We start from the raw sequence: 144179 nt of genomic DNA on the forward strand, positions 1-144179 counted from the left end.
TGGAGGGTAGATGAAGACAGGATTTTGTGTCTAAATGATGCAGCAGGCCATAGTGGGCATGCCACAACCATTGTGCAAGTGAGGGGTCCACAGATGAAAGTGTTTCATATACAGTGGTACCTCGGGTTACATACTCTTCAGGTTACAGACGCTTCAGGTTACAGACTCCGCTAACCCAGAAATATTACCTCGGGTTAAGAACTTTGCTTCAGGATGAGAACAGAAATTGCGCAGCAGCGGTGCAGCGGCAGTGGGAGGTCCCATTAGCTAAAGTGCTTCAGGTTAAGAACAGTTTCAGGTTAAGAACAGACCTCCGGAACAAATTAAGTATGTAACCAGAGGTACCACTGTACTACTGTAGAATTTTGGCTTTAAGTTCTTCAAGGACAGCATTCTACAACCTTGCTAGGCAACTGATGGCATTGTACTACAGATTATTCTACTATTCTTCCTAACGCTGAACTGAAACTTACATCCCTATAATTGAGAACTCGGACCAGCACTTTGGCTGGAACCATTTGAACTATTGTTTTAAGTTGATGTTAGGAAGGTGTGTTTAAGGGGTGTACATCTCAAGAGAGGAAACCCTTTCTTTCTGAAGAGAAAGTGTATATTTCAGAGAGATAGCTAAGTCTGTAGAAGTAAAAACAACAACAGAGACGCTCATGGCACCTTAAAGACTAACAGATTTATTATGGCACAAGGACTTTGTGGGCTAGATTGTACTTTGTTCACTTTTTTTCCCTGCATGCTGTGGGGCAGGAAGTGGTGGCAAGGTGTCAGAAGGCAAAATTATGCATACTACATATCCTGCCCTTTCCCCCTAAGCTAGCCCTCAGATATAGCAGAGGATGTGATCAGGTAAGTTTCAGCTTCCAGCCTCATTAGATTTTGTACATGGAATGGGGAGTACCATCTTGTCCTTTGCCTGAGGCAGCAAAATGTCCTGGACTGGTCCTGATGTGCCCCACTAATGTTCTTTTTTACTAGATTTTATTGCCTCTAGAAGAAGCAGTTACTCACAGTAGGTTTCAGTTAGGGATGTAAAAGGACGTCATTTCCCATTCCACCCTGTGTTCATCAACGGCAGCACTGTTTCCATTCCTCTGCAGTAAGTCTTTCACTTCATCCTGCTGTCTGCTGTGCAAAAATTACGTAACTTAATAATTAACTGTGCAATCAATTAATTAATAGCTTAATTTACATAAATTACACTGTCATTTCCTTATTCCACCCCATTCATTTGAATGCAAAGCAGATACAATGCAAATTGGGGAGGGAAGAAGGGATGTATTCAATTACATATCATTTGCAAATGGAAAGCAACAACAGCAAACACTGATTTTATTGGGTGGATTGAGTTCTGTTCCAGATATGGGACCAATAAGCAAATGCTGCGATTTCCGCTCTTGTTTCTGTTTTCTCTGGAATCCTCCAACTTCACTAGTTTCAGTGGGGGGGGAGGGGGAGCAGCAGGCTACACAATGTAGAGAACTGTGAACATTCAGGACCAAGGGAAAGCAGCAGCCAATTGTGTTTTATCCTTGTGATTCCTTACTTCCAGGAAAGCCTGGGGAAGAACATCTCATTCTCCTTAACATCAGTAGACCCAGAACTGGAACACAAGGCTTAGATATGCACTGAATACCCAATGCATTTGACCGATAAGCCTCAGATCTGCACATTCCTCATAAGCCTCTTTTAAACAAATCCCCTGCACTTCTACATAAGAGGGATTAGACTTTCCTTTTGGCAAATTGCTGGCAGGTGATGTGCCTCCTCTCACAAGGGACTGCAGCATTTTCTTTTCCAGGCTGTCCTTGTCCCATGTTATCCCAATTGGGCCCATTAAATCAGAACTGGCAAACTGGATGCCAGAGAGGGGCTCATCATCATCATGGCATGCCGCCACTAGGTAAAATATCACCTCTCTCAGCCCCGACATCCATCACCTTAATGAGCAGCAAAAATCAATCCATAATTGACAAAAACATTTTTAATCAAAGTATGAGGCATTTAAAGCTCTGATGCAGCCCTTCATTTTCTGCCTATGTGTATGCTACATGAAATCAGGGAGGTGCAGCTGGGCAAAGTTTCAGAATTGTTTCTAAAAACAAAAACAAGGAAGGGAGATTGCTTGGTTACTAGAGCTGTGAGTAGGAGCTAGTATTTGAATCTGGCCTTTTTAGAATCTGTACTTTTTTAAAAAATTGTGCAAACCAATGTTGGAGTGCACTGTGGCTCTGCTGGTTGACTGCTGTAGGGAATATAAACAGCTGCTGCTAGAACAGACAGGATGCCTACAAAAACTGAAACAGGTTAAAGAGAAAATTCAAAAGCACATATCTTGCCTGGATAAGCCTTCAAGAACGCCTTAAGTAACATTTCCGATTGGCATGTTGTGCACATCTTCAGATTCCTGCACTTTTACCATCACATTACAGTGGTACCTTGGGTTACAGATGCTTCAGGTTACAGACTCCGCTAACCCAGAAATAGTACCTCGGGTTAAGAACTTTGCTTCAAGATGAGAACAGAAATCGTGCAGCATCAGCGGGAGACCCCATTAGCTAAAGTGGTACCTCAAGTTAAGAACGGACCTCCAGAACGAATTAAGTTCTTAACCCGAGGTACCACTGCACTGTTTCCCAAATTGCCATTACCTCAACTCAGTAAACATGGGTTTAATTATCCAATAGCATTTTAATAATAATAATAATAATAATAATAATAATAATACTTTACTTAGCTTGCAATCCTGTGCATGCTTACTTAGGAGTAAGCAGCATTGAAATCAGTGGAGTTTATTTCTGAATAAACACAAATTAACTGTTCTGTGAAACACAGTGCTTGCTTCCACATACAGGCCCAACTTCTTGTTGGGAAAGAGTAGAAATTTTTAATTATTTAATATGATATTCCAATAGCTGCTTGGTAATTTTTCCCATGGTCTTGGTTTTATGCTAATATTTTGAGTTGCGATTTGCTTGAGCTGTATATTGTGTTAAACCACAGGTGGATGGGGTCGTGTATCCTTATCTCCTCCATTCTTATGGTGCCAGGATTGACCAGACAGAAGGAATGTATAGGCAAAAGCAATGTTTTACAGGCACTGATGATCTGATGATCCTCAGCACTTGCCAAAGTCATGCAGATGATCAGCAGTGCCCATATGCCCCTTTCCTGCCCAACCACATCTTCACCTGCCACACACCTGACATCATATGTGACATCAGGTATAGGGGAGGTAGGCATGGCTTGGCTGGAATGGCCTCACAGGCCCAAAGGGGAGGTCTAATTAGGTCCTGCAGGCTCAAGGTTCCCAGCACTGTTCTATAACTTATTACCATAAACATAAGAATATGATGCTGGATCAAGTCAGTAGCCCATCTAGTTTATCAACTTGTTCTCACAATGGCCATCCACATGCCTGTAGGAAACCTGGAAGCAGGACCCAAGCAGAAGAACACTCCCCCAGTTTCCAGCAACTGGTATTCAGAAGCATTACCCCTTCTGACCATGGAGGAAGAACTCAACCACTGTGGCTAATAGCAGTTGATTACTTTCCCGCTATCAGTTTGTATAAAACTCTTTTAAAGCCATCCAGATTGGTGGCCATCACTTCCTCCTATGGGAGTGTTTTCTACAGTTTAACTCTGCACTGCATGAATAAATACTTTATTTTATCTGTCCCAAATCTTCCAATATTCAGCTTCATTGGATGTCCATGTTCCGTTGAGCGTCCGTCCAGGCTGCGAACAGCGGCACTGTTGTGGCGTCCAGTCCACTTCCACTGCACCAATCTGCTTCTCCCAGCTACAGCAGAGTGTCTCTGTGGAAGGAATCTCAGCCATGCAGTAAAACTCTCGCACATCAGTTTCTTCTATTCTACGAAGCTTTATTGTACAGCAGCAAAACAACAAATCAGCCAGGAGAGTGAAGACATGATGCTTCTCCTGCCGCAGCTAAAACAGAAAGTAAAAACATTCACATAACAAAGTACAAAACCCATATGCGAACACACACCCAGTGACAGGACCCTTGAGCTGTTAACTCTGTAAGCTCTGGGTGTCCTCACAGTCCAAGGGCTCCCTGTTTTGATAGACACTGTAGGCCTTCGTCACCCATCCAATCCTTTGGGAGAGAGTGGACCATAAGAAGACTCACCTGACAGCTTGAAAAAACTAACAAACATCAGATGTGAGACTTGAATCAGAGTAATGTTGACGTAATATGAAGTGATGCACAACTCTCTTAGTGGCTGGTTGCCTCACAAAAGCAAAGTCTTAATTTCAGTGCCAGTGTGAATTCGAACCCAGACAAGCTCATTCCAAAACTGAATTGAGTTACATCAATACATATTACATATTCTGCAGTTCCTTTGTCTCTTCCCACCAGCTGTAGATTTAGAACTCTGAGCCCATTTGGGGAAAGAGCCAGAATTTGACTTTGATGAGGACTTATTGCTACTTCTGCAGTGGTGAGTGGGATACCAGACAATAACACAAGTTTTTAATGAACTTTACTGTGGGGTTTAAATAGGGGGCAATGTGCAACTGAGTGTATAATGAAGGAAGAAAATAAAGATGCTGCATATCACATATAATACATGAATTGACTTACAGCAGTGGAACTAGCATATTTAATGATGGGATGTAACAAACAATAGAACAATGGTCAAAGGAAATAGGCATGGAATAGCTAGATTGCTGGTTGGTCAACTGAGATTGAAGCCATGGATGTGCACACATTTTTAAGTACCACTGGGAAAACAAAACCTGAATACAACAGATTTCCTAGCAAAATAGACCTCACTGATTTCATGAGATGATTAACCAGCCAAGTATTCTGATTCCCTGCGCTACTTAGGGAATTTCTTCACCGTTTCTAATCCCCCTTCTCGATGACTTTGTGCCATTGATAGCATTTACTAGGGAAAGGGGCAGAGGATGATGATGCTGGAATGCCATCTGGGCACCTTGGCATTTCTGCCATTATTTGTAGGGCATATAATGCAAGGGATTAAAACAACAACAACAATTGCTGGCTTTGATTAGGCTCCTTGGCTTCTCTGCATGTGTTTGCAAGGGAGGAAAGTCTGGGAAATGCATCAATGGCTGGCGTCATCTGCTCTGGGTACCTTTTGCACCTCTGCCAGTACCTGTGAGGGAAGTAATGTGGGAGGTTGCCGTCATAACTTGGATTGCCTGATCCTCCTGGCACTCTTGCTTCCCATTGAAAATGAAGCAATATGGAGATGTAGCAATGTTTGTGCCTCTTGGCACCGTCGCCTGGATTTGCAAGTGAAGCAGGGGAAAAGGGGATGCATCCTTGCCATCCACAATTGCCAGTGTTTGCAAGGGAAACGGTCCAGGGGTTGCAATGATACCCGACTGCCATCTGGGAATCCTGGCATTTTTGCAGGTGTTTGCAAAGTTGGCATTGGAAAATGTCTCCCTCCTCCCTCCCCCCGATCAAAGGCTAGAGTTTTGGATGCAAACTCGTGTGTGTGTGTGTGTGTGTGTGTGTGTGTGTGTGTGTGATATAAATAGCTTGTGTTTGCTTCCAAATGGCTTGAATGCTTCTGGAATTTTAACAGTACCAAAGGAACTTTAAATTGCAGCCTTTTCAGGAGAATTGATGCTTCTACAGTTATAAATTGAAAGATTATTAGGTCATCCTGTCCTCTCCATGCTGCATCTGGCTTGCTCCTGACAGCATATTCTCTTGTGTTTTGTCCAGTCTAATTTTCAATCTGAAGTTACAAAGCCAACTCACTTTCTCTCTCTGATTTTGACATTCAAGGCAGCTGTTCATTGGAGTTTTCGTTTGTGTGTGTTCAGCACAAAAGGAACCCCATTTTGTTGTTTGCTGTCTGATGACAGCTTTTCTGGGAGAGAAGTGATATCTGCGTCCCACGGTTCATTTGGCTCATACCAAAATTCTGTGCGTAGGTCAGCATATTCTGCCTCTCCCTTTCAGAGCTTGGGAATCCTTGATCCTTAAAAGTGTTCTCCAGCCATTTTCAAAGCTGTTGAGCAGACACTTTTGCAACAATGGGAAGAAGAGCTCCACCATACAGGCCAGTTTTGATGGTCCTAAATAATAGGTGGTGTGGACTGACATATGGTTGGGGCTGATTTGACTTCTGATTAAGATATGGGAGGATTATCAACAAGGATAGGCAGATAAATAGGACAATAATAAAGTCTGAGGTTCAAGGAAGTGGTGCAATATTAATTAAAATGAGAACTCCATCTCAATAAGAGAGATGTTAGTGTATAATTCAGTGCGTTCATCCTATATTCAGTAATTTTATTTTAGTTTGGAACAAACAATGATCTAGCCCTCATGCTTACCCAGTGATTATGAGGAGAGACTTTTTCACTCTCTAGGTTTGTTTCGGTTCTTGATAGCTTCAGAAGTCTGTGTGAAATTACTATGGATATACTGTCTATGGAGGCATACCTGTAGCTTTTTGGATCCCGCTGAAACATTGAGCTTCTATCCCTGCAGTCAGCCATTGTGCAACTACACCCAAGAAAAATATAATAGCCTGTTAAGCCAAGTAGGAAGGAGAAAGCAAATCCCTCATGCTGGCATTTGATAAGGAATCAAGCAGTGGAGCTGAAGAAGGGCAAAGTCTGAAGTTGATGGTCAAGGAGAACATCTTCCACCTGCTCCCTGCATGAATCTGGTTGGCTAAGGAGGAACATTTGGGAGGTGGGAGGGAAAGAGGGAATTCAGTGTCCTCCTCTCTAAATTGCATCATGGCCTCAAACCTTCATATGCTCAGAAAGAGCACAGATTTTTTTTTATCCACAGTGTCCTAGAAATATGATGTCCAAATGCCATCCAGGGTCTTGGAGGCCAAAGCCAAGCACCAAATATAAATACTGAAGCAGTAATAAATTTATCATACATCATGGAAGGTTCCAAGTCCAATTCCTGGTATTTCTAGGTAGAGCTGTGTAAAGACTCCTGCTTGAAACTCTGGAGAGCACAATGCCAAGCTCTTCCTCCTCCTCCTCTTATCCCCCGCCATTCACCAACAGGTCCCCAGGCAGGTCACAGCAATTTCCAATTCAGTATTAACAACATTAAAAAAAAATAACAGTCATCGGATTATGAAAAGCTAGATGGACCAATATTATACGGCAGCTTCCTACCTTCCTAACATTGGTGTTGCTTGCTCCAAGTGAGCCCCTTACAAAGAAAATGGCCACTCATAATGCAGTCTTTTATTTTCTCCCAATCCCAGACCATCTGCATAGTGGTGCATTTTTCAAGGATCTTAGTTGTTCAACAGGGGAGGGAGGCAGATCAGGACCATGTGACCATATATCCTTAGGGTTTCATTTTCCCCTCTAGGATGGTAAGAGAGCTAGATTTTCAGACTCTCTTCAGCATGATGACAGGGAACCGGTGCTCCACTATCTAATTTATCTGAAGCATTTTTAAAATACCTTCTATCCACAGAGATACCTGGATAGTGTATAAGAGGCATGAAATAAACATTTATGTTGAAAATGTATAAAGGAAAAAACAAGTGTTAAAAATAACCGAACAAGCAGTTTCGCAAAATGCGGTTGGAGACTTGAAGGGATACATTTCTGTATCAGAACATAATTTTTTGGGAAAGGAAAAGCAAGCTTTATCCACAAGCATATAACTCACCCATTTCACTTGCCAATTTGATGGCAGCCAAACTCGGTATTGATGAAAGCTGTTGCCATTCCACAGCCTTTGGGATGTAAAATAACTCAGTGGCATTTGTCCAGTTTTCAGGGTATAGGTGTCCAGTTTGAGAAACGCACTTTCATTTGTTGTTGGCAGTTGCCCTGAAATGGAAGTTTCCAGCCACAGGGAGGGATTGAGTGACATGTCAGTCTTCAGAAGAAAACCTATTGATATTGTGATTGCCCGACAGATTGGGAAGAACTAGGATGGAACGTCTCCTGGGTGAGATTATCAGTCATCATGTCTGGCAAAGGTTCAGGCCTTTGGCTCCCAGCAGTTTCAGTGAAATGGGCCTTGCGGCTCAAAGTGCTGTTCAGCCAGCTGAAGAGAGCTGGAGTTTCAGGCACTCTGTGCCTAGGAAGCAGGCCTGCCTCTAAGATGTCTGATTTTCTTACCAATATAATATCTGAAACAGATAAGAGTATCAAATCTGCCCTGCTGAATCAGATGAGTGCTCCATCTTTGCCAAATACATTGGCTATAATTGTGCCTCCTTTTGGATATTTTGGAAGCTTTGTACAAAAGCACACTACTGTGGACTGCAGTGCAGTATCCTTTTTGTTATCGCTTCACTTGTAAATGAGTTCAACGCAGAGGCGGAGCTAGCTGCTCCGGCACCTGGAGTGGCACACATGCTGTGCACCCGGGGCAGGGTGAGTGTCCTCGGGGGCGGGGCGAGCCACTCATGGGGGGAAGAGTGAGCCCCGCATGGTGGACTGCTTCCTGGGTGGGAGGGAGGGAGCCATGCTGCTTTCCCAGCAGCCTTCCTCCCTCTCCTCTTCCTTTTGACAGCTCAGGAGGCTTCCCACCCAGGAAGCAGCCCAGGAGTGGGGGGCAATGGCGCACCACCCACCTGTGACTCCCAAGCCTCCCCCGAGCTGTCAAAATGAAGGGGGAAGGGGGAAAGGCCACCAGCAAGGTGGTGCAGCTTCCCCCAATGGCTCGGGATAGGCTTGGGAGTTGCGGGCAGGTGCCACGCCGAATGTCAGCCCCCTCAGTGATGACACCTGGGGCGGTCCACCCCCACTGCCCCTCTTCCTCTGCCCCTGGTTGAATGCCCAAGGAGTTGAGAAGTTTTGAATAAAATGTGTGGAATTCGGCATTCCACTCTTCTGAATGTGCCATCTGTGCATTTCAGCTCACCAGGCAGAAGAATTCTCCTCCCCACGCTTTTCTGTGAGTTCTCCCAGGGCCACCAGATCTATCTTGGGGTGTGTGAGGGAAGGGTGAGGGAAAAGTCCCATTGTAAAAGTGGAAGTCTTTGTGCAGGGTTTCCACTGATAGGGCATTTTAAGTGAATCATGCATGCCCATAGTATATAATGCACAAATGTGTTCTAGGATTAGCAGAATCAAAAGAGGGCAGGATTATGAATTTTCCATTGGTTTCCATTGGTTGTTTTACCTCAACTTTCAGAGTCACAATGCTCTGGGAATCACAAGTGGGAGAACGCTGTTGCACTCATGGGGTGCCCACAAGGAGGACTTAAATATCTGGTTAGCCACTGAGAAAACTGTATGCTAGGCTAGATGGGTCATGCTTCTGTACTTATCACTGCCACCTTTTTACTGATCCCCAGCCTGTCATACAGAAATCAAACCAATAGGGTGGATCCGAGTTTCATGGTATGGAGGCAAAGTAATGAGCAAAATGTTAATTTCTATATATCAGGCTAACGTTAAAGGCACTGGAGAAGGGGCATTAAAGAAATATGACAATCCTACCTGTACCTGCTAAAAAATGTCATTTTTGAAACTACAGGAGCCTTCTATGCATCTGGTCACCCAGCCTAGCCTTATCGTTGAACTAAAGCAGAGCTTTCCAAACTGTGTGTCGCGGCATATTAGCGTGTCAGCTGCGGATATGTCATGCGAACGCTCCCCACGCTCCTCCCAGTTTGGAAAGGGGTTAGTTTAACCTCCAGTTTGCTAGTAAAACTGAATTACTGTGTTGCAAAATGATGCATGTCTAAAATGTGTGACACCGATATGAAAAGTTTGGAAAGCTCTGAACTAAAGAATAAGAGCATCAGAACTCTGGCCATAAGGCATAAAGCCCATTTGCTCATAAGCCATAAAGCCCATTGGCTCAAACTCTCCAATTCTTAAATTTAAGCTGGGAGTCTACAAAAAAATTTCCCACAATCTTCCCCCACTAGGAATCAAGAAGAAATTCAATTCAGTTCACATTTTAAGTTGAAATGACTTAATTTGCACTTTCTGAAGCAATATGCGGACTGACACACTTCCATCCATTGAAGTCTTCATGTCTATGAATTTTGTAATGGAATTCTCCAACCAACCAGTGTTTTAAAAATGCACCTATTAGGCGGAAATGTGCATTAAAAAATGTATTTAATAGTTTTAAAATGCATATAAAATGTATTATGTTGGGGAAAATTACTTGCAAAAAAGTGCACATTCGTCAAAACTGCATGCCAAAAAATGCTGACAAATTTTAATGAGCATTTATTGCAAATTGCTGCTGAAATGCGAAGAGCTAAATTTCAGATTGGAAAAATGAGAAACTGAGAGACTGAAATGGACCTGTCTGTCCATCACTACTCCCCATCATTGCTTTTGGCTGGCCTACAGCAATGTTTACTCAGCTGTGTGTTATGCAGTTCCTTGCCCAATGTAGAATAGCCTGGTTAGGAACTTTGATGAAATTTTCCAACCTTTTCAAAAAGTTTTGCTTCTTTTCCCTAGAGCCTAAGGAGCATGGAAAACACCAGTGAGTTTCTCTTAGCCCTCTTGTCTGCCACAGTGGAATCACTTCTATGATTGTGATTATATAGTCCATAAATGCAATTTCCTGGGGCCCAGTCCTCTGTAGTTTTAAATCTGCCAAGTGATGGAGGCTCATATTCCTTTCACAGGAAAATCATTGCATTTTTGGGTGATATTCAACTGAAACATGCTCCATCCCATCTCATTGTTTATTGTTAGATCCTCTTACGTTATGCCAAATAATTCAGCTTCTTTCTTCATCCTAATATCTGCAGACTCATTCCATATCCCCACCTTCTTCTTTCTTTAGCCTAGTTAGTCATGTTTGACGATGTTGACTATTATTCTCCTAATTCATTTCCTAGCTTTGAGATATAATGCATGCATATATGCATAGAACAGAGTTACTGAGGAATGTTTCACATGCTACAGTTATGAATTTGCTGAAGGTGCTGTCATTTCAAGGCTGAGTCCAGCTATTGGTTCAGCTCAATCATGGGGGCTAAAGGTAGAATGCAGCTGCGTCCACTGAGCATTGACCAAAGGGGATGATGCTTTGTACTTTTTGGTATTCCCTAGTGGCAGCAGCAGAAAAAGGAGATAGGTTGTGGCTAGGACGACACCATGCAGGTCTACTGTTAAATAACCAGCAAGTCCCAGAGCAGGATTGTGCAGCAACTTCAGTCCCATGAGCTGCCACCCCTTATGCTTTGGAAGTGCAAAAGTAGGAAGAGAATCCCAAATGCTTGTTGTTTGTTTTGGAGATTTCTTTAATACCTTGCGGCTGCCTTTATACATCATAAAAAGCAATCAATAGAACAAATACAACTTTGTGGAGTCATTTTTTTCTTTTTTGCTTAGCAGTTCATGTTTAATGAAGTAATTACAATAAAATACTTTCAAAATCCAAGATCTAATTAAACTGAATAATAAAACCTCAATTGATCCATTATTTAGATTGGTGAGATGTGAGCAAAAAATAACACTGATTAAGTTGGTACATTATAGGAGAACCGAAGCTCCCCTTTTTTAAATTCAGGAACTCTTCACTGAAGATTTAAAACTACCCACTCCATTGCTGTTTGTGTGTGAGTGTACACATGCAATAAATGTCTAAATGTTTCCAAAGCAAAAATTTTAATGTAGTAAGTAGTTGCTATGGAAGATCTGGACATTTTTCCTCAATATCTTGCTACTGGGAAAATATGATTGATTTATGTGGCCTGCCAGCCAGCATACCAATCATAACAGTGAGTGCCATAGTTTTAGCTCTGATCTATACGGCATTATTAAATGTTTTTATTCTATATTATTAGTGATGATAGCTTAAAGTAACTAAAGCATGTGTTTTAAAAATGTGGGGAAATAATAATTTTAAAAATGCTTTACCTGGTGGCAAAAAGAGCAGAATATAGCCACCAGGTGAGTCTCTTTGTGGAAAGTGTTTGATGATAAGGACACCACTACCAAAAAGGCTCTGTCTTGTGATTGCCAGGTGAGTCAGGTAAAGGCACCAGGAGAAAGGCATCATAATGATCAAGCAGGTATATATCATGCATGTATACAGAGCACAAAATTCAGTATGGGCCCCTTCAGCTTCCAGTCTACTTCAGAACCCAGGGTCTTTTGCTTTCTAGCTTGTTTTTGTCATGTGACAAAGATACATGAGAGCAGTAGCAGCAAAGCAGGCTGGGAAGTGCTGGGAATGCACAATCATTTGGGCCTACTAAAGTTATTCAGGCCTAACTGCTAACTGTTGAGTCACTCTGATATGTGACTTAGCAGCCAGTTTCACTTTGTGCTCTCTGTAAGATTTCAGTGAGAGTCTGTCTGCTTCAGTTGTGAGCAGTATGTAATCTCAGTCAAACTGTTTGGAACCATGTTGTTTATGAAGAAGTTTATTTTAATTCATTAAAGCTTTTATTTTTTAAAACTCTGCATTATTAATTTAAGCTGCGCGTCAGTTTTCCATCTTGCCTTTTTTGTGGATATCACTGTGGATCAGGAGACCATCACCCTTACCTTTTGGTCAACTTTTCAGAGATTCTACCCCCTCCCTCAGTGTCTGTATTCCACCAAACTTGGGTGATTTGCATACTCCATGGACCAACCCTGTGGCTACAGTTCACAATTACGGCAGAACCTTTGACTTCTGGTGGCTATATTATATCCAACACTCATAGAATTGTGGTCACGGATCTCACATATGAAAACATTAATTTTTAGTTATGAAATTCTTTGCACACACACACACATTTTCTACACTTTGAAGTAAAAAAATAAAAATGCACTCATTTTTGTTGTCATGCAGCAGCTTGCCCCTAAAAGATGAGCATGTTAAGCACACATGAGTAAAACTGTGAGATCACTTCCAGCTGAGGCAGAGTATATTTTGCCAGCTGTGCTGTTACAGTTGGCAGCACTGGTGTAAATCGTGCACACAACAGCAACTTGTGAGAAAACAGTTATTGTATGTAATTGGAAGGTATATCCAGTGCTATTTTTCTAGGAAAAGAGGTGCTGGAACTCACCCTTGTTCTCTTAGAATGGCAATGGTGCCCACCTGAGAGGTGCCAGAACTGAGTTCTGGCTGGGAAAAAACCCTGGCTGTATCACTGCTTCCTTAAAGGGAATAAGGAAACCATTCTCAGGAAGGTTTTGAAAACCAGTATTAGGGGCCTTTAAAGGTAGTCGACAGCGTTCAATCATTAAAAAAAACAATTCTATGAACTAAAATATGGATGACCTTTTAAATTATCCTTTGGTTGTATGATCCTATGTGACCACTCGGTGTAGACTAGATTTTTAAGACGTCTGGGGAGAGCTACTAAGGGATAAATCATACAATACAGTACATTCCATAAGTCCCCCGCCCATTTTATTCCTACTCCATTTTCTATAATAGCTATTAACTGTAAAACAGAAGTTTTCAATACTAATTGTGAAACACAAAATCACATACAACTTAAAATCATGTACATTGTTTCTGAGATTGCCTGATATGGTTATCAGTGCCCTGGTAACTCTTGCTTGCTTGGCTGAGGATTTATTTTGACCATATTCTCAGTGCTGAACCCACAGTAATCCAATCTCCAGGCTCCCCCGTGTGTGTGTTTGTGTGATATGCACATTTTTAAGAGATGCACATAAAACATCTCACGTATATGTCTAACAAAACAAAAACAGCCATACGGACAGAAGACCCATCGAAAGTGATGCACATGCCCAACTTAAGTCTATTAACATCAATGGATCTACTCTGAATAGATGTTAGTTGGCTATCGCCCTATGTGGCAAGCGGTCTAATGAAACGGATGAGTTAAAACATAGTTCACACTTTCTTTGCTGCGCTTTCCCCATGTACCACATTATTTATTTATGAATACTATATTGGGTTTTAATTCTCCTAGCTGATAAAGAAAAAAAATGTGTTCCACTGCCACTTGGTCCCTATGGCTGCACTGTGCAAGAAATATACGTGACAACTGTGATGGTGGTTCCAACTAAATGGTTGAGAGCTGAGTTGAGTAATATTCCATCATCCATAGATTGTGCATATTTGTTCCATTTATTCTAATATGCACAGAGGGCATGTATTTGCAACAGAATTATAATAATCCTCCTTCTGATGAAGATCCGAGGTAAAATGATGTTTTGGTCCTTGGTTTTGTTGGAACCAATTTTGGAGTTTCTTTTTTTTTATGCCATGTTTTTTACTATTGGTACCACCTTGCTATGCTGCCTATAGGCCTCTGTGCTAAACTCCAAATTGGCTTTATCATCTATAAGCTAGACAAGGTCTCAGACACTCCTGGGTGGCCCCATACAGCTGAGTGGGTGGAACAGACTTGAGAGCAGATCCAAGTATAAGACAGTTATCTCCTGCTGTGTTTTAGCCGGCCATGGCATCTTCTTTTGCTGTGATATCCTTGGGCGATAACAGCCAGTTCCCTTTCTTGTCATTGTCAGCCATGAAAAGAGCTGCCATTCCAGAAGACCTCTTAATAGCTCCTACTGATGTTATTAAGATGCCTTTGATGTGCTCCTCTAAACATGAAGTTGCTGAAAATAGCTGCTAAATCTTTAAATCTGGTTTCATGCTTAGTTGTTATTGTAATGCTAAGTTTGTTGTTGACATAACTAGCAGATTTGCTTACAACATGTCTGAGGACTAGGATGCTAATTATAAAATCATTGCTGTTAACCTAAAATGTGTTTTTATCAAGGGTGCTCTCAAATTGTAGCATCCCTCGCTTTGGTATTTTATAAGGGCACAAAATGAGGCAAAGTGACTCCTTTGAAGAAGAAGAAAGTACCCAGGCATGTTTTTCAACCCAAGCTCTTGTAGTACGTATTTCATATTTTGTGCAGGTCTTCCAGTGGTCTCCACTGTGGATGTGAGTGTTAAGAAGGGGATGGAGTCATGTATATGTGTAGAATGCAAGGCATTGAATGGTCAGTAGGATGATCACCCCTCACCACTATAAAATAATCCTGTAGATGCACCTCTGTATCTCCTCTGTGAATTGATAATCCTGCCCTGTAACTCTTGACATTCTCTAAATGTTTGACTTTCCATTTAAATCAATGATGGGAAATTTTTACCCCTGTGGAGAACTGTCAGGGGGCACATTACACCAGTGAGCAGAGTCACATATATACACACACTCACAGAACTCTTTCAACCAAGAAACAGAGGCATGTATTTAATTCTGGTTAGCTCCACTCCAGTTTCCCCAATCATTTTAGCCGTAGCAGCAGTGGCCGGTGTGGAGGGTTAGAACTTTAGCATCACCCTCCTGACACTGGCATTGCTGCAGCTTACCTGGACAGGACTGGGTGGAAACTGTGCAGAAATGAGGTCAAGTCGGCATGGATGCACCAGTGAAGCCAATGCCAGGCACCCATCATTGCATTGTACAGCCTCAACCACAGTTACTGCTACATATACTTTTGTTCTAGAAAGTTTTTATTTTTAAAGAGCTCTATAATACTCTTCATCTGTCCTGACCGTGCATAAGGGGAAAAGAGTAAGTCCAGGAGAAACAAATACAGATAACTGCTGTTCAAAATCTCAGACTCCAAAATGCCATTGCATCCTTTAAATTACTCGCATGCAATTGCAAAATTAATGCATACTTCTTTGCATATTTGCAAGGAATAAAGTATCTCCTTGCTGTGACATTTCTCCCTCTTATTTGATATTCTTGCAGAAGGTGCTAAACTTGCACACTATATACAACTTTTTCCTCCCTCCTAAAAGCTTGAAATCCACATTAAAACAATGACTTTTCTTAAAAGCCTATGAAAGAGACAATGAGCCCGAGTTTCCCTTTCAGTATTATAGTATTTGTATAACATTCTTGGGAAGACAATAATGAAACTCCATTTCCAGAATACATGGCCTGCAACATGGCCTCCCTTCCAGTGCCTCTGAATGCCCATGTATTTGTCTGTATACACTTTCCCTCTCTTCTCTACCACTTCCATGCATCCAGCAGACTCATCACTTTCTCTTTTACTTCATTTCCATCTGTTGCTCCAGGTGGTAGCTCATCTGGATGAGACTAAACTGTCACTAACACTATTCTTGTCATTACCGATATCAACTTATGTCAGATTTGCTACAGATCAATTTTTTGTGGGTTCCAGAAGACATCCAGTAGTGATTATGAGGTATGGGACATCTGGACTCAATAAAAAAATTAGGAAATGTGAAATAGAGTTTTATTTTGTGTAAAGTAATTGTAGTAATTTGCACTGCCAGATAGTATTTAAAGCATGCAAATGTTATCGTTACTTCATATAAGTTTAGGATAAATGGGTAATTGTTTCATTTCCATTGGTTGCAGCTGAAGCTATTTGAAAAAGAAATACATATATTCACAATTTCCCCCCAGGGTGTATGTATAACAAAGTAAAATGCCAACAGGGGAAAATATTTTAGGGGAGAAATATCATTTACCATGTCTGTCTCAATATGAAACAATATGAAGAGAGAAATACCTGGAAGCAAAGGTATAGGGTATGTGTCTCTCTCCCCCCCCCCCCATTAGAGCTGAGTCAAGATCCCTCTGTATTTCCAGAAACATTTTGCCAGAACACTTTTTTTCCTAATGATTTTTCTGAACTGCTTTTGAAACTGTTTGCTTCTTGCACTCTCTCACCCTCACTCTTAACTGACTTCATGGGCCCTCACTGATTTCATGGTCCCTAATTGGCTGAAATCACCCATGTGACTAACCTAGGACTCATTGCTCTTACTCCCAATTGCCTTCGTTTGCAGCTAGTGATGTCATTATTTAGCCAAATCATATTACCTATATAGCATTATCTCATTTTAGTAAGCCTAATTGGATGAAATCACCCATATGACTAGCTAAAGCATAAACATGAAAGGGGGGTGGTGCTGAAACAGTAACATATAAGAGAAAGAAGTCACAGAAGAGAATCGGGAAAAATATAAATATCCAGATTATGTGTTTTCACACACCAACAATTTATATCTAGTCCACCCTGCCCCACTCACAACAATCCTAGCTCAGCGGGCCTTTGAAGAAACTAAGTGGTAACAATCACCCATTCAGTTTTAACTGTTACTATTGTGAATACTCAACAGGAGCTACTGTTAAAACTCCTGTCAAATCCCCCCTTATGGAAAAAATTCAAAGGCACTCAACAGTTCTTACAGCTCAAGTGGTAAAGGAATTGAAATGTTTTGGAAGAGGACAGTATAATGAAGACGAAATTGGGTATATTTACCAGGTTTGCTTATAAAAAAAATAGATTTCCATACCAATCTGTCCTCAGAATTTAGAAATAGATTGCCCTAATTCTGTACAGATGTACACAAAAACATGGAAAAATGCAGGTAATTTTGACTGTGTTCATGCTGAAATTGAAATATATACATATTCAGTATCACTCATTATAGTGGGAAAGAGGAGGGGTGATATTGCAAGCTGGATTCTTGTGACATGCTGAAATGTATACAGATGTCAGGGTCTCAAAAGAGAGAGAGAGAGATGCTTTCTAGGAAATGCATATTTTGACATCTTAAAAAACAACAACCAAGAGTGGATGTAAGTGGGATGGCGAACATGCTGGCTTGCTGCCAAGTTTCTCTAGAACCAGCTTGCTTGTTTTGTTCACTCTCTAATGCAGTATGAGCTATTTTATCTCTTAACAATGCTGAAGTGCAAGTTGAAGGATATAAGCAAAGACACAGGCAACCATAGAATTGAACAAGGGGTGCAAAGATCACATTTAAGCTAGTCTCTCCACCAAAGAATGATAATCTGTATCAACATGCATAGGCACCTTATTAGTCCATGTTTTCCACAGTAGTGCTTCTCATATGCATGGGCAAGGAAAGGTCAAGGTACCCCATGCTGGAGGAGAAGTATAAACTAGCAGCTTTCATGGGCAAAGAAATAAACAATGTTTTGGTTTTGGTAATCCACGTCCTACTTTAAAACTAAAACTAAACTGCAATGGCATAGGTTTTATGTCATGGTGGCATGAAATGCCATCACTCCCCAAAGCTTAGTTCGATTCTTTTGTGGTTGACTTGAAGAAGTCAGTCAGCAGGAGCGATTGCCACTTCCTCCTCTCTGTCTCCACACACACACGGCTTTTGGCACAATACAATACAGTGGTGCCCTGCAAGACGAATGCCTCGCAAGACGAAAAACTCGCTAGACGAAAGGGTTTTGCGTTTTTTGAGTCATTCCGCAAGACGAATTTCCCTATGGGCTTGCTTCGCAAGACGAAACGTCTTGCGAGTTCTTGCGAGTTTGTTTCCTTTTTCTTAAAGCCGCTAAGCCGTTAATAGCCGCTAAGCCGCTAATAGCCGTGCTTCGCAAGACGAAAAAACCGCAAGACGAAGAGACTCGCGGAACGGATTAATTTCGTCTTGCAAGGCACCACTGTACAATAAAGAGCCCAGGATCCTGCACAGTAGGGTGACATTCTAGTTGAATGACCCAACATTGTAATGGAGGCTGTGCGCCCTCCCCCCTCCCCCCATACAGTGAGCACGCGCCACTTACGTTTGTGCCTGTGTTACAGAGGAGAGCACTGCCACACTTTCCTTTTGAGGTCGATCAGGCCATCTGTGTCATTTCCTTGCAGGTATGGCTGCCACCAGTCACATGATGTAGACTCAGGTCATATTCACAACATACAATGAAGCTCTCTTCCCATAGCAGTTTAACAATCAATCCCTCTTCATGGGAAATTCTGAGCATTCAGCTCTGAGGGGGGTGGATGTCTCCTAACAGCTCTCAGCACCGTTAGCAAACCACAGCTCCCAAAATTCTTCAGGGGAAGCACAACATTTGAAAGTGGTATCACTGCGCTTTTAATGTATGGTGTGAATGTGGCCTGTCTGAGCTCGACTCGTGGTATCTTTAAGTGGGGGAGAAACAGACCTGACTCTGCTCTTTCTTGTAATTAAGTGGCATTGTCTAGGAACCAGAGCAGCAGGACCCATCACCAGAACCAGAGGGGCCCCTGTCTCCACAAACATAGCAAGTTCTGAGGAGTAGGGAGCAGCAGGTAGAGCACTCCAGGAGGCTGAAGCAGTCAAAGTCTAGGGCTCACAGGTGGGGCTCGCTAGTTCTGGGATGAGGGGTGTGATTCCTCAGATGAAGAAAGCTTGGAACAGGTGAGGTCCACATGCCTCATCAAGCCCAGATGCTGCAATCAGCATGCAGAGTGTAAAAGGGCAGCAGAACTGAGGAGTTCTGTTTGCTCTACTGCCCACGTAGATGGACCTCAGCATGAATGCTTTGGGATCTCTGTGGGACAGTGCTTCGGTTGGGGCTTTGGACATGTGCATTGATCCTGGACTCACCACCAGGTAGGTCAGGAGTTCAGTGGACACTACCACTGTGTCTTTTCTGCTGTGTTGTGTAGTTGCAGGCAAGGGTGCAGTGGCAGTGGTGCTTTTTGCTTACAGTAGCTAAACATCTTGGGCTTCCCTGGTTCCTAGGACATAGATAGTGAGGGTCTCTTTGAAGAAGAGGTACATAGCTTGGGTGTAGTTCTGGATCCTTTGCTATTGCTTGAGGCTCAGGTGTCCTCAGTAGTGTGGTGTGCCTTCTATCAGCTTTCCAGCTATGTCCCTATCAGGACAGGGATAGTCTGACTACTGTTGTCGGTGCTCTGCTAACCTCTGTTAGATTACTGCAAAACGTTACACTAGGGCTATCTCTGAAGATGGTTCAGAAACTTCTGCTGGTGTAGAATTTGGTGTCCAGGTTGCTCACCAGGGCAATATGGTTTAAGCATATGATACTGGACTCTGCAACCATTCTGTGTGAGACCCTTCTTCATGTGCCTCCTCAAGAGCGGGGGGGGGGGGGGGCAACATGAGAACAAGCCTTTTCTGCAGCGTCTCCCTATTTGTGGCACACTCTCCCCAGAGAGGGTTCATATATTGCTTTCATTATGTAAATGTTTCTCTTCAACCTTTGACTAACATCCTATATCTTTTCATATGTGTTTCATATAAGGAGAGAGGTCAGCATTTGCTTTGCATTTTGCTCTAGTTCTTGGTGCAATCACTATTCAGCTCCTGAATAGCTGCTGGCTGTGAGGTAGGATGAGGTAGGATGAAAGCCAGTGAGGTGGTACTTTGATTCTAGTGCCCCCGTAGGCAACAGGAAAAGTGGCTTGGATTATGAAGCTGGTTGAAATGTATGTGGCAGGAGTGAAAAACTTGTGGTCCTTCAGATGTTTTTGGACTACACTTCCCATCATCCCCAAGCACCATGGCCAATGGCCAAGAATGATAAAGTCCAGTAACATCAGGAAGGTCTCCACCTGTACTGAGTTGAATAGGATCCAAAATGCAGCAGTCTGATTGGTCCTAGAACAATAGGATCCAGAATGCAGCAGTCTGATTGGTCCGCAGGAGCCACCCAATCCAACTCCGGGTGGAAGTGAATCCGCAACATGGTTGGCCTACAGGAGAATCCCAGAATTAGCCAATCATGTGGGGCCCATTGTGTAAATAATGTATATAAGGCAGACATTTTGGATAACTTCCACTCCTCACTACTATGAGCTGAATAAAGAGCATGAAATCCACATTCGACACCGAGTATATTTCACTGCCCCTACTGTATGGTGATCAAAGTGGGTTAATATGGCACTGATGTGGAGGGAGGCTCAGAAAATGGACCTGCCCCCACAAATAAAGAAAATGGTGACCTCAGAACCATATTTGGTACTAGTAGCCAGTTGTTAATGCAAAAGCAAGTATGTTGAGAGGGTGTAGCTGTAGCAATGGGACATATTGGCTGAATCCTTTGCATAACAGGGACTAATTCTACCCACTCTATAAAACTGACCAAAATTGCACATGCAAGGCAATCTCCCATTTCTGGCAGCCTCTCATTGAGTACAATGTCTTAGGCAGTCTGAGGTTTTACATGGTGTCTCTGAGTGCCTCTTCCTCACTTGCCGGTGCACTTTAGCTGCAGAGGCTGTTTTGTGACTGTTAGCTGAAAGTGTGGCAGGGAGCAGGATTAAATTCATTACAGTATTAAATAAATCAGGTGGAATTAGCTCTCAGCAGAAAACAGCAGCTGGCTTTTGCAATGTTGTGACAGGCTCCACCAATTATGCAATGCAAATAGAATCCATCTGACTTCCACAGGCTCCTGGGCCATGACGGGTCTTGAAAGCCTGTTTGGCAACTTCCTTTGATCTTGTCCCACATGTTTTCCCTCCCACCGAGTGGGTGAGAGCTGATCACCTCTGTCAAACCACCACTTTCCTAATACAGCTGTTCCCCTCTGCCAAAGTGGAAGTTATCTTAGGCCTCCCAGAACCTATATGCACATGCATGGCCTAGAGAGGGAAGGCAGGCCTGAACTTTGCTCTCATTAATGGAGCCAGCTGTTGCTTTAACGAATAGCCATCTTGTATATATACATGCTTACAGGAGGAAATGAGGCCATGGTACCAGAACCATGGGCACCCACTCTAATTACCCAGTAAGGTTAATTTGAGTCTGTCTGTATGTGTGTGTGCTTGGAAGATTGATTCTGTTGGATGCTATTAACTAAGGGAGGGAGAGGTGCCTCGTACTGTGTGGGGAGAGGGGAAGAATATTAGGCAGGAGCAGATTTTTGCTATGGTACTGTAGGCAGGGCAAGGTTACTCTGAAATAAAATTCGAGCATGAAGGTTATTGCCTTGTAAACAAAGACAAAAGTAGCTCGGGAAGCATGAACTTCAGAAGGAGATAGGTCTTCCCTGCTCAGATGGTAACAGCAGAATTGTTTGTTGAGCGCTGTACTTCAGAGAGCAGAAGAGCTGTGTGATTAAAGGGGATTTGTTAGAGAAAAGCTCTTGTTTGCAGGTTAGAGAGCTCTTGTTTGCAGGCTAGGACTCTTGTCCAGGACTGTGCATGAGGTGGAGTCTTTGCTACTGACTTTCTGGTATTTCTTGAAGTCTCCTTCCTTAAATCTTGGAGAGCCACTGCCAGTCATTGTGGACAATGTTGTGCTTGATGGTCTGATTTCCTATGTTCCACTTGCCACCCAGTAGAGAAACAGGTAATCTACTTGTGAACAAAATCTACTTGTGCTTCAGACTGTGCTCCATTTCCATTTTGGTCATTGAGAAAAATATGAAGATGTTTTACTTTAGTCCGTATGTAAGGTGAGTTATCAGCAATGTGTGGTTTAGGTCAGGGGTCAGCAACCTTTTTCAGCCGTGGGCCGATCCACCGTTCCTCAGACCATGTGGTGGGCCGGACTATATATATTTTTAGGGGGGGTGAACGAATTCCTATGCCCCACAAATAACCCAGAGATGCATTGTAAATAAAAGCACACATTCAACTCACGTAAAAACACGCTGATTGCCTGACCGTCCGCGGGCCTGATTTAGAAGGCGATTGGGCTGCATCTGGCCCCCGGGCCTTAGGTTGCCTACCCCTGGTTTAGTTTGAAATTGGAGTTCTTCAAACATACCATGAGGACACCATGTCAGTTCAGACCTAGCACATTAATTCTATTCCCAATTCATTTAGACTTGGCTTGCCCAGCCATTCCCCTCCCCTTTGCAAGCTGACATAAACCTTCCTTTTAGAAGAAAAAACTACAGCTTTGAAGCATATTGAAGGTTGTTGGGGGTTTTTTCCAGGTGAGAATGAATTAAATCCATTCCAAGCTTGCTAGGAATCAGTTTTGCTTAGAGCAAAATCCAGATCCAATTTTCTGTTATCTTTATGATAGGAGCTTGGCACAATGTAAAAGGAATAAAAGATAAATGCGGTATCTGAAGCTACACTAGTTTGGCTCATACTCGGAACAGGATGTTCAGTCAAATCTAACCCTAGGAGACCTGAAAATCCTACTTGGAAGTAACAGTAATAACCTGCTCAGCACAATAAAGTCCCATTTACATAACCATTAATCATGAAATAACTACTTGTACATTTACTTCTATATTTACCAGTTTAAGGACTGGAGTAGGGCCACCTTCTCACGTCACTTGAGAAGTGAAGTAATAGGTCGGTACCTAGACATTTTAATAGGTATGTAGTAGATGTAGAGAATCCTACCTCCTTGACATATGAACCATGAGTTACATATAGTTGTGCATACAGTGGTACCTCGGGTTAAGAACTTAATGCGTTCTGGAGGTCCGTTCTTAACCTGAAACTGTTCTTAACCTGAGGTACCACATTAGCTAATGGGGCCTCCCGCTGCCACTGCATGATTTCTGTTCTCATCCTGTAGCAAAGTTCTTAACCTGAGGTACTATTTCTGGGTTAGCAGCGTCTGTAACCTGAAGCGTCTGTAACCCGAGGTACCACTGTATATGAATTGAAATGTTACACATAGAAGTGATCACAATAATTCAGAAGCATTGGACAGATGCATGTTCGCTTGAAATTTATATTTCCAATAGATGATAAATCAAGTCATAGTTCTAAAAACTTATCTAGCTGGTTATTGGTAGCTCCAGTAGTGGTGGGTGAGTTGCCATTGCTCACCAGGAGAGGTTGAGGCATAAATCCAGCTGTCTTGCCACGCACTATATCACCCTCCTCTCCCAGCAACAGCTCACCTGCCGGGAGATCAGGTAACTTGCTCCTCACTACCACCTGCTTGCTACTGGGTAGCTCTTCTATAGTGAGTTAACATATATTGTTACCACATTGCATATCCTATCGTAACATTCTGATTTATTTTTTTAACTATGCAAATTGTCACAGCAATTATCAGATGTCTTACTACTTCCAAATCATCGTTGGGATTTTTGAAGTATCCTGTTAATAATAGTTTTGGTTCTAATGCTAGTAAATGTCCAGTCATTTCCTCTGTTTTATCTCAAATTAATATCCCAAGTGTTTAAATTATTGAACAACTCTTGAATATATATGCATAAATTCTGCACATAAAATTAATATGTGTAATTATTTCAAGATATAGAAATTCATTTGAAGCTCACCAATGTCCAATTTCATACTTCTAAATTAATTCAGATAATTTTGGAGATATAAAACCAACAGCTTTCATCTTTTACTTAATGTTCCTGTTAACAGCTTGGTAATATCTTTATTTTATTTCTTATTTATGTCTTTTTTATATGTCTTTAATATATGTAACTTTTCTAATGTTTATTTGCCAACTATTCAGATGAATTGTTTTGCCTTATGCTCTGTGTCTTGTTTCGTTAAAGAGGAGAGTGATAAAGGTACAGTACGTATTTGGTCTGTGGACATGTTTGATTTTAAAGATGTTATATGTGGACCCGCTTCATCCCTTGTGAGAAATTATAATGACTGGAAGTGTTTCTGAATCCTTAGAAATTTCCCACCCAAGCAGGAAACCTTTTAGTTGTAGGAACTGGTGGGATTCAAACAGTGTTCAGACCTCAATGACTTCAACATGAGACATTTAACGAATTGGAAAGTCTCTGATTAAACTGTGAAATCGGGAAATCATCAATCACTCTCATTATTGCGGTTGTTTCTCTGCCTGTCTTTAACTATTGTAAATTGTAAATTTTGGTTTATGCCAATGTGAGGTGTTCCCTGGTGATTAAAAGTCACCTGAATGGGTGTGCATGAGTGAGATGAAACAAATTAGGTTTCATAGTGTGCCTTGATATATTTTACAACCAAGTGGTATAGAAATTCTTCTTTGAACAAATAAACTATGAAACTTCATCATATAAAGAGTCTGAGATGTTGACTTCCTCTGTTTGGGAATATCTGCAATAGAAGAGCGGGCATTTCAAAAGAGATGTTTTCATTCTATGAAACCAGACAGAGAAATTAAGAGGCAGGAGGGGGGGGGGGAGAGCATAGAGAGCAAAACTAGCATTCCAGGGATGGTAGAAAAGAGGAACCAAAGAATAATTGAAATATACAGGTGAGACCTCCTACAACACAATATATGGTGTGCTCCACTTCATAACTGGTTAGCTGGCATCCTATCTTCTAGGATACGTAATTCCATTCTATATTCCCTAGGTCCCCAACAGTTAATCAACATTCTTTTTCCATGGCCAATCCTCGGTTCACCTTGTGTTGAGTTCTGGGTGGTGGTAGGTGTACTTCTGCAAACCTAGGGGTGCCCCAAGTGTGCTGATACTGTCATATTGTGCCTGAATGATGCTGTTCTAGTGATATAAAGACCAGAATTCAGATACTGGTTTTACTGTATACCGTAGGCTCAGTTGGTTAGAGCATGGTACAAATAAAGCCAAGGTTGTGGGTTCAGTCCTCATACAAGCCAGCTGCATATTCCTGCATTGCTGGGCATTGGACTAGATGATTCTCAGGGTCCCTCCCAACTCTACATTTCTATGGTTCTATATATTAAGTCAGAAAAACAGGGTGGTTTGGGGTGTGTTGTGCCACTGGTGAATCTGTGATGGAGTAGGACCTTAAGCTATGGTTTTATTATTATTATTTCCCATGACCCAGAAGAATGCACAAATAAAATCAATTAATGGGCCTTGAAGAAGAATCGCTTTAAACTGTTCAATTAAACCCTGTAATGCAGAGAAGGAAAAGTGAGGGGGATGAGGATGCGGCAGGGGTGGGGGCGACAATAAATACATCTTAAATAATGGACTTGTCTGAGTTGCCTGGGCCCCGACATGCACCATTACTGACAGATCGAATCACACTTACATTAACACCATAATCTTATAGACTCCACAGGCTGTAAAAAAGGGATTTACTTTAATCAGGTTATGGCTGAATTTGAGCAGTACTACAAGTGAAATAAAACATGACCTCTTCCCTCCTTTTGATTTTCCTTTCCTCAATTTGCCACCTGCTAACAGTTCCTTTTTTAGAAGTGGCAGCGATTCACCAGGGTTATGTCATTGGGTGCTCTTTTTATTGTGTCCAAAAAAATTAGAATGAACATTGGTCCCCAACTCTCGATCTTCCCATCCTTCTTCCATGACAATGTTCCACTGATAAGCAGATATGAAGGGTTCTTTCCTAATGTTCTCTGCCAGCAACAGCTTTACAGCCCCGACTACAGGTTGTCCTTCCTCTCCTTGTTCTTGGCTACCATGCTTGTAGCTTTCACTCAACCACAATGTAAATGGGAAAAGAGAGGAAGGCTACAGGAGCCCAAGCATGATTTATAGCCATTAAGGAAACCAGGAAGTCTATAAATCTACAAGGTGTCAGAATAATCTTTTCTCACTGGGTTCTCCCCCCGCCCCATTCTTCTTCATACTTCGGCTTGTCCAATTTATCACATGGCACCAACTCAATATGGTGTCGTCCCCCCCTCCTTCTGTTCCTTTTCCTGGCTGCTTCAGATGCAGGGAGGGAAGAAAGCCAATGAGTGCTGTTTTGTTCTTCCATTCTTCTTTCTGGCATTCATTGTTGTTCATGTTGGTGCATCGTATACTAGCAATATCTATTCAGGGAAGCCTTTAACTTAAGGGTGCAGACAATAAGAGATCAGCTGACTCTGGTGTGGGGTCTACTGCCCACAAGTGAGTTATAATAATCTATTGTAGCATAGGTTGATTGAAACCAAGAGAATCCCTATGAGCTGAATGTTATTATCAAATGCCTCTTGCCAGTCACATTTGCTGTATCTTCTTAGAGGATATACCAATCAAAAATTGAAACATTTTATCTGTCTTCAACATTAGCAACAGTAGCAGGATTCTCCTAGATTCACTCGGAAACAACTAAGTCCAGTGCCACCTAGTGAATAAACTATAAAACACTATCCACACAACTACCTTGTAGATCTCCGTGTTTGTATGATTCTACATAAGCAACGTTTCTGATTCTCCTTCAGTTGGATTATTCCAACCAGTTATGTGGTAGAATCAGCTGTATTCCAGATCCTTCAGGCGAGTTACTTTGCAGTTTCAGAAGTCTCCACTGCTTTTACAAAATGGGGATTCCATGTGACTACTTTCTAGATATGAAGTCTTGGCAACAGCCAAATGGCCCAGGGACGCTTCTGATGTTCCAATTTTTTTGCCTACCGATTATAAAACCACCATGGAGTTGTTACTGAATTGGAAAGATTGCAATGGGAGTAGGGTCTTGAGGTTCCCTCTGATTCATAGATCTCTCACAACTCTATCTGATACTTCTGACAAAGACCTGGATCATGGGCTGCTCTTCCACTATCACTTTAAGCCAAGAGTCAGAATGTAGTGTCAGAGTTGTCCCAAGATTATGATATTGCAAATTACATTATGCGTGGAAGTGACTGTGGACAAGGACCGAGAAGACAAGTGGAAGAGGGAGCACAGATTGGTAGCGAGGTGTACGTAGAGGCAGCGTTCGAAACTTCAATAGTAATGGGCGCATTCTGCAATAGAGAATTTTATTATTGGGAGCATTTTCCGAACTCTTGTCGCAGCACACTAAGATTTCAATTTAAATTGCCACTGCTTGCGCCGAGGGCGTAGGAGGAGAAATTCCTCCTAGCCAGCCCTTCGTTCAGTAGGTGCTGAAGCCCCCTCTCTGCTGGCGACGCAGATCGGGCTGCTTCCTACCTGCCCAGTCTGTAAGGAGAGGGTGGGGGTGGGGAAGAGGGATCCTGCAGCCACCGCCTGCTCCTCCTCCTCTTCTCCCTCCCTCGGTGAGGCGAAGCTTTCCCCCCTCGCTCGGCAGCGTTGGGTTAGGGAAAGAACGCGAGGCTTCGCCTGACAGAGGGAGGGAGAAGAGGAGGAGGTGGTCGCAGCAGGATCGCTCCTGCTCCTGCTGCTGCCTTGGGAAGCGAGAGGGTCGTGGGGTGTTTTGGCAGCCACGCCGCCGAAGTGCCGAAGCTGCAGGAGCTGTTCAAGAAGTTGGAGCAGCAGAACGAGTGGCGCCAAGCATCCTACTGTCCCCCACAGCCCTAGACGTGCCTCTTTTGCTGCCGGGATCTGCCGGGCACGGCGGCACAGACGCGACTAGACATTGCGCTTCAGCGCCCCACAAGCCCGATGTTGCGCCTTGCTTTTCTTTCCCGGATTCAAACGCTGAGTAGAGGCCTGGAAGCCAGAGAGGGCTCCATCCCAGGTACTCTTGTGCCCACAGCAAACCCTGACAGATGCAGATGTCCCTGATGAACACTGAACTGGAGCCAGAGTAGTCTGCAACGTGCGTACATTTCGCTTTCTGTTGCAACTTAAGCATCTCAAAGGGTGGGCTGGACTACAGATGGAGGAGGAGTGATGAAGCTGAGGAGGTGGAGAATAGTGGAGAGAGAGAAAACAGAGGAAGAAGAAGAAAAATGTTGAACGGAATAGGAATTGAACAGTTAGATGTATATGCTCATAGCAAAGAAAGATGGACAGAAGAGATGCAGCTAGATGCCTGTGCTAGAACAGACAATAGTGGAAAGCACAGCACAGTATTGTGTTTGCACGCACACACAGCCCTTGGCCATACAATTTACTTTAAAAACTTTCCAAGTTTTACAGCTCTCTAGGGATAGTGTAATAGAAAAGGGCTTTTAACTGCTATTTCTGACTCCCCCGCCCCCATTTTTCCTTTGGGGATGTCTCAGAGGGATGATTTATTGTCTAATGTATTTAAAGTGACATGGGCAATTTTGAAAAGCTTGCCGCAGTGATGGCAGCAGCCGGTTCCAAGTACCCTGTGTCAGTGACACACAGCACTCCAATTTATATGCAGTCATAGAATCATAGAATTGTAGAGCTGAAAGGGACTCTGGAAGTTGTCTAGTCCAACCCCTGCAAAGCAGGACTCCCAACTAAAGCAGCCATGACAGATGGCCACCCAGCCTCCAATGAAGGAGACTCCATCAGCTTCCAAGGGAGTCCATTCCACTGTCAAACAACCCTGAATACAAAGAACACAAACCTATCAGTTTGCACTACATCATGGAAATTTTGGTATTAATGACACAGAACCACTTTATTGTGCTGCATATGACTACATTTGTGAGAATTTGCAAATAAGGTCCAAGTATTGTAAAAAGAGGTAAAATGAACACAACTGCAGAAATATAAATGGCAATTGTGATAGTAAGCTAACTATGGGTGAACACATAGTGAATTTGCTCAAAACACTGAGGTTAGCTGCAGTTCAGTCCAAATCCCCTTTCTTATTAATTTTCCATGTAGCATATCTCACTCTTCTTTTGGCAATATTATCCTAAGGGATGCCAGATCTCAGTACCGGGAAATATTTCTTGGTCCTGAATCTGCATTTTTCCTCCATTTTCCAGTTATGCCCCATCGTCATCACACAGCTCATTTGGCTTCCATAAAAGCCACACACATGCAGATGGGGAATCTCGACCCTTTTCATTGCCGTTCCGCCAAGCCACATACATTTAATTATTTTAATCTCCCTCATATGTCAACCCTTTGAAACCCTTAATCATTTTTGCTGCTCTCCACTGAATTCCCTCTGCTCTTCAACATCTTGTTGCATATGCACATTGCCCAGAAGGCAGTGTTCCAGTTGCCATCTTGCCAGATCTGCAGAGGGGGACATCACCTTTTCACTTCATAAATTTGCAATTGAATGATTCTGTCCACGAAGCCCCAGATTGCCTATCAGTCTTTCATGTCTTACACTGAAAAGGTTCCAGTGCTTGAACCTATCTATGGTTGGTGTGGGCTTGATTATTGGAATAAGAGGATTGCGGCAAAGGGGATAGTCAAAGCTATGACAAAATACAGGGGAGAATATAACACACACCCCTTAAGTATTTTTCACTATTAATTCAATATTCTAAGCTTGCTATGAATGTGCTGTTTTAGAACTCCCACTAGCTTTATTCTTCCCCATCCCCCCAAAAAACCCTATAACACTTTCCGGTTATTTAATTTTTCTCCCCCAGATTTACATTACTTACATTATTTACAATAACTTACTAGATTTACAATAATTTACATTATTTTAAGGTGGATCTCTTTTTCTTGCCAGCTCCTATATATAAACCTTCTACTGGCATTCATACCAGACACTATATAATGGAAGGATTGTTTCAAATTACTTTTACGGTGGAACCTTGGTTTTTGAACGTAATCTGTTCTGGAAGTCCGAAACATTTGAAAACCAAGGATCAAAGGGCTGTCGGCAAAGTGAGTGGAGAAAATTGAGAAACACACCTTGGAAACCGTTTGACTTCCAAGGCGCGTTCAAAAACTGAAACATTTACTTCTGGTTTTTCGGCGTTCAGCTTCTAAAATGTTTGGCAGCCTAGACGTTCAAAAAACGAGGTTGCACTGTATTATTATTATTGGTAGTGGTAGTGGTGGCAGTAGCAGCAGTAGTCAGAGATCATCTGTCCCTTCTTAGCCATGCGTGCTGCTCTCATGAAGCCAACAGACGGCTGGATGCATCTAGTCTCTCCAGAAGTGGCAAGGGGAGGTCTCCTCTGACCTGCCCAGCAGCAGCAGCAGCCACTACAGGAATGCTCTGCTAAGCCAAGTGTTAATGCTAAGCACGCTTGGCTGTTTTGCATGTTCTGAGCACTGCCGGATGCTTCCTCCCATAATCAGTCTGAGCATTGCTGCTTCCCCTAATCACCCCCTGCACTTAATTGACCAATAGAGCTAGACATATGGAGGATTGAATCACAAACCCAAATCAGCAGTTGTCAGAAGAAATTAACTCAAACAGGAAGCAGCAAAACACTTGGTTTCTCTCCTCCTCACTCACTGATGAAAGCAATGATTATTAATATCCCCAGCTGTGCAGGAAGGCAGATGCCAAGAGTACTGGGGGGTGAGGTCTTTTCCCATCTCCCTTTTTGCCTGATGTCTCGAAATCCAGCTATAGCTTTTGGCTGACCAAACCGGTGGGTGGGAGTGTCTTCAGGGTGGGCTCTGAAAATAGATTTTGTGGTGAAAGTAGGGTTTTTGCAATCTGGACAGTGGACACTGTAAATTGCTGGTTGAATGGGAGAAAAGGTGGGCCTCCTCTCTAGCCTTTCACTTCTGTTCCCAATATGATTGTTGTCTCTGGCCCCTTCCCTAACCTGCTGTGTGGTGCACCAGAATACTTGCTTGCATGGTAGTTAAGAGATGGGTGGTAGATCATCAACAGGACTACAGAGACAATGGTGACAAGAAGCTCTAGCTGAGCCATGGATGTCTTTTCTTGAGAAAGTTGAGAAAAAATCAAACACATGAGAGAGAGAATTCCTGTCTTCCCCAGCTGGAAAGGGCTTGGAAGTGTCATTTTCATTAAGCAGAGTTTGCACAGTCCTTATCTAGCAAGCTCCCCCTGTAGGCATGAGTGGGTTCCCCACCTTCCTCAGGTAGGCTTTCCTTTTCTTCACAATCATGCTCCCCAAGGACTCCCCAAGGACACAGTGCTCTGGAGTGAATCTGCACAGGTGTCAGCAGTGGGTCTTCCTGGACTACTGGGGCCCCAGCAGCTTCTCAAGGATGCTGGGCTCTGACAACAGCCCTGGAGTGAGGTTTTCTGAACTGCAGCATTTCCTCCCATCACTAGTTACAAAACTTGGTCTGTTTTCCCGTGTTAATGTATCTCAAGTTTGGTCATAAGATAGCGGCTCTTTGCTAATGTGCCATGAAATATGAACATTTTATCAGAAAATAAGCAAATGCTTAACATTAAAAAATACAGCCCCAGGGAACTTACATATGCATATGATTGGCTTCAGTCTTAAGGCTCATTTTCTTCCCCTGAAAATAGGTGTTTTCTTCTTCTTAGCTCGGCTTAAAATGGCTATTTTAAAGGAATCGGTGTTTGAGCCTCGTAGATAGGCAATGCATATATGAAAATGAAAATTTCGAGATTTCAGTGGAACTTGAACCCAGGTGGCATGTGGAAACTCATCCAGTTTAAACTGCCCAGTTAATTTTAGCCAGCAACAAAAAAAAACAGCCAAAAGAAGAGTCAAAAATCAAAAATCCATGTCAAGTAAAGTTGAATTGTGCAACTTGTATAAATTATGCAAATTAAGCAGTTTCCCATTCTCTCATTCCCTCCTGCTTCTGCAAAGAGAGAAGAAAAAATACTATGAAGACCAATGTTATCCCTGTTCTTGGATATCATGTGCAATCACCAACAAATTTTTTACCACGGATGACACTAGACAATATGGTACCTCAGATGGAGAGTATCTCTGAATCTCCAGTCCATTTTGAATGTGTTTATTTTATTGTTTTTGTAGTCCATTTCATGACATTGATGCATGATTTGCATGCATAATTTACTTTACCATGTAAGACAATGCCTTTGCATGCATTGCTCTCATCAGAACCTTTCACAATTGCTTGCATGCTCACCCTTTGCTGAATGTGCACTGATCCTGTAAATATTCTCATGAATTAAAATATGATAATGAACAGTTGTGCAACAATGGCCATGCAGCTTGAGGTAGCCAGCTTTATTTGTTTTAGCTCCTGAGTGGACATTTGAGTAGATAGCATGTGACAGGCAGCCCCAAGTCACCCGTTCCTAGCATTTGTTCAGGTCACATGTTCCTTCATCAGGTTCCAAATATTACTATGCCTGACCTGTACACTTTGCAGTACATGCTACAAATCTGTGGTGCTTACATGAAAGAGAGAAGAGGTTCTTAGCCTGTTGGATTCTGATCCCCGCACCAGGTTTTGCATTTCCACAAAGTGACAGGATCATGCAGTCCTTACTACCAGCTGGCCATATTACGAAACACAAGACTGTGCCAGGGATCCATCATTTAGCTAAGAATTGTCTGCAGCAGGGGAGGGCATAAACTGAGGCTGAGGTATGCTTTTATTTTTGTGCAAGAACTGAGGTCCACTAACTGGAGCCAGAAACAAAGTAGAGGTTCAGCATGATGAACATATGCTAGGAAGAATTAAGTTAACAGGGTGCCTCTGAGCCCATGCTCATCCCAGGAATCTGTGCTCAGTAGCAGTACCAGACTCAATGGGTCATTTCACACAAAAGTCCACTCCTGAATTCTCCCCAAGTATTATTTTTCAGTAACATTTTTTGAGGGGTGGTGGTTGTTGTTGTTAGGCAATTGGGAGTCAGAAGTCTCTGCTGATGTACTTCAAATCCCCCAGAGATCTCTCCATAGACCCCAGCCTACTTTCTGCCCACCCTTGGGCAGTGGCTGTGCAGACTTTGAGGTGGAAACATTTCCCAGATCTATGTGGAGATGCCAGGAATTGAACCTGAGACCTCTTGCATATAAACAAATGTGCTCTGCTACTTGAGTGACAGACCTTCTGCATGAGTTACATCTAAGAGCAACTCTGCCAAACTCTGTCAGCTTTGTGATGATCCCCACCCTTGACTTTACAGGATCATCATTCACAGGTTTGCCGGATGAAGATGGAGCAGTGCCTGCTGTCTTAGATAGGACAGCCATAGGCTCAAATCTTGTACCTAGTCTATCAGACCCAAACTAACAATCTGGCCCAATGACTTTACTCTCCATCTATCTGGGAGCAGAGACTAGAACACACGCATAATAGCCTACAATTACACTGGAGCAACAATGTCATGTTAAGCAATTATATAGAGTAATATCTGGCTTAGTTGTTATACAGTGTATTATCTGGCTCAATTGATTGGGTCTTTCAGTGGGTCTTCTGTGAATATGAGGTAGCCAGTTGCATCCGTAGTAGTACAATTGCTTTTTCTATCAATAAGGGGCCAGTGTTTCAGGGGAAAGTTTGGTACTTGGGTCACAGGTCTTGAAACACAGTGCTGGAAACCTTCTCCTTTAGGAAAGGACTGGGAAGCAAAGGTTCCCATGTTCAGTTCCTGGAATCTTGAGGAAGGGCTGGGGGTGACTTTTGTCTGAATACCTGAGGAGCCACCACCAGACAGCATAGACTGAGCTAGATAGTGTGACTCAGTATAAAGCATATTCTTCTGTTTCTAGCATCTGACTATTGTGATAAGAGTGGAGTGATTGTGACTTTGTTCTTCCCATAAAAGCTGCCACAACAAAAACTGGATAAAAGTGGCAAAATCCAGCCAATTTGCAATTCTAATCCCGGATTCTCAAGCTGGAAAAGGAGTCTTAAAAGACTCCCTTTTTTGTCAAACTATGCATGGAACAGGCTAGTAATAGAGTTAGAAAAATTGGTGCCTCCTGTTTACTTTGTTTCTAGTGAGAGGAGCAGGGACACATTAAACAAAAGTGAGAGAGTCCATTTAGAACTGATAAATATGATCAGTGGGAGGGAAAGTACTTAACCAATGGAATTCACTGTAACAAGCAAGGACTGACACTATGAATTTACCAGAATTACATGCATGATTTTTAAATTCCAGGAGCATCATCCGAAGGTATGTCAAATGAGATTCAAGTTCAAATAAATGTAATTTTGTATTCGGAGAATAAACAATGGAAGCAGCAGGAAATACATTTGTGGGCCAGTTATATTTCCATTTTCCAGACTTGGGTTGCTTGCCCTTTCTTGTGGTTTATCTGGCTCTGGCAGTAGAGAGAACTGTATTTCATCTAGCATTGTAACTCTTGCAGGGCTTCTTCCTGTATACAGAGCTCTCTCCAAACAAGCTTCTGTGAGCTTCTGCTAAAAGCTAGATTTAAAAGGGGATCTTTTTTAAAAAATTGCTGTTTGCAGATACTGGGCAATAATACTCTGAAGCTATTCTATATATAAGCTCATATGACAATCAGAGTTGTGAAAGGGAGGGCCAAACTACTCATTACACACAAATGCATGTAATTGTAGCCAGTGACACTTCTTGTACAGGAAGAAGCTAGTTGCGGAGATGGTTTAGAGAGCAGGGAAGCAGCAGGAAGGGACAGGTCTAAGCACTCTCTCCCCACTACATCTCTGCTGTAGCTCATACACACCAGAACTGGATTTTTCCACAAACAAAAAATATTGCTGGACTGGACTAGCTGAGTTTAGTGTTAGACCATTTGTTTGAAATGCAGAAGGAGAGAGGTCTCAGATTCAATCCCCAGCATCTTCAGATAGGACTGGGGAAGATTTCCTTCCTCGAAGCCTGGAGAGGTGCTGGTAGTCAGTGTGGGCAATACTGAGCTCGATGGATCAATGGGCTAGCTCAGTGTAAGGCAGCTTCCTTAAGTTCCTGTGCGCATGTTTTTCCCATAATGTGCATTCTACCTAAGAGAGGAGTTCTCTTTTCATTTTGTGCTGAGAATTAGCACACATGAAGACCTGAGAGCAGGAAAGCAACATGGCAACTGCCTTCTTGAGCTGTACAAGCAGGCTCATTACGTTTCACAGGCTGCCACAAACACAGCGGCAAATGTTGGCACATGTGACTAGGGTAGCCACAGGGGATGCAATAAACCAAGATTAATTGTCACAACAGCATTTCTCCATCCAGTGACAGGGTTTCTGAGTTAGGCTTTCTGAGCATAACTGCCTGCAGATGGATTTGCTAGGGTCTGTTCAAGGGACTCTCGGCAAAGATAATTTTCAGAGGCAAACCTCCATGCAATTACATACAACAAAACTCAGAAATGTTGCATTATACAAGGAGATTTCGTTTTTTAAAAAATACCCAAAGCAAAGAAGAAGAAATCACAAAACTGTCACAGATCAAATGTAACCCATCAAAATGAGCTGAACTTTCCAGCACTTACTGGGCTTTGATTAAGTTTCTATTCTTATAGTTTAAGCTGTTCTATAGGTCTGCTGTTAATAGCCTTCCTTTGTTGGAAGGAATGTCCAAGCCTCCAGTCCCTTAAAAAAACTTATGCCAATAGTTTTTGCGACTTCAAATAGTTTAGGACCTGGCAGAATGCATACAGCAACACTGTGACTGTCTCCCACCCTTTTCACACGTGCATCTTTTATATTGGGAGGCTAAAATGCACACATCTTTTCAACATACAGTGGTACCTGGGGTTACAGACGCTTCAGGTTACAGACTCTGCTAACCAAGAAATAGTTTGCCCTCCCAGACCTTAAATTATATTATGAAGCTGCTTGTCTGGTATGGATCAGAGATTGGATGAAGCTGGAGAAGCAGGAAGCACTGGAATTGGAAGGACATGATAACAGATTCGGTTGGCACCCATACTTACGGTATGGGAAAGGAAAGAAGTGATAAAAGGGAAAGTAAAACTGTTGAAAGGTGCATACAATATTTTGTTAGAATGGGAGACTAAAGATGAAGAGGTGAAAGCAGTTATGATTAAATGGGCACAAGATATAGGCCACAATATTATGTTGGAAGATTGGGAAAGGTTATGGAAAACTGACTTAAAATTTACAGATTGCTCTTTACTGAAAGAAAATTACATGAAAATGATGTACAGATGGTATATAACACCAGTACAATTAGGGGAAATGTTTAAAACAGCCTCAAACCTATGTTGGAAATGCAAGGAAAAAGAAGGGACTTTTTACCATATGTGATAGGACTGCAGTAAAATTAAAATGTTTTGGGAAATGATATATGAGTTAAAGAAAATGTTTCATTTAACATTTGTGGAAAAACCCGAAGCTTTTCTGTTAGGGAAATATTTGAAGAAACAACAATACGAACTGGACTCTTTGGCAGGTTTTGAATGAACATTCACAAAATCTTTATTGGTAATATATAGACAGATAAATTGAGGATCTTTACAACTCTATAACATGCAAATCAAAATATATGTTGAGAAACCAGAGATAGGAGCTGAGGGAAGTTGGGGGTGGGGTGGGGACGGGTGGGTGGGTGGGTATATGCTCGGGGGGGGGGGAGGAAAAAAAACTTTGCTTCAGGAGGAGAGCAGAAATCATGCGGCGGCAGCGGGAGGCCCCATTAGCTAAAGTGGCACCTCAGGTTAAGAACAATTTCAGGTTAAGAACGGACCTCCGGGTGACAAGATGGCGTGTCTGCTCGAACGAATGCCTGGACTATTGGATTTTTGTGAGAGATCTATGAGAGAGCATTACAAAGCCCACACAGAGATAGAAACAAGACTGTTTCTTTCAATCCACTTGTGGAGGGAACTCGGAGGTGACAGAAAAGGAAAATGAGTAACGGCCAAGAGTTGAGAAGATGGGACGGAAAACATCATTGTAAAAAATGAAAGCAGCAGAAATATAGATGATTGGACTCCGGTCGATCGCAAAGCATGGGTATCCCCCACAAAAATTTATAATTTGGAAAACATTTGGACTTTATGATGTGTATTGATACAATTTGGACTAATTGGTATGATATGTTTAATTTGGTAAATGGAAACTTAATAAAAATTATTAATAAAAAAAACCAAAAAGAACGGACTTCTGGAGCGAATTAAGTTCTTAACCCGAGGTACTACTGTATAGGGAAAGATTGGGACAAAGAGCAGTTTCCTAACCTTCATTTAGTAGTGCTGCTGGATATTACCAAGTAGTTTCATCTGAAGTTGGACCAATTCCATATAAAGAAAGGTTGCAAAGTTTGGGACATTTTAGTTGAGAGAAAAGGTGGGAAAGACATGACAGAAGAGCATAAAACCATGTGTGGCATGGAGAAATCGGATAGAGAAAAGCGTTATTTTAACACTAGAACTGGTGCACATCCAGTGAAGCCGACTGTTGGAAGATTTGGGACAGATTTTTATCTGTCCTCCTTCATGCAGTGCATAGTTCAGCTAAGGAAATTGCTCCCACAGGAGGTACCCATGGTCACCAACCAAGATGGCTTTAAAAGAGGATTTACAAATCCATGGAGGGATAGGACTATTGGTGGTAACTAGTAATGCTTCTGAATAGCAGTTCCTGGAAAACCATGGCAGGGGAGAATACTCTTGTGCTTGGTGCTGCTTGCTGATTTCCCACAGTCAACTGGTTGGCCACTCTGAGAACTGGATGATGGACTTAAAAGGGGCATTGGGCTAATCCAGCAGGCTGTTCTTATGTTCTTCAGACCACTGGTCCTTCTAGCTCAGTATTGTCTGCCTTTAATGGCAGTGGTTCTGCATGTCATCTGACCTCACTGTGACATCAGGGGATTGACAGGCGGATGATCTTGCCCACCTGCAAGACAGCCAGTGTGGTGTAGTGGTTAAGAGCGGTGGACTCGTAATCTGGTGAACCGGGTTCGCTTCCCCGCTCCTCCACATGCAGCTGCTGGGTGACCTTGGGCTAATCACACTTCTATGAAGTCTCTCAGCCCCACTCACCTCACAGAGTGTTTGTTTTGGGGGAGGAAGGGAAAGGAGAATGTTAGCCGCTTTGAGACTCCTTAGGGTAGTGATAAAGCGGGATATCAAATCCAAACTCCATGGTGGGTGGATATGTAAATCTGCCCTGCCAGCTGGATCCAATTTCCCCCCTCATGGGTTAGGGGCAGGGAGCAGAAGCAAACTGAATCCCTTCAGCGTTGAGACTTGATTGTGGATAAGATCCAAGAAATCCATACATGCAAAGGAGAATCCTGTCACTAGAACCTGTGGGTCACCTATCCGTCCCTTTGGCAGTTGCTTAACTTCTGTGCTGATCAGCAGAATGCAAGCGCTGGCTGGGCTGCCAGTGAAAACAAAATATCAATTGAATCCAGCCCACTAGGTAATAGTCAAAATTACAGGTTGCGCAGTGAGATAATCCAGTCCTTTTATATTCTTTATGTAGCAGCGGTCATTACAGTAGCATTTGATCATTTGCACGCTGTGCTTTTCATCTGAGATCTATTAGAAAAAGGTGGGTGGAATATCTGCAATATTATCTTCCCCTCTTTTCTGTGGGAGTAAAAGAGGCAGGGCTTGTTTATCAATGGCAGACTGGAGTCTTCCCCCTAGTTTATGCCACCTGGGGTCATTTATTTTCAATCCAACTGTCCTCTGTGACAGAACCTCCAAAGCTGTTTACGTATATTCTATACTTATAATGAAGATCTGAGGCTATCTATTATGCCTTTTTCCTTTTCAAACCGGAACAGCAGAGAGCAGGTGTATATAAAACTACCTGTTTGCAATTTACTCTCTGTGCAATTCAAGTAAATATATTGTGCCAAAGAATTTGAAAACCAAGTGCTTCCTTAGCATTCCTTACTTTTGCTGTGAAAGTCAATGGGAAAAGCCCAAAGGTATGCTCAAAAGGTAGCACCATCTCAAAACCATGACAGGAGTGTCATTTCAAAGGCTAGGTAAGGATGATGAGCTCCTTGGTTATTAATATTATTTGTCTGAAGTTGGTATCTGTTGCCAAGCTTGCTTTGAACCTCCTATGACTGACCAAATGCTAATCTTCTGCTAGATCATCCCTGAAGAAATGGAGTTGAGTTTTCCAGAAGTTCCTGAACTTTCAGTTCTCAAATCCATAAATTTATGAGCCTGAAGCAAATTATGCACTGGCTAGTAACACTTTTGAATAGCATTAGTATTCCAGGTGTCCAAATATTTACCCTATGGATATATTTGAAATAAGTTTTCAGTGCCAGGATGATTATTCATCTATTTATTACATTTTTATCCTACCTTTCTCACAACAATCCTTTGAGGTAGACTATGCTGAGAGAGAATGTATGGCCCAAGGTCACCCAGTGAGCTTCATGGCTAATTCTGGGGACTTCAACTTGCATCTTTTGCTCCTAGCCTGGTGCTTCACACTATACCATTGTCAGGAATGCTTCCTTGTCTTCCAAGGAACTGCTCCCACTAGAGCGATGCAGTTCTTTTGTAAATGCACTGGCAGTGGGGCCAGAGCCACCATGAGGGAATGACCTATCCTTTTAAAATCTGATCCATGACAGTGTCCCTAATGCATTATTCCAGGGACTCCAGAAGAGCTGCTTTGTAAGATTAAGCTATTAAACATGATTAACAAAGCCCCGTGCCTTATGCAAAGGCATTTGGAGCAAATTGACAGCAAAGCAGAGCAAAATTGTGATTTATTTGCCATTATTAGCTGTGTATGTGTGTGTGTGTACATGGTTACTTTAGTGACTCACTATAAGAAGCAGGGATGTCTGCATTCTCTGGTGTTAATTTCCTTGGCCAAATAAATCCTTAACACTGTTTAATAACTTTTGTTGCCTGGGGAATTCTGCTCTTGTTTCTCCTTTAGCCTCATTAGTAGACTGCAGCTGTACAATTCTGCTTTAATCCTAGTGGCTTCCGTAGGGTGTCTAGTTGTTGTTGTTGTTGTTACAGTTTTAAAAGCCCATCCTTATTCACAGCAACATCATAATCCAGCCATCCATCAGCCAGTAGCCTAGCAATCCCTATAAACCCTGGCTTCATTCTATAGCATCATCACAGCATACATGGTGCTTTACAACAACAGGAAGCATAAATTAAATTATAGCTGCCTGAGAAATTTACAGGGTAAATCTGTAATCACTGATCAAAGGGAGCACAGCAGCACATTGCTTTTATTTCTGTTCTTCCCTGTTTTAATTTCAAATGTCCTTCTAGCTGCACACAAAGGTGACTGAGGCAATGAGTTTTCACTAGTGCAACTGTTACGTACACTGGAGTCCTATGTTGTGCTAGAAAGTGAGTTTTAATGTTGTATAAGAGTCTTGCACTAGCAGACAGAGGGTGCTGGCTACAGCCGTTTTTATTTTTGATTTCCTCGACTTCTTATGTTAATGCATGATCTCTTTTCCATGCCATGGCTGTAATTTACTGAAACAGTGTCCACATATCTAAAAAAATGTAACCATCCAATGATGACATGAAGTATGTGTAATTAGGTAGATCACTTTCTCTTTTCCTGTACTGTTGCTTAAATGTTCAGTAATGGACACTTAATATTTCCACATATGGAAGCAGGATGTGAAATGCTGGAAATGGAAAACTTTTTCCCCTCTAGTCACCTAGTTTAGACCAGAAATCAAAGCTAGAGGATGCAGTTTTACTTTCTGGTGCCTAACTGGTGCTTTAAGGAAGAGGATACTGACAGAGAAGCTTTACAGAAGAAAGGAGTGGGGACTACCTTAGCTACATATTGGACGATTCCAACCAACATATAACTTTATTCTCCATGCTCAATTCATTTGTCCAGGTCATTTTGAAAGCTAGTAAAATGGAGTAATGGAACTCATTGCTCAGTTTGCAGTCAGACTCAGTTGGGTTAAGTTATATAATTCCTGAATAATTTGTTGTATTACTAGTTTATTTGACCTCTGCAAAGTATTTGTAAGAAGTGAGTGATTGCATTGTCTGCCTTAAGCCCCACAGAATTCTGTATCCATCAGGGGCCTTTTTGATTGCAAGCTGCTGGCCCAAGACCACCTTGTCCCAGCCCTGGTGAGATTTGAAGACACTTCAGTTATGTGAATCTCTCCCCCCCCCCCCGCCGTGCTGGTCCCGAGGGTTAACCGTGCGGCAAGGTCCGAGTCCAGTCCGAGGTTGAGGGTGCGGTATGGAGGCTGTCCGTCAAAGCTGAAGTGGGGTCCAATGTTGGAAATCAAGCCTTTATCAGGAGAAACTGGCAACTCTCCCAGGCACCCGGCTTGGTCTCCTGTTGACCTCCCTGTCTGCTATCCCGGCAAGATCCAGGCAGAGGTCGCGATAGGCGATCCTTCTCAGCGTGAGAACACCCCCCCTCTTTGTTGCCCCCCCCCCCTGACAGGGGAAAGGGATAGACAGAAACATATTTACATGCCTTTATTTCTGTCTTTGCAGCATTACAAAAAACATGACTGCTCTCTTCAAACTTCAGCAGTCGAGAGACAAACGCTTCCTGTACAGCTCATATTACACTCTGAGCTAATTCCGGTGCCCTCTGTTTCCCACGGACAGTCCCAACATCATGTGATGTTTTCAAGGGAGTCCCTAGGGAGTCGGGTGAGGTCAGGAACTCTGGCAGGAGAGCAGGACAGGTGCAGGCAGGAACAGGCTACCAACAATGTTGCTCCCGCAACCTGGGACTGGGGCTGGCTGGCCTTTATCTGCCCTGAGGCATAGGGTGGCCCCAGTCCACAGGTGACTCACCTCTCCTGGCCTGGAGGCGAGCACTCCTTCTGCGGGAACTTAGTTTCCTCCGCCTCTCTGCCCTGAGCCTCTGCAGCTCAGGAGAAGCTGGAGGGTTACCGGACCCAGAGGCAACCTCCTCTTCCCTGATGGGGCTGAGAGTGGAGCACCTACAGGCAATGGGTCCTCCATCACCTCAGGGGCCAGAGCAGACTCAGCTGGTGCCTGCACCTGAGGATCCAGCACAGGTGGACCCTTCAGGTTCAAGCTCCAGCCCCGGCTCAGCTGGTTCTGGAGGCAGGGACTCCTGTGCAGGCTGGGATTCCTCAGGTTCAGCCCCCAAGTCCGAATCCCAGGCCATCATACACACACACACACACACACACACACCCCTCCTGAGAACGTAGAGCAAACAGGGGCCAGGCCACAACTCTTGGGCTTTATACTCCTATATTCAAAAACTGGAAGCAACAGCAGATTATTCTCTTCCTGTTGTAAAAGCCAAAAACATGTTTTAAAGCCACTTCCAATTGTATAGAGCCCCATATAAATAGTGTATTTAAATTTTGCAGACAGCTTGTATTTCACCACAGTTTCACAAAACCAGCGTTTTTAGCCAATTTATCAATTTACACCCGATGGGGACAACATGATGTCTTGTCCCAGTAGGGAATCGCTAGTAGCACTACTTGCATTTCACATTTTTTTATATAAAATGCTTTCAGTGATAGATGCCAGATGCTAGCAGGCCTACTAGTGTCCGATGCAAGTAGTATTATATATGCAAGGCTTACCAGCATTTGACAACTGCTTTATTCCAGAGTTTTGCAGTCCTAAGTGCTGTGCATGACACCTTGGATTCAGTTCTGCACAATTAGATTTCATTGGGACTTACATGCCCCAAATTATAGAAGACTGCAGACAGTGTAGCTGCTGTGATCCACAAGCAAATCTCTTCTGTACATTTTAGGAAAATGTGTATGTGATTCTCGGGGTTGTTCTTCAATTGATTTTGAAACACTGCAATGCCTAATAAAGAATTGGGGAAAGAAAGATTTTGAAACAGTACAGAGGTGGCCACAGGAAATGTAATGAAAGAATGAAAGAAAATGCATTAAGGCTGTGATCCTATATGTGCTCAGGCCCATTGAAACCACCAGGGCTTACTTCTGAGCAGTAATATATAGAATTGTAGGCTTGGAAGGAATTCCAAGGGCCACCTAGCCCATCCCCTGCATTGGTGCAAGAGTCAAATCAAAAAGATCCCTGACTACTTCTGTTCAAAAACCTCCAGTGAAGGAAAGTCCACCACCTTCTGAGGTGGTCATTCAACTGTCAGTTATTCCTAACATTTAGTTGGAATCTGCCTTCTTGTCAATTGAAAACTACCCTCAGGAGCAGGAAAAAACAAGGATTCTTCTATCCATCTGGCCTTTCTGTTTATAGATGGAATATACCACTATACAAACAGTAGTGCAGTGGAGCAGGGACAGGCAAAGAATGAAGCACCACCACTTACTTCACAGCAGGGACAATTATCTCCTAGAGCACTATTTGCCAATCTTCTGCATGCCAAATAGATAAGCTTTTCTCAGAGAAAAACCCACCTAATAATAAACTAAGCAGAAAAAGAGGTAGGATCCGTAAGTGGCATGCATGGCTAAGGGTTAGACTTCTACTTTGAAAAACTCAAAAGCCCAGTTCATTTTGTTGTCTTTTTAGGTAATTTGTAAAAAGTTCCCATTATTCCTTGAAGTCACGATTGCCCTTATCACGCAGTTTGTATGTCTCCTTGGCAGGTTTTGAATAAACACCCACAAATTTATTAGTTGAACACATGATAGATAAGGCAAGGATATGTACAATTTTATAACATGCAGAGAACAATATCAGAGAGGGGAGCTGAGGGAAGTCCTTGGTGGGGGAGAGAGGGAGGGAAGGGGAAAAACAATGTAAGTGATTATTTGGACTGATAATTTGTTATGTTGAAATTATTTAATAAAAATATTTTTTAAAAAAAACAAAACTCAAAAGCCTCCCTGTTACGACAGACTAAAATGTCACAAAAGAGTGTGCAGATTTTTAGGGCACTAGAATGTGGGCTGGATGTTAAACAGAGTGAGAGGGGAGCGAGGGAACCCAGTTTGGAACTGAAGCAATAATGTCTGCATTGTACAAATAAATGTATTTTTTGCCTTAGCGGATTCAGAGGGACATGTCTTTTGGGGTTGTCACAAAAGGCACCTAGCTGGCATTCGTCTGTCTCAAGAGACAACGGAGTGTGTCTCTGGGGGTGAAGTCAAATCACTGCATTAGCAGCACTGAAGTGACCTCCCCTGGGCACAGTCTTGGGCAGTGTGTATGGAGGTCCCTGACTGCCCAGATGACAGGATGCCACTCTTGGCCTTACTAATGTGGTCCAAAGGAAAGCAGAGCTTTGTTTAGCACCAGCTTAGCTGCAGGGGTTGCCGGAAGGAGGCATACAAGGCACCACCCAACCATCTTAGGGACTCCACTCTGGATTTGTGGTTTACTCCTTAGCCTTTTCTTCTCCTAAATATATCTCACAAAGCAGCAGAGCATTAGGACCAGAGTTTTCCTCCTCCTACATGGGTCACCTTCCCAGGTTGATGACTCCCATCTGCCCCTACAAAAGACACCTATGCTTTGAATACAAATCAATGGAAAGTTTGATCATTTCCAATTGATTTGTTTAGAAGAGAGGGAGAAATTATTAAACTTTATACTGTTATAAGATGACGGGCTTGGCGTGCTGATTTTGTATGGGATTTTTGTATAGGTTTATGATCCCAAAACATATCCCCCCCCCACTTCCCACCCCAAAGAAAACACCCCAGCGCAGGTATCTCCAACCTTCGGCCCTCCAGATGCTTTGGACTACAATTCCCATCATCCCTGACCACTAGTCCTGTTAGCTAGGGATCATGGGAGTTGTAGGCCAAAACATCTGGAGGGCCACAGGTTGGAGATGCCTGTGAGCCGCCCAGAGTGGCTGGGGAAACCCAGCCAGATGGGCAGGGAATAAATAAAAACTATTATTATTAATTTTTAATTTATATTCCTGTTGGGACCCTGCAAAAGGTACTCCTTTGCCAATGATGGATCTTTCCCCTGTGCAAGTATTACAATAGTCTAACCTTCCCAAATCCATTGGGGCACAAAGCTGCCAGTTATGGTTTGAGATGGGGACAGGGGTGTGTGGCTTAATTAAAAAGAAAAAGAAAATGATGGAGGCTTTGGAATGAGGAAAGCAAAATCAGAGGGGATGGAGTTCGATCACACAACTTCCCTAAATGCCATATATTTCATATTTAGTATAATTGCTTTGACATTTTTTGATATTTTATCAAGTGAATGAAAGATTAATTGCTCTGCGGTCTGAAGAGTGGCGTCATGAAATATACCCTTCACAAAACTGCTGCGCGTGAAATATGGAAAAATGGCTGCACTTGGCTGGATTCACCCACAACTCAGATATATGGTCTTATTTCCATCCCACCTTTCCAGGGGTGGGAAGCCTGTGGGCCCTCTTAATGCTTCCAGATTATAACTTCCCTTATTCCAAGCCATCGTTTTTTGCTGGAGCTGAGTAGAGCGCCACATTTGGGCATGGCACTGGGTAATCGGGGCAGAATAGGGATTATCCCTGCAGTCTCCCTGTCTGAGCTGACAGTTGCACTCAGAGGCAGTGTTGAGGACTCTTAGACTGCTGTTTCTAGGGAAAGTCAACATTCATGTTGCGGCCATTAACTCTATGAAACCTCTGGGCTTCACGGCTGCCATGATAACTGTGGGGCTCTCCTGATGTCATTGGCCCCAATATATGTGGCAAACCACACACTGATTTTCTCAACTGGGCAGGGGAAAAAATGTGGTCTGTAAGTATGGGGAGACTAACTTCGGTTTCCAGTAATGGCTCACTTTCAATTTTGTTTGCGCAGAACAAATCTGTCCTTTGTCACAGGTTTCATATAAGTCTGACTGCCTTGAATTTGATTACCGAAGTACATTTTTCCTTCTCTCTCATCTGAAAGGGGGGGGGGAGTAGTGGATATTTGTGAACACTTCACCAGACGCCTACACAGCCTTGATACCAATCATGCCAGGTGAGCTGTAGAAAATCAATATATCATTTGCTTTGACTGTTCCAAAAGGGAGCCAAAAGGGAGATAGTTACTGAAGTTAGAAATATATTAGTAGTATGTTGCTGTGAGTGAGAAAAAGAGTGGGGGGTAGGCACTGAGTGCAAGGCTCTAGGTTCTAAAAGAAACCTATATGGTTTTCATGCAGGATATTGAGCATCTGAATCACATGTGTTTATGAACCTCCAGGATTCATTTCATACTTCTTGGTCATAACATTATATTTATTTGAATTATTCTAGGGCTGCGCCTCTCCTCTAGTTTCTCAAGTTTCCTTCCCCTGTAAAAGAGACTTCCAGTTTTTTTCTGCCTCACTCACAGGGCCCTTCGGAGTTTCTTTAGAATTTTGGTTGAGGCTGGGCTGAGTGTATCTTAGCACTGCAACATCACCATGGTCTCCGTGTTTTTCCCTTTCCATTAAACATTTATCCAGTTCTCTGAAGTCTCCTGAACTGAAAAAAGCCCCATGGGATAAATTACCTCATGGTGTCTTCCTCTGAGCTTTGATTGAAGTGCAGGCACCCAGGAAGACTGCAGAGTGTGGGCCGCTGTTGAGGCAGAATGAAAGGAAGGACACTCTTGAACACTCCTCAGACTCCTTAAAAGTAAGAGAACTCTCCACTCCACCCATTAGGCTCTCTCACAGAAAAATATCTCCTTTGATAAACTCCAAATGCAATTTCTTCTCTTATTAATCAATAGAGAATTGGGCAGGGAACCAGGAGAAACTTGTGGCACATCACTAATAATTTAACACATGTATAATATATGTTACAGTGGGGAAGGTATGTGCTGACCAAGGTCCTGAAAAAAGAAACTCTGAAAGATCCCTGGTAGAAGGAAATCATTATGCGAGTGTGACTGGGAAAGAGGGAATAGATGCCCATAAATATAATCAACTATCTCTGAGTGAACTCTCGCATCCTGGGGTGCCTCGATACATATAAGGAGAATGTCACTGTTCTTTTTGGCACATAAATGGGGAGGTATTACTAGTCATCAGGTGAATATGTGTTTCAAAGTGGTCATATTTGACTAATCAAAGAGATGGAGAAGACCAGGCTAAATACAAAGAAACAAAAGAGGTTTATTTCTGATCACCTTCCCCAATCAGGTGAACTGGTTGATGGCTCTGAATTGTTCCTGCCTCTCCTTGGCTGACCTTTTGCAGGTATCAAGAGCTGACAGTGATACCTGCAGTGTTGCGCTCCCTGTGAAATGTCAGCAAAAGCAAGTCAGCTCTTGTACTGATTTACTCCAGTTAAGAAATGTCATCGCAGTGCTTCATGCTACCTAAAACTCCCTTTGTAAGAAGAGCTGGACAGTGAGTCACACAAACAAAGGCTTACTGTTGTAGAAAGCTCAACAGGAGAACTGCAGTTCAACCAAATGTTTCTGCAGGTGTCACAGTAATAAACGAAAGAAGCAGACCATTTAGAGATCATCAGTGCTTTGTAAGTCGCTTAATGCAGACATGGACACTGATAATTTTCCCCAACCCTTCTGCCCTCCATCCCTGTTTTCAGCTGTTTTATCTATAATACCCCTTCTGCTTTTCATATCTTTCCTCCATTTCCCTTCTCGGTGCTTTTAATCCCCCTTTGCCCTCCATCACCCTCCTATTTATTCAACTGGGAACCTTGGGATTAAGTGATGCTGTCCTCATGGGTTTCATGATACAGAGGCAAGGTAAAGCTGAGTCCATTCGGATATGAACTCTTGACTTTAAGAAGGCTGATTTCAAAAAGTTTAAGGTACTACTGGGTGAGATCCCATGACCAGAAATATTCTAAGAGAAGGGAGTCTAAGATGGATGGGAGTTTCTTAAATGTGAAATATTGAAGGCACAAATGCTGACAATTCCAACAAGAAAGAAAAGTGGGAGGCATCTAAATAAACCATAATGGCTGCAAGATGAGCTTACAGATGAGTTGAGATTTAAGAAGGGCAGAAGAAGAGGAAATTATTAAGAGTGTACACAAGTAGCCAACAGTTGAATGGAGAAGGTCAGGAGGGCCAAAGTTCAGAATGGGCTCAGGCTTGCAAGAGTGATTAAAATAGTTTGAAAAGGTTTCTTTGGTTATGTTTGAAGCAAGAGGGAGAACAAGCAAGTAGCAGGTCCTATGCATGGAGAAGACAGATAAATGCTTTTGGGTGATAGAAGGTGAGACTGCTCAACATCTCCTTTGTCTCTGTCTTCACCCAAAAAGGAAAGCAGTGCCCAACCTGGCAATAACAAAATAAACAATGCAAAACTCCAGGGCCTGATAAGCTGCGCCCAAGGGCATCAAAGGAACTTGCAGTTGTAATCTGAGTTTGTCTATAATGTTTGAGAATTCTTAGAGAACAGGTGAGGTCTCTGCAGCCTAGGTGGGTGAATGTTGTCCCATACCACCCTATGTATTACCCATGTTTCCTTCTATGTAGATTCTGATTTTGCCAATTTTGCCAATCTCGAGTACTCTGCAAAAGTCAGGCAAGGTTGTCTTAAGATAGACTTGCATGAGTCTTTAAGTATCTCAGAGCTAGAATGTTTCCCCCCCTTTAATTTGGGGACACAAGCAATTCATGTCAAGGGGATTAAGAAAACAAATGCATTTCTTCTTTTTCAAGCAAGCTTTTACAGCCTCTCATTCTTTTTCAGTATTATTGCACTATTATTGCATTAGATCCATAAGCGTATTTGCCGCAATGATGGACTCAGACTTATTAATGTCACTTAAATCTTCATGTAACTTTCATGAGGTGAACACATGGATATAGGAGGCAAGCAGATGCAAGGGGAAAAAATCATATATAAAGCAATCACTTGTATTTCTGTTTGTGTAATCAGTATGTGATACTAGCATGGATTTAGCATTTGGAAACTGGGATTGTGGCACGTATGTTACAGTCCTCCTAGTACAGGACTCAGTTGGACTTTGCAGAAGTCTGCTCACCCTCTTAGGTGGTTGTAGGCCGGTGCTTCTCCCATCTACTGTGATCTGGTGGCAGAAGCCCCCTGTGCAGGCCACTTCCCAAGTGGCAAATGATGTCCCCGGACTGAGCATGCATCCCAGGAAGTGGATTCTGCCTGCTTGCACAATTGGCCAATCATGAGAGGGTATGGGGCAGGGCCACTCCCGGGGGGTGGACCACCTTCTAAGCCAGTCTGTTTCACTGTCAAACAGCTTAGAAAAGTTCTTCCTGAGGTTTAGTCAGAATCTCCTTCTAGGAAACTGGAATAAGGCACACACAGTGGAACACACTCCTATCTTGTCTTAGTTGGACATCTCTCTCTCTCTCTCTCTCTCTCTCTCTCTCTCTCTCTCTCACACACACACACTTACATTTAATACCTGGTTGTCTGAATCAGATTGATAATATAGCTATGCCTATGATCTCCAATGCTCTGAGTGCACTGAGCATGCATCCCTCTATTCCTGTGTTGTCTCCCTTACAAAATTGCTGCAATCACTTGCCATGTCCCCCCCCCCCCTTCTAAGCAGTGTGCACGCTTTTGGGTTCTTGGATTCTCCACTCTTAAATGCTAAAATAAATAAATAAATGCATCCCTGCTTTGATAAGTGAAATTCAGATGATGGTGGTGGTGATGATGTATGTATGTATGTATGTATCCATCCCACCGTTCCTCCAAGGAGCTCAAGGCAATGCACATGAAATTATTTCTCACTGATTGACCGAATTCACCCAAGGTGAGGAAAGTTGATCAATTTGAAGCTGAGCTGATAACAAAATAATAGTAAAAAATAAACCATGCTGTGAGATATCACCATCTCCCTCAGTCAAAGAGTCATTGTTTAACCAATTAGGTTATTACTGGGGGACGATAGTTCAGAAGAACTATTAAATGGGGGGGGGGGTAAATGTTCAGAATGGGAGGTGGAAAGCATCATAAGCATTATAAAGTTGTCACATAGCCAGATCTGATTGAAGATACGGTACTATGACATCTTCATGATCAGCTGATATAGCCTGTAATAATTTTTTTGAAAATCACTGTAAGAGAGCTGCTGAGAAGTGCAGTGAACAGAAGAAAAGCTTATATATAACCAGATGAAAAGTTTTTTGAGGTGGGGGGGTGATAAACCTGCCCCCCTTCTCCTTCATTTGCATTCACCCATGAAAACTTAGCTCACCTTTATTTTCATGGTCAGCCAGCTATTTAGGTAAGCAAGCTCTGGGTGATATAACAGTAGACCATGGCCTCATGGCAGTATCGGACAGTCTTCGCTTGTGTCCTAGGGAATTGTGATCACAGTCCAGTAGTATTCCACCCTGCAGTCCCCAGAGCATGAGAATGCAGCTGGCATAGCAAGTCACAGCTTTCTTTGAGCTCTTTTGGTTGCTTTGAGTTAGAGAGCTCTTTTTTCTGTTCCTCATACTGAAGACTATTTCCACCCCCACATACTTCTGAACTTCTGTTCCCTTTCAAGTGTGGGTTCCCCCCTCCCTTTTTGTTCTTTTGTTAAGATCATTTCTCTGCCTTCATGTCTTTCAAAGTACTTCTAAAGATTCCCAGTCATATGAGGAACCTTTTATGGGTTGCATTTTGTGGCTTTTCCCTTCACATGCAACACACAGAGAGACATGCATACACAAACAGCAAAGGATTTTACATTTGAGATGACACTGAACCTTCTGCATTTGAGGCCTCTTTAACATGGCAGAGGGTGGGAGGCTCCAGACTGAAGAAATTATCATAACCATTAACAGTTCCACTCTGTTCGTGTTTGTGTGTTATTCAAGAAATCACAGAAAATTAACTGAATTCAAATGGTGGGTGGAAAGGGATTCAAGCCAATGAAGGGGATAAGTGTCCAAAAACCACATAGTAATGTAGATTTAGAGGGGCTTGGGAAGTTTCTTAGGAAGTGCCCAATACCTCTTGGACAAATGATGTGTGGATTGGAACTTAGATATTTGAATAGATCTTGCACTTCTCTGGGGTTCTTAGCAGTTCAAATGTTTCAACAGAAAGTGTATGTTTACATGCACGTTTTGAAATAACATTCCAAGAGACAGGAGGTGGTATGTAAAAACCATTTCAGATCAGGAACATTTCTATTTGGGGAGCAAAGGGGAAAGAAAGACTGACATCAGGATATGTTGCCCCAATGGATTCTGCCACCTGAAGTGTTTTGCCTCACTTTGCCTCATGGGTGGGCTGGCTCTGGGCCTTTGTTTAGTCCTGTAAAAGCTGAGCCAGCTGTCCATGGATCATAGTTGTCTCTTTAAGGGGCAAAGTGGCAGGCATTTCATTGATAATGCAGACATTGCACTCTTGATGCTGCCTATAGCTACATGATATTTAAACTGATGCTAAACCTCTGTGTAAATCGGACTACAATGCATTCTGTAATATTGCATATGAAGAACACTATATATGCAAAGGAGATTAGAGAGGGGCATATATGCACACTGATAAGGGATGATGGATTGGTGGGCTAACGAGTTAACAAACACAAGCATTTGCTCCCAAACAGCTCAGTAGTATAGTTATTTTAGTCTATTCCATCACACAAGCCAGAATGTGTGGTTTTAATGGGAAGAAGAAATGCAGCGAAAAAGAAGACAGTGGGACAAGGGGAATGAAATGCTGTCAGCATTTGTTGAAACAGGAACAATTGATCACCTGAGGTGCTTTGATGTTGTCATGGGCTCATGTTTGTCTGTCTGTCTGATGTGCTGGAAGAAGAGACATCATCTTGCAGCCTGAGCTTCTGAACAATGGAAATCAATTTCTTAAATAGCTCCATTGGGGGGGGGGGGGAGGAAAAAAGAAACAAGACAGCCTTAATCTGTAATACGTTCAAAAAAGGAAGTTACAATTAGGTAAGGATTCAAGAGCAAAAAAAAGAGGCAGAGGGCAATGTTTCAAATTTTGTCTTTCTGAATATCTTGAAATGCAATGGCTTAGTTTTGTTGAAAGGCAACATTTGCAGTTTGATAGCCTAGTTCTCTTTAATTGTGATCACCTATCGGAAGGGCCACAAATTAATGGGTTTTATAGCCACCGTTCAGGCAAGTAACAAAGATCATTCTGGTAGAGTGAATGTAAGTTAGAAATGCAACAGATTTCTGTGCCTTTTGTTCTTAGCAATGAAAAGTGAATATTTGCAATGCAGGTGATGTCCAAAGTGTAGCAACAAGTTTCTGAGCACTTATCCCAGAGACAATTTTCTTTTAAAAGTGACTTATGTCAAAAGATGTTGTGCATTAAGCCAATTATGTGGAATGGGGAAGGATGCAAAATGGCCCAGTGCTATGAGTAATGACAAGTGAGCTGATTGAAATGGGATTGGTAAAAAGCATTAGATCAGTGTTTTGTGAAATAGCTAAGTACTCCTGCTATTTGAATGGTGAGCAATGAGCCTCTTGTACAGTAGAAAGGATTAGAAAAAGCATGAAATAATCAATAAAAAATACTACACTGGTGAAAATGTCATGGATTCTTTTTCAGCAGGGGTACAGAACATCAGGCTCACATGCCATTCTTGGCCCACCAGGGGTTAAACCCTGAACTGGGTGTGTATACCTGTTCCCTTGGGTCTGGGACAGCAAGGGTTAAATTCCGTTCAGTTTGGCAGGATTCCATGCTTGAATATATTGGGTCACTTTTCAGTCCAGTGGGAAAAAAATAGTTGTAGAAATAATTTCCCACCAATTGGCAATTACAGTGATTAATGCTGATTTCTACCCAGAAAAGTTAACTTCTGAGAATGATTGAACATGTTCTTATTTACCCATTATATTCTATAATGAACATTTCTTTCAGTCTTTCAAATGCTTTCATTTTAAAACAGACCCAGTTTCTTTCTAATCATCAGAATTTGCATTGGAGGTAGGTTCTGTTAAAAAATATATAGCCACACTTTGAACCTATTTTATGAACTCCAAGCTGAAATTACCATCTTTGCTTTACCTGAAATGCAAGGCCTACTTGAACACGGCATGGGCTTCATTCAGAGTGCTGCGAGGGATGTATGAAATGAAACATTTGCATGCTTGTGTTCCTGAGAAGCCAAGCAAGGGTACTTAAAAATGCTTTAACTTTGGTGGGGTACATCCAATTAATATGTTTCTGGCTGCTCAGTGTTTTGGTTTAGAACACTTTCAGTCTCCTTAGACTTTTTATTGAGTCCATTTCCTTGGCTTTCCAAATCACATGGAATCTCAGAAATTTATGAAAATGAGCAAAAGTTTATGAAAATGAGCAAAACAATCTTGACCCAATTTTACTGTCTCTTCTACTGTATGTGAGTCCTGGGCAAAGGGGTCATTCAGAAGTTATCAAAAGAAGCTGCTCCAGTCCATATTGTAGATCACCATTGCAGGCCCAGGCCCAGTGAAGCTGCAGATGGGGGTGGGGGTGGGGCAGAGCATGGGAAGATGCAATAAACACAAGACAATCATTTTGTGGGATTAAACAGGCTACAACTTCATTGATTACAGATGCCAGTAGGTTTTGGTATAGGCATCGGTTGATCCATGGTTAGGGAATGCCCTGTGACATACATCAAATCAGGGTGACTCCAAGTTCGTTATGGCTCATCAGCTGGACAGAAACACAATTCCCTGGACCCTTTAATGGGGCATCTTAATTCCTTGGAGTGGGGAGGCACTCATAACCCCCCATCTGCCTTGATTAAAGAGCCAACCCAATGCCTTGTCCACCATCAAGTTGTGACAATTGCTATGAGGTAGGCAAAGCCCTCAGACAGACCCAATCTGTCTGAAAGCAAGTTCCTCCTTGGCTCCAAATATGACAACCCAGTATTTCCACAGCAAGGTCTTATGCATAATCTGCCTGCTTAGCTTCAAGCAGAGCCATAACATGATGCTATAGGATAGGAAGGTAAGGGATCCAATCCCAACTGAGAGTAAGTACCTGGCATGGCTGGCATTTATAGCAGAGGGACTGGTCACAACCACAGGTGATCCACTGCAACCAAGGGGGGAGAAAGTCATGTCCTCTCCAGCCGGCACTGCTGTGGCCATGACAGAGCACAATAACTGCTCACCAATAGTTGACAACAGTCTTTGCTCATTACAAATGCATTGGCTAGCTGAATATTTTTACTGGACTAATTACTGAGGGGGGAAACAATCTGATCTGTAGCTTTTTGAAAGCAGTTGTTTGTAGTGCTTAATGCACAGGATTTGAGTGGAGATAGATTTAAAAGGGAAGACAAATTGGATAGTACCATTTCACTTCCCTAATTGGGTGAGCATAACTCCATTAGAGTCAGGTTTTCTGATGCAAATGTGCATTTTTAACAAATTCAAGAAAATATTTTATTTGAGTATAGTACTCTCAATTATGTCCTTCTGTTAACAGACTCGGTATCCCCCCCCCCCCAGCCCCCTTCTTATGTGACTGAAGTCATTTTCTGGAATATTCATGGGAAGATAACACACAAAAAGCATTTCAGAAAAGCTGAAAAACTAATTAGAAGCAACAGTGAGATTCGATGCTTCGTCCTGTGTAAAAAGTAGTAGATGGTTCATTCTCTCTCTCTCTCTCTTAAAAAAAATATGCTGTTCTACTTCATACTGGCGGTAGAGAGAAATAAATATTGCTGCCCAAGGAAGACTAATATTTAGGCCTTGGATGCGTATATTAAACAATCCAGGTTGAGTTTACTACTTTGTATTGTGGGAGGCCTTGCCTCAGGAGATCCATTGCCCCTCCTTACTTTCTCACCTTCTGCTACCCCATAATATATTATTCTAGCAGGCATTTGACTTGCCAGACTGCAAGCTGTTGCTAGTTGGTTTTTCCTGCTGTATTGGCCTACTCGCTTTACTGTTTTTAATGTTTAAATGTATATGAGAAAGGACCCAATCCCAAACCCCTTTTTTCTAGTTAGCTGGGGGCAGGGGCGAAGGAAGGCGTCGTGACACTCGCAGGTGCCGTATGTAGCAATGCCGCACATGTATAGCAATTTGCTGCCAGCGCCGTACGGACAGTGCTGGGATCCTCTGCTCGGGGCTGCAGCCAAGAACAGAGGATCCTCCCACATGTGGCTGAGCGATGGCTGCTCGCACCACCGCGAGCCTCCACGGGGTGACTTATTGTCACCCCTGCAGACATGGAACCCGGGGCCCTGTTGCAACGCTGCTGGCTGGGGGAGGCATTTGGATTGCAGGCCAACAGAAAGCCTCAAAACAAGGTGTCCTGGGGCAGGGAGTGGAAAGGGCTGAGTCAGCATTGGGCCTAAGCCACACTCAAACCTCTATCAACTGTAGGCTAGCACAGAGATTTGTCTACCCTCACCTATTTTCTACCTTGGCTGGAGTGTGTGTGTGGCAGGGCTGCGGAAACAGCAGTGATCCCACCACTTTGCAAAACCCCACAGAGCAACAGCTGGGGTTTGGGTTGCATCTTTGTACTTAATTATAAGCTGGAAGTCACCCTGACAGTTGTTGCTGTTGGCATCCATCTGTCTCTAAATGGGGAAAGGCCAAAGCTCCATCATGCAACCCAACTGCACTGCAAAAGATCCTAATTTCAACCCTTGGCATATTCACACAAGGCTTTGAGAACCCCTCTGGTTTGAAATCCTGAACAACAACTGCCAATCAATGTTGACAATACTGAGTTCAATGGGCCCATAATAGGGCAGCTTTCTAAATGGAAGTACAGAAATAGCATAGCACTTAGATTTTCAGTTTGCACTCTGTTCATGTTTGCTGCAACACAGCCGGCTCACTTTCTATAGCCTTGTGGTACCACATTCATTACGTGTGGACTGAGATGTGAGAGGAGCACATGATGAAATCATTAAATAGCCACTGTACCACTTCTGGAACTCAATATCTAGAGCTGAATTGAAAATATTCTCACACATTCTGTGTGGGGCAGAGGGTGGTAACCCAGGCTACTTGGGTTCCCTGCAGACATAGACCATATTAAACTACCTTTTTATTGTGTCTAAATGATTTTATTACTGTATAATGGTTTCAGGAAAATTCACATCGTTTTCAGTTTTAAATTGGCTCCATCAACCTCCATGGACTTGAGACATATATTTGTTCAGTTTTGATATATGCCTCCTATCAGGTTGAGATCCTTATTTCTGTTTCTTCTTATGAATGCTGTTCATTCCTAAAATGAGCTCAACATGTTTGGTGGGGATATGCCATTGATTAATGAAATAGCTTTCTCCTATATGAACTCTTAGTTTTATTCCTCAGGAGCTAAAGATTTTTTGCTTTTGCAGCTGCATCATGCAGAGCTGAGGTTTTCACTCAGTAACCACAATAAAGTACTGGCCATCTTTACCGATGCTTGCAGATAATTTAAAACATGGAAAGATTCATTTGTGGTTACTTGCCTCTACTTCACCTGTACTTTTTTGGTCCCTCTAAAATTTCCTGGGAGTTTCCCCAAATCTTGGCACATTGTTTTGCCTTAGTTGATCTTTGCCATTGTTGTTTTTGTTCACAATTTTTCTCTCACCCCAGTTCTTGGCCATTCACAACAATGGAAATTGTTTGCAATATAAATGGACTAGTTGCCCTTAAATCAGTCTGTAATACTCTGGTTGGACTCCAACTCCCATCGGCCTGTCAGTTCCAAAGGCACAGATTCCCCAAACAGGGAGGAGCTCTAAAGCCCATCTCCTCAAGCTCTCTTCAGGAGTTACACTTAAGCATTATGTTGCCACATAAGGAATGGCAGTGAGGACAAATGTGCTACTTCCACCCCATTGCCATTCAGGTCACTCTCCAAGTTATAGCTGTGTGAAACAAGGAGTCTTATCCACCCCTGTAGGCTCCCTGCATGTTTTAGAGCCCCAATTTTCCAGGGTTCCAATATGTATAGAAATCCTCCTCAAGTACAGGAGGCTCCTTGCTTCAAACCTTCACCCTCCACAAGCTGCATGGTACTGGAACAGGGGGTATATTGAACTTCTGCCCTCGTTTTCTCTGCCCCCCTCAAGTGGCAACCATATGCTTATTTGTAACACATAGGGGAGGTTTGTATCTACAGGCCCTCATTCTGCAATCATTTTCTTCCTCTTATCAACTTTCAGTTTTGTCTGAGGGCTTGCTCCCTCCCCTTGTCCCCTTTAGATATCTGAGCCCAGTTAAACAACTTTCCCCCTCAATTGTTAGTCAACCCAAGTGGGAACCTTAGGCGAGAATGGGGTTTAACCCTAAGGTATCTAGTAACCACACCAATGGTAGCTAGCATGGTGCCTTCCAGACGTTGGATTCAAAATTCCATCACTCCTAACCATTGACCATGTTGACTGGGGGAATTGCAGTTTATCAAAATCTGGATGGCACCATGTTGGACAGCCCTGAACAATGCCATAGTTTTCACCTTCAGTGGGAACAACAAAATTGCAGATAGCTGGTGAAAGGAAAGGAAAGAGATCATAATGGAGTGGGTAGGTAGGAACTCCTTCTCCTAAGTGATAAATCTTCTGCACTTAAGCATTTACATCATGACATGTTATAAAAACTGATGCATCTCTACACCAGAATTCAGTTTTAACTGCACCAGTATAATTATGTCAGCCAGTATAATTATGTCAGACCAACTGATGTGATTTCATTTGAAACCTTCCTCCATAGTTCTTGGGGAGGGGATAAAAATAAATAAAATCTATTTTTACCAATTTTCCATTATGATTTAGAATCAGAAACCACTTACAAGAGCCTTCACCCATTTTTATTTCTAGTTTACCCTTCCAATATTTATTAATAGTTTTGTCCTGACCAGGAATACTGACATCTACAGTTTTTATTTTTGGTTTCTATTAACACCTTAGCTTGACATTCAATTACTCTCCAGGGATTTATCTCAGTTTCAGCAGTATATTCTGTTACATGAGTGAATCAGGGTTGCAAACCTCACCTGGAAGGAAGTCCCATTGAACTCAGTAGGGCTTATATCTGAGTAGACGTGATTGATTTAAAATTGATTGACAGTACATTACCAGTGTCACTTTTGAACACATTAAAAATTTGCATGGAATTTGCATTTCAATGCCTATGTAAATATGCATTTCTAAACAAATTTTCACTCAAAATATGTTATTTCTAAATGTAGCTTTAACATTTTGGAATTGCCAATAACAGTGGATAAGTAACTTCCAATATACACATTAGTCACGGCAGAGCAGATTTTGTCAGCTCATATCAAAATCCACAACAATCAAATTCCCCAAGTTTTTCTAGTTCTGTCTTTTCCAAATGCACAGCGATATATTATAAATTATCCTGGCACACAATTTTAGTGTGGCACAGAATATGTACCCCTTCAGCTTCATGTAGCAAACCGTTTATACAAAACTGTCCCCATGTGAATAAAGTGAAAAGCTCTGTGTCAACTCTTTAAAGCATCTGTTGTCTATGATGTGATATTCTCAAATATTTTACATAATCAGACAACTGTCTGAACATGGCTCCCTGTGTATAACAGGGTTAGAGGGGTAGAATCCCTATGTAACAACTGTACCAGTTGAAAATGCATTTAAGAATCTTCCTGCTACAGAACTTGTGGTAACATGATGTCCTCCAGAAGTTGATGGACAACAGTTCTCATCATCTCTTATCATTTGCCTTGTTGACTGTCAATGCATGAACATGAACACTAAGGCATCATGCAGTGCACAACTTACAGTACAGTTTATTGGCTATTATTTTGAATGGTGACTAATTTATTATAGGACAACTGTTTTTCAACTATGTATTTAATCCAAATGTGGGGAACTATTAGCTCACCTGATGTTGGTAAACTAAAAGTTCTATCATCCCTGGTCATTGGCCATGCCATTGGGCCAAAGGTAGCCCATACCTGCTTCACTCCGAAGAACATATCCTTCTTCCTGTTTAAATTGTTGGGAAAGTACAGGGAATTTAGACCAGATGAATAGAGCATACAGCTGGGGCATAACTGGGGTGTTCCTATTTTTACTTATGAAATAAGTGTGCTTTTATAGATCAGTCCTTTTGTCCTCCCCAGCTTGTCTCAAAGCTTTGGCTTCAGTATTTGAAATTGCTACTTTGAGCCACGGAGCATGGTCAAAGTCTATGTATCCCTATCTGCCATTTCTATAAATAATTCTGCCTATCCGCCATTTCTGCAAACCTGGTTTCAGCAAGAAACTTGATAGTCTTCAGCTCCGTCTGTTAGGCAGCACTGGAAGAAAATACCAGTGACTCAGCACAGGGGACAAAGGAAACTCTGTCCTTCACTTACAAGGAGAAGACGAAGAGGACGAAGGAAAGGGGAACCAGGTAGATAGAGAGAGGCTGTATAAAAAGGAAACATGAGAAAAGTATGAAGATCTAATTAAGCATAGTTTAGGAAGATAAATGGGGACAGACTTGAATTGTTCTGCATGACTTATAAGCTCCCAAATTGTGGGTTACAACTGTAGCCCCCATGGGTGCCACAAGTGCACACAGAAGCTATCCATGGGGTCCTGTTTCCTCCACTGCTCTCCCTGCTGCAGTTAGGCTCTTGTAGCAAACAGAGTGGCACATGGAACTAGCCTGCATGAGATACTTTGCTGTAAATCTGCATATACCCTTGACCATATATGCAAAGAGAGAGTTCAGGATAAGAGACTAGCTAGCTGTACTGTAACTCCGCCATGCCCTTTTCTGCTTGCATAGGGCCTTGCAAATGTGGAAACAGACCCATGGATCTTCTCTGAAAATATATTCTGTCCCCCTCTATACACACCAGTACCCTTTGTGACAGGGCCATAACTAGGGATGGGAGAGAAGTTTTATTCTGCTTTGCATTTTCAGGCAAATAGATCTAGTTCACCCTTTTTGAAGCAATATGCGAACTAAAATTGAGCCAGGCTTTGAGATTTGCAGTTCACAATAATTTCACTGCACATGTACGAAAAAGCATGTACATATTAGGGTATATGGTATACAACAATGCATTGCTGTGGAAAATGTAAATATTGGGGGAATTACATTTTGACTATTGTGTATTTTGGACAAAACTTCATGCAGAAATGTGTACATGAAAATGCTGATGAATGTTGCATATGTTTCTGACCGGTGACTCTGCTCCCTTTTTCGGTACACAGTAAAGTCCTCTGGGGTTGTTATCTACACACATGGAACAGATGTTCTGCCTGCCTGGACAGCATCTTTACTGTGTGTAGACTCTGGGGGTTTCTGCTGTAATAATTATGAACATATGACTTATTTGAAAATTCACTGTCTTTTCAACAAATGGAGGCAAAGAGAAAGAAAAGAGAAACTATCAAAGGGAGAGGGTGGAGAACAGATAGGAGGGGAAAACTAGGAAAGTGAGAGAACGTATAACTCACATGAAGAGAGACAGCGGGAGATAAAGTTCTAAGAGGGTGGCAATAAAGGGAGCTCATGAAGATCAAGAAAGGAGGGGAAGGGTGGAGGGGCACAAAAAGAGTGAAAGGAAATACAGGAAAGGACAGAGGACTTCATGACAGCTTAGAACAGCTTGAGAAAGGTCATGGAAGCCCTCTGGGTGGTGTGTTACACAAGGGGGCAAAGTGGACTGTCATGGTAGATAAACAAGGGGTAGTGGGGCTGAATATATTTTGCCACTTGCTTGTCATCTGACAGAGGGATGGAAGCTGTTTCCGCATCCCCAGTGGGTGGATGGATCTGCAGGGAAGCTAACCTGCAGATTCTCATTAGCTGCCAAGCCTTAAAAGAAAGTTGCATCAAGTTTGTTCTTCTCAGTGCTAGAAGATTTGGAAAGGAACCATATGCTGCAGAGATATGGAAGGTGAAAACTGATGTGGGCATGGTGTTCTTTACTGTGGCGTAATCCTGAGCTGAATCCTGGTGCTGATGCTAATAGTGTAAATGCCAATTGCCCTAACAAAAGCCCAAACACTTATTTGTGTAATGTATGTTACACACCATTGGCAAACAGTCTGCTTCATATAAAAGTATGCTATAAAACCACATTAGAAATGTAACACAATTGTATTTAAAAGGGAAAACGGTAAGGGAGGAGGCAGCCCAGGACATGAGAAATATAAAAATATGCCAGGTGCATTTTAAATTGAGGAGGAAGAAACAGATATAGATGAAGCATATTTTTCCATGGCACCCATGTGTTGGGTAAGAGTGCAGGGCTTCTAGGTTTCTTTCTCCCTTTTGGAATGAGGCACAGTAGAGACTGTGGTGTCCATATGATGTATGGTTTATTTGCACATATATACAACCTAATCCTACGATGAAGGGGTTCACAGCATTAACCCCCCCCATGGGTCTCATTTCTCCCATAGCCACAGCCTTGGATTCAAACAGATCAGACATTGCTCTCAAACATTGCTGTGACTCTCTCTCCAGCTTGCTGCTTTATCTCTACATCACATCACTGCTATCTCTGATCCAAACTCTTGCTTTTTATGTTGAGGGAGGGGCCCTCACTCATTTGCCGATCCACCCTGAACCCCACCTTAATGGGTCATTGTCCAGACTATCATCTCACCAGGAGGTTAGCCTGGCTTGTCCAAGAATTACAGAGGGCCTTCTCGGTAGTGGTGCCCTCCCTGTGGAACGCCCTCCCACCAGATGTCAAAGAGAACAACAACTACCAGACTTTTAGAAGACATCTGAAGGCAGCCCTGTTTAGGGAAGCTTTTAATGTTTGATGTATCACAGTATTTTAATATTCTTTTGGAAGCCGCCCAGAGTGGCTGGGGAAACCCAGCCAGATGGGCGGGGTATAAATAATAAATTATTATTATTATTATTATTATTATTATTATTATTAGAATTAGAAGGGATCCTGTATCAAGCAAAGCCAGAGGGATATTCTTTCTTGCAACAGAGGACTGACAACACAGTCACCCAAGCTCCTGTGAAGCCTGAAAGGAGGGAGAAACATTGTGTGTGAGGGATGGGGTGGGGTTTCTGAACACCTAATCCTCTCCTGCTCCTGCCTTTTCCCAAGTTGGCTTCTTTTAGGAGAGCATTTGAAATGCTCTCTTCTGTTCTTCTTTGAACATCAGTGTTGGATTAGGACTTCAGTCTGCACACAAACAGCTTAGTGTGCTGAATACATACAGCTTAGTGTGTGCTCATCAGCCACTGAATTCAGGCATAGGGGTGGAGAAGGTTTATAATTAAAATAAAAAATAAAAAAGGAGAGATGAACCTGTCAATTTGTTTCTCATTGTTCCCGCCTTCATTTCAGTTCACCTCATTTCCACATGGCTTTGCATTTCTTTTCTTTCAAAAGTTCCCACACAAAATTATAAGCATTTTCATGCACATGTTCCCAAGTATCTGCATTTTTTGTATGCAGCTTCTCCTAACATATGCTGTAATGTACTTTTTTTTAACTAATATATGTCTTTGGTACATGCTTTTTCAGTGAAATAACTATACCTAATAATTAAGCAAAGAGCAAATTTCAAAGGATAGTCGTCTGTCCGTCCCAGTTTGCTTACTGGTTTGTAAAATGCAAACTGGGTAACTTCACATTAAAATGTAAGCTGAACTGACTTCTTCATCCCTGTGGGCAGTGTAATGTATTTAGACCAGTGCCCTGGTTCAAACAGTATGAAAAATGCTGGTATTTCAGCATCAAGGAGCCACATGAAAAGTCAGAAGACTAGGAAAAAGTCAGGCCACACCTTGGACTTAGAAGGTTATTTAACCTGAAGTGGCAGGTGACAAACTTTCAAGGGAAACATCGCTTTGTGGGTAATAGTTTATTTATTTCTCATACTGCTTGCTGTAAATTCACCTATTTATGGAAGGCACATTTTTCCTCCTATTGTTCAACTGTCACTCACAGGTGCTGTTCTATTATCGAGTTGGATGTCAAATAGTCACAGCTCTGTCAATTTGATGGCAGGTTGTTGTGGAACGGCCTGAGTTTCATTTTGTTTTAATTTATCGGGGGAGGGGGGCTTTAGATGGGAAGAGTGAGCAAACTGGAGTGTGGATGTGTGCCCAGGGATGGAGGGTAAATAAAAGCCATTCATTCACTTCCCTCTCCTTGTCAGAATGGAGCAGACAGGCACTTACTGCTATTTTGACACCGCCACATGGCCGCCTGAAAGCCTGAAAATATTGTTCCCCATTCCTTTGTGTGTATTTTGCTGTTGAGTGGTAAGGTAGTGGTGGCGGCAGTGAGGAAAAGAGCACTGAACTCTGCACAAAAGCATTTAAAAAAAAGTAGAAGAGCCAATGGCCCATTGAGTCCAGCATCCCATTCTCACAGTGGTCAACCAGATACCTGTCAGGGAAAATGCATTCTGCCCTCCTGTGATTACCAGCAACTGGTATTCAGAAGCAATTCTGCCTCTGACTGTGGAGGCAGAACGTAGCCATCATGGCAAGTAGCCATTGATTTCTTCCTTCTCCATGATTATTTTTCCAATCCTCTTTACTTCAGGAACAGAATCTACAATGAACAGCCAATTGCTGGATGCTGTTGCTTTATCTGTGGAATGTGCTCGTCACTTCTTCTCTTGATCATGGCAAGGGATGGATTTGAGAAAGAGGGGCAAATAGGACCTCCGAGGACCTACCACCAGCAGAAGTTGGTGGGGTGGCACAAGCAGGGCAGCTTCTGAATGATCATAACACCATTATAAGCAGCCCACATTATGGCTCCTTCCCCACTCAGAAGCCAAGTGTGCAACATGACTCTGCCTACACCAGTCTGCCAATTGCTGCCGCCTACCACAGCATATCCGTCGTAAAGCTGTTTAAAAACTGTTTTGTAATGGACTTGTAATCTGCCTTTGGGCTTCCTGAAGGCATCTCACTGGGTATTGCTGGGAGTACACAGACATGTGGGTCTGATACAAATCTGCTCCCCTTTCCAGGGGGGTGGGGTTGCAGGCTGGCCATGTGCACTCCCCATGTACAGCAGGGGGGATGCCACCTGTGTCACTGGGAGTTCTGGCTGCACCACGCTCCACAGCCAACCAATCCAGTCAGCCAGGGGGCGTGGCTTACCTAATTTAAACTGCCACATGGCCTGGAGGCTCTTTCTCCTTATTTCCTCCTGCGTCTGTTCTCCCGCCCTATTTTCATGCGTTTGCCATCTTGTCCTTCCTATGGACTACGGTTGGTCACCTGTTGAGGGGGCAAAGAAGAAATTTTCCCACTTGTCAAATTGGCACCAGCCATGTGGTTTTTGCCTGCCTCGTAGCAATTGTCACAACTTTGTAAGGTTTGGTGGTTAGGCATTGGTAAACCTGGTTGGTGGGAGGGGAGGTTGTGGCCTTCACCTGCTTCTCCCCTTTTTAAGGGTATTCCGTTAAAGGGATCCGGGGGTGTGGATCATGTCTGAAACCTGGGTATGGATTAGGGCCATGCCACGACCCCATTGGGAACCCTGGAGGAGCTCACAGTTGATGTACTTCAACAGGGCTCCCCCTGCATGGCGGGCTGGAGTCAGATATAGTCGGTTCAGTTCCAGTGCCTAAGCCAATACCACTCACATCTGTAACCAATAAAGTTGTGGCCTTATTTATCCCATCAACCCAAAATACTGGTGTCTGTGTTCCATTATCTTGAAATGGGGTGGGCTCAGGGCTTTGCCATGCAACACAGTTCCTCTTCAGCAACTTGTCATTGCGGTTGTTGTTAAGATCTCCACTTTGCTGCTGTTGAAAACATGTCTCAAATTATGTTTCATAACCTTGGAAAGGATTTAGGGTTTGCTCACTTTGGGTTCTCCATTTATTCCTCCTCTCTTATATGGTAATGCTTAAGCATACTGCAAAATAATTGAAAAAAATTGGAGGTTCATCCTATAATTTGTACTCCATGGTTCCTTTTACGTTTTCACACCTTTCATGTTATTGTGGACACACGCAGTCACCATCCACTTTGCAAGTTACTCTGATGAATACACACAAACCCACCACACCTGGCCCATTTATCATTGTCACCAAGGTCTGGGACACTCTCCTGGCTGGCAGCTGAGAAGTCCATATTTTCTACAATTTATACCACACAAATGGAACAGATACCTTCTTGGAGACTTTAGCACTGAGATTCAATCACTATTTTCAACCTTTAAGCCAATTTCAGATGTCATTAGTTGTTCCATTTCTCCACCCAGTAAAAATTGGCATTCCTATGCATTGTGTCTGTGTGGTAAGTATATTTAGTACATAACAAATTGTTTAATGCTAAGATACTATTTTTTTATATACCCCCCCCAAACACCACTACACCTTTGTTATCATAACAAAACATAATTTTAAACACATTTCTTATTGGTTCCACAGCAGGTGGTAGAAACTTAAACTTGGCAAGACCATAATCCCAGTTGGCAGATGTGTGTTTTGTGACCCAGTGAAAATCTGTCTTGATTTGGCTGAGCTGTAATGATTTCAAAAACTTACTTCATAGGCACACATGGATAGTTTCTGTTGGTTTTTAGTTTAATTTTATAGTTACATGGCAAAATAAACAAGACTGCCAATGTTGTGTTGGTATAGATCAGGTAGGCACGTTTTGACTGCAAAATTCCTCTAAGGACATTTGTTCAGCTTTCAGTTGGAGCTCTGCATAGGTGGCCTTTGGTTTAAGAGGCTGAGATGCATAAGCAAGCTGTTCTGCTAAATGGTCTGCTATGAGAAGCTCCCTATTTTTACACATTTTTTGCATTGGTTTGCACTTGTGCTCCTGGCGAGGACCAAACTGGAATACAATTTGAATACAATTACCAGTTTCAATGTTCCACTCTATTTTAAACTCAGGGAGTTTATGATAAAACTGCTGGCCACTTGCATTCATTCATTCATTACAGGAAAAGCCCACAACATTGGAACATTAAAGGTAAAACCACCATAACTAGTAAAAAGAAAAGCCAACATGTATTTGGGATGCGGGTGGCACTGTGGTCTAAACCACTGAGCCTCTTGGGCCTGCCGATTGGAAGGTTGGCAATTCGAATCCTCATGATGGGGTGAGCACCCATTGCCTTGTCCCAGCTCTTGCCAACCTAGCAGAAAGCATGCCAGTGCAAGTAGATAAATAGGTACCACTGCAGCAGGAAGGTAAATGGCGTTTCTGTGCACTCTGGTTTCTGTCACAGTGTTCCGTTGCACCAGAAGTGGTTTAGTCATGCTGGCCACATGACCCAGAAAGCCGTCTGTGGATAAACATGGGTTCCCTCGGCCTGAAAGCAAGATGAGTGCTGCAACCCCATAGTCGCTTTTGACTGGACTTTACTGTTCAGGAGACCTTTACCTTTACCTGTCCCAAGACTCTCAAACAGCTTACACAGTGTAAAGGGTTCCATGTCCATGTGCACTCTTGGACTCTTGAGTGGTTCCATCCTTGGATGCATTATGTCTTTGTCCTGTTTAATTATTGTCAAAAACAAATGTGTAAGCTTAGATTGCAATGATACTTCAGACCACAGCTTTTCTTTGAGTGTTACCTTTCTTTCAGCTAAGGTTACTTAAGGTTTGTTTCAAACCAGGGAAATAAAACTTGTAGTATTCCAGATGTTGTTGGAAAACAGTTCCCACCAGTCCCAGGCCAGTGTTACCAAGATATCATGGGAGTTGTAGTCCAACATTTGGAGAGCCAGGTTCCCCATGTATGTTTTAAGGAACAACAAAAAATCTGTTGGCTATTTCACGTCTTATGCTATGTTAACTTCTATTCCCAACCGAAGCATGGTTAATCTAAACAAACATATTGGTTCATATATATATATATCTGATGCAAAATACTGGAAACTGATGCAAACCTGGGTGTACATTCTCTCACACAGGGCAAAATGACATCAGCCATACCATTAAGGGCTCATTCACCTGCCTGTCTTTCAGGGTGATAATATTGTCACCATCTGCCAGTAATATAATTTTGCCTTTTACAAACCATCTCAGTGAAAGAGACTGCATGGGTACAAATCAGGCACTGAAATAATAATGCCCAGAAACCTGTGGGTGGGTGGGTGGGTGGGTGGGTGGGTGTGGAAGCGGGTGGCCTTCAGTTCCTGATAAGTCTTCAGAAGACCTTCAGAATTTAGTCCCAACTAAATTCTGGGTTTGACCACCAAGTTCACTACAGCAAAAGATCAATCCTCTTTAGCCATATTCATCTTTGTATACTGAGTCACTCAGTACTGGTGGCTACTAGCTGGGAGCAGATCATGCCCTCTCTGATTAGACGCTGTGTCAATTTGATTGTATGTTTCATTAGTTTCTACTCTGCATAATACTGTGTCACTCCTTCTGTCTTTTGCATTGCTTGGCCTTTTAAACTACATTTGTCAACAACTAAAGTTTGTTTTTCTTCTCTGCACTCTCAGGGTATTATGCCTACCCACTTTGGTGATCACTTCTGACATAATGGGCTGTCACCCACAAAAGCTTTTACCACATTGATGCTTAATAAAGTAATGGCTTCTTATCTGATTTGGACCTTTCTTTAATGTTCATATTTTCGCCCATCACTAGATCTTTAGTTTTCACTCTAATATTTCACTGCAGTGAACTTCAGATCATATATTTATTTTTTCCTCAGTTTGTAGCACAAGCTGTTTTGGAGAAACTTAAGAGTTTCTTAAAAAATTATCTACACAAGGTTTTTTTTATTGATGTTGTGAACAAGGATATTGAACTTTTTTCCTTGTCTTTTACTTCCAAGAGTTTATTAAAGCTGCATAGATGTAAAATGTCAAGTTAATCCAGCCCCGTTAATGCCAGTGATTTACTCCCCCCGCCCCCACTTCACTCAGTTCAGATGAGGAAAATACACTAGATTGCTCCCTTTCACTTTTTCTGTTCTTTCTAAGTCTGCAATGGGTTGCTAAAACTACAGGGAGTGTTTAATAAAACAAAGTGTTTTTTCATTTGATTCCCTTTTTCAGTTACATGGAAATGTTCCTCTTGATCTTAAAGTATAATAAACTCTGAAGTTCTTTTTAAAAAATAAAAATAACTAAATGCAAATTTGGAGACTAAATCCATCTACAAGTGACCCTTTAATGGAGGGCACAACACACATTATGGATGGGATATTTGGCTATTTGCCATGTGTACAGCTGTGGCAGAAGCCTAATCCTCCGTCCGTGCTATATTCTCCTTCACAATGTTTTCCAGAGCTGTCAAATATCACTAAATAAATAAACCCCATGTCATTCCTATGCTGTATGCTCCACTGAGTAATGCTTACTGATTGCCAAAAACATGGGATCCAGAGAGAAGGGAAGGCAGATGTTAGGCTTCCTCTTATTGTGTTAATAAATTGAAGGAGCAGTTGCATGCCAGGTCTTGTCTGCTGCTTTGTGGGAGCAGGGGGTTCTGCTTCTTGGGCACTGCAGATGGCAAGCTGGTGTCTGGAAATCATTCTGCATTTCCACAGACTCTGCATGTAGTGACCTGCTGGATGAAGTTAGAGTACTCTCCTAGGCAAAAAACTGGTTTCATTCTGATGAGAGATTCCATCACACATAATGCCCAGGGAGAGACTGTAGCCCAGTGGTGGAACAAATCCATTTCTTTACGTTATTAAATACTTGAGTCCTGTTCTCTCTTTGAAATTGGCATACAAAAGGAGGCAATGAAAAGGCTGTCAAATGTGCAGAGAGCAAAACAAAACCACAACTCCAAACAACCAAATGCAATAAAAAAAAGTAACAAAAAGACCAGATAGAGAAAATGGGAAGAGACAGAGCAGAAACTAGGAATGTTTTGAGTATTCAAACAAGAGTAAACCCAAGGGTAGAACTGAGGTGAACAAAGCCAACCCACCTATGAGGCAAGGTGAGGTGACTGCCTCAAGCAGCAGGATCCACAGGGACAGCAGATCCCGATGCAGATTTCTATTCCCCCCTTGTTCCTGATGCACATCTTCACTTGCCCCTTCTTCCCTGGCAGGGAGGAAGGCCCCATTTTGCGGTTTGCCTCAGGTGCCAAAATGTATTGGTCTCACCTTGGAGGTGAATGTAGCCCTTTGTACCATGTACGTTCAAGCTGTCTCTGATGCCCTATCCCAAGCTCCCCCATTCCCAGAAGCTTATCTATGGTCAGCAGGAAAGCAGATGCATCTGCTCTAGAACAAAGATGCACATGCCATTTCTGCTGAGAAGACACCTCTATTTATTTTAAGTGCCACTGGAGAGTCCCAGCTTTGCTTTCTCCCTGCCCATTAAATGCACCAGAGGGCTTTGTGCAGCTTCATTCCAAACAGATGCAAAGCACCCTCATAGCAGTAGCCTTCCATCCCAGCCCAGCACCAGAAGACCAGGAGCAAAGTTCCCCCCACCCTCTGGAATAGCTAGCTATTAAAGGTGTGTTGTGAAGGCTCCAGGAAACAGGAAGGAGGTGAAAGTTCTGTTCCATAAGTGGAAGTCTGCTGGAATAGACCACTAGTGTTGGGTACAAATCACACTTTTTTGATATTTCCTTGCCTGCTGAGAACATTCTTTCGACAAGCATTTTTAGAGAATTTCTTGGAAGCAGCGTTCAACATTTGTTCCATTTCATGTGTTTTTATAATGTTACAATGTTTTGATGATTTTAGTGTATCCTGCCATTATTATTTGATTGTCTGGTGATATTCTTATATGTAAAATAAAATAAAAATAACCAACCAAAATGATGTGAATGCGACAGAAAGTAACAATGAATAGGGACAGGGCAGATGGCCAGATAGATGCATGCAGTGCAAGCAATGCAAACTGCATACCCTCCAACATTTCTGCAATGAAAATAGGGACGTCCCATTCCATAACGATAATTTTACGATTACATCTTACTGGGTTTCCAGTATAAATAAATAAAACATAATAAAACATTAAACATTTTTCTTTTTTAAAAAATCGCTATATAGGATTGCCTTCAGATGGCTCAGGGGTCGGATAATTTCATACGCTCCAAACATTTCTCCAATGAAAATAGGAACAGCCTAAGGAAAAGCGGGACATTCCAGGATCAAATCAGAAACTGGGACAGCTTCTCTAAATCAGGGACATCCCTGGAAATCAGGGGCACTTGGAGGGTCTGAAACTGGTTTGGGAGAGGGTTAAGCTTGGTGCCTCAGAGGAATTAGGATTTATTTAGTTTCTGTTTTGACTGAGCAAAGACAGCACTAAAAGGAGCTGGTGGTGATTATTCATTCCCTGCATCAATAGACCCAATAATCATACTGCAGCATTTCTGAAGATGTAGCCAAAGTTTCCAGGCCCTGAAAACTTAACAAGGAAAAGCCAGGAAAGGACGAGGTGGGGTGGGGTGCTTATGTGCCCTTATGAGAGGACCATGATATGGATGTGGGCCTACAAGAGACAGGAGACACATGGTTGGCAATGGAAATATATGCTCTATGACAGCAAAGGCAGCTTTCTGTCGCATAGTCAACAACAGGAGCATCTGGCATGCAGAAGGAGATGAGCAAATATAAAAGTGGGATCAGGGACACTGCATCAAGCACTCACAGATATATCTGCATTGTTCCTCCAGCTCCTTGAGGCTGCAGCTCCTCGTTTTGCTTGTGCAACACTACAGGATACTGCACTGGTCCAGCTTCAGAGATCACACACTCATTGTCAGGTTCCCCTCTGGTATGCACAGGTACATTCCTGGAGTAAGGAGTTGGTTGCATCCCTCTCAGAATCTTTCACTGCTCCCTAAGAGTAGCAAATGTTGTGATGGGGCTGTACCACACACCTGACCTCCCTCTGGCTGAGTCACTGCTGCTAACTGGGACAGCAAGGGTAGGTGGCAGCAAGGTCAGCATGGTGCAAACATCCTAGCAGGAGCATCAGTTTGTCTCTTCTAATGATTTTGCTGTACGTTATCCTGGCTGCTGCTTCGCCCCTCCCCTTCCTCCTCCTTTGCAGCAGTGACTCTGCTGCAGAGAGGTCAGGTGAGCAGTGCAGCCCCACTGATCCCTGGGCAGCTTCTTGCATATGTTGTCTGGGGAATCAGCAATGCCCTGCTGTCAAATGGATTCCCTAGTGCAGAATTGGATCATCCACTGTCACTTGGATTACTGCAGTGTGCATGGTAGGGTTCCTGGCTTAAATTGCAAGCAGGAGCAGAAGGGCAAAAATGGAAGAGAGCTGAAGTTCAAGCTCTTGTTTTTTTGCACTCACTGGCTAGCTTTCTGGTAGAGAAGTTATTTGCAGCTAATTGGACTTTGTTCCATCTGCTTACACCACACGCTTGCCAGCACTGAATTAAAACGAGAGAGAGAGAGAGAGAGAGAGAGAGAGAGAGAGAGAGAGAGAGAGAAATTAGACTATTTAAGAGCACTGCCAGAGTTTTGGATTTAGGGGTGTAGGGGTCAATGTAGAAGTTCAAAACTTCTTGAGGACAACAGAATACACATTTAAGATGGATGTTCAGTGAGGGCAAAGCCGTTTCAGCTGGGGCGTGTGGCTCCTGCATGGGTTGGTAAAAGGAGGAAGAACCACATTGAGCCTTATCAGACTGTGGGAATCCAGTTTCCATAACAACGTGCTTTCAGCTTCTTCCTCATGTTCTGATGTTATCTTTTCATGTCACTTTTCAAACTTTCTGTGCTTTAACAACAGAATTCAATTGATGGCTGCAGGAGTCTTGATGTATGTTTGGGTTGCTTTTATTTTGCAAAGAGATGAATGATTGGTTTTCCTCTTTAGATAATTCTGAGAGGAGCTGCAATCTTCAATATCTAGATCTGTTATTTTTCCAGTTGTTTTTCTAAGCGCTTCAAGTACCTTTAAAAGAACAATTGCACAAACCCAGTTGTGAGGGGTGGAATAACACCCAGATTCCACTTTCAGTTCTCATGCCACACCTTAGGCAGGTTTTCATTCAACCCAACACAGGTTGCCAAGGGGTATGCCTGCCAGATTTAGTATATAGTGTATTCCACTTAAAAGAAGACCCCATGGAAACATCACAAAACACTTTAATGCACTTTAGCATTGATCAATTAAATGTAATGCAATGCAATGTACAGCTAAGGGGGGGGGGTATCTTGAGGCTTTGTGCTCTAAAGGATCTTCCAATTGTGATGCTTTTATAATTCCAGGAGAAACAAAAGGAGTGGGAGAATTACAGTGAGTGTTCTTGTTATATAAGTACCAGCCCCAAAGTCCATTACACATGATGGAGGACAAAGGTATCAATAGTTAGTAGTCACGTGCACTACCTCCAATGTCAAAGGCAATAGGCCTCTGAATATCAGTAGCTAGGAATTAGAAGTGGGGAAAGCACATTTGCTCCCAGGTCCTGTTTTTTTCCATTTCCCATAGGCTTCTTGTTAGCCCAGATTCCATAGGCATCTTGCGAGAACCAAATGCTGAAGTTGAGAGGCCTTTGGTCTGATCTAACAGAGCTTTACTTATGTTCTTAGATGGGACATTGATTGCAAAAAATCTCAAAGATATGGAGGCCACCAGAACAAGAAAAGGGAAGATTAAAAATAGTGGGTTGTAGAAAATATAGGATTAATGGGGTGTTAGGGGAGGAGTGGGTGGCTCTGTGGTCTAAACCACTGAGCCTAGGGCTTGCCAATCAGAAGGTTGGTGGTCTGAATCCCCACAACAGGGTGAGCTCCCATTGTTCAGTCCCTGCTCCTGCCAACCTAGGAGTTCAAAAGCACATCAAAGCGCAAGTAGATAAATAGGTACCGCTCCGGCGGGAAGGTAAATGGCGTTTTCGTGAGCTGCTCTGGTTCACCAGAAGTGGCTTAGTCATGCTGGCCACATGACCCGGAAGCTGTCTGTGGACAAACGCTGGCTCCCTAGGCCTATAGAGCAAGATGAGCACCGCAACCCCAGAGTCGTCCGTGACTGGACCTAACAGTCAGGGGTACCCTTACCTTTTAGGGGAGGAGTAGTACCTCTGGCGGGGGACATGCCATTCTCCTTCTGGTGTAGTTTGGCCACCTTTGACCCCCACCTTGAATTCATAGCAGCAGCATGTTTTAAAATAATGGTCCAAGGTAATCTGAAATGAAAATATGTTGGGGATGGATACTTGAACCATTATAGAAGTAGCCTGGCTGCTCACAGCATTGCCATGTGCCAAACATAGTCTCAAGTAATTATGGCAGTGTCCCCAGTTTTAAGTTCAGTGCTGGGTCTCTAATTTTGATTTCTTCTTTTCCCAGTCATCTCAGTTCTCCTCTTCTTCTCCCATGTCTTCCTGTTTGGTATTGCTTCTCACTCTTGCAAGGGCTGAATAGGAAAGCGAGAGGAAATGCAAGAAACTTGCACGAAGCTGCCACTGAAATAATACATTTAACTCTGGAATAAATGATACCTGTGGGTAATAGGTTTGAAATTGCTGTGTTCCTTAGTAACATGATATAATTACAACTTGCACAGGTTTGGTAGGGCAATGGTGCAATTACCGCCCTTATTTCTAACTTTCAATGAAAGCCCATAGCACAGTGTTACTCATGATTTTGTAGCACGGGAATAGGGAACGTATTGGAGAGAGATAACAGTAGCGCTCAGCACATGTGTCTTTGTAATCTTTCCATGCCAAATTCTTCTTTTCCCTCCCGCTTCCTTCGTGACTGGGCAATCTGAAAATGCACAATGCAGTGTGATTAAATCCCAGGGAAGCACAATGCTTTAGCAGCTCAGTAAGGCTACTGTAGGGTTTCTTGGTAACTACCAGGGAATGAGTGATGAGTGATAGGGCTATATTATACCAGCAGGCAGGTTATCATGTGTTACTGTACAGTTCCCCGGTAATTAAAGTCTATTGAATGATATTGCCTCTCTACAACCGTAAGGAGGGTCTCTTTGTGTTGCTGCATGGTAACATAGTAATTACTGAGCAATGTGTGATGAATGGTGTTTTAGCAGGCTGCTTACTATTTTTCACAGCTTAATTTGTTCCATAATACCAAAGGACACTGTTCTGAATGTTGCTACAGGATTCTGCATGTGTTCCATGTCCATCTGTTTGTGTATTTTTGCACAGCCATCATAGGGAATTGTTGATTTGGGGTCAGCATGGCTGGAGTTGGTTGGTTGGTTTGATTGTCTAATTTGAGAAAGAAGACTGTGTTGGCCTATTTTCTTGGTTTGGCATGGGGCAATACAGCTATGCTGATTTCTGTTTAACTGGCTTAGTCTCTAACCCAGGATGTCAGTACATAGGGATAAAGAATACTGCTTCATACCAGATCAGACTACTTGTCCCAGGAATTGTGACATAAGCAGAAGTAAAGCAAGGCACATAGAGCATGTTTGGGCAAGAGTTTTAAACCATTAACAAATACATAGTTTTTGATAATGACAAATGTCTACATGAGGCAGCTAGGGTGGGATGTGTTAGGGAACCAAATTTGCATACCTGGGTGGGAACAAGGCAAGAAACAAGATGAGTGGTTATCACCAACGAGCGGACAGTGGGAGGAGGAATTCAGCATAGCGCTATATTAATTGGTCCATCAGCACAAACTTTTCAGCTTGCCGGACAGAATGTCCCCCTCTCTCATTCCCTATGTGCTCCCAACTCTTCCATACCAATTTCAGGGGGAGTGAGGGAAATGTGAGGGAGGAGGGGGGAAGCCATGTTGCATTAGCAGAAATCCTTGCACAGACTTCCACTAGTGGAACTGGTTCATTGAATAATGCCCAAAGATATGGGGAGCCAATCAGAAAGAGAGAACCCAAGTTAGATGGAAATAGAAAAGGGGGTTAAAAGGCTGTGGGTGGATAGGTCCGAGTAGGAGGAAGAGGGATAAGAATTGGAATGGAGGAACTATTTAGAATCTAACTAAATAAAAACAGGGGAGAAACAAGAAGAACCTGGTCGTACACACATGAGAACCTTTGTATGTGTTTATACTTTTGTGTCTTGTTTCGTATTATTTATTCTATCAATTATGTTACAGCTGTAGCTTAATAAAACTTTAAAATTGTTTGAACTTGTCTGATCTATCATTACTTAGTCCAGATGATGAGAATGAACTCCCATGAAGTACCTTTCAGCAGGGTAGAGGATCTCTGTTCGAAAGTGTTGGGGTCATCTTATAAAATATCTCATAACCATAAACTAAAATTCCTACAGTGCAAAGGAGGACAGGATGCAGTCACCTTTCTCAGCAGTGCAAAAAAGGGGATTTTAGAAAGGCAAGTAGAGCTGAACTTGCTGAAATAGCACATTCCACACATCTTTGACAAGAAGATTAATCAGTTCAAAATATTTTAATCAAAGAAAAGGTTCCCCCGTTTAATCAGGAAACAGATTTGTTCAAATTAAAAAAAAAGTTAATTTTCAGTTGCGGTTAGGGATTTAAGAGGGATCAGTTTCCGTTTTGACATCTCTTTCACAGTCAGCGCTGTTTCCATTATACTGCAGTTCAGTTTCTACCAAATATTTATTAGTCCTCATTGTCTACTATTTAACATGATTTATTCAATTATTTGTGTAGCTTGCACAGGCTGCAAATTTAATGTAATTAATGATGTGATTGTTTCCACACCATTCATTTTAATGTAAGGTAAATGTTAAAACAATGTAAAAAAAAAAAAAAAGTGTCATTCATGACATTGCAGGCTTTAAAAAGGAATAATGTTGTGGACTGATACTGATCATATTCATTGGATTGATTTCCATTCCAGTCCTGATGTGGAAAAGCAAGCCACAACAATTTCTGCTTCCATTTCTGTTTCCAACAGAATTATCCAACATCCTTAGTTGTGGCACCATAAAGTTGATTGGGAAGGTGACAAAAGGGATGACCTACATTTGTGGTAGTGGAGATCTTTTTCCACATGCAAGATTTCAGAAAGAGAAATGAGTTTCTCTGAAGTCAGTCCTATTAGTTTTGAGGAAGTAAATGTTCAAGGGAGTAAGCATGCTTAAGAATACACTTATTTTCACTTTGATTAAATCATAACTTGTATGAAAAAAGAGCCTTACATTTCATGACTACAGAGGATGCCCAAACTGGAATGAGTAGGTTGTGAGTTACTTCCTCTGTGCAGATGAGTGCTTGCCCCCTTTCTCCCTCCAGGACTGCCTACATTTAATTTTTAATGTAATTATGTGGGTGGCGCTGTGGGTTAAACCACTGAGCCTAGGGCTTGCCGATCAGAAGGTCTGCAGTTCAAATCCCCGCGATGGGGTGAGGTCCCATTTCTTGGTCCCTGCTCCTGCCAACCTAGCAGTTCAAAAGCACGTCAAAGTGCAAGTAGATATATAGGAACCGCTCCGGTGGGAAGTGACATTTCTGTGCACTGCTCAGGTTTGCCAGAAGCGGCTTAGTCATGCTGTAGCTGTATGCCGGCTCCCTTGGCCAATAAAGCGAGATGAGCGCCGCCACCCCAGAATCGTCCGCAGCTGGACCTAATAGTCAGGGGTCCCTTTACCTTTACTTATAAATTAATTTGCTGGGAGGTGTGTTATTACAGAGCAATGCTCACCGTGGGCAGAGAGCGGGAGGGCAAAGCAGACTGACAGTCTGAAAACCACACTCCACTCAAAGTACCGTATTTTTTGCTCTATAAGACGCACCGGACCACAAGACGCACCTAGTTTTTGGAGGAGGAAAACAAGAAAAAGAATATCCTGAATCTCAGAAGCCAGAACAGCAAGAGGGATCGCTGCGCAGTGAAAGCAGCAGTCCCTCTTGCTGTTCTGGCTTCTGGGATAGCTGCGCAGCCTGCATTCGCTCCATAAGATGCACATAAATTTCCTCTTACTTTTTAGGAGGGAAAAAGTGAGTCTTATAGAGCAAAAAATACGGTATCTTCTCAACCAACCACCACACTTTTGACTAGTGCAATAAGGCCCATGCAGCAGTGGAGCCCCCCTTCCAATATAGTGGGATGGATGTTGGTGGAGGGACTTTTCTGCAATATCCTAACCATCTCCTGCAGGAGTTCAGGTTGCTCTGTTAGAAAAGGCATGTCACATTCTTTTTCACACAAAGAATAGTGACTCTTCTGAGATTTTGCCTTCTCTGAGATGGGTGCACATCAGCTAAGGACAAAGGAAGCATTTTCCCTTTTAGAAGCATTGTTCTGTTAACACAGACATCTATGCAGTTTACCAAGTACAATCTTAAGACTATTTCTCAGAAGTAAGTCCCACTGAATTCAGTTGGATTTATTCCTCAGTAAGTGAGCTTAGGACTGAAGCCAAGGTTGATTAATTACCCAATTAAAACTAAAACAATCAGTCAGCAACACATTCCTAGGCATATATGCTTGTAAGTAAATCTGAGTATGTTCAGTGGGTCTTACTCCCAGGTAAGTGTGTATTAATTAAGCTGCAGCCTAAATTACCAGCAAAGTCTTTGCATTTTTATTGAACATGTCATATTCAGTGTTTATTAGCAGAAGTATTCAGTTAAGAGCTGTCAGTCTGCCTTTCCATGGCCCATTGGTTAAAATAATACAGTCCATTTAAAATGCAACTACACATTAAGGTTAAAATGTACCTACAAGATAGTAAACACCCTTAGCTTTGTCTATCCTATCACGTATTTCAGTTGCTAGGACCCAAATGTTCTTGAACACATGAGCTTAAATAGGGTTTATAAATTATATTGAATATAGGCAAATGAAAATATAATATTACATTCTCTGTAAATCATTTGGCATTTGGACAGACAGTAATTAAAAACTAGTAAGAATAACACAGTGTGCTATCCATGTCAGGGGGTTTTAATGCTGATTACAGTTTGTCTGTGATCAAAATGTCAAGAGCTAGGCAAATTATTCAATAAAACACTCCTATTCACAGATTTTTGAAAGGTTCAGTTTTTTGTTTTAAAAAATGTTAAAAGGGAGGAAAGAACAAAAATTAAGAGTAAGTAATGTCTAATGTTCTTTACCAGGCGTAGGGAAACTCGGGCCTGTTTTGGGACTACAACTCCCATCATCCCTGACCACTGGTCCTATTAGCTAGGGATGATGGGAGTTGTAGTCCCAAAATATCTGAAGGGCTGAGTTTGCCTGTGCCTGTTCTTTACCAACCAGATGCTAAAACAGTATCGTCCCATCCACTTGTTTGGTATGGGATATGAGCAATTTAAAGCATATAGATTTGGGGAGAGAATAATTCCCTTGACTTGTAAGTTTGCCTTGCATTATCCCATCTGGGAGAGTTCCAGTAGAAACTTATGCAGCTGTCACATACACTGCTCACTAAAATATTCACTATACATTCCCCTGCTTTCATATCTTAAGGTTTAGACAGTCACATACGGGCGATTGTTGCAAGACTCGCTTTATACCCCATGCATGTAACATGAGTAAGTCTGTCTGTCTGTTCCTAGGAGTAATGATGGCATAGCTTTATTATTAAAAAATGTAACATTTGGGTCTTTGAAATTGAAATGGATTTCAGTCTCCCTTTATATATTAATTATTGATAAATGGAGCCTGGGAGACGACTATGAAGCCTGGCATGATTAAAGACAGACCATTTTTAATTTGATATCTCTAGCAGTGACAGAGGAATCTAGTTTAATCGAGTCATTTATCAAAAGAGGATAAATCAGAAGACTGTATGAGGGGGTGGCATTGGGAATGGGAGGTGAGGAAGCAGTTGGAGGTAAGGGTGCCATGGTGATGCAATTGCGAAAACATGCTGTAAAAAAAACCCCCAACAACAATAACTCTCAGCTATGTCTTCTATAAGGAATGCAGGTGGCACTGTGGTCTAAACCACAGAGCCTAGGGCTTGCCCATCAGAAGGTCTGCGATTCAAATCCCTGCGACGGGGTGAGCTCCCGTTGCTCGGTTCCAACTCCTGCCAACCTAGCAGTTCGAAAGCACATCAAAGGGCAAGTAGATAAAAAGGTACCACTCCGGCAGGAAGGTAAACGGCGTTTCCGTGCGCTGCTCTGGTTCGCCAGAAGCGGCTTAGTCATGCTGGCCACATGACCTGGAAGCTGTACACCAGCTCCCTCAGCCTATAGAGCGAGATGAGTGTGCAACCCCAGAGTCGTTTGTGACTGGACCCTAATGGTCGGTGTACCTTTACCTTTACCTTTATGTCTTCTATTGCAACATTAGATTTCTGAATTAGTGGATTGGTTCAGATTATCATAGATAGTTGCAAATAAGCTTTAACAAACCTTTGATGTCACCTGCTTCCCCTCCCCCTCCCTCCCTCCCTTCTTTTCTTCCATGTATGAAAGGAGGAGAGGGGGAATCCTTCCACTACTAGCTGTGATTATAACAGACTACAGTTTCCTGTGCCTAAAACAGGGGTGTGATCCTCCAGATGTTGGTGGACTCCAAGGCTAATGGGAGTTGGAGTCCTACAGGACCTTGAGGGCCACAGGTTCCCCATTAATCTTATTCTCAAAAGGGGAGCAGACAGGGCAGGGCGTTCATGTACCCATGGACAATCTGAGATATAGTTAAGATGGTTGTCTGAACCAACCACTATGTATAGCTGTCTTGAGAGTATGCAAGATATTGCTTTGTGGTGATTAAAAATAACAATAGTGAATTATGGGTTAGAATATCTCAGCTCAATCTCAGCTCAACCATGTTTGCATTGTGTAACCTTAGGCCAGACACTGTAGCTTGCCTCTCATCTGTAATAAGGAGACAGGGATGTGAGCTCACTTAGCTGTAAAAGGGTTAAGACTGGAAACCAATGGGAGCAGTATCTTTCTCTGGAACCAATCATTTTACATGCTGAAGTGATTCTGAAGGTAGGCCTCAGCTTTGACGGAAGATAGTCAACAGCGGGAAGTGAAAGTTAGTGAAGCAGATTTGCTGTGTACAGTTGGAAGAGAGCCACATGGGCAAAGCTACTTAGATGCTATCAACTGCAAACCTTCAAACAAACAAATGTTGAGTGGCTATGCCCTCCCCCCCAAAAGCAGTATGTAAATAACCTCCCCCCCCCCCGAAAAATGTCAGGTTGTAACTATATTCCATTCAGCTATGTAATCAATATGTTGTTATGTAATAAATGGCAGATCCTACCCTGAAAAAACCATACAAATATAATGTGGTGTAAATCAGAAATGCAGGATGAGCTCACAAGAGATGAGGAATTTTGGCAGAATTCCTGCCACCTCCTTTGATGAAGACTTTAGATACCTCATGGGGACATCAAAGTGAGCCATTATAATTTTTTGTTTTACAGATGAAGCCTCTTTCAGTTTTAAAACATCATCAATCAGGTTACTTTTTGTGTGTGCATAAAATCTGATAATGTAGCCAACTGCATTACCAGAATGGATATGTTTCTGAGGAAGTGAATGTCTGTGAGATGCACTGGATGGAAACCACCAACACTCTTCAGTACTGCAGGTGTGTGTGTGTGTGTGTGTTTGTGTGTAGTGTTCATGACTCTTGGGGATCAGGACTGGGGAACCAGAGCTTTTCTCTTCTGAGTTTCTGCCTTGAAATACTTCAGATATAAATACAACTAAAAGTGATTATATGCCACCCCAATGGGCTGTGAAAATGGAGTTTTCCGTTTTCACAGTGGGAGACGGTTGTTATAGCCAGCAAGGCCTGCCAGGAACATAGAGTGGAAACGATTTGATTAGCTGTAACTGAGGGTCAGTGTCAGCTCAAATACTGGGCTTCCCTTCACGTTCCTTTTCCTCTAACTACTGAAATCACTGTCAGTGTTGTGGCAGCTAAAGGTTGGAGTTTGGATTTCAAGAAAATAAGCAGCCCGCTACCAGAAAGTTTTTTTTCTGCACTCCAGCGAGTTTTTGCTAGACACAAATGCCGCCAGTAATCTTTGGTTTAAATTGAGGATAGGTGAACTTCTTATGACTTGTCTCATAATTGATTCACTTCTTTATTTTACTTTGAGCTTTCCTATAGATTTCTTGGAAAACACCCAACACTTGGAGCTTTTTAGAAATGTTGTGGGGAGGGTATGACTCTTGAGGAACTTCCCTGCTAGACCCCCACTTCCTGAGCAAATTTACCCTTTATTCCTGGAGCATGCACAGAAGTGTCATTTCCTGTCAGTTGCATTGCTCTAAATCAGGAGTGGGGAAATATTTCTGTCCAAGAGCCGGACAACCTTTCAAGGGCCACAAGATAGTTGGAGGTGAAGGTCAGAAGTGAAATTGGGTGGATCAATAAACACATTATTATTATTTTTACCTTTTTACTGTAGACTAGAAGTGTCTACAAACACTTGCATTCCCCTCTCTACCCTCTCCCTAGACAAGCGAAGTGGCCTTATCAGAGTTCAAGGACACATTCCAGGCAGGCAAAAAAATGTTTGCAAAGTAAGGCTGGGGAGGGTGCCAAGGACCAAACAGAGAAGCCTAGAGGAGTGTCTTGAGCCCCTGGGCTTGGGACTCTACACCCCTGCCAGCATGGTCAATGGTCAGGGATGATTTATGCACTGGTGAGCTTAAGTCTTAATTATTGCAATGCACTCTATGTGGGGCTATCCTTGGGCCTGGTCCATAGACTCCAGCTGGTGCAAAATGCTTGTCTGTTGATGGGGACAGACTATTGCCAGCACATAATTCCAGTGCACAAAAAGCTTGCACTGGTCACCACAAGGCTACTAGGATAGCTACAAGCTTCTTGTATGAATTTTAATTTTTAATAACTTTGGTCCAGGACATCTCAAGGACCACCTAATCCCTTATATCCCTACTTGATCACTGGGGTTTTTTTGGGAGTCATTGTTAATGGTCCCCCATGGCTTGAGTGCATGGTTCATAAGTTCAACACATGCCCCTTCCTTGCTGAACTTCCAGTGTTTACTGAAGACTTTCTAAGCTTGCAATTGGATTCTGGTTTTATAGTTTTAACTCATTTTTAGCCTTATTGTACTGAGTCTCTTGTACACCACTTAGAGAAGACTGTGAATAAGCAATATACAAATCATTGAAAGAAATAACTGAGGGGAGGCACAGGTTCTCCATCCCTGTAATATACATACAGGATGGCAAAATCAGGGAAAAAATCAAAACTGCCTGTATCAAAAGAAAACTCAGCTCACCTTATATTGCATTCAGAATGGCATTTCAGTTACCCAAGTTGCCTCTAGTCATGGAGGTCCAGCAACCTGCTCTCTTGCTGTGCTCTCTGAAGGCCTATAACCACAGTGAACAGATCAGGTTATAGGGATAGGAATTTTTTTTGATTCAGTTCACATTTAAAGACAAAACTATCTCATTCATAATATTTCAAACCAATATGCGGACCTAAATGGAAAAAATTGCACTTCTCTGAATTTTTGCAATTCAGTTGCCCAAGTAACATTTGCAAAAATCGATATAGAAGACATAGTGTGCATCAAAATGCATATCATAGTGAAAAAACTGTATACAAAAATGCTTCATAATCATACACAGAAATGTGTGTATTGGAGAAATTTTCATTAAAATACTGATGAGGACTTTTCTTTACGAAAAGCAAGTTTATTGGATTGCTGCGGAAATGTGGAAAACGGAGCTTGAGACTGGAAAATTGAAAGAAATCAAACTTGACAGATCCACCCATCCCTATTGTGCCATTTAGATGGAACACTGAAAAGAGTATTTCTGTATCCTAGTGGAACCGAACATCAAACAGGTTTCCATATAATTGTTGCCTAAATCTATCAAGAGTGATCTCTTTGCAAGAGGAATATTTCTATGCAAGGCTCTTTTTTACTCTCAGGAAATTGCTAAAAGTCCTCATTTGGGGGAAGTTTATGATAAATGAATAAGACACGTCAGGCTGAGGATGTTTGTGACACTGCTAGTTTTAATGGTTTTAGTTTAATCAAGTGCAACTCATATCATGGTTTAGCCTTCTCACAGATTTTATGTGTTTTATGTGTTTAATCATGCAACGCATGGAGAAAATATGTGTACTCTTGAACATATGCAAAGTGCAGTTCCTCCCCCAGAAGGTTCCTGCATATCAGGGGTATAAGAAAAAGGCTTCAGATAAGCCCTGGCATCTTCCCTCCCACTATAAATTGAGTTTAATGTTTATTTCTGATTTTAAAAACTGTGCATTGTTCGCTTTTAATTAGGATGCGGGGTATGAACATCTTGGAAAGTTGAGGCATATGTATTTAAATAAATAAATATCAATAATACCCAGCTTCCAGAAAGGACTATTTCATCCTCCTAATTGTTGGTTTCAGTTTTTGTTTAACTAATCACATCATTCTTTAATAGAACTATATTGGATTTTCTCATCAATTTCCACTTCAGTATTTGTGTTGAAAATACATTTCCAAGAATCTGAACAACACTTATGTTTTGCAGTAGATCATGGCTACCTGTTACGATTAAATTGAGCTACATTTTTTCTTTGACTCCATACTTAATTGATTCATGGTACAATCACTTCTTGCATCTAGAGATTTTGTCTCCTTGTCATGATCTGAATGTACAGGTCACTGGGTCACCTTAGAGCTAGCTGAAATCTTCTTTAGCTGCTTTTATGTTTTTTCAGCACCTCAAGATCATAGCTATGATTTTAGTAACAAAACCATAATATGAAATTATCATTATTATTAATTTGTTTTTGAAATGGCATTTCTTAGACTTCTCTACGTAAAGGTACACTTGCTTTCCTTCATTTTAATGAGCTAAAAGGAGTCTTAAATTAGAAAGGCCTTCTTATTTTCTTTGGCAATCTCAGGACAGTTTAATTCTGAGCTGCTAGAGAAATAAAGACCTTTCTATAGATACAAAGGACTGTATTCTTACAAGTACCTGTATAAGACTATATTTTTTCCTAAGTATTTGAAGTTTAAAATAGGGGGTCATCTTATACACATATAGTGCATAGTGCATTTTCTTAATTTTGAGTCCCCCAAAAATAGGGGGCATCTTATACATGGGGGCGTGTTATAAACTGAAAAATATGGTAATACTAATACTAAAAACACAAATAGTTACAAGGGCTTTCATTGTGGTCATTGTGTGATCCCCAGTGTTATGAAGAGAAAGCTCAGCTGAAAGAGAGGAAAATCACAACTCAGAATACCATTGGCTAGGGCAAGAGAAAGAAAGATTTGAGAAAAAGAAAGGTGAAATCGCCTGGTCTCATGGCAAGATGACAGTTTCTCATATCTAAGTGGCCTCCCAGTGTAGCATTTTGCTCCTAATGTCACAGGAACATAATTGAGATTTTATCAAATGTTGAAATGAGTGACAAAATCACCCCACCCCCGTGACCTCCTTGTTTGGTCAAAAATGTAATAGGCATTAAAGATTTGCAAAGGCAGCATTAATGGAAAATAGTGTGTCTCCCATACTCCCGATTTGCGTCCTTCCCTGCCCACACTAGTCAGTAATTAACCTTTTGAATAATCTTCCTCATAGAGCTGGATTAGACTTTGTTCTGACACCATACTGATAAAAGCTCCTAAGACACTGCTATGTCCTTGTTTAATTTTGGGGTAGATGGGAAATCTCTCCAATCCTATGCTTTTCTTTTCATTTGTGGATCCACATGGCTAAACCTAGTCTACAGATATTTTCTCCTGATCTGCCCCTTGCATGTTGTAGAGCATAGGGAATTTTCTTATACCAAGTCAGGCTGTTTGTTGAGCAGGGCCAGTAATGTCTATTCTGAATGGTAATGATTCTCTAGGGACTCCAGCAGACTTTTTTTTTACTTCATCTGCTACTCAATCCTTTATCAAATTAAAATGAAAAAGTCTTAAGGGGCCAGGGAGTAAACTGAGACCTTTCTGCATGTGACACATGTGGTCTGAGCTATGGTCACTGGAAAGAGCCTGCCCTCCATGTTTGCCCAGTGCAGCAGTTGTGCCAACCCTGGCCATCTATGCAGCGATGAGAGCCAAAATCAAGAATCATAGAATCTTAGAGTTGGAACTATCCAAGGGTCATCTAATCCAACCCCTGCAATGCAGGAATATCACCTAAATAATTCATGACAGCTAATGCAGTTGATTCCCTGACAAAAATCATGATTTTGTATGGGCCATATTCGGATAGGCAGTATTTGCATAGACAGCTGAGACCAATGGAGGTTAGGCCAATAAGCCAGGTAAGCACGCAGAATGTAATTGTTTAACTGAAATGGAAAATGTATGTGTATTACTAAGGTTTTGACACAGGGGAATTTCACCTAAAGGGTTAATAATTAACTGTTGGTGCTCTCTGCACTTTTATGTGGTGTTTAACTTTAGATCATGTGAGTAAGGTCTTTAGTTGCAAATCACCATTCTGAAGGGAGTTGCCTTTGGTCTGTTGTTCCCAACCACAGTGGGAGAAATACGTGCAAATGTATGTCTCTTGAAGATGAAACAGCTCCAGGCTAATGGAGGCTGTGTAGAGAGAAGGACCTCTGATTTTAGGTCTGTTTAGGGTTATCTAATATTACTAAGAAGATGAGCCTATGCTTTGACAAGCATTTGGATGTACCTGTTATGAAGAAAGTTCTGCTTAGAAATGCTTTTGAATCGTATTTATGGGTCTGGACAATTGGTATTCCAAGAGGAGTCAGTTTTTATGCATCCTATTGCTTCAAGCTGTGCAATATTAATATCTGCAATAAGGCATGGTTTCGCTCCCCTCCACACAGTGGGCTGGATCATATAATCCAATCCATTCCATGAAGAGGGCCAAACTCCAATTTAAAGTCAAAAGAATCATCCCATAATATAGCTGCAGGCAGAATTCAGTCTAAAAAAGTTCAGAACAGGACTGTCCACTAGGATATTCTTTCCATTTTTTGTTCTTTATCTTTCCACTCCAGTAAGTATTCCCCACAACCAGAGCTGAGTAATGTATTTGTGATGGGAAGTGAATTGTGTGATTTTCTCTCTTTTTTCACTTGGCAAATTATCATTGAACAGATCATGATTTTTACTAATTTGTTCATTATTCTCAGTTGTTAGATGAATCATTTGTGGGAACAAATTTTACTCTTGGAACAATGGCCTGGAATCCCGCTTCTGTGAAAATGCTTTATTCATTCCCCATACAATTTGATGAATCACTTGTGTTATGTGGTGGTTTCCTGATCGGATTAGTTAACGTTTTCTACAAAGGTGTGATCTTGGGTAAAACGAGGGGCTCCAGCTTGGGCCATAGCACTGATGAAAAGCACTGGGTTTGTGGTGGCTCATACTCTGAGTAGATGCCAACTATATGAGGCTGTTGAAAAAGAGCCAGACCCTTTTCCAGGGTGGCTGAACAACACTGGTAGTATTGTGAAGGATAAGTATGAAGCAAGGCTATTTTTTCTCCTTTGATGGAGAGCCAGTGTGATGTAGTGAATGATGTAGTGAACTTAATTCAAATTCCTACTCATCAAATAAGCCTGCTGGGTAGTCTTATGCAAATCTTTGTCTCTCTCCTAACCTGCATGTGAGATTAAAATGGAATAAGAGCCAATGGAAGTCACCCTTGGCTCCTTGGAGGAAAACTAGGATAATAACTTGCTGCTATAAAATGTCCCTTTGTGGTTTTTAGATTTTAGGAAGTATATTGTGAGAATTATTCATGCCCAGCTTGATGTAGACTCAAAGTGTGCCTTCTCAAGCCTGAGGCCATTAGAGTAAGCTGGACCCTGAAGCCCATCAGACCAAATGTGAAGACCAGAAGGCTGGAGTCCCTAATATTTCTTCCAGCTCTGGCCAACCCAGAAGCTTCAATCTGTTTACTAATTGCAGAGGCTAGTGTTGCACACCTCTGTTATTCAAGTCTGCACATGAAGAGGTCTCTAAGAGGTCTCTAAACTGGGTCGAAGCCTGAGGTTCATAATTGCAAGTTCTGTCAGATACAGATAAGATAGAAGGTAACTGAAAGGAGAACAACATAGGTGATGGAGCATTCAGAGTAGGTTGGTTTATTTCTTCATTTTTCTTCTGTTTTTACCTCACCTCACAAGGTTCCCAGATGGTCTCTCATCCTAGCACTGACCAGACCAAGACTTGCTTAGCTCCAGCAAGGAGATGGCCTCCTGTGCCTTCTGACCATGACTGAAAATGCCAGGCATTTTCATGCAACCCCCTTCCTCGAAAGATAACATCACAGGGATACATGATAACATTCTCTAATTATTTTAAAGCCTTCTGTAAATAAGAGGAATAAGAGTGATGATGATAACAACAACAACCATTACTTGCACACTCAAGAGAGGGACCTTAAGGAAGTGATTTAACATGCAGGAATCGTGATTCAGGGTTTGATGAGAAGAGGCAAAAAAATCCTCACTTGAAGAGCAGATGGCCAAGGGAGCAGAATTGCCAATGGAAATTGTGAAATCTTATTCCGTAAACTGTAGAGAAAGAAAAAGGAATCTGGTTAAGCTTCTTTAGAGAGGATGGGTTCTCATTAATTATTCAACCCGTAAGCAGATTTTGCCTTGCTACATTGAAATGCACTCAGTGGCCTTTGAGGCTCTTGCATCTGAGTAGTACAACAAAGATGCAGCAGCGAGAAGTGAGAGGTGAAGTGGCCAGCAGGGAACAGGAATACTAACTTACGAAAATACAACTTTAAGTCCCCAAACCCTCTTGTACTGAATGGACAGAAATGCAAGGAGTCACTTACCCTGAACTGGTATTGTTTTATCACAGCCATACTTTGTGGATTGCTTTCAGCTTACTTGTATCATGCGCCTTAACCTGCAAAGCAGGTGCTACTGAGATGTACTACTCTATGCCATGAGGTTTTGTTTAGGGGTGGTGCTGTTTAGGTGGGTGAGCCAGCGTGGTGTAGTGGTTAAGAGCGGTAGACTTGTAATCTGGTGAACCAGGTTCGCGTCCCCACTCCTTCACATGCAGCTGCTGGGTGACCTTGGGCTAGTCACACTTCTTTGAAGTTTCTCAGCCCCACTCACCTCACAGGGTGTTTGTTCTGGGGGGAGGAAGGGAAAGGAGAATGTTAGCCACTTTGAGACTCCTTCGGGTAGTGATAAAGTGGGATATCAAATCCAAACTCTTCTCTTCTTTTATTCAAAAAGATTATATATACATATATAGGTGTGTGGATGGGTGTGCTGCCTTGCAGTGAAGAGCCAACATCCCGTTCACTCATTTTACCAGTAAGCCAGTTGCTTCACAGCCCTGAGAAGAATTTTTGGTCTCTTTAGACCAATCTGTATCAACACATTCGTTCACTTCCCTTTATGGATATGCCACCTGATGCCGGCGTGACTGCTAGCCATTTCTCCCTCCCCAACCCATGCATTTAAAGTTAGTATGAAGGGGCTCCATGTGAATACAGTCCTTCAAGGTTATGCATGAGTCCTTCACTGCTGAATATTTCTTGGAAAAGAGGGGTTGATGGAACCGGTGAGGACACAACAACTTTTCTCAGTGAATCTTGTTGCTCTCACAGCTGTTGCTTGAACTAGAATTCTTTGTTGCTTGGGATCTCTTCCTTTGAGGACCATGATTCTGTGGTCTGCCCCACATCTTTTTCCTACTGACTTTGAAACAGTGATTGGCCCAAGGTCTGCCTCTGAATATGCCTGAATAAACCAGTTACTGGGAATCGCAGGTGGGCAGAGCGTTGTTTTGTTCATGTCCAGTTTGCAAGCTTTCCAAAGCCGCCTGGTTAACCACTGTGAGAACAGGATGTCGGACTAGATGGGCTATTGGACTGATCCCGCAGGGCTCTTCTGACGTTCTCAGTGCATTTTATGATGCAATGCGGATTTGAACTACCCAATCCAATTCCAACTATCTAGCTGCTACTCCACACTAATTCTTTCAATAGTTGAATAGTGGCGACATCTTAAGACCAATTGATCAGAGAAAATAATTGCCATCTTCAGCTTTATCCAAACAATGTGTAAAGAAAGGGTTTTGGAGTTTGGAGACTTGTACACAACACAAGGATTAAAACAACATGGCTTTCAGTCTGAGGCACTGTCCACTTAAGTGCTTTTCACTGTGAGCCAGTTCATTCTTTTGCAAAGCTACAGCAATCTTGGCTTTGTTCTGCATCACCAAAAAGACGAAGCAACTCAGTCTATGGTTTTCTTTACTTTTTTGTTCTAAAAGGTCATTCCAGCCCCTCTCACAACAGTGAAAAGAATGTCATCTTTATCAGTGCCCTTTGTGCCATTCCATATTGATGTGCTGATGAGATTAAATGGATATTGGAGACATAAGTGATGTGCGGAACTACAGAGAACCAGCACTTGCTGGCTGGCATATCCATGTAATACTGCAGAAAATGTTGTCCTCTGAGGTCTGTGTGTATGTGTGCACACTTATTCCATTCAGTAATCTCCTCAAATTTCTTTTTTCTCTCCTAGGTAAGTCCTGCAACTTGCTAAACTTTCATTGACTGAATGTGCTTTTAACGTAGCGGTAAGTCATTCTTGCTTGATCACATTATTGCCATGCTGTTTCTCTGCAGTGTGTCTTGAGTTGGACCTGTCATCTTTCATGATGACAAGATTACTATTACTGTTGTTATTATTTTATCTGTTACCTGCCCTTCACTGTAAGGTCTCAGGGTGGGTTACAACCTTAAGCAGGATGTGTCTGGCAGTGATAAAATTGCACGTGCAACTGGTATGAAAGGTGAAAATGACATTGAAAATACATAGGACTTGTCCTTACTGCTTGGGCCACTGTTATTATAAGAAGGCTGTTGTCACTGATAGCCATCCGACGTACAGGAGGCTCATGTTGCCATGCTGTCTAGTAATGTGTCAGTTCCTCCACTGCCACCTCTGTTGCACCTCCTATACTTTCACCATCAGGAATTGCAAAATTGGTTGAGTAAATAGGCAAGAGCTGTGTTGTGAGAGGTACAAATGGCTCCCAAACAGTTTGAGAAAGAGGCAGAGTCTTGCCTTGCTCTTTCTACCCAACCAGCCACATATACACACTGGGATTAATACTGGCAAGGGAAGGAAGGAAGGAAGGAAGGAAGGAAGGAAGGAGAGCTTGGAGTGGTGACAGCAGCAGACGAAGCTGCTTATAATATCCTAGATTGGATATCCAGGGTCATATATAAAATGAAGACAGACCAGTTTGAAATTGACAGAAAGGAGAGTCACAAGGACTTGGGTGAAGATTTTCCCACCACCACCACCATCATATGCCTCTTAGATGTGGGATTTTAGATCACCTCCATCTTAGTTTTTGATGTTGCTCTGTCTCCTTATGGTCTTGGGTTCTTAATCAGTATGTGTCTGAATAGATAATTTCCATGTTATTATGCTAAGTTACTGTGAAAGGATGTCATCTTTCTGAAGGAAAACAGAGAAAGTTGGACAATAGGGAAGAAGTTGGACAATTATGGAAGATTTTTCTATTTTGAATGTTTGAGTATACCAGAAATGATAACTAGACTACAATGCTAAACTTACTTACTAAGGAGTAAATTCAGCTGAATAAACTGGGGCTTCACTTTGAGTAAGTAAACATGCTTATGAATATGCTGTTAAAGCAGTACATTAAAATCTGTTCAGCCATTTGGGTAAAAATAAAATATGGACATATTTTTCTTGGAATCTAAGATCAAGTTAGTGTGCAGATAACTATTGCTAAAACTGATTATTGGAAGAAGGACATTGGTCTTCTAAATAGCTGGTATTAAGCAATCTGTTCCTGGAACAGTCATGCGGAAAGAAAGAATTATGTATTCTAAATGTTTTTGTGTATTAAAAATAAAAAGGAAATGACAAAGATAACAGTATGACATTTCAATTCAGCATTGCTTATAATTGTTGTGGTGCTGAATAACTTGTTCCTTATAACTGAACTTTATTCTGAATTAATCTCTTCTTTTCAAGTCAACATACATGGGTCCATGTATAGATTTAGTCACTTAGAAAGAGGTGGGATGTGGTACTTTGCAGTCAAAGAATCACAGGGTACTGCAACTCAAGCTTAGAAATTAATGCATATGAGTACTATGCACTTTAGCCCTGTTTACAATGATAGTAAGAGAAGACATTTTCTAGTAAAACGTATCAAAGGATATTCAAATCTCCCTTCTTTTGACCTCCTTTGCTGTCCCCTACCCATGCTTCTCAGGATCCTGAAGCTTCCCCAGGGACAGCTATGGTCTCAGCTGCTTCACAGCTTGGTAGAGGGGAGGCAATGCTAATTGTCCGGTTCCACAATGCTTTGGGAGGTTGAGGAGGCTGTGTGCAAACACCTTGCTCCCTTTCCCTTTGGCTTTAAGGTTCTTACTAGAGCTAAACAGAAATATATGGCAATGGGTGCATCTTCTGATCTCAAAGTGATCAAACTTCCATAATGGCAAAGTTTCCAGGAAAGGAGAGAGCTTGCTTCATCACCCTAATGGCAACCAAAACCTTCACTGGGTAGGTGAATTTAGTTGCAATAACCTGTATCTCATTTGAGGAGCATCCGTTCCTGAATCCTTTCTGCAAAGAATGATTAGCCCCCGGCCAAGGGGACAGATTAGCATACACCATCATCCCACCCCCAAGGCATATGGAAACCTCACCAATTTTGGCTGCAAGAAGAACAAAAAATAAAGTGGACATAGCACTAGGTCACCCAGCACCCTGGCAGGGATGCAAAGGACCCCTTCCCCAGTTATCAGATTGAAATCATTTGATGAGCAGCAAAGGAGTGATAACTCTCCTGCCTCAGCTGATCATCACAGGTTGATCAAGCATGACTGCAGCCCTCAGGCTAAAAATAAAGGTAGCTACCTCTGCTTCCATCTATGAGAGGGGCTGCTTCATCCCCCACAGTTTGAAGGACCCTATTGTGGATGTCACAGTCGACAACTTCGTTCCCTTTCATTTCATTGCTTCTTTCCATCCAACTTCTGTCACCCCTCATTTAAACCCCCATTCACCCCCATCTTCTCCTTACTCAATCCCCTGCTTACCTTTTCCATTTCCCTAAATTACTCCACCCCTTCCTGCTTGCAAAACCAGCTCATCTAATAATAAAATCCAGGTCAAGTTTATTGTTTACATCTGTAGATCATCTGCAGTCTTTTCAACCATGCTGCTCTGCTTCCTCTCTCAGTGTACGAAACTCAGCACCATCATTTTGGATGAGTGAATCAGTACTGAAACAGCATCTGTTCTTGCCACCTCTGATGGATCTTTTAAGGTGGCCAAAGGCTCTCCTAACAAAGCTTAAGCGATCCTGTTAGGGTGGTAGAAATTAGCCTACAACTGAGACAGTTCAAACTTTTGCTATTATAAGGAACGGGCAAGTGATGAATTGATGTGGTTAAAGGATTAAAGCCTAAAGACAGTTGACTCCCCATGCCAACCCAAGCAATAGTCTTTTTTTACCTTAGGATAGTGTGCTCATTTACATTCTGGGTGACTCAGGCTGAAGTGTAATTAAAAATGTCACTATTGCTTAGTGCTACTTCACTGGCATTCTTTCAAAGAATCTTCACACCTTTGAAATAGCTTCAAGCAGCAGAGGCTTGGGGAAACTGAGGTGCTGCATTTTTCTTTGCCGGTATGTGGCACCCCTCAAAATGGCTGCTTCTCTGAGATGACTACAACACACTGCAGAAATGGAATACTCAAAATGTGACTTTAAAGCAGGCCTCCACCAAGGTATCGTGATGCAGCAGGTTGAAGGAAGCCCATTGGCCTTTTTTTTCAACTTAAGGAAACTTTTTCCACCTTAAACACCACATCCCCTTCAGGCATTCTTCTGAGGGCTACTTGCCAGTGGAGCCAGAGACAAGAGTGGATGAAGCAGTGAATGCAAGTTTTACCCTTGTATGGTAGGCTAGTTTCTACACACATTCATACACCCCTCTTGATCCTTGATCCAAGTAGGCAAGAAACCTTGTCAGAGTTAAAGGACATGTTCCAGTACAGCAAAAACACTCAAGAGCATGTGAATTAGGGCCAGTAAAAGGTGTGGTTGGGAATGGGATGTGGTTTGAGGAGGATCTGAAGAGCTAGATAGAGCTGCATTTGGCTCCTGATCCTCAGTTTCCCCATTCCTGCACCTGGGGTTCAATAAGTCTCCTGTTGTATTTTTCCGTCTGCCAAGAATGGGGCAGGTGGTGCAGAGAGGCTTGTTAGGCCATTAACAGGACATAGCTGGTTGACCGTGCTCAGCTTGGTGCTCATAACCTGCTTTACTGTAATGAAAAATTATTTCAGGACTGTTAGGGAAGAGGTATGGTGTTGTGTACATTGCTCTGGTATCTTTTCAGTCGAAGAGATAGACAACTAGCCATGGCTTTCAACATCAACAAAACAACAATAGTCAGGTAACACTTTAGAAGCTAGTAAATGTATTATCTCATGAGCTTTCATGGATTACCAAGAGTGAGGCATCTGATGATGTGAACTTTAACACATTGATTATGGCACAAGCTTTGAGGAGCTAGTCTTTAAGGCACTAGTATTGTTCTTTTTCCCTCTTTTTGGTAAAATTGCACTACAGGATTGTTGTGAGGATAAAAACACTATGGAACATTTCTGCAAACTCAAAATGCTATTTTAAAAAGGGGGGTGGTTCAGCTGAGAAATCAGTGTGCAGAACCTATATGTAGTACAAGATTGTGCATTGCACCCAGGTGAGCCTGTTTAGCAGACAGGCACACAGTGTATTTGCCAAGGACCTATATGTAAAGTGCAATGTTCGTATCCCTGAATATCTTGGTTGTATTCCAGATTCCTTTTTATTTGGTTTTTAGGCCAGGATTTTTTTCATGATTCCGAACCTTCCTTTCTGCTCCAGTTATTAGGGTGCAATTCTCATGATAGTCATGGTGCTTATTTCTGAGTAACATACAGTTTCTTTGGTATGACCCCACACTAGAAATTGTTATAGTGGGGATCCCTTCTGAACCAAGACCCTTAAATGTTGAGTGTTAGCAGAAATGCAATGTTTAAGTGTGCACTGCTTCTTTGCAAAGAGGGAGATGGGGAGAGAATGAGGACTATATGTATATATTCTTAGAGGCAAGGACCTGTCCTCTCATTCTTTGCACGTTACCACATGCATAATATTAGTGATGGTAGTGGTGGTGGTGATCATGATGATGCTTTTCAGATTATTAGAACAGATGACCCTTTGGGTTCCTTCCAAATCTACAATTCAGGACTCTATCCTGATTTTACACATGTCCTGATGAGCTCTGAGTGAGCTTTGAGTCAATTTCAGGCATGGTAAACCAAAGTTAAAACTATGCAAGAAAATAGACTTGTATATATGAGACCTCTATAGGCAGATTTTCTTCCTTTTGTCTTTTGCAACATCTTATATTCTCAGCGACATGGTATGTAGGATGCTGATGTCTTTATCACCCCTTTGGCTCCATATCATTCCTATATTCTCCATTTTCTTTTTTCTTATCTCATAGCCCTAATGTCTATTTGTAAAAAAAAAATCCCCCCTCTCCTCCTCTGCAAGAGCTTCTGTCATTAGATGAAAGGTCATGGTTATAATATGAATCTGGAACAATAAATACAGTACAAAATGGATTGAAATACAATGCGACAAAGAGGGTTTCCAATTAAAAAACACTTTGCTAAGCTTCCACCAAACAAACAGCCACACAGACTCCAATTTCTCTTCACTTATAATTAGCTGCCATTGAAAGTTAATTACTTCCAGCACTGAAGGAAGTGATTTTTTAAAATAAGGAATTTCTTTTAGGCATAGCACCTAAAACAAATATTTGCCCTACAAATGGTTCATGTATAGAATCCATTCTGTGCAAACAGCAAAAGGCCAACTCATGCTCTTTAGAATCGTTGAAAAAAATGGCACGTTCTTTTGCCCCTCCACTCTGGCAATAGCAGACAAGAAATGGGTGTTCCACTTGGAGTTAATTTCACTGAGTTAACTACATGTGCTTTGATGCTCAAGCCTTAAATTCAGAATCTAATTAAGGAGGTATACCACTCCTTTTTGCATTCAGCACACTCCTACCACTTCTTTTGCAATCCACATCTGTCCCGCATTTATTCCGTTATTTGTTATGAGATACTGTGTTTTAATGCGTCCCCCCCAAAAAAGCATCATTTTGAATTGAGAAATAGAGCAACCAAGCCACATTTTAAGCCCGTAATGTCTACATAGTCTTAGTTGAGCAAAGATTCCAGCTGAGGTTCTCTTTTTCTGGGATGGTGCTATCAATTGTCCTGTCTGTAGATATACATTAGTAATTTGCATATCAAAATTCTGAAGAGCAAGAATCATTTTTGTCGAAATATTTTTGTGATGTTGGGGGTCCCATTTAGAACCCACAAATGGTGCAGAGGCCTGATAATGCTCCCAAGTTCCCACTTTTTCCTAGTATGATGTTGAATTGAATATGGCTGACAAGGCCATGAGGGCACCTCATATACAGAAGGGTCTCTGCTTTGGTATTAAAGAATACTCGAGTGTTGATTAGGAATGGACAGATCAGACTGTGCCAATTTTTTATGTGTTCATTCATTGGTCCATACTGTCTCATTTGTGAATTAATCTGATTTTTTGAAAGAAAGAAAAAACACAACCAAATCTGCACAAAACATATTTTGTGATCAAATATGATTCCCCTCCACAAAATGTATATTTAAATAATTTTTGTATCTTTATGTACACATTTCTAAATCTGTAGTGAAGTATGTAACATGCATGGCCTGTCTCTTTAAGAGGCGTGCCTGATGGTGTGATTCCTTCCATAACTCAATGGGATCATCCATACAGTTGTAGAATATGGATAGTAAGCTTCCTATACACCTCCACTAATTCTCCATTTCTCAGTCCAGATTTTCTCATATTAGGGATTCTTCAAAAAGGATAGGGTATCAGAAAATCCAGATGGAGGAAAGGGAAAGTGGAGGAAGGCAGTGATTTGGAGCAGAACTGTATTACAGTATGGGTGAGCCTTTAGTCTTGCCTGTGTAGGAAGTCCTTGCTGCTATGCTGAGCAGTTGATCTGTTGCTGAGTAATTTCTTTTCCTATCCCCAGGCGAGTTAACAGACCCACACTGCTTCATTTGTTTGAATGGAAGTGATTCCCACCCCCCAAAGCAAGCTAAAGGTGCAAAGTCACTCCAGACGGGCAGATGAAACCTACTGCAGGTCTGGAAGCCACCATTTAGATTTCCCAGAATGCCTGTTCCAAGGGACATTTGGGGTGGGCAATTGCAATGCGTATGTCAGACACCATTTTTCTGCGGCAGTTGTCATTTCTTGTGAAAATGTGCTTCAAGGAAATCTAAGATTGCTGCTGCCAGACTGACTGAGGACTGGTGAAATCTCCCTTCCTCAAATGACAAACTCAACCTTCTCGTGCCACTTCTATACATACAAAACATTTAACTTTGCTGCCTATATGAAACTATATCTTGATTTTTATGTCTGTATAACCATTAGAAGGTTAAGTTGGTTCTCAAGGGAGCCAGGTTCTAGCTCATTACCCCAAATTTAGACAGAGAGAAGAGGGAGGGAGGGAGGGAGGGAGGGAGAGAGAGAGGAGAGAGAGAGAGAGAGAGAGAGAGAGAGAGAGAGAGAGAGAGAGAGATGCTAGTATACTTCTCTGCCAAATGACAATGCTCTCAAAGAATGCCAATGGCTAAAGATTTTGGAGGTAAATAAAGCAATTGCATTTCACTGGCGTTTCCATGGCAGCAAATGACAACTTTTATATTGTTTAAATGTGAACAAGAGTAACAATGGTGAGCAAAGTCCCCCCCCCCCCATATAAAGTAGAAAGGCAAGAAAACTGTTGGCTGATTAGCAAAAAAAGCAGGGTGGTCCATGGTTATCTTGTTTATGTGTGCTACTCATCACGGTTCATGTTAATCTGTGGGTTGATGGAGGTCGTGCCCTAAACCAGGGGTATTTTACCCATGTTGATATCACACAGTTATGAGCAGTTTCGATGTTCATGCTGCTGCTGCTATTACTGCTGATACAGTATTAACAATACAGCGAAAACCCTCCAGGTTAAGAATTATATAGATAATGGGTAGGGAATCTTTGGCCTACATTGCAAATTTGGTCCAGCACAGGACCAAGTTTGGCCCACAGCACTGTTTTCTAGACACAGTAGAGATGCTTCCGTGCCTCAGATTAGGCCAGAGAATCAGAAATACTTCAAGTCCACATTTCTATATAAGCTATGTGACACACGCAACCACTTTTAACATCCACTAGTAGCGGAGATGTCCTATTTGTCATCTTAATCTGCATTTCAGCACTAAACTGAGCCACAAGGCATCTGGCAGAATTTTATTTAGAATATCATGAAAACAACAACAAACCTAAATTTGGGTGCGAAATGAGAAGGAGAGTTTTGTGGACAAAAGTCAACTGCCTGTCTAGCAGGGTTGTCTTCATGGTTCCTCTTCCTCCGCTTTTTGTTTTTTCAACAACCCTGTGAGGTAGATTATGCTGAGAGTGAGTGACTGGCCCAAGACCACATAGTGAACTTTTTGGCTATGTGGAGATTTGAACTCTGATCTTCTAGATTATTATTTTTCTTTTAAAATGCTGATTAATTTGGAATCGACACATAGATATTATAGACTAATAGAGTTGAGGGAGACTACAAGGGTCATCTAGTTCATCCCCCTCACAATGCAGGAATCTTTTTGCCCAACGTTTGGCTCAAACCCACAACTGTAAGATCAAGAGTCTATTGCTCTAAAAACACACATAAGTGACACAAACTGGAATACATTCCTAGGTTACGATGTCACTCCTCCATAAAACCTTAGCTCATATTTGTTGTGCTGAACTTCTTAAGAGTCCAAATGGGATGCAAATGCAGCTATTTACTCACAAATGTTGTAGAAAAACCAGTTTTTTAAAAATAATAATAATACTAACTTCAAAAACCTCTATTGGCCTTGGTTGCAAAGGTGACCTCATGACCTTGGACAAGGCACAGTATTGTAATGAGTATAAGTAAGATGTGAATTGTAAAGCACTTTACACTTTTTAAAGTGCTTCGGAAGTAACCGACTCTATTAACCTGGTTCATTGTGTGTATCAGCAAGGAATAAATGTGATTCCATCACACATTTAATCTCTGGCAATAAAGGAAGGTCTGCTTTGTTAGAGACAGCAGGTTGTTTGTGAGGTCCAGGCACATGGGCCTATACAAGGGCATCTGAAAATTAACAGTACGTTGCATTGAGTACTCCTGCAGTCATATACAAAGTAACACAAGCTCACTACCAAACTGAGAGCACAGCCTTTCAGATCCACTTTAAACTCTGCCTAGTGCAGACTGTTTGGCAGGCTTAAGAATGACAAGCACATTGGTTTCAACACAGATATAAGGACTAAGTTGTTACTGTGTCTCAGGAACATACTGTAATGGGCAGGGAATGCAAATCCTTTGAAATGCCATGATAATCTGTGAAACCAGCAGTCTTTCAGCCAGTAGGGCTGTGTGTCGACACTGGGAGAAGTGGAAACTTTTCTCTTTTTTTAAGATTCTCTTGAAATTCCTCCCATTTTCTTTTTTCTCTCCTAAGTAGGTACTGTTTGCATACATTTTGAATTTAACTTTAGGCAAAATTTTATAGGTGGTGATGATGATGAATAAGAGGAGTTTATTTGTTTATTTAAAGCATAGCCTTCCCTTTATTTTGGGATTTCATGGTTGGCTACAGTGAAGCACCCATTAAAAAAAATACTCAGCAATAAAACAGATAAGCAGATGAAGCACCTCGTATCAGCACATCATGAAACTATGAAACATAGCATCCTGTTCCAGTTGAAGCATTGATTGCTTCCAAAAGACTGACAAAATATCTAACTTTTTTTAAAAAGTGTTGTCTAAATGAGAACAGAGTATACAGCAGCCAAATTTCAGAAGGGAATAATGTTGTTGATGATGATCTCATCATTATTATACATACCATCCTTGTTCATAGCACAGAGTACAAAAGGATAGATCTCTGCCCTGGGGCACTTACACTCCAGAATTCAACAGAAGTGGAAATAGATGAGAAGGGAAGGAAAAGGGAGGCAGGAATAAATGGGGCAACAATACACCATTGCTTAACTTACTTAGACTTTGTTACAATAAGACATGAGATCCTTGTGCTGTGCCATGGTACTATTACTATTGCAATAAGTTATTAGTATGTATAAACATTCCAAAATTAAAACCAGCATTCAACTAAAAACACTTCAGCATTCTAGATATCTGTGTAGGCTTTTCTAAAAGAGTGCAGTGAAGGTGTCTGTCTGGTATCAGAAGCCACAAAGTTCCAAAATGTAGGTGCCACACTAAAATATGGATTTCTTACAAATGCAGAACAAATATTATGTTGCACCTGTTGCAATGGCAGTTCCGCAGATTTGAAGTGGCCGAGAGGGCATATATTGGGAATGGCAATCTCGCAGGAATCCCAAAACATATATTTTCCTTGCTGTAAGTCACTTGGAGATCTTTGGGTGGCAAGCAGTGATTAAGTTTAATAAATTAATAAATAATAAAACAAGAGTGGAAAGATAAAAAGGTAAAGCCATGGAGGACTTTGAAGGTGAGAACAAAGAGCTCGTGTCGGGTCCTGGAGAAGAAAGGAAGCCAGTATTTCAGCCAGGATTTAAGGTTTAACAGTGTCACATGAGATAACTGGATGGTTCTGGCAGCAAGCAGCTGATGGCATCCATCAAGGCCTTCTGTCAGATTCAGATTAGATTATTTTCTTCATCCACAATTTGACCTAGCTTCTTCTACAGCTGGAGCAAGCAGTATCATCAAACGTGGACTTGCTTCAATCAATTTTTAAATTTATATAATTTAAATAAGCTAGCTACAACCTCTGTGAGTAAACACACACACATACAGAGAGAGAGAGAGAGAGAGAGAGAGAGAGAGAGAGAGAGAGAGAGCTCATTTCTTCTATACCATTCTGTCGTCAGAAGCTGCAGCATAGCTATAGAATAGCTCTTTGTGATATAAAAGAAACAGCTTGCATATATATCATTGATCTCCTAGGCCATTGCTCAGTGGACAGATGTTGTTAGAAAAATAACCAGCAATCACCACTGGCATTAATTGGTTCCCCTGATGTTTTTTAAATGCAGATGCCAAGCTCCAAATGGAACATGGTGCCTCCCTTGGCAGTGCACATGTTGTAAGAAAATGAAGCCTCAAGGCTGAAGTTTTTCATGGAAATATTCCAACACAAAGCACGCCGCCACCCCCTGTTTCTTTATCCGAAATGAGTAGTAGGTCACTGTGGTTCTGAAGGGTTTTCACTCTGCATGTGCTCAGAAGTATGTTTCTTCCCAGCTACCCCATTGGAACAGAAAAAAGTGGCTCACTAAATAAAACAAGAATGGAGAGGCAATGGTCAGTAGCGGCGTTTGAAGCAGATTCTAGGGCCCTACCTCAGTGAGCATCGACAGAAATTAATCCCTAAAGTTAGTTGGTCAAGATGTGATAGTGATCTGATTACGTTCATCAACGAAGAAAGCATGCGACATTCCTGTAGGCTTGAGGAATGCATTTATAATTATATATTTGTTCATACCCTGCTTTCCCCCCTGATGGGACTCAAGGCAGTTTACAGATAAAAACAAGAAATGCTAAAAACATGTTGTTGTTGTTTAGTCATGTCCAACTCTTTGTAACCCCATGAACCAGAGCACGCCAGGCACTCCTGTCTTCTACTGCCTCCCGCGGTTTGGTCAAACTCATGCTGGTAGCTTCGAGAACACTATCCAACCATCTCGTCCTCTGTCATCCCCTTCTCCTTGTGCCCTCCATCTTTCCCAGCATCAGGGTCTTTTCCAGGGAGTCTTCTCTTCTCATGAGGTGGCCAAGTTATTGGAGCCTCAGCTTCAGGATCTGTCCTTCCAGTGAGCACTCAGGGCTGATTTCCTTAAGAATGGATAGTTTTGCTCTTCTTGCAGTCCATGGGACTCTCAAGAGTCTCCTCCAGCACCATAATTCAAAAGCATCAATTCTAAAACATAGTGATCTTTAAAAATAAAATTAAAATATTAAACATTAATAGAATTGAAACAACCATATGAGGTAGGTTAGGCTGAGAGTGCATGACTGGTTCAATATCATCCTGTTGTTATGCTCTTATGTCCTTTGGTCAAATCCTTCTTGAGTCTGTCACTAGCCTACCTGGCAGGATTTTTGTGATGATCACGTGGGAGAGGAGGAGAGTCCTGTGTGCCACCTTGAGCTCCTAGGAGAAAAGAGGGAAGATAAATGTAATGAAATAAGCAAATAAATAAGTGGTATTTGTTTTGGAGCCTGCATGTCACAGAATATTCCCAGCTCCCCTATTGCTGTGTTTCACTGCAGAAGACTGGGAGTATGCAGGGGAAGGAATTATTTAGCAGCATCTGAAATCTTATGTATCATCACCTAGCAAAACCTCCCCAGGCATTATTTACATCATTTGTACTGGCGAATGATGCTGATGAAAAAATGAAGCACAGCACATGGCTGCCCTTTTAAACTTGCTATTTATTTATTTACCGGGGTGGGTGGGGGAGTGGACCAGCCCTTCCTACATGCGCCCAGAAAGTCAAACTTTCAATTAAACTTCCAAATGATTCCCAGTCTTTGACTCACAAGGTGCACAGGGCCTTTGTCCTGCCCCCTTTCATACCTGTCATTTGCCACCACTTTCCCCCACTTCCCCTTTAGCCTCACAGCCCTTCCCCCGCTCCCCCAAACACGCATCCTGCCCCACAGCATTCTGCAACACCATCTATTCTGTTGTTGTGCAGACTGCCATTTCTTTCTTTCTTTCTCTTTCTTTCTTTCTCCATTTCCCCTTTAATTTAATAAAAGCGAGTGTGCTTGCGCCGATTTGCATATTCATGGAGCACTTGATTAATAATTGATGAGAGGGCCTGGGGCAGGTGGTTGAGAATAAAAAACATTTAGCAGAGAGCGGAGTGGAAGGAACAGATCCCTGGGCTTGGTGCGTGTGTCCGTGGGGGGAAACTGAGCGGCTGCGGAAGGGAAGGGGGGAAAGTGAGCGAGCGAGCAAGAGGAAGGGTTGTCTCGGAACTGAATGTCACCGGCAGAATGTAATTTTACCGATTTAAATATTTAATCATGTTCTAGGAATCTGAAGTATTTCATTCCCAGGGGTTGCCTTATGAAAGCTGTGTAAGCCAGGAAAATGGAAGGCTCTTCTTCCAGCACAGGGAAGATGTGGACACAAAGGTGAGGTGGGGCCGGATCTCAGCCGAACTTTCGCGAGTTTCGGAATTTTGTATCAATGTGGGCACATTCAGTAAGGGAGAGCCTTTCACTTAGCATAAGGTTACCAGATTTTTTTGAATGAATCCGGGGACACTTATCAACTTCAACGTATTTTGTATGGGGACTGGTTTGTAAATCCAGGGACTGTCCCCTGGAAATGGGAATGTCTGATAACCTTAACTTAGCAACTAAGCAAAGGACATGAAAGCGAAAGTGTTTGCTCGTTTTCCACCAGCTGATTGCAGTTCAGGGCCCAGGAGTTGAATATTCAACCTCTGCCCCCCCAAAAGTGTGCCTTTTTCTTAGTGCAAAGGCTTCCCGGGAACTGTAGAGTTCATGTGACATAACCCAAGGAAACTCCCCAAGGTTCTGTGCAAAGATAAATGGGTGATTCCTAAGTCTGTCTAACAAAAGGGTAGGGGGGGTGCTCTCTTGAACCTATTTATTTAAGAAATCTATACCCCACCTTTTCCTTAAAAAATAAATCTTGTGGTGGTTAAGAAAGAGAATAAAATGTAATGATAAACAATTAACAAATCACAACAATACAAAAAACAACCTTACAATCAAAGCAAAGTGCAACAACAATACAGCAGCAGTGTGTAGCATGAAAATCAGCCAAGCATTGGAAGACATAAAAAGTCAGTGTTGTAAATTTTAAAGGTCAAGAAACCGTGAGCGGCCTGGCTTGGCAAGTAAATCACAGGCCAGAGTGACAATGTCACCACACACACACACATTCCCTTTAGCAACCATCAGTGTCACCCAGAGAAGAGCCATAAGCTGCTCTTCATAACTGATGTGCAGGGGTAGCCAGCATGGTGCCTTTTATGTGTTGTGGAACCCCAATTCTACAAAATCACCTTACCCCATATATAATACCCCACTTGACTGCATCTTCTTCCCCCAGCAGTAGGATCAATTCTCTGGGGTGCAAAGCAGCACTCTGCAAGATCAGTGCCTCCACACAACAGCTGATGTGTGGCAGCATCGTTCCCGAAGGGTGCAAGATGTTCCCTCACAAGCAGCTTTCCTGCACAGCTGCTGGGCGGGGGCGTTGGTCCCATGGGTTGCTGCTTTTCAGGGAAGCCACTTGCAAAAGAGCAGCCTTTATCTCACAGGACTGATGCCTCCACTCACCAGGTGCAGTACGGAAGCATCCAACCCACCTGGTGCTGTTTCAGGGATGCGCCATCAGGCTGCATTGGGCTCCTAACCATCTCCTAGGATGACACAGCTGGTAGTCAGGGAGCTCTTGGCCTTTTTGTGAGGTTTTTCCACACAATGCTTTCCTTTCCTTGCTACCTAATGTCCTGCCCTTATTACAAGCCTTGGGTTACTCTGGCTATCCAACCCAACTCATAGTGATCTGTGCTGTTTCACCCAGTTCAGCCAATCCCTGAAACCTTCCAAATAGGTCTTGGCCAAAACTGGTACCTAGACCTGTTGTTGTTGTTGCTTAAAATCCAAGGAAGGGATAAGGCTTTTTCTGAATCCTTTATGCAACCACTAGAACTGTTTTCACCTGTTGCTGAACTTGATCACCAACCATGGTTAAATGGAGATCATTTTCAGTAATCTCTACTTATGGTGACATCTACCAGCCTGTGTTGCAGGGGACATAGATCAATGATAGCAACTGTTATCCCCTCCTGAAAAGTTGTATGGTTTATTTATGAATAGTCTGTGCAGTTAAAACAATAGCCCGAGGGAAACACTGACCATTCATTTCCATTTGCCAGTGTGGGGCTATCTATAATAAATAGCCATGTCTATCTATTAATAAATAACCATTATGGACAAGAGGGGAGTCATTAGATGGCTATTGTATACTTAGTATTAATACTTAACAATGTAAGATTAAACAGTAGATTTTGTGTTGTGATCCCTGCTGTGAGAACCCAGGGGGTGGGGAGTTTTCTGCTCCATTTCCACAATTCCTTCTAGAAGGACAGCATTTAATCTAACACTTTGTTTTCAGCTTCAAGGCCATGAAAAGTGACACTTGTAGCTTCGTGGATCTCCATATAGATGTCCTGATGTCTTTCCTGATGTCTCCCAATCAAGTGACTGAGTTAATTTCTCCCACATAGGCACCCGCAGGTTGGCATAAGCAGTTTTTGGCACAAGAACTGAAAATGTCAGCAACCTTTGATGCAACAGAATTATTTGGAGTTTGAACTGAATATGACCTGGTAGTTTTGTAAATCAATATTCATTAATATAGGCATGCTTTGAGGTTGGAGAACTGCATCACAAAAAGCATAGAAGTGACGATCTCAAAGGATATTTGTTCAGGAAGTGTGAATTAGTAGGTTTTCATGAAAATGAAAACCGATTGAATTTCTCTTCTATTCCTAAAGTAAGCTGCTCCAAGCATAGAACTGGACATTATAAGAGATTCAGAGTTGGTGGGGAGGTAGCTGTATGCTTAGTTTATCCACTCGTCTTTGCAACATGTACAACTTGCCTCCTAGGGCAGGGAAAAGCTCAGAGTAATAATGTTAGGGCAGTGTTTCCCAAACTTGGGTTTCTGACTGTTTTTGAACTACAACTCCCATCATCCCTAGCTAGCAGAGGTCAGGGATGATGGGAATTATAATTAAAAAACAGCCAGAGACCCAAGTTTGGGGAAACACTGTGTTAGGGCATGAAGTACTGTGTAGAACAGATGTGGAAAGTCTTTGGGCCTCCAGATGTAGCTGAGCTGCAACTCCTGTCACCCCTCGCCATTGGCCATGCTTCCTGGATCTGATGGGAGTTGTAGCAACATTTGAAGGGCCAAAGGTTCCTCACATCTGATGTAGAAGAAGAGGGAATGGGACACAGGAGTTTGTGTCTGATGCTGGTCCTAGTAGATCGATTAAAGTTAATAGACGCAACTAACTTAACTTCAGTAACTTCAATGGGTCTCCTCTGAGTTAGATACAACTCACAACTGTCATTTTCAGCAACAGCCTTCTGTTTGTTGTAACATGCCCTGAGAGGAGTATAAATGAATTCACAGAGAGTTTTCAGCCCTCTAAACTAGCAATCCACTATGCCTTACACAACAAACTCCCTGCAGTGAGAGCTTTTCTGGCTAAACCACCAGCAATTCCCTATTCAACTTTCTCTGGGTTTTCAGTTTTCAGTTTTTCCTACAATCTAAGATACAAGAGAACACAAGTTCTGTGTCTACTTCTTTTTCTTTTCTCACGACCTCTCTGTTCCGGGCACAGTCCCATGCTGTCAGTTTGAGTGCATCATCATGCAGCCCCCCAGTGGCACTGAAGGATTTGGAGTCAAGCAACACACACACACACGGCTGGCATGCAGAGCCCATCAGGGCAGTGAAGAGCCACACCGACTCTCTGCTGACATTTGGGCATTGCAAATACTCCACTGATGAAAACCTCTGTGTGCTGCTTTGTTGTAAACATGTCAGAGAAGCCTGTGAAGATATGTCCAGCCTTTGTCCCCTTCAGACTGCTTGATCAAGGCGAAAGAGAATAACAAAACAAGCTTCAAGCTTTTGTCCATAGGAAAACCGTAGTAGTCCTGCTACTTTGCCTGATCCTTCATGAGTCGGTGTCTCTTCAGTAATTGCATCTGGCAGACCCCGTCTGTCTTGGGGAAAGCTCCAGAAAGCTTCTGGGTCAGAGCTGTAGCTGCAACCATGGATGTGTCTCTGAACCTTATTGTCGATGTCTGTAAAAGCAAATCTGGTGGGACAAGTCTTCTGACAACACTGCCCGGTTTTATGTCTCCACTCTCGTCCAGGTCTATGGGAAGCCTAGAGATACAGGGGAAACTTTAAAAGGGAATGATGAAAGTTGGGGTGTGATTATATAGTTTTCTGACAGCACAAAGAGAAACACCCAAGGGGGATGCAAAGTTGTCTGGGATGAAAGGAATGACCTCATCGATTGGAGTACCAGATGTGGCCACAAAGCCGAGCTGCGTGGGCTGTGATGTTCTGTAGATTAACATATGTTCTTCGGTGTGAGATCAATAGTTGGAAACAAAGGGGAAAAGAAACATCTGGGCCCTTATAAGTACAGAAGTTTGGTGGTTGTCTTATTTTTAGGCAGGGTGCCATTGAGGTATAAATCTGGAAGCCTTCCTACCGTGCGGTTGCACCCATCTCTGAGAAAAGATATGGCACCACATAAGTTATTTATTTGCAAATGTATCTCAAGTTCTTATCACACCTAACCATAACATGTTCGCCACTCCAAAGATACAGGAAGTATAAGCCCCTCATTTCCAATACAAAGTAGAGGCTATTCCCTGCTCCACTCAAGGAATGCTCAAGAGTTGCAGAAGTACATAGGGTGATCCTAAAGGGAGACCCCTCCCAAAAAACACCTGGGGGTCTGGGTCTGCCCAAGAGGCATGGGGTACTAACTGACAAGATCCCAGCTATTATCCTGAGTACTCCATCACAGTGTTACATTTTTATTGCAGGCCCCACTTTCCTCCCTTTGCAACCCAACTAACTGCCTGCATAGCTGTCACTAGTTTTGTAGCCTTTCTCCAACTTGGCTTTTTCTTTCTCTGCATGAAACACTTTGGATCTAGAATATCAATGGTACCTTTTTATAGTGAGAGGGAAAGCGCAGCATGCTGGCAATTTTATTTATTCTCCCTTCCCCTCTTAAATGTTGGGATGTGAATAGATGCTAGAAGAGGGTATCTTTATGGGATGCCATCCTTCCTTCTTCACATTTATGAGTTTAGCAGAGTGCCATCCCTTTGCAGCTTAGAAAGGAAGCTTAGATAGGCTAGTTTTCGCCTTTTGGTTTAAGTAATCTAGGATGCTGTAAGGCAGACTAGCTTCTCCTGGTATTTTCCCATTTTATCCCCCTTAAAACAATAATCACATAGGCAGTCTTGTGAAAGGTAAAAATAACATTTACTCACCCAGAATACTTGTCAGGGAATAAGAGATACAGCAGCTTTGTTCAGGCAGGCTTAAGATGGTAATTCAGTCTTGCTTAAAATGTAGTCTGTGCTTGGAGCTCAGAAATGCAGATGTTTGCACATTGCTGACAGAGCAGAAACAGGTGGAAAAGGGGGGAGAGAGTGTGCTTCTTGTGTCTATCTAGCAAAACAGGAATTGTTGGTTGGATTGTATTTTAAATATTCCACATTAAATTGGCTAGTCAATGGAGAATTAAGAAACAAGAGATGAAGCCATGCCTGGCAATAATGGCCAGACTTAGAAATGCTAGGCAGTAGTAACAATGAACACCTATGGCTTTGAGTCTCGCAAAGGGAAGAAGTCAGTGGACCCTGCATGCATATAAGGAAATGGGACACCCCTGTCACAAGGGACTTAGATGCTAGCTGCATAATCTGTTGCCCTTACACTTTTCTCATTCAGTGACATGCTGTATGATATGGCCCTTAACTGCATGATGGTTTTTAAAAACTGGATGTTTTTTTAAAAATAAATCCATTTGTATCTTTCCTTATTCTCCCCTCTCTTTGTTTTTCTCTTTCACTCTACATGTTAGCATCCCTTCCTCTGCCTTTATCACTCTTCTTTCTTTCTTTCTTTCTTTCTTTCTTTCTTTCTTTCTTTTTGTATCACCAGTGTACAGGACTTTTCTTGGTTCATCTGTCTCATTGTCTCTCTCCCACTGAGTAGCCAATATGGCAGTATATTTCTGAGGAAGGCATGCAAATCGCTTGCAAATGTATAGTGCCTGTTCAAGAAAGGAGAAGGGGGCAGAGAACAAAGGGAGGTGGGGGTGAACACTTCCTAATCTTTAAATGGCTTCTGGTGCCCTGAACCCTCGGAGCTGATTTGATTTCCCTTCTCATCCTTTTAGCTTCTTTTATTATTAACGATGATGACATTTTTTTCCTGCCTTTGTCCCAGTTAGGAATGGACTGAACAGCTAATTCTCTCCCATTTTAATCTCACTGACATCTGTGTGCCGCCCTGCCCCATTCCATCCCTTCTCATTGTGTGCCATTTTATTTTGTTGTACACATTTTATGTGCACTTTCATATTTTTGTATATGCTTCTTGTACACACATTCCCCATATTACATTGAAACACCCAGAGAGGTGTCTAATATGCTTGGGAGTTGCATTTTGATGCAGAAAGAAGTTTGGGAGCATTGGGTCAGGTCAACCAAACGAATATCTCTTCCTGTTCTCAGTGAAATGCCTAGTTCCTGATCCAAGGACACTTAGGTCAGAGATAATGCTGCCCTTTCTAGCACCACTCACCTGGGAGTAACCCCCATTGAATTGAATAGGACGTATTTCTGAGTAGACATGATTAAAATTGCACTATTAGTCATCAGTGTATCGTGTTAAAAATCCTTCTGCTATCAGTTTTGGCATTTGTAGAGAAATGGATAAGAAATGATTTTAGAATTGTGGTAAACATAGATATTTGCTGCATTGCCTTTTGTAAAGGAGACAGGAACAAATTAGGATTTGTTGTTTCAACTTCCTCTTACTTACATTCTCCTTTTTGTCATCTTTGTAGAGTTGTACAACACAGTAGAGGATTGGGATTTTCTAAACTGATACCCAGTGCAAAGTTATCAGTGCAACAGATCAGCACCACAGTGGTGGGAAATCCAATTTCTTTCACACTCACTCATCTCCTTGACACTTTGTTGACATCTCAGTGAGATGTTTATTTTGACCATCTCCTAGATCCCTGACATTACTGCCTCACATAGGCTTGATGCACACAGGCCTTGCTTATTGCTTTGGGCAAAATGGAGTCTGACTCTATAGCGGAATAAATATTTTAGCTTCCCTGCACCTGCTACACTCTTCACAACTAGAAGATGGAGCCTTCCTCTATAAAAACAAGAAACTCATTGAAAGTGTGTGGATGTGATCTATTTTCTGATAGCCTACAGCAGTGAGATAGTTTATTTGGATTGGATCTATGAGGTCAGCCTCTTCGGTTTATGTGAAGTGGGGTCAAATCTATGAGGGACTGATGTAGATTTACAAATTGCCTCTTTGAAGTGCCAGACCATTTGGTTGATTGATGCCCACGATGGCTATTTCTCACCCATGCAGACATGACCCCTTATATGGGTCACCAAGATGTATCCTGAGGGCATTGTGACATTTTCTAAATATTGGCTAGAAGTATAAAATCCAGCATTTGTAAACATAATGCAAACAACCGCTGAACCTGGATATCTTAATAGCATTTTATTCAACATTTTTAGTTCATAAACATTTCATTGAGAATGTATACATCACACTGACACAAATATCTATTAAAATGTGAGATATATCAGCTGAAAACAAATAACTGAATAGAGTTGCATTCCGATTGTTAGCAACTGATTTTTATTTATTTTTTATTAAAAGAAAAACACCTTATAGAAAAGTCTGCTAGAAAATATAATTGTTGCTTCCAGATGTGTTGATGGTTCACAGTGAGATGAAACTGCCAGAGCTCCCTGGGTTGACAACAGACCTTGACAGAACTGAGAAGTGAAGTTTCTATAGATATGTAAGCAGGCTGCTGAGGATGTCACAGTAAGAGTGAAATATATGAACCCCACATTAGTCAACATTACTCCACACACCCCTCATACCATATGAGCCCACTCCTAGGGGCCATAGGGGCTCAGCCCCCACAATAAAACATTTGAGGGGGCCAGGCCCCCACAAAGTTGATGGGCATTCCCATTCAAATGGGGTGTGTGCACTGCGTCATGTGAATGATTATGTGGGGCGGGCCTTGACTGGGCCCCCACCATATTTTATTCAAGTTGGTACTCCTGTCTTACACTATGCCTTCCAGTACCACCTACAACACTATGGGTTCTGGTGGTTGGGAAGAGTTTTGGGGGCTTGTCAAAACCTTGCTCAAAAGTGAACTTTAAGCCCTTCTCCAATACAGATTGAAATCTGAGCTGAAAAGAAATTGTCAGCTTTGCTCCTGCATAATTTTTCTCTCTGCCCTACACAATGCAGTGGAACAGATTAGATTCTTTAGCTAATGCTGGGCATTGACTGTCACAATAAAGGTCTGATTTCATTGTTTAGTTTGTGTGGAAGTAGCTAGGGTGCACCTTGGATTTTACCCCTGTGGTATTCCTTCCCTATGCAAGTTTCTTTCATAGGGCCAGGGGAATACACAGATAGTTCTCCCTTTTTTAATGTGGGTGAGTGCTTTTTTTTTTTTTTTTTTTTTAAAGATCATGCATCATTTCTAAATGAATCCATGGCAAGCTTACGAGAGTTCATCCATATTTATTTAGCATGTATGACTAGATGAAGAACAATTGGGTCATATTTAGGTATCTGGTGAACACATGCCTCAAGCACAACTTAGCTTCCACTTGAAAGCCAAAAGTATCCATTCATATACAACAGCACAATATGGTGTGGATGATGGGAGAGCAGTTGCATTGCTAAGTACCATTCCTGTCAAAGGCACTCTTCTGTAGGTCTTTGTAAAACTCATTCCATATGGCAATCACAAAAGCAGTGGGGAGCGAGGGGAAGACCTGCATTTCCCCTCATGCAAATTATAATGCATCCAAGTATTGAATTTGACTCCCAAATAACTTTGTAACATCCCTGATGTTTAAATATATTGCTTGCCCTGTCGGCGCCAGGAAACAAGAAATACGCAATAGGTGAGGCTGGTGCCTTTTATCGAGTGAGCATCTGTTGGAGAATGCACAATTGTGGCTCACATTTTCTGAAGTATTTGTTGTGGTTGGCGAGTTTGTAAACGGAAAGCCTCCTGAGAAGAATGTGACATTTCTTGCCATATAGGATCAGTTCATTTAGTGCTGGCTGGTTGGAGTGGGGGTGGGGTTTTGAGCCCAAGGGCCATATTCCCCGTGAGCAGCCTTCCAGGGGCCACATGCTGGTGGTGGGTGGAGCCAGAGACAAAAGTTGGTGAAGCTACAAATGTAATTTTTACTTTTGTACCGTAGGCTAGTTTCTACATATACACACACCTCTCTGTAAACTCCATCCAGGCAAGCTAGAAGCATTATGGAAGTTTAAGGAAACAGTGCAGCCAGGCAAGGTGCATTCTGAGGAGATGCAAAGCAGAGGAAGTGAGGGGTGTGGCCTGGGGTGAGGGGTGTGGTCTATGCTGAGGGATGTGGCCAGGTTGGAAACTTTTACTGGATCCATCTCTGTTGCTGAGCTAAAATGGAAACTTTTATGCCAAGTGTTAAGTTGTGGGTGAACATATCAGACGACACAGCGATTCTTCAAACAGCTCTTGTTTATCCACAGGCCAGAACAGAACTGAACTGAAGGGTTCAGCCAGCCTGCTTATATAGAGCTCCATTAGAACGCAACAGTAACCATTTTCTGTAACTATCCAGTCACTGAACGTCACTTTTGATCTCTTATTTGCATATGTGGACCTGAGTGAAAACCATCTACAGTATCCTCCTGCTGGCCCAGGGTGAGAACTTCAGTACATAACACCAAGGGTAGGAACCCTTGGGCCCAGAAGCTGAATACAGCTTTCCAAGCCTCTCTAGAACTCTCCCCCAGCCATACCCCATCTCCCATATTATCGCCACAGAAATACAAGTGTGGGGTATTTTTTAAATTGTAGTATATCTTTCCTCCTTTTTCCCCCCTTTACACAACCACAGATATGTGTTTAAGGGGAAAAGGAAGAAATAAATACCAGGGTTTTTTATTTTATTTTTTTTAAAAAAAAATGTTTAAAAATACATTTGTATTTCTGTGACAATAACCTCTGTGTGTTCATGCATGCATAACCATGCATGCATGAGTACTTGTCCATGCATGTCTGTGTTTATTGGAAAGAAGCAAGCATTCCCATAATGGCACGAAAGTCTGGCTGCTAGACTACACGGATCATTGATTTCTCCTAGTACAGTAAGAATCAGAAATTAACGGACTAGAACAGCACTAAAGTGGAGATAGTCTGATATCCTTTAGTATCCTCTGGGAATGGTATAAAAACTCTCAGCTTTTCTTTTTTTAAAAAAAGAAGCCTTTCAGAATGAAAGGCTGCTTCAAAAGCAATGCTTTTGTATCTTGGTCTCATGCCCAAAAATAAAATGTATGCACACTGGGTCAGATGTGGAATGTGTACACACACACATTGCACACTTTGTCCCTTCAGTTACACATGCGTTATGATTGGGAGTTAAGCTCAAGGTATGTGTGTTTTAAAGGGACAAGCACAGAGCCTCAGATATCCACTGTGAATTTTATAGGTAAAGGTAAAGGGACCCCTGACCATTAGGTCCAGTTGTGACCGACTCTGGGGTTGCGGCGCTCATCTCGCTTTATTGGCCGAGGGAGCCGGCGTACAGCTTCCGGGTCATGTGGCCAGCATGACTAAGCCGCTTCTGGCGAACCAGAGCAGCGTACAGAAACGTTGTTTACCTTCCCACCGGGGCGATACCTATTTATCTACTTGTACTGTGACGTGCTTTCGAACTGCTAGGTTGGCAGGAGCAGGGACCGAGCAACAGGAGCTCACCCCGTCGCGGGGATTCGAACCGCCGACCTTCTGATCGGCAAGTCCTAGGCTCTGTGGTTTAACCCACAGCGCCACCGGCATGCCTGTGAATTTTATACCTGGGTTTAAATGCATCTGAATTCAAATGCATGCTCAGCCATGAAGTTCCATCAACCAGCATATCCTAGTAGTAGTAGTATTTATTAGTTTATACAAATATCTCTTTATACAAATATGTCTCAGGGGAATTGATACTCATAGAAACAGCTAGAGAACTGTACAAAAAGCAACTTGAATAGATTTTAAAACAATACAAAATCAACACTTATGGTAGAGACCTTTTCATCCAGCTGCACCTACCTCACAGGGTTATTGTGTGAGGCTGAGATGAGATCACCTCATGTATGTCAGATTACCTAGGGAATGGTGGGATGCAAATATGATCCAGTACCTTATTTGAAGGTTTCACTGGATGTTGCTTCTGCCTAAACAGGTTCAGAAGCTGGACCAAAAATAAATAAATCTTTGTCAAGCAAAAAATGTTTGATTCTGGTCATTAAATAGAGAGTCTCCAGAAAACTGAGATTGAAAAGGAACATTTAAAAAGATTGTGATTTCGGCCTTGGCTAGTTTTATGCCAGACCATTAAGTATGCTATTATCAGGCCCAGCTGTTTCTGAACAATTAGCTGTATGACAGCCAGGCAAGAAGATCAGCTGCCTATAATTCCCCTTCTTGCACCCCAACACACAATCACACAATCACACACACACACAAACACACATCTTCCATTTTATTTCCCTTGGAGGGGAAAGATTGTAGCAACTGAACATCTGGCAAACCAAAAAAAGAAAGAAAAAGGAAACCCTTGTTTTTGAAACTAAAACTATTTGATGCATAAATACTTGTGATCTTTGTCAGGGCAGATCTTATGAGTCTTTCCTTTGTGGCATGTTCTACATCTGGGAAGATCATGCATGAGACCAGCATACAATTTCTCTTCTGAAACTCAGTATTTTCTAAAGCTCATTGTTAGCCTTTAATGGCTGAGGGGTTCTCTTTTTTTGCTCTCAACCTATGAGGTAGGGATGTTCAGATCTCTCAATATCAGTTTCTCACTTTTCCAAGCTTAAGCTCAGTTCTCCACATTCCCCAACAGTTTGCAATTTGTTTAAGGTTTCTCCTAATATGCCTACTTTATATGTAATTTTCCCGGATAGATCCATTTCCTTATTATAATGCCTTTTATGTATTGTTTTCACAAATATATGCATTTTGTATGCACAGCTTACCTTAGCATATGCATTTACGTACTTGGCTGGAGAACTGCATTGAAAAATTCCACAAAGTGGATATGTTGAAGGAGGACTGTGCTTTTGGTTCATGCATTGTTTCAGAAAGTATGAATTGGTAGGTTTGCCTTGAAATGTGAACTGAATCCCTCATCCCTGCTCACAGCTGCTTTCATAAAAGCAGAGTTATGGTTACCTACCTATAATGGTATGGGGTTGCTCGTGCGTAAGTTGCCGCCTCTCTCCCTGCTATGTTGCCTTGTTAAACCTTTCTGTCTGGACAGCCCTTTAATTCGTGGCTGCCTCAGTCGCTAGCAGAATCCGTCAGTGGGCGTTTCTTAAATCTTTTCCAACATAAAAGTTGCTTGACACCTAGTCTCCTCCTACTCTCTCTGCGTGGAAGTCTTCTGCGCAGGGTGGGCGTGGGTAGCGGAGGACCCATGCTCTCCCCGCTGGTGTCCGGTGAAGAGTCTTGGAGCCCTCTCGCCGATTCCCCCATCAGCCCCTCTCTTTCCCTGGTGTTGCGCTGATTAGCTTCCCCCTCTGCGGAGCTGCCTCTCTCCCTGCTGGGCCCTTCTCCAGCATCATTTGAGAGCCTTCCCTCCGCCTCGAGCTCCGATGTCAGTTCCCTGACACTACCTATAGAAAACAAATAGCAGGTTGTTTCTAAAATCACTTCTTGTTTTCTTAGTTCACCACTCTCTTTATGTAAATGGGAAGTGCATGGTACTTCTCGATTGAGCTTTCTTAATAAACTTCAGCTAGGGTTGAACAAATAACCCTATTCCATTCTGTAACTAGTTTGGATAATTTTTTTGTGTACAAACATTCTGTTCTGTCATCTTCTGCTGTGAATTGTGGTTTTCTAAAGTTCTACTAGAATAAATATGTATTTCATTTTATACTCTCACCCACTCTTTTTCAGAGTGGGTACAAATGCTTAGGAGCTCCTTGCCTTTTGAAGCAACCTATGGAAAAAGTATATTTTCTTTGAATATGCCTAGCAACAGAATTATTACCTGAAAATATGTTGGCCTGTGTTCTCTCTCTCTCTCTCTCTCTCTCTCTCTCTCTCTTTCTCTCTGTTGTGCGGTGCCTATGGCAGTTTGTGCCAGCTCCATTCATTTTCTCTTTCAGTGTAGCACCCCTCTGTTGTAATAGTCTCCCACTTTGTGGCAGAATTCAGTTCAGTTTTTCATTTGTGCCAGAACTAATGCACATCCCTCAATTTAGAGCTGGAAGGAGTTGATGAAGATAGGAGGAGATAGAAAGCAATAATCACCAACCCTGACAGATTATAGTCAAGATGAATGGATGGACCATGAACTCTCTGATTGACCATGGTTCTCTGTTTCGTCCAGGCTGGGTGAAGGGCTTTGGTCACTTGCTTTGAGGTGGGCTAGCATGTTAAACCAAAAGCTGTGTTTTGATGCCCTGGCTTGTTCCCAGTTCAGACTGAGTAGGGGTCTGTGGCTGATTGATATCTTACTGGTGTGACTGTGTCATGGGGGAATCAAGAGTGTGCAGAGAGCCCATTCATACCTCAGCTCTTGAGCTGCAATATGGTCATCCACAAATGGCCACAGTAAGAGCACAAGCACAAGCCATGCTAACACAATGTGTATGCTCTCCCCTGCTCTCCCCTCTCCTATCCTCCTCCAATCAGGCCAAGGAGGGGAAAAGCTTTGGAAGCTTCGACTTAACTGCAACTTCCTATGTTGACTGAACAGGGAACTGTGGTTAGCATTGGCAATGGTTAATTTCAATTAACCAGCTTCATAAACATTGGCTTGTAGTTCCTGAATTTACTTTCTACCTCCTCCCTCCACACCCCATTTTCCTTTTCAGTTATTCCTTTTAGATTGCAAACTTGGGGCTAAATCTTGTCTTTATTATTATTTTTAAAAATAATCTGGGAGCCATTCTGGAAGCCTTACTGGCTGATGAGTGAGGTATCTGTGTGTTGAATAGATAGAAAGATAGATAGAGAAGTACTGGTAATCCTCAAAAAACATAAGCCCTGTTTGTCCTTACTGTCACAAACCACGGCCATGCTAATAATAATAATAATAATTTTAAGGATCTTTTAAAAATTGATTGGCTAAAAGGGATGGTGGATTGGTGAGGCGGTAGTGACTGGTTTCTCTCTGTTCTCCTTCCATCTCTTTAAAGGTATTGACTTTATTTGCTACACAGAGTGGCAGATTGCTATACATTTAGAAAAGTGTTTTGCTGCTGCCAGTACATGCAATGTGGCTGGGCAAGTGCCTGCCTTATTGAACAGCGCATATAGGCTCAGTACAAAACCTGCAGATTCGCCCCATGAGCGAGGCATGTGCATTAGCACAGAGAGACATTAGCAGCTGTTGGCTCCATTAGGCACAGTAGAGGCCAGCTCCTTTGGCCCAGCTGCTGTTTGGCATGCTGCGGGTGACAGGCTTCTCCTGACTTCAGCTTGAGCTTCAAATGGGGTTTCGGAGATGAGGGATACGATCTGGGCGGTGGGGTTTTACAAGGTAATAAAAAGCAGAGAGATAATTGCAGGTGGAGAGGAACAGCCTGGATTAAGTAACTGGCAAGCTGGCATGGGCACGGCCTTTCCTCAACACAGCAAAAATAAAATCTGCCATGTGCCCTCCAAAGGGTCACCAGTCCTGTGGGTAGGACTCTTGGCACTGCCTCTATCTGCAGTCCTTCCAGTCACTCCCAGGACGCTTCAGCTTGGAAGCGATGCAGCTTTATTTCCCCTGCAAGTTCCCAAATGAGTGCTTTAGCTGGAAGCAGCCGTGGTGCATCTGGAAGCAATAGTAGGGAGACAGCTTCCCTGTGACACAGATAGATGGCTATTAAAATATTGATGTTGCCTCCTTCCTCCACCTGCGAGCGCCTCCAGGCACAGTTATCTACCTGCATCCAAATGCATCTGTCTCTGCCTGGACACAGTTGTCCACGCCGAGGCAAATTCACTTAGCTCTTGGCACGGCTGCCCGCTGCAGCGCACACTTTCAGCCTACCCAAGGGTATATTAAGTGTACAGCTGTCGGCTCTCAGACACTCTCTCACCTCTCTGTTAATTCACTGACAGGCCTGTTCTCCTGTTTATGGTCACAGGTTGCAGCCCAGCTGGGACAGCTGCCCACTAAGCAACAAAGCCCTCTTGACAAAGCTGTCAACAAGTAGGTCGAGGTTCAGTGCCTTGCTCTCTTCTGTAGCTTCTGGCCCAGTGAAGGATGGCACACCATGGTTTGCCCTCAACCGCTGCTGCTTGTTTGGCCTGGTATAACTCCTTCTTTTTGGAGAATCTAACCATGATTCTATGACCTGAGCCATGAATGTAAGTTTTGAGGAGCGGACAGGTGGGACAGGAATAACAGTGGTACTATCCAAATCTGTAGCAGCTTAATATATCAGCCTGGTGAATCTGCTTATATATGTTTTGTATGATGGTTGCAGCAGCCAATGACTCACTCTGAGCCACTTTGGAAGAATAAACAGGGATGCTGGCTCCTCCACACAACCTCCTGCTGAACAGAAAGTCTCAGTGGAGGCTGGAGAGGGCTGTTAAAAGCCGAAGGGAGAAGCAACTCAGGAGGAGGTAGCATCTGAACAGCAACCTGAACAGGAAGGTGCAGTATTGTTGCCTAGAGTCAGGTGCCACCTCTGCACATGAGTGCAGACCTGCCCTGGAGGAGTGTGTGTTTGCAATCCTGACATTCCCACAAAGTGAGCAAGGCTCATAAGTGAGCCTGTTGCATCGTGCCTTTCAAAGCTTGGTTGGGTGGAGAGTGAAAATTGTTGGGACATCTTCATTGCTTCTGTGCAGTTCTGAATGCTTTGCCTGATTCCCCAACTCCTGAACTCAATGTCTTCTGCCAAGCCTGTACCATTACTTTCTTACATGTGAAAGCCTTGGGTGCAAGGCAGTATAGATTTGGGCATTAGTTCAGAAGTTGTGGATAAGGTTGATTTTTTTTCTGACCCAAATCCTGGAGAGCCACTGCTAGTCAGTGCAGACAATACTAAGCTAGATGGGCCAATGGCCTAAGTATCAAGTAAGTATCAAGCAGTTTCCTATCTTCCCATCTGACCTTGCCTACAGATGGGGACATACCTTTACCTATTCATACACCGTCTGAAGACATAGCCCGATAAGTCCCACCTTGCCCTTCTGCGCCTCTGTGGTGGCCTTAGATCTGAGGCTGCAGTGTTAGCAATCACAATAAAACTGCCCCAAACTGCTCTACCGAGTCTCAGCCTTCAGTTCCCTTCTCCCACTGCAACCAGCTCTTGAATACAGATTTGCCACTCCAAATTTTACATTGATTTCTGCAGTGCGGATAAACACGTCCCAAGGACCAGGCTGTGACCAGAAATCTCATTTGACGTGTACAATCTTAACTGGCAGTTGAATCCCAGCCGTATGAAAGGCTGATAACATAGCCCTGAACTTCAAATAGCTTGCTCTTCTCCCCTCGCCTTCCCCAATGCTTTCTTCCCCCGGCTGGAAGGAAGACACATGCCAAATGTTATACATCTTGAGAGCCTCAGCTGTTTGTTTCAAGCTGATTGTGACTCGAAAAAGAAGCTTTATTTAAATACCACGTTTGAGCGGGTGATTATTATTTTTTTTTTAAAAAAAGGAAAGAAAATAAGACAATAATTAGAGAGGAGAAGAGGGTGAGAGGATATCAAATATTCATGCACTTCAAAGAAAATACAATCTTCTTAGCTGTCCTGTGGCTACAGAATGTTCTGGGAATGAAATGTGCTGCAGCAGTTCAGTGAACCCCCCCTCAGCTTGCAGCCACTACTCTCTCCAGACTTGGCCAGGCGGACGTAATGCAATTTGAGGTGTGGCAGTAGGGGGTGGGGAGGGGGAGATGGATGCTAGATAAAGGCCGTGGCAGAGGAAGAGGGGGTAGGGGAGAAAGACAGTGGCTTGAGGGAAACAGACAAGAAAGGAAAGCCGGAGGGAGAAACCAGATGAGGCTGCAAGTGGAAGTGAATGGGAGAGAGGAGGATGCTGGAAAGGGAAAGCAAATGAGAATGGAGGAGGAAGTGAAAGAGGTGCAGAGGAGAAGGCTCATTCCTTTGTTCATCCCAGGCCCCTCGCGATGGAGAAATTACTGGAGGTGGGATGGGGCAGCAAAGGGATAATGGTGGTTGGAAGCTGAGCCTGTGGATGATACCGTTTCAGTCGGATGAAGGAGCCATTGCTCACTGTGCATCTGAGGCTGCAGGGCATTCTCAGCATTGCTGGGAAAAGCAGAGTCCATGAATGCCACCAGAGCAGGCAGCGGAGGGATAATTGATTGGCTGCTGCCCTCTGCATGTCCGCCGATCTGTAGGGAAGGGAGCCGGTCCACCGGGCATAGCCAGATGGCGAAGCAGCTCTAATGTGGCATTATTTATAGATGTCTTCATCAGGTGATGTCCACACTGGAGGACCCTTTCCAGCTCTGCCAGGATGAACAAGAAAGGCAGAGGCAAAGGTGGATGGAGCTCAGAGAAGAGTGAGGGAAGAAAATGCCAGTCTGCAGGGACAAGCTAGTGTTGTGCCAGAGCACCGAAAGTGTCTGGAACGTAGATGGCAAATGGTTCTGGGGGAGAACCATCTACAGCATCAGTATTATTAGTATTACTATCATCATTACATTTAATTGCCTTCTACACCACTCTCTCAAGGCAAATTTACACATAAGGTAATTAAAAACTGTTGAAAACACAAAGACAACAAGAGGAAGATTTATTTATTTAATTATATTTATATCCCAACTTTTCTTCAACTCAGTAGGGACTGCACAGAGCAAGCTAAGTAGGGGGATGGGAGGTGGGTTTGTGACAGGGAGAGGGAGAGAGATTTAAGTTCTTCTTAGGTTTCAATTAAAATATGCAGTGCTTTTCAGAAATCTGAAATTTGTATTTCTGACTCAGTTTTACAGAGCTGGCCCAGCCACCCCACAGCCTCAATTTTGCAGCCTGCAAAGCATGTGGGGGTGGAATTTGGGCAGTCGAGGGCATGGAAATGTGGGGAACCATATTTGCATCAGATTGCATCTAGCACTTCTGTGAGTGGATACTGAAAAGACTGCAGTCTTCCCCATAACTCCATTTGCATGATGTTAACAACAATCTATAAGTACATAGTGTTGTGCTACAGGATTTGTGTTGGTGCAAAAAAAAAAAAAAAAAGGCAACTAGTAGGTGAAAAACTGCTTCTGCCCTCACTAAAACAAATGGCTACAACTATGGTGAAAGGGCAAAAGTCAAGCCTCATAGCCACCCACCCCCATCTCTCCCCACCCAGTCCCAACGTTTTATCTGAAGGCTTAGAAGTGAGCACTTTGAGCAAGGAAATATGAGTTGCCACAAAACGTTTCATTTTATCCAGATAGACGTATCATCTAATATAGCTGGAAAGGTCAAGCTGTGCAGTTATATATACAGATGCATAGATACGTGTTTCTGACAGGGGGGGGGGGCAGAAGCAACCGTTTGATGGACAGCATGCTTCTGGGCCCATTCAAAGTTCTGGCTTGTTTGCATAAGAACCCATGAGGTTTCTAAGAGCTGTCATGAATGCCTCAGTGAAGGTGCAGTTAGCATGACAGTTAGCAAAGGAATTTTCTCCTGGTGGACTTTGAACTTCAGTACCCAGATTGTTTGAATCTCCAGCTTCAGACTGAGGCAGACATTTGTTACCTGTAATAAATATGTCAGGGCATTGTGTTGCCAGGGTATTTAACTGTGAATTGCCTTTCTACTATACCTGCTTCGAAGATTGGATGTTTTAATGTCAAGGCAAGCAACAATGAGTCCCTTAAGGCTGGGTGTGACAGAATGAAATAAGTATCAGTGTACATTGCGTGGTATTCAGCTGAAAAGTTAGGTTAGTGCAGGGGTTGTCAACCTGCTCCCTATCGCCCACTAGTTGGCGTTTCAGGATTTTAGGTGGGCAGTAGGGGGTTCTACGGCACAAGCTGAATCCGCCTTCCATCAAGCACTGGTGGGTGGAAAGGAAATTTTACCATCAAGAAAGATGCATTAGTCGGTGGTAGGTATAAAAAAGTTGACTACCCCTGGGTTCTCTGGACCATAAAGAAGGTTGATCGCCGAAGAATTGATGCTTTTGAATTATGGTGCTGGAGGAGACTCTTGAGAGTCCCATGGACTGCAAGAAGATCAAACCTCTCCATTCTTAAGGAAATCAGCCCTGAGTGCTCACTGGAAGGACAGATCCTGAAGCTGAGGCTCCAATACTTTGGCCACCTCATGAGAAGAGAAGACTCCCTGGAAAAGACCCTGATGTTGGGAAAGATGGAGGGCACAAGGAGAAGGGGATGACAGAGGATGAGATGGTTGGATAGTGTTCTCGAAGCTACCAGCATGAGTTTGACCAAACTGTGGGAGGCAGTGGAAGACAGGAGTGCCTGGCGTGCTCTGGTCCATGGGGTCATGAAGAGTTGGACACGACTAAATGACAAAACAACAGCAACAACAACCCCTGGGTTAGTGCAATGACTTTTAGTTGTACAATGTAACTTCCCTGCCATCTCCTCTCACTGTGAGCCCACTGTGCATCTCCTAAATCTGCCCCAGGGATTACCCCAACCCTCTGAGATAGAGTTAGGGAAGACACAGGGGAGAGGAGAGAGCTTGGAAGTTAAATTGTGCAGCTGAAAAGCATTGAGCTAGCATAACTCTTTAGCTGAACACCACCCATTAAATTTGCAGAATTTCCTTTATATAATTTAGTGAGCAATCCTGTGGTCCTTCTGGGGACATCCCTGGGGTGATAGGATTTGCAGATCTCCCTTTCTACTAGCAGAGATGGTTCTCCACTTGGAGACTCCCTGTCACTATGGAAAGAACCCTTGCTGTTGCTCCACTGCCACAAAATGATGGAGAGAGCAAAAATAGGGACAGTGGATCCCAAACGCTCCTGCTCCCCCAACATGCCCCTGTGGCAGAGGGGGAAAGGATGTCAGCCTGTTCCCTCCAGCTATCCACCATCTTTTGCCTGGCCAATGGTGAGACTGGTGAAGCTTGGGATTTGAAAGTCCCACCTTCCCAGATTCCTCCTCCTCTGCCCTCATAGGATGGCTGTGATAGCTTTTCTTAAGGCAGTATTATAAGGTTGCCTCTTCCATCAGGTAAATTGCATGTAGCCAACACTTAGATTTACAGTTAAAGAGAGGGAAATTCAGCAGTTATAAGGCCAAAGCAAAGGGTAAAGATGCAATAGGTAGACCCAGGACATTTTTTGTGACAGTATGTACAGGTATGGAGTCCTGCCACTTCTCCCCACCCCCACCCCCACCCCCACCCCCGCTCATAGCACCTATGACACATTTATGAATATATGGGTACAACACCTCTTTTTTAAAATCCCCACCCAAAAAGGCATTGCATAACACAAAACCAGGGTGGTCCCCCCTCTCCAAATGAACTAGTGGGCCTAACCATTTCACTACTCATTTTAAATTATGTGCATGCCACCTCTTCCCTTTTATCTCCATGTAGCCTCCAGCCATTGTCTGGGGATGCTATTTGTACCTCCCTGCTCACAGGTATTTGAAAAATTGTTTGGGACCTCATTGCTCCACTGTGCAGCAAATAAATTCTTGATGTTTCCCTGGCTAGGAATTTCTTTTTGTGTGTGAAGGTTTATAGTGCAATTTTATTTTAGGGAAACAAACATTTATATATGTTCTCACAGGCCAGCAAGCCTTTCTTTATTCCTCTTAAAGCTTGCAAAGGGCACACCGTATCTGTTGATTTGCCTAAATAATAATTAATCCTACAATGAAAGAGTTAAAATCTTCAAGCACCCTCATATCCTAAGAAGATTCAAACAATTTAACAATCTTGATCCGTGTGGTTTGTAAAAACACACATCTTTGTAATCTTCTCCTGAAACACCGATGCCACATTTCCCCAAGACATAATGAGTTTTAATGGGCCATAAACTGCCACCATCACTAACCTGCAAGCTCTCATTTGCTTAGCACCTGAAATTGTGGATATGGTGTGTAAAGACTTGATGTTCCTCCTGCTCACCATTAAATTTTGAAACCGTTCATATTAATAGCATTTTCTTCCAAAGGTGCATCTTACGTATTATTTCAATCTGATTCCTTGTCTACATCCCCTAGGGATTTATGTAAGTACAAAACTCATCTAAGTTTCTTTCACCACCAAGAAACACAATTTTGATCAGCTTGTATGAAGGAATAATTGGCCCAGTTCAGATAATATTATGGTAGGTTTGCTGTGGCCGCCAAACTACTGCTCCTGTTTGACGGGGATACCATGCCATAACATCTTTAACTGTATTTTCACATGAGTAGGGTTCATTGCACAGCAAACACTCATGGCAACAGCATGGATGAATGGATACTTTCTGCTTTCTGTTTTTGTGAGTATGGATATTTACCATATGATTTAAAAAACACTGGTTATTGCTAATTTAGCTACTGAGCTAAGTTCAAGGTATAGGTACTGATGTGCAAAGCCCTATATAGTTTAGAACCAGGATACTTTAAAAAAAGAAAGAAAAAAAGTCTCACCCAATGAATCACTGCACTCTGCAAGAGATGACTTTCCACAGATACTTGCTCATCAGGCATTCCATTCTGTAAGCTATTGGAATCAGATTTAGTGGCACCTACCTTTTCAAATTCCCTTCCATTGTCTATCATATCAGACAAGTTCTGTCTCTACTTCCTTTTTGGTGGCTACTGAGGACATTTCTTTTTCAACAAACCTTTTAATTGAGAGCTTGACCCCAGCCTCTGTCTTTATCGGATTTGGAATTGTTTTAATATATAGAATTATTTTTAATCGTTTCTACATATGGAGTTATTTCCAGTTGTTTTCATTGTAGATGTTCTTTGCTGTTGAATCACTCTGAGATTTTATGGGATGTGATTCATAAATGGAATAAAATAAATGAATGAACAATGCAGCTGCTCTTATTATAGTGGAATCGTGACATCTTCATCATGAAGGAGTGTCCCCCCAGTGACTACCACATCACATTTGTATTGTCTGAATTCATTCTTCTTCCTTACTTCTTTTCATTCTCATAGATGGTATTAGTGGACCTTGTATGTGGGATGAATGGGCATTGAGGCCTATAACAAATTCAGTAGTTCCACACAAATGTTAATCTCCAGTTATTTTCCAGACTTGCATTTTCCTATGCCAAATTATATAGAGTTCTAATACTCTGTAACTTCATAATGACCACTGTTCTTGCAGACTCATAGCAGTTGTGATGATGTCACAGAGAATCATGTGACCACTGTAGTCACCTGAGGGCATAACTAACCAAGAATTGTGACAGAGGTTCCATCACAACCAGGGATGGAAAGATCTGTCAGTTTTGGTTCCCCCAGGTTCTCATTTTAAAATCAGTTCCCCAAATTCTGTTATGATGTGCAATTAAAAAATAATAATCATGATGAAAATTCACAAACATTTTAGTGTGAATTCCTCCTAATATAAACATTTGTGCATGCAGTTTTGCCTAATATTCACAGTTTTGCAAAGCAATTCCCCCTAAAATAAGGATTTTTTTTTTAATGCACACTTTGCTCCAGCATATGAATTTTTGTACACTTTGCATTAATGGAAAACAGCATTGCAAAATTTGGAAGTCTGCATTTTACGTATTCAAGAAGCATGAATTAGTTTCTCATTGAAAAGCTGTCAAAATCAAATTTCTCCCACATCACTAGTCACAATGTAGAGAACATTGCTAGTAACTTTTAACTAACTAGCTGGTGGGAGTGGAAGATTTAGGCTAATTTGTGTGAGTGTGTTCCACCCCACCCCCAACAGTAAACTGTTCACACTTCATAGCAAATGACATCTGAAAGGCAATTTGTGATATGGTGGCAGGGGGTGGTGGTGGTGGGAGGGCCTGCTTTTTAAAAACAACAACACCAAGCCCCACTGAGCGCTTGCAACACATTTGGCTTGTTAAAAGTAGCTCTCTGGACTGCGGCCAGCATATTTAATATACAAAATGCTGATTCCACTAAGCCCAGCTTATTTTCCCCATATAAAAAAAGGAGCATTTGAAAGGACTTTCTTTGGCATCAGTAACCTCCCTTGAACTTGCAAAGAGCTCAATCAACAGGCACATAATCATTTACAATTATAGGAGTCATTTTTCTCACATAGAGACAGGGCAGAGGCTGAAATGAGCAAGAATTTGTTTGAAAATTGGGCTCTCGGCAGCATTTGAAAGAATCAAATTCAGAGGTGAAAGGCTATCCATGCTCCTAGGCTGCCACCGGTATACATCTGTGTTTCTCCCTTATCAGCGGAAAGCAGGAGATACGTTGCTTCTCTTACATCCAGAGATATTCCAATGTTTATTTTAAAAAACTGACTGGATGCTCCTTTAAATAAGAAAGGCTTTTTTCCTTGAGAAAGAGAGAGAAAAGTTAAGTTTGTAGCTTTCAAAGAAGAAAAGAATGAAAGAATCAAATATGAGTGAGAATCAAATATTTATATGCTTCAAAAGCAAAAGAATATAATTTCAGTGACATTGTTGCTAAATGGCTGTTCTTCACCAGCACTGAGTGACAGATAAAACAGTCTTGTGTCAACTTGTAGTGGCTGCTCATCTCTGTAATTTCTCCTTTGCAGTCAAGACTCTGGCAGTTTTCTTCAGCTGCCTGTGTGGGGTGTCGTTGTGGGGTGGGGGGTGGGGTGCAGCCGGGGAGATTACACTGTCAGGAAGAAAAGTATCAGCCATTAATTCGGTCCTTTGCTGTACTTGTTTTACCGTGGCGGATAGTGGTGTTAGGGATTTGTTTCTGCATCTTGAAAAGATTACACCTAAGAAGAGATAGAATAATTCACCGAAATGGAAATGTTGCTTCCTTTAAAGATTCATGGGGAGGGGAAGGACAGAAGGAAGCGTTTCAAGAATGAGGAACATCTGAGCTCATTGCCCCTCCTCGCTCCTGCTAGGAGATGCCAGTGACTATCACGATGCTCCATCTTACGTGCCAGCCTTTTCAAAGAAGATGATGCAGGAATGATGCTGTCTTCTTGCCGCACCGGATGCAAAGATGGGAAGAAGTGGGAAGAGCCTTTCATAGCGAGGCTGCCTCCTGCTCCTCTCCCATTGGCTGAACGATCTGTGCATCAGGATGCAGCGCGCCTGGTCCACATGGTTCTCTCCGGCTTCGTGAAGGAGGCGTATGTCCACTAAATCCAGTGGAGCAACATCCTTATGGAAGAAACAAAAACGTACCACATTTTTATACTGCCCTTCCTCTAGAGCACAGAGTAGCATGAAGAGACCTGCCCCTTTATCCTCACAACAACCCTATGAGGTAGGTTAGGTTGAGTGATAGTGACTGGCCTAAGGTCAGGCTTTGTGGTTTAGTGGGGATTTTAACCTGATCCCCTTCATCCCAGATTCAGGTAGGCCACCGTGTTGGTCTGATGCAGTCAAAATGAGAGAGAGAGAGAGAGAGAGAGAGAGAGAGAGAGAGTCTGGGGACTTCTGTTTCAGTGTATCTGAAGTAGTGTGCATGCACACAAAAGCTTATACCCAGAACAAACTTAGTTGGCCTCTAAGGTGCATGTCTTTAAGTTAACACCTTACATTAAAAACCTGACAGTACCAAATTATTGAAGGTTATTCACCAAAGCCAGACTAAACGTTATTCCTTCTGCAGTGTTGGATGGCAGGTTGAGAGGAGTTCCCTACCAGGACAGACTTTGCTCGTACGCCCAAGACATCAATTCTATAAAACATTTTTTTAAAAAAATTTTCCCTTTCATCCCAGTTCAAGTCCAGCATCTTAACCACTGCAACAGTGCCCGTGCACTATTTTGCAAACCTTTTACAATTTTCTGAAGAATTATAGAATTGTTTGGCTACATTTGGCATCATGCATGCTTTGAGTTTTCGGCTTGTAGTCTATACCAAGTGGAGGTTGCCACAGTGCTGTTACACCAGAACAGATGAATTCTTCTGATTGCTTCCACAGCCATGCTGTAAGCTTTAGCATTTTGTTTTTATTCCTTTTCTTATTGCCTTTGCTCCACTCCTGTAACACAGAGCAATGAATCACTAACCACTGGGTATAAATGCATTTGCGCTAGCAATGGGCAGGAATTGTGCACCACTGAGCAAGGACCATCAGAGCCAGTCTAGAATTGTATAGCTACACTTGTGTTTCGTTTTCGTTTGTGGATATGTTGCAGTGGGTGGTGGTGGAGAGGATCTTCTTCTGGCTCCCTTCACTCCTTACTGGAGTTGCACCTCCAATAGCAGATGTGTGATTTTCTTTTCTTTCTTTTTTTGACAGTACAAGATCCAAATCACCATCACACAATTTATTTACTTATTTACTTATTTGAAAATATTTCCCGCCTGCCTTTATGCATTAAAACGAAGCCTCAAAGGACGTTTGCTGCAATTTAAACCAGTACCTAAAAAAACTGTCAACAGTTAAAAGAAGAAATAAAAAACTGATATTGTTTGCATGGCTATGAGTTAGTTTGTACATATGTTTGTGATTAATCAAATATGTATGTATGGAAATGGAAAACAGCATAGGAAGCAACATAACAAATAGTGCCCCTCAAAACTTGATTCACCAAAATAGCTTTTAGTTAGTGCCTGTATCTGTTTGAAGTTTAGGAGCACATTCCATATTCTGGATGCCACCACAAAAAAGGCCCTGCACACTTACTATTTAGGCAGCTGATTCACATAGAAGTGCAAATTTAGTCCGGACCTAAGCTGTTTAGATCCTTAACAGTCAGAACCAGCACTTTAAATTGGGTTCAGAAACATACTGGTAGCCAGTGAAGCTCTTTATCCACTGGTAAAATAAGATCAAATTTGCTTGCCCCAGATCTAGAGATATTGTATTCTGTTCCAACTGCATTTTTTCTAAGTGTTTTCAGCAGCAGCAGCAGCAGCAGCTGCAGTATATTCCAGTCATCTAACACCGATGCTACCAAAACATGGATAGACATTGCAGGGGCATAATTGTCTATAATTGGATAAATTCTCTAATCAGTATAATGAAAAACGGAGCTGCAGTTGCATGGTCTGTTAACTTAATGGGACAACACTGGTGCATCCAATTGCTGCTTTTTCTTATAAAACGAAACAAAAAACCAACAATATTTTCAGCCCTTCTGCAGCATGCTCATAACACCCATTCACAACAGCCTTGGAAATAGAAAATCACAGGTGTTTGTGACATCCACAGTGACAATTAGTCAAGACGACTACATTGAACCTCCAGATTCAGAGACAGTATGCCTGTAAATGTCACAGATGCTGGGGGAAAACAGTCAAGACATCCTTGTGGGCTTCATAGAGGAATATGATCAGCTGCTGTGGGAATCAGGATCCTTATGTTCTCTTCCCTTTTAGCAGCAGGCCTATTGTGTGTTTGAAATCTAAAGAGAGAGAAAGAGAAGAATCTGATTTCTATTAACTCAATATTTTTGGCTTGCAGGAGTAATATGATGGAATTGGCAGAGGTAGCCTGACTTACTTGCTGCGTTTTGCAATGGCTGTGCAGATTCTCTCCTCTTGAGCATGTGGGTGCAAGTCCAATATGCAGAGTTCATTAGAGTCCATGACAGGGAATCTATATGTATTTGGAGTTCTATTCTGCCTTTTCTTAGAGAATGTGTATTGACTGCACATTTGACAAGGAGTAATATCTGAATATTGATCTGGGAATCAAGTAGCAATCTTGAAGGTCAGGTACTAATTTTAAGAGGCAAATATGGATTTTGAGGCCATATATTGAGCTCAGATAAGTATTTGAATTTCAGCAAGGGTTCCTAAACCCATCACTTCAATTGCATTGTCTTTCCGTGCATTGCAAGATGGATTTAATATTGTGGGTTGTATGTAGCCATATCCTTAACAGGGAAAGAACATTTCAATATCCTTTTCAAGTTGTCAAGCACAATAGATTCACCTTTTCCTGCAGTTGGTGGATCTCTGTTATCAAGGTGTGGGGAGTGGAAAAAGTCTTTGACATGGTGAACCCATGTTAGTTTGGGGTCCCCCCCCCCCATGATGCAGATGATAAGAAGGAAGAACTGCTTTTATTACTGAGGTATTATTCTTCATTCAGATACCTCAGCTCAACAAAAATGTGCTTATCCTGCATGGCAACTATAATGGGACACACACACACACACACACACACACACCCCGCAAAAAAAAATCTCTCAAAAATAGTCAAGTTGAATTTGACTTGCATTAATGTGTACAAAAATATTTAGGAACTGGACACAATGCCAAATATAAATTACACAGCCAGGGCTTCAGCTGTCATGTCAAAATGGTTCTGTGAAACTTTGATGTCATGTTAAGGGATAAAATAATTGAGCATTTAGGAAAACAAGCTTTCCTGACTTGGAATCCGCATGGCTTCTGCAAGGCTAAGTCCTGTCTCACTGACCTATCAGAGTCTTCTGAGAGTGTCAACAAGCATTTAATGGAGGTGATCCAGTTGACTTGGGCTTTCAAAAAGCTTTCGACAAAGTACCTCCCCAAAGACTCCTGAATAAGTTTAGCAGTCATGGAATAAGAGATGAAGTCCTCTTGCGAACCAGGAACTTGTGAAGTAACAGGAAACAGAGCAGGAATAAATAGACAGTTCTCCCAATGAAGGGATATAGAAAGTGGGGTTTGCTATGTTGGAGACCCAGTACCTTTTCCCTCCCAGACCTAAAGCACATGGAAGTAATGTTTTCAGCACCTGCTGGTGCATCTGAGAGAACATGACCATGTATATAACAGATTATTTAATGTTTCAGATCAAAAATAAATCTCTATATATACCCTGCTGCCTCCTACTTTTGTTGATCTGATCTTTGGCTAGTGCTGTTGATTTGCAATAGTGTCTGCAATAGTGCAAGAGGTCCCCTCTTTGCAGGAGGCCCCTCACCCACTCTCTGACACCCTGATTTGCCCCTGACTCTCAAGACTGCTAATGTACTTGGTATTCTAAAATCTGCATGCAAGTCTGTGGCCTGTATACTCCTGCAAATATCCCCTCACGTCTGCCCTCGACCAATATACCACTGCGGTGCTGCAAGGCTTATTTACATTCCAGCTTTCAAAGGACAGTTTTCTACCCTGCGGATCCTGAGTCCATCTCAGCATTCCATTTCTTTTAATGATGAAAGTGTCCACTCCCAGAGCCATAAAAGAAGTGTTATCTCATTATTATATCTTTTATTGGAAGGGCAGGGTTTATGGGGTGCTGCATCAGACTAAAGTGAATTGAATTGAACCCCTCAGTCACTTGGTAGCTTTTTGCTAGCCAGGATCTCCATGTATTCAGTGAACTTTTAAAATAAAAAGTCATGTTTCTTCCATTGTCTCTTTTCTCTCTTCTCAGTCTCTTTCAGTGAGATCTGAAAAAGATTTTGCTAAAGCAATAGAAAAGCTGTGCCAGCCTCTGGTTAAGGATGGGGGAACTGTATATTTATGGTCTATGTCACTTTTTGCATGTTTTTACTCATAATTCCATTCTTTTTCCTGCATTAATTATATTATTATTATTATTATTATTATTATTATTATTATTATTATTATTATATTTTATTTATACCCCACCCATCTGGCTTCCAACACACACAAAATTAATAATAAAACATCAAACATTAATAATAACAATCAGATCCTATAGAAAAAGTCACAATAACTTTAAAATAAACAACTTATACCAAATAAAGCAATATGCAATAATGCATTAGAATTCAATAGTAAACACTAAAATTAAACATCAGCAAGTAATAATTAGACAGTTTACACTTATTACAATAAAGAATTACTCATTTATAATCGTTTAAAAAATAGCAGCAAATCATAATACATTAAATTACCACAAATCATATGGATTAAATGAAGAAACAAAGGCACACAACTTATAAAATTATTTACAACAAAACAAAAAACAAGAAAATTTAAAGAAATCCACTCTCTCTATATATATATATTAATGCATATGTTGTTGATATTTTCTGTCACTATAGCCACAACAAGCAATGCAATGGTTTGACTTCATCCCTTCTCTTTCAAGATCACCCACAAATCTATTGCTTGGCTATTCCATTTTTTTAAAAAGTCATTTTGGAAAATCCTCAGCCATGAAGCAGGGTTACTGCTGTTTACTGTTTCAGCCTGTCACCAAACCAATGGAGTATTATTAGCAAACAAGCCTCTGCAAACTTTTGGCATTATTAAGAAATGCTCTGCATTCTTTTTCTTTGCACTGTCATAAACTTGGATGGCTTTATGGCAAACAAGGAGAGATGGACAGGGAGGGGGTGTATTTTAAATAATGCCTCAGTGCCCATATACCAAGAGGGTAAGTGCAAGGAACTCATCCAACTCCCAGCAGAAAACTTGAAACATTTTTAAATTGCTGAAAAGACCCTTGCTATGATCATAATCGTATCCGAGGGTTTTCTTAAATGGAAAGAATTAAGTACAGATTCATTCTCTAACCTCATAAGCAGGACTCTTGAAATCTACTTTTTGGAACCGGCACAAATTCCTTTTCTATAAATATGATTGCAATATGAGCTTATTATTCTATTCTATGAATATTTCTGCAAGGAAGCTTGTTCGGTAGAACAAACACATACCGCGGGAGAGAAACACAGGTGGCTGAAATTAGCTTGGCTTTCAGTCTAGAGGAACACAATGGGATGGATTTTTTTTTAAAAAAGGAATGCTGCTTTATATTGGCTACTAGACCTATCTGAAGAAGGTAGCACATAGACACACCTAGCAGACTACTATTAACATATAACAGCTGCCAATCAGCTACTGAGCTAAGTTCAAAGCACTGGTACTAGCATAAGGCCCTATACTGCTCAGGACCAGGTTACTTGAGAGATCACCTTATACCTTATAGATCACTGCAGTCTGAAAGTTCCAGCAATCTCAGAAGCCCACTCTACAGAAACTCTGAGCAGCGCTTTTAGTGTAGCTGCCTCTGTTCTATGGAACAGCACTCCTGAGGAGATATGAGTGCCTACTTTCTGTGTTTTCTAGAAACAACCGGAGATATTTTTGTTGCAACAGGCTTACACAGCTAAATGAATGGGTCTTTATGAGTGTCAGCTTTGTTAGGGATTCATCTCATTTTAAACGTGTTTGCTGTTTAGGGGTATTTAAACTGTTCTTAATTATCTTATGTGTAAATCACTTTGAGGTGGTTGTTTAGAAGGTGGTTAATAAATGGATGGTGATGATGATGATAATCACCATGTTCTTTTCAAATGTCCATCACCAACCGTGACAGTGGAACTGCCAGTCTGTCTAACAATGCACAGAAGACCTTAATCACCTATTAAATCGATCATTATTTCTGTCTGTTGCATGAGGTACCAGCACCGAGCATCCTGGCCAGTTGCAGGAACCCAAGAAAACCAGCAGAGACCATTGGTGCTGATGCTTGCCCTGGGTTAACCTGGAAAAGGCAACTGCAAGGAACAATTTTCCACCATTCGCACGGTGTAGCATCACTGTTCAGTACATCCAAGAACATTGCTACACTGCTGTCAGCCGCTGCCTGCTGCACTGGGGTAAACCAATGCCTGCCACTGCTGTTAACAAAGCTCACACTTTGCCAAGGTTCCCCTCAAATCAGGAGTGGACTCTGAACATATCTGCCACCATCCCCTTTGCTTGCCAGTGATTCCAAAGATAGCATGTATTGATGGCTGAGCTAATTAGCTCAGTTGCTTTCTTGTCTATTTTCTGAGAGTTCTTTCTCAAATCACAATGTTGGCATATATGCATAGATGGTACAGTGTGGGTGGGCGTTGTCCCCTGGGTGTTACAGTTTGATTCCACCTGTCCTACATCAGCACCACAGGAGCATCAAGCCTAGCACTTAATAGATCCACCCACCAGCTGCCAAGAAAAACACACCTGGGAATAACACAGTGGTTTAGATCTGGGTAGAACCTGAACAGAGTCCAAATGACTCTCTAAAAAAGAGTTTCCAGCACTTGTTACCACACTAAACACCAATGATTCGAATGGCCTAAACCCTATTCTGTGTTAGCACATTGACAATATAATATACTACTAATCATTTTTTCAGTAAACATATGCCAGGCCTGCAAGGCTTCTAGGTAAGACCTTGCACCTTTAATACGTCTTAAATAGCATTTGATTAACTTAATATATAACTTATTATATAACTTAGATGAGATATCAGGACCGTCATCTGTCCTTGTGGATTCAGTGGAATAGTAGCTGTCTCTGATCAGCACCCAGGTTACCTACTTGCTGCATATGATGATGTCACAAGTTTCTTTTACTTTTCTTTTTACAAGACATTACTAGGAAGACACATGAGGGAAGGAAAGCCACATGCCCCTTGTAATTTGTACTTAGGCTCTAAAATTCTTCCAGTCCAAGCCTACAACATAAATCTCTGACTTGTGTCTTCACTGTCCACATATAGGTCAGTGGGGGTTTCCTTGGGACCAGTAATTACCCACTGCGTCACTTGAAAAGGTTACACAGTTCCAAAAGTTACTCTCTCATCTTATAATGCCCAAAACAAAGCTGTCGGCTTGGAAACCAAAGAGGACCCTGTGGAGCTTTGAACAACTATCCCTCCCGGCGTAGTCAGAGACGAAGATGAGGAATACAGTTTGCAGAGATATTGCTGACATAAAATAGATATTTCAGCTCCATTCTGCATCTCCCACCTTGGCTTAGTCAGGAACAGAATGCATGTAGATCTATTGATGTCATAAGGGAGGAAGAAACTAAATGAACAGGCAAATTCATGAGTAGGGCTCAGATTATAATTGCAAAACATAATATCCTTGCTTGCTTGCCTGCCTCCCTGCACACTCTGCCATCTTCCAACTCTTGTAAGAGAAATAACAGCAGGTTTAGTGATACTAACAGACTCTTGTCTCCTATGTAAAATTGTTCTCTGTACAAACGTATTGGGGGCTGTAGGGCACTGGGAGAGAGCAAGATTGAAGTTTCATTAATACATCCCCTTAAGCAACCACTCGGCCTGGCTCACTCACCCAGCTGTCTGGTTCCCTCCTGGCTGAAAATGCCAGGGCAAGAATCTCAAAACCAGCTGACATGGAGAGGAAGGGAGTGGAAGCAGGGGGGATAAGATTAAATTGGATATTTTCCATGTGTTTATTACACCCAGTGCTTCATTTCTCTCTCTCTCTCTCTCTTGTATCTGGCAATATATGAGATATATTTAAAAGGTTACCGAATTGCTTAGTTTTCATCATATGCACAATAAATATACAGCAAGATGTGATCATTATAAAATGTATCCTTAAAATGTCATAGAAATGCATTTTCCTCCCAGGCCACATTTTATTATAATACTCCAGCAACAGCAACAACAGTGGTCGTACTACAGATGAGAGAGAGAAATGGGAACCTTAAACATTTGGGACTAATAGAGCGATGCCATTTGCAAATATCCCCCTCCCCCATGAAGATGTTTGGCCCCCCGGCATCATTTTATAGTTGGGTTGTTGTTGTTTTAAAAAGAAAAGAAAAATACAGTTGTCATAGTATCATCTTCACAGCATCTTTAGAAAATGTTAAATAAAATTATTTATTCAAACTATTAGTCTGCTTTTCCACTGAAAGTGTCTAGCAACAATTAAAACGAACCCTAAAATTATATATGTGTGCATATATAGAAGAGACAAGTTGTAACAGCTAAAACAGAGACATGAGAAGGGTATTGCCAAACAGTGAAACACTGTTTGAGGGTGTGGGGGGCAAACCAAACTTCCCAGAGCAACACATCATCAACTCTGTTTACTAGTCTATTATCAACTTAGGCAGCTACAAGACTTCAGATTTACCTCTGAGCAAAGCCATGGTAAATTACTTATGGTATTATGGCTTGGGTAGACCAATAATTTTACCAATTATTGGTTCTTCCTATTCTGGTTCGGTTACCAGCCATTGGATGCAGTTTTCTTTGCAACCAGTAGCCATCTGGAAATGGTAGGAGAGTCCATGCGCAATGACCAGGGGTCAGCAAACTTAGGTCCGCAGGCCAGATCAAGCCCAACTGCCTTCAGGATCCGGCCCGCAGACTGTCCATGGATCAGTGTGGGGATTCTGTTTGTTCGGGCTGCATCTTTTTTTCCTGAGCCATTCCAATTTCCCACCTCTCTCCCTCACACATATCATGGCGACGCCTCCTCCCTCCCTCCTCCTGGCTTCTCCCCTCCCTGCCTAGAAGAGGAAGAGGGTTGGGCTGGCTGAACACCATTTCAAGCAGCCTGTCTCTGGAGCCAGTCCTTTCGCGCCACTCATCTTCCCCCTGCCGCTGCCGCTGCCCTGGTGCTCCTGTGAGCCAGAAAGCGGAGCAGACGAGCTCTCTTTGCTACCCATGAGAAGCAGCAGCAGTGGTGGTGGTGGTGGTGGTGGCAGCCCCTGGGAAGGTAAGTGCAGTGGCTTGGCCTGGGCTGGGGGGTGAGGAAAAGGACTACTTGCACCCCTCACCTCTTCTTCCAGCTCTCCCACCCCCGGTGCTGCTTCTCTGGCCTGCCACAAGGTCTGGGGGACAGTGGACTGGCCCTCGGCTAAAAAAAAATTGTCTATCCCTGGCAATGACAGTAAGGCATATGGTAAGTCCCTGTAGGCATGTAATATGGAGCAAATAGCACACAGCGCCTCTCTGCAGTGATCTCTGCAGGGTGAGTGCAGCATGTAGATGGGACCTAATCATTCTGATGCTTATTTTGGAGAACTCAACTAGATGAGACAGCAGGAAATTTGTAATAGGATCTGTCACATTTTTTTAAAAAGAAAACATATAAAATGCATTTATTTAACCCCCTCCTTCTCCCAGTGATGAGCACCATTTCAAACAAAGATCCTTTGTAGCTGCATTCAGCCTTTAGCAAATGTTAAGAGATCTGATTATGGATCACCTGTCTTCACGTCTATTTTGGCCCACAAGTTTCTTACATGTCTGTTCATTTTGCTGGTTTTGTGATGTTTTGCCATCAAGAATATTTTTTGCCCAACATGTATTATTGGATGATATTTCAGAAGCTGCTAGGTGTTTTCTTGGGATCTGCTGTGAAGAGATCAGTCTGCCTACGCATTAGGGGTGGGCAGACCACCCACTGTTTGCCTCAAAACCATCTGTCTTTGGTGAACATATTGTGCAAGTACTTGGAAAAACCACAAAGAGTCTTGTGAATACTCGCAAGGAACCCAAATGGCACATATTCCTTCAGTTTGAAAGCAAATAAAATATTTTATCCTTGCAAATATTGGGGAAGGGGCTCAGGAGGGAGCCTGACTCACTGGTCATGACCAGTTCTAAAGCTACGTGCTCACAAATGCCACTTCAACAAGTTCTAGAAGTTCTTGAGGTTCTACAGGTTCCCAAGCTTGCCTATATTGTGGCAGGCAGGCAGGCAGGCAGGCAGGCAGGAAGGAAGGAAGGAAGGAAGGAAGGAAGGAAGGAAGTTCTGCTCCCTTCCATCATTGGTTCCCACATTGCCTGGGCAAAGATTAGATGTCTGTTTTTACTTGCAAAGGATGGGGCTAAAAAGATATGACTAGCAGTTTAGACAGAAATCTCAGAGACAATTCTTGAGTACTTAATCCGTATGCGAGCAGGGCATATTCATCCCCACAGAAGTCACAGGAGCAGTCAACATATGCAGACCCTCCAAGTGTCCCTCTTTTCCAGGGACAGTCCCGGATTTACAGAAGCCATCCCAGTTTCTGATTTGATCATGGAATGTCCTCCTTTTCCTTAGGATGTTCGTATCTTCATCGGAGAAATGTTGGAGGGGATAAGCCAAGGGGATAAGTAACTGTACACCCTTTAGAAGACATCTTAAAGGTGGACTTCCGGGTTGGCGCCATCGCCGAATGGCGGACTCCCTCCGAGCTCCGGAGGGAGCCTGCTCGGCAGGGGCTGGGTCCTACCGCACCGGCGATGCGGGGACCCTTAAAAACCACGGCCACGGAGGCCGTGGACATGGAGACTCGGCTGGCACCGCTAGCGCCCTCCCGACTCGTGAAGGAGCCTTTTTAAAGGCTACGGATCGGGTGCCGGGGAGAAGCGTGGTGCTTTGAGTCCTCTGCTATCCCTGCCGAGCGAAGCCGCATGCCATTTGGCAGAGAGCGCTGACTTCTTCTATTGAAAATTCGGACTTCTTAACAACAACCCGTGAGTAATTTGGAAACCGGGTTCAAAAGGAGAAAAAAAAAAAATTTTTTTTCGGATTGGACACGAGCGGGGGGGGGATCCAAAAAGGAAGTCAGTCCCCCTCCCTACTGTAAACCTTCCAAAACAAGGATGGTGGAAACCAAGGTCCAAAAAGATTTGTATTGCTGATAAAAACTAAGAATTCCACGATGGGGAACTACAAGAACTGTGCTGGAGGAAGAATTGAGGGAGAAGGGAAACGTGACCCCCCCCCCCCTGGGAACCGGGGTGATTGAAGAGAGAGCCTGGTGAAAAGAGTCGGAGATTTTGACAGCTGTCAAAGTAGCTGTCAAAGTCGGAAAGCAGAGAGGATCTTATTATGAGAACTTTGCTGGTTAAATTTGTTACAATTTGCTATAACCCGTTAAAACTTGGATACAAAATGGCGAAAACATGGATAACAATCGGACTTTTGGACTAGAGAAAACAAAGTTACAACAATCCCCCTAGAGGAGTCTCGGGACATTACAAAGATGGTCGTAAGTGGAAAAATACCATTGGAATTTTACAGGACTGGTTATCTTCTGGGAAAGCTGCAAAACGGAAATAATATTTTGTCTACAGGGTGTTCAGCTAAAGGAGACAATAGAATTTTCTATTGAAGAAAGGAAGGGACTGAACGCAAGTTTTTGTTCCTGAATAACAATAATCCCTGCAGAGTTACTAAACTTCTGAATTAGAACGTTTCAGCAGCGGAACAAGAGGAAATTGGACTACAACTTGGAAAGAACAATGGGGGGAGTTTTATTAAAGATTTGAAGTTAAATGTCTTAAAAAATAACTATAAAAAGAAAAAGCCAGCAAGGAGTTGGGGGAAATAGGTGATTTATGGACTTTAAGAATTCCAGGCAGATAACATGGTTTGGTGGTCAGGGGGAAATTAAACCGGGGACAGGGGGGGGAGAACTAAAATCCAAAGGCTTGTCAACTTTTTTTTTTCTGAACTGGCTCTTTTTTACCTATTATACTTTTTATTTCTTATTTCTTATATTTCTATTGTGTGGGGTGTCCTTATTTTTTAAAAAAAGGGAAATTGTGGAATGAAAATGGGGTGGGCCCTGGGGAGAGAACTTTTGTTTTTTATTAAGGGTATTGATGAGGAGTGTATAAATTTTAAATTCGAATAATGGTTTAAACAAATTAAGTTTTAATTAGAACTGAGAGCTTGTGGAGCCAACAATATGAAAGGGGAATATGGTAGGGGTGGGGGAAGGGGGGAGTCCCGGAAAGTGGATCTATGAAAATAAGGCTTTGAATGTATTTTAATCTTTACTTTCTGTATCTTTGAAAATCTTAATAAATATCATTTAAAAAAAAAAATAGAAGACATCTTAAAGGCAGCCCTGGCAATTTCTTTAATGTTTAATGTTTTATTATGTTTTATATATGTTTGAAGCAGCCCAGAGTGGAAGGGGCAACCCAGTCAGATTTACAGGGTATAATCATCATCTAATATTTCCATTTATGTCCCTATTTCCATCAGAGAAATGTTGGAAGGTAGGCACATGTAGCATATTGGCTGACTTGTTTGAACCATCTGGAGCTACTGGCTCTATAAGAACCGTTTTCTAAGGGACGCTTGGTGTCTACCACTTCAGCAGATGACACTGTGGTCTGAAATGTCCGCTGCAGATTGGTCTGTGTCAGATGATAATGCAAGCATCTGTGCCTTCTAGCCAGAGAGTTAGAGTCTATGTCCTCTTGGCCCCTTCTCAGCTGTATGTTTCTATGATTTAACACTTGCGAAAGCCTGACTCACTCCTGCAACCGTGATCCTCGCTTGCATGCTGTTGGGCGGATTATTGCTGGAATTATATTCATCAAGCTTGAAGTAAATAAGCAAGTCTATGTGTCAAGGAAGGGGTAGTGGTATTAGCAGCAGAGGCAGTAATTACAAGATTTGTTCAGCCCAAGTGACTGTTCTCCTCACCCCCATCAAAATTACTTGAACCTGATGCAGACAAACATTTCTGAGAATGTTTCCTTTGCACTTGTATGACACATAATCTTTCCCACTCCATACGTGCTCCTGAACACAAGCTACTGCTTAGCCTTTTTAAAATAAAAAATAAAAAGGTCAGGTTCCAGCTGAGAAGGGCTTAGACTTGGCAAATACACAGACCTCCTGGAATATGTGTGCTATTGAGGTTTTGGGTCTGCTCCTAGTAACTGATCGAACCAAAGTCATCTTAATATCATGCATATAATACATACATATACTGACAAACAGTTATTGTCATTGCTAAGCTACGCATCTTTTGTCATTTATATGTATTCAAATGTGAAATGATAATGAGGATGAACTGGGGGGTTGGGAGCAGCTACAAGGAAGCCAAATTCAGCCCTGCTAGTTTAAGTGGCACAGTTTATTTGTTTCTTTATTGCATTTCTAGGTAGTGAACATGGTTCCTCCCCTCCTCATTTAATCCCCTAAATAACTGTTCAGCAGTGGAGCAGTCTTCCTTGTGAGGTTGGGGACTCACCTTCCTTGGAGGTTTTTAAGCAGAGATTGGATGGCCATCTGTCATGGATGCTTTAGCTGAGATTCCTGCATTGCAGGGGGTTGGACTAGATAGCTCTTGGGGTCCCTTCCAACTCAGCAGTTCTGTGATTCTATGAACTTTGTGAGGTAGGTTGGACTGAGAGACAATGAGTGGCCCAAGGTCACCTAGCAAGATTCATGGCTGATGGGGCATTCAAACCCTGGTCTCCAAGGTCCTAGTCGGGCACTCTAACCGCGACATCACACTAGCTTTCAGTTGGCCACCCTCCACGTCCCCTGCTTCCATCTGGGACCAAACACTCAGGGGCTGCCTTTTGTGGAGGATCACTACCTTGTGCATTTCCTTCTTCAGTTTATGATGGAAGTGCAGGAAGAGTAGAAAGGATGAAGAGCCTTTCTCATGTTGGGAAACAAGGAAGGGTCACCTTGTGCAAAACGTGATGATGAGCTGGGAAGTGGTCTGAAGGGGGACTGCAGCCATCTGTCATGAGTGTTTTAGTTGAGATTCCTGTATTTGCAGGGGTTTGGATTAGGTGATGCTTGGGGATCCTTTTCGACTCTATGATTCTAATTAGATGGCTTGGGAGGATGGGCAATAGTAGCTAACCAGATTGTAAAGACTAGGTTTCTTTGGGAACTGCATTTATGATTTAACATACTGACTGCATCGAGAAAATGGTGGTGTTACGAGCAGCAGAATAAAGTCAGGATTGATAGGGGCAAAGAGGCAGCACATGACAGCAGCCAGCCCCCAAACCAGTCTTCTAAGGAAATTTAGGACTTTTTTCAACCCAAACCTGAAGCTCTGCCATTCATAGTTGCCGAAACCCAGGGAATGGCTTGGTTGCTGTTATGAGAAATATTAATCTTGTTGATTAATCTCCCCCCCCCCCATCTCTGATCTTAAATAGCTGCAAGACATCAGACAGAGGCAGAAAATTAGCAGGTAGACTTCTTTTCCTGAACAGACCAAGAGTGAAAAGAAAAGATGCAGATGTTGGATTTTTAAGAACATATGAAGCCCTGTTGGATCAGGCCGAAGGCCTATCTCATCCAGGATTATCTTCTCACAGTGGCCAATCAGGTGTCTTTGGGAAGCATTCAAGCAGGATGTGAGCCACTGGTTGAGAACAGGTTGCTGGAGTAGATGGGCCATTGGCTTGACCCAGCTGGCTTCCAACAGGAAGCTACATTTCTTGCTATCAAGAGGCATATTTGTTCATTTGCTACTGTAAACATGCATGTCCCTTCTCAGCCGACAGATGCGGCTTACAATGAACTGTCTCTGCTCTTCCTCCGGTCGATGTAAGAGTTAAGTCTGATTTGTTCTACAGCTGCCAAGTTGCTTGGGTTTCTTCTGGTTTTGCTTCCTTGCAATTTTAATATATTGTTTTATTCTTTAATCCCCTCTAAGACTCTTTAAGCTCTCTGAGCCATTGAAATAATCTTTCTTCTCGTCTCCCCCCTGCTCTCCTTACTCCTAGCCAAGAGCTGCAGTCCGATAGCCGTGTTTATTTTCCTTGTATAGCTATAGAAGATTTGATTGATTGCGCTAAGGCAGGTTTTGAAATGGATATTTCAACAACTCCAATGCTGGTTTGTCACAATGCTTAAGTATGAATGTGTTTGGATGTTGTACATGTCTCCTGAGCATAACTGGAAAAGGAAAATACAGATTGAATAACAAAATCAAAGAAAAGCGCATTTTAAAAATAATAACAGTTGCCAAGTATGCCTGATGTGTCATCTTCTTTGCCGGAGAGCTAAAGATCTTAGCAACATTACCATCTTCTGAATAAGGGAAGACTCTATGGGGTATGTTTAAAAGCAAACAAACACTGACACCTCCAAAGTTATGATCCAATGGTACAGAAGCCATGGGGAAGTTTTGTTCTAAGAAGTTTGGTACTCTGCATATAGGGATCAGGTGAGGATTTGATTCAGTTTGCATTTAAAGGTGAACCGGGTTCATTTTGAAGCAATCCATGAACCAATACACAGCCATCTTTCATAATTGTGCACTTACTTCTCCAATTTTTGGGATGCTGTTTTCTGATGAAGGAATGTGTGCAAAAATGCATATGCTAGGGTAAAATGTGCATGAAATGAATATAGTATGAAAATACAAAATTCAGTATTTGAGGGATATTGATTTGCAAAGATGTGTATATTAGGCAAAATTGCATACAATCACATGTATATTACTAGTAATTCTCTGCTGGATTTTCATCAGGACTTTGGTTAAAAACAAATTGCAAATTGATGTGGAAATGTGGAAAACTGAACTTAGAATTCAAAAAGTGAGAGAAACCGAAACTGACCAATCCATCTGTCCCTGTCTCCATAAGCTCTATGTCAGCACTGTGCCAAAACGTGTTCTCCATCTTCCTCTTTTTTCCCCTGTGGAAGAGGATTTCATTTTTATGCCTCATTCTTAGGGAGCTTTAGAATATCTGTGGGTGTGGGATTGAACATACTTTATTCTTGCAGTGCAGCTGTGGGTGGTGCGGGTGTTTTTCTTTCCATCAAACATTTATGCAGCTCCTTCCAGACTCCCTAGCTACCTGCCTTTCATGATCTGAAGAGCCACATGGGAGAAGTTACTTCATGATGACATCATCCAACTCTAATAAAAACTAGGGAGGTAGGCTACTGAGCAGCTGAGATTGGTGCACTTGATTATTTTGTTTTTAAGGGAAGTTCTTCCTCTTTACCTTGGCAAGATCTTTCTACACTGGATTCTTTAGTATTACAAAGACCACTTTAAAAAACACCAACCACCTATCACTGGAATGTAAGCACCTTCCCATGCTTATAGGGTTTAGGGGTTTACGTACAAGAAGTGCAAGCAAAGTGCAGACCCCTGGAGAGATTATTATTTGTAATATAAATGAAACTATACTCACAAACACTCTTTGGCTACCTCAAAAGTAAGCATGATAAAAAAACAACAACTCAGAATAGAGTCAAGCATCTCAGTCAGATATGGGGAGCCTGAAGCCTAACAAAATACTGAGAAGCAGTCATGCTTCTAAATGCCAGTTGCTGGTGGCCAGGATGCTGGACTAGATGAGCCATTTGGTCTGATCCAGAAGACTCCTCATGTTCTTAATGTGGTCCTCAAGGTCTCCTCACTTGGCCCTCAGGACTCTCCATAGGCTACACCTCTCACTGCCCTGTTGTACAATCTCTTTGAGTGTGTAGAAGCACCTGTGGTGTAGTGGTTAAGAGCGGTAGACTCGTAATCTGGTGAACTGGGTTCGCTTCCCTGCTCCTCCACATGCAGCTGCTGGGTGACCTTGGGCCAGTCACACTTCTTTGAAGTCTCTCAGCCTCACTCACCTCACAGAGTGTTTGTTGTGGGGGAGGAAGGGAAATGAGAATGTTACCTGCTTTGAGACACCTTAAGGGGCATGAAAGGTGGGGTATCAAGTCCAAACTCTTCTTCTTCTTCCTGACTTTTGTGTGACTGGAATGTAGCTTGCTGTATGGGCTATATTGTAAGAGCCATAATCATAGCACTACCCATTTTTTGACCCTGGACACACTCATCTCATGCCATACTTAATTTTGTTCCTAATCTAGCCCATCATGGTATGTGGCTCTCAGAAGGTACTAAGGCCTTGGGTCTGAAAAAAGGTTACCTGCCCCTGATGTAGGTACTCTATTATTAATGGGATTAGTTTAAAAATAAATAAAAATGTTTCTTTGTTAAATGGAGGCGAGGTTGCTGCCATGGAAGAGCAAGTGCTTGTGAATAGCTTCTCTGTTCATAACTTCAGATGCAAAACTTCGCAACTTTAGTGAAGATTTATTGCAGCCCTAGAGACTGTCATAGCTTGTGCAGAAGCAAACACACCTGTTCCTAAATCAGGGTTCTGCAACCTTCACCACTTCTTTGCATTGTTTATGATTCCTAGCCATTGAGAGTCTCCTTTATTTGTTATAATAATAGTAGCCAAGAGAGCCAGTGTGTAGCTAAGAAGTCGCTCAGGGAGAGAGTAATTACATCTAAACTGCAAAACTGTTTTCATTGCCTTAAAAGAAAACCCCATAAATTGTGCAAATCTGTTAATAGTGGGTTTTCTGTGAAGATAAATGATGCCCTGGTTTTGACCCCAGCACACTGGACAACATCAATTAAAGAAAGATTTGATTGCCTTTTAATTCCAGAGCCATTTAAATTCCAGTCACTGTTTCAATGTCTTCCTTTCCTGAAGCGTTCCCATTGTCTTTCTGGCCAGGGGCTGCCATTTTGCTTGATGAAGTGTTCTGCAGCTCAGCGGGAGCTCACACGTCACTCAGTTTAGGACTGGGATAATTCAGCTCATTTCGACCCAATTGAAAATGCCTGAATGCACAAAGTCACTAAGAGTGTGTGTGTATGTGTGTGTGTGTTCTTCTTCTTTTTACTTTGTGTGTAAGAATGAGAGGGTTTTTCTTTCTTTTATTTTCTTACAAAGCTACTAAAAAACAAACTCACTCTCTCCTTTCTTTTCTTTTCTTTTTTGCAACTTTTTCCCTTTGGCTCATTTAGTCGCTGATGTTACTATTGCTACTAAAATTGTTTTTACAATGAAGACACAGCAGTCCTTGAAACGCTCTGCCATCCTTTGCTTTTAAATCAGAGCTAAATGGTTTCCGTCTGTCTTAGCGTCATCTGGCTGCCGAGAATATGGCTTCCTTGTGTGTTTCAAACTACTCTTTCTGTTCCTTTTTCAGGGTCCTTTTAA

Source organism: Podarcis pityusensis (assembly GCF_964106645.2).
Source record: "Podarcis pityusensis genome assembly, chromosome: 4".
Taxonomy (NCBI): domain Eukaryota; kingdom Metazoa; phylum Chordata; class Lepidosauria; order Squamata; family Lacertidae; genus Podarcis; species Podarcis pityusensis.